Genomic DNA, 128,738 nt, shown 5'->3' with positions numbered 1-128,738 from the left:
TCTGTGGATCAACATAAAGAATTTGGTTACTTACTTATCCCACTGACTTACTGTTCCATAACTCTCACGGACTCCAGCCTTCGTCTGCCAGTCCATTATCCTGGTCTTCATGTCATACGTCTCCACATCATTTTGCTACATCATCGTCTTTCTACACATACTTGGACAAAACCCCTTCTTAGCATCTTTCTCTCGAACGAGACTAAGAGGGTTTCGTCAGATTTGAACAGTGTTCATATCTCAGAGGCGTATGTGAGTACTGGTACTATAAAAGTATGAAATATAGTAGCAGCTTTGTCCGTCTCAGGTTGTAGAAGGCCCGGTTGGCAGCTGTCCACTCGATCCCTTGGTTAGCTTCAGCTATTCAGCTTCAGCATAGAAAATCCGCAAATCGAAATTGGTTAATGATAATTAACCTACTTACTTACTTATCCGGCGCTACAACCGCTTTGCGGTCTTGGCCTGCCTCAGGAGTGTCCGAAACCGCTCACGGTCTCGCGCCTTCGTCTGCCAGTCCGTTATCCCGGCCTTAATGGCGGACGCCTCCACGCCATCTTGCCACCTCAATTTGGGCCTACCACGCCTCCTCTGTCCTTGTGGACGGCCTAAAAACACTTTACGGGCTGGGTCGTCCGTTTCCATGCGTACAACATGGCCAGCCCACCGGAGCCTGGCGAGCTTAATACGCTGTACGACAGTGAGGTCGCCGTACATCTCGTATAGCTCGTCATTATAGCGGCTCCTCCATTGTCCTTCCACACATACGGGGCCAAGTATCCTTCTGAGCATCTTCCTCTCGAACGCGGCTAAGAGGGCTTCGTCAGATTTGGACAGTGTCCATGTCTCAGAGGCGTATGTGAGTACTGGTACTATATAGGTACTATATAGTCCCAACTTCGTCCGTCGCGACAGGTTCTTTGAGGTGAACTGCTTTTTCAGGCTGTAGAATGACCGGTTGGCAGCCAGCATCCTTGCGCGCAACTCAACTTCCATACTGTTGTCGTTGCTGACCCTTGACCCAAGATAGGTGAATTCTGGGACGACTTCAAAAGTGCGTTCACCTATCTGTACATCACGCCTACGTAGATTCGGATTATTTATTGGTAGGTCCGCTGATGTTGCCACCATCAGTTTGGTCTTTGCCTCGTTTATCTGCAATCCGAGGTTCTCTGCCGCCTGCTCAATCCCTTGGTAGGCTTCTGCTACATAGGAGAGCCGCAGACCAATGATGTCTATATCATCAGCGTATGCCAGGATCTGGGTTGACTTATAGAAGATGGTTCCCGTAGTCTCCACCCTCGAGTCGCGGATGGCCCTCTCTAGCGCCAAGTTGAATAGGAGACAGGCAAGCCCGTCCCCCTGGCGCAGACCCTTGGTGGTAGCAAAAGGTCCTGAGAGTTTTCCATCCACCCTCACCTGGCATGTGACGTTGGTCATAGTCATTCTAGCTAGCCTTATCAGTTTGGCCGGGATTCCAAATGAGCTCATAGCGTCGCACAGTTTTACCCTGGCTATGCTATCGTATGCGGCTTTGAAATCTATGAAGAGATGGTATGTGTCGTTTCTGTATTCAGCCATCTTCTCCAAGATCTGCCGCATGGTGAAGATCTGATCAGTGGTTGATTTTCCGATAATGATAATTAACCATGGTCGCAAAATTCTTGGTATCAAAATTCTTGGTCGCAAAATGCTTGGCCTTAAAATATTTTGTTTGCAAAATGCTTGGTCACAGGATTCCTGGTCACAAAGTTCTTGGTCGCAAAATTCTTGGTCGAAAAAATCTTGGTCGCTAAAATCTTGGTGACAAAATTCCCGGTCGCAAAATTCTTGATCGCAATAATATTGTTTGCAAAATTGTTGTTCGCAAAATTCTTGTTCGGAAAATCCCAAGTGCCATAAATCCACTAAACAACCACTAAACGGGTTTTAAACGGCTCAAGCTCCCTACCTAAATGGAATATAGTAAAACTTTGTTTAGCAGACAGTGAATGACTGATGCATCCTAAAAATAACAACAACAAAAAAACTGGTGGCGCCATCTGTTGGTGGGATAGCCAACCAGTGGAGCGCTTTCCTTGCTTGGAGAGCTTTCTCATTCCCTAAGTTATGCATCGCTGGAACTAGAATGGCGATACGATTGTTTAAATACTAAACTCCAATAAGAACCACCAGCAATGAAGCAAGTGAGATTTGTGTAATGGTCGTTGGTGTTGATACCCACTTATCTGACCACACGACCATTCACATAAATTTTTGCTCAGAAAGTTAGAAGGCTACATAGGTCATGATTAGATGAAACTTGTCGAAACATATTGCAAAAAAGGACAGCAATATAATGATGAGTTTTAATATGCCATCTATTTAGCAAACCAATGAAGCTATGGAGCTTTCGTTTTTTCTATGGATATTTGATTTGGGCTCATGGAACGTACGCACTCTTAGCAAAGCCGGAGCCTTGAAACAACTTGATGACGCCCTAGCCACACTGAGCATGGACCTCGTAGCTCTACAAGAGATTCGGTGGCTAGGGAACGGTGTGCACAACAGGCGTGGTAAGCTATGCTACGACATTTACTACAGCTGCCACGACCGCCACCACGTGCTCGGAACGGGTTTCGCCGTAGGTCCCCGGCTGAAATCCGTAATCATAGATTTCAAGGCTATAAACGATAGGCTATGCACCCTGCGCATGCGAGGCAAATTTTTAATATAAGCCTCATAAACGTTCACGCCCCTACCGAAGATAAAGAGGAAGAGGAGAAGGACCTTTTTACGGCCGCCTCGCTAGAACTATAGATGCGTGCCCCAGGCATGACCTCAAAATCATCCTGGGGGACTTCAACGCAAAAGTCGGTAGGGAGCCAATGTACCGCCAATACACTGGCTGTCACAGTCTGCATGAGCACAGTAACGATAATGGTAGTAGATTGGTCCAGTTCGCCGCAGCGAACAATCTGGTTGTAGGAAGTACCAAATTTACGCGGAGGGACATCCACAAAATGACGTGGGCGCACCCGGATGGCGAATCCTTCAACCAGATCGACCACGTGTTAATAAGCCGCCGACGACAGTCGAGCCTGTTAAACGTCAGAACTTAGAGGTGGAACGCTCTAAAAACAAAAATAATAAACTGTGCAAGAAATATACTCCCACCAAGTCGTGGCAACACCAAATCTGGCTGGTTCGACGATGAATGCAGACTAGTGACCGAACGTAAGAATACTGCATACCGAGCAATGCAGCAACGGCATAGAACGCGGGCATGCGCAGAGGAATATTCACGGCTCAGACGCGAAGAGAAACGAGTTCACCGCTCCAAGAAGCATGCTTTGGAAGAGCAAAACATGCGGGAACTCGAGCAAACCAGAGAGGCGTACGGACCGACACGAAAGTTTTACCAAGCGATAGCAGGTCACCGAAACAACGTTGTACCTAAGGTAACCTGCTGTCGCAACAAGGATGGAGATCTGGTCAGTAACCAGCCAGAGGTCCTCTCGCGGTGGGCTCAGTACTTTGATGAATTACTCAATGACCAGTTTAGCGAACAGCTAGAAGCGCCACTAGCAGATAATGTCATGCTACTGCCACCTAGCATAGAAGAAACACGAAAGGCTATCCGTCGGCTGAAAAATAACAAGGCACCCGGAACCGACGGAATTGCGGCCGAACTGGTCAAGAATGGAGGTGCACGACTAGAAAACGAGATTCATCAAATTGTTACTGAGGTGTGGGATAGCGAATCGATGCCTTGTGATTGGAATCTCGGCATCATCTACCCCATATACAAGAAGGGAGACAGGTTGGACTGCAACAACTACAGTGGTATTGCGATTTTGAATACCGCCTATAAAATATTCTCCCTGATCCTTCAGGATCGCCTTGTCCCGCACGTCGAAGAGATAGTAGGAAACTATCAAAGAGGATTCCGAAACGGAAAATCAACCACTGATCAGATCTTCACCATGCGGCAGATCTTGGAGAAGATGGCTGAATACAGAAACGACACATACCATCTCTTCATAGATTTCAAAGCCGCATACGATAGCATAGCCAGGGTAAAACTGTACGACGCTATGAGCTCATTTGGAATCCCGGCCAAACTGATAAGGCTAGTTAGAATGACTATGACCAACGTCACATGCCAGGTGAGGGTGGATGGAAAACTCTCAGGACCTTTTGCTACCACCAAGGGTCTGCGCCAGGGGGACGGGCTTGCCTGTCTCCTATTCAACTTGGCGCTAGAGAGGGCCATCCGCGACTCGAGGGTGGAGACTACGGGAACCATCTTCTATAAGTCAACCCAGATCCTGGCATACGCTGATGATATAGACATCATTGGTCTGCGGCTCTCCTATGTAGCAGAAGCCTACCAAGGGATTGAGCAGGCGGCAGAGAACCTCGGATTGCAGATAAACGAGGCAAAGACCAAACTGATGGTGGCAACATCAGCGGACCTACCAATAAATAATCCAAAACTACGTAGGCGTGATGTACAGATAGGTGAACGCACTTTTGAAGTCGTCCCAGAATTCACCTATCTTGGGTCAAGGGTCAGCAACGACAACAGTATGGAAGTTGAGTTGCGCGCAAGGATGCTGGCTGCCAACCGGTCATTCTACAGCCTGAAAAAGCAGTTCACCTCAAAGAACCTGTCGCGACGGACGAAGCTGGGACTATATAGTACCTATATAGTACCAGTACTCACATACGCCTCTGAGACATGGACACTGTCCAAATCTGACGAAGCCCTCTTAGCCGCGTTCGAGAGGAAGATGCTCAGAAGGATACTTGGCCCCGTATGTGTGGAAGGACAATGGAGGAGCCGCTATAATGACGATCTATACGAGATGTACGGCGACCTCACTGTCGTACAGCGTATAAAGCTCGCCAGGCTCCGGTGGGCTGGCCATGTTATACGCATGGAAACGGACGACCCAGCCCGTAAAGTGTTTTTAGGCCGTCCACAAGGACAGAGGAGGCGTGGTAGGCTCAAATTGAGGTGGCAAGATGGCGTGGAGGCGTCCGCCATTAAGGCCGGGATAACGGACTGGCAGACGAAGGCGCGAGACCGTGAGCGGTTTCGGACACTCCTGAGGCAGGCCAAGACCGCAAAGCGGTTGTAGCGCCGGATAAGTAAGTAAGTAAGTAAGTATTTGATTTTCAGTCGTTTAAGCTTAATCTGTGGCGCTTGAGAGCTACAGCTATTACACAAGATAATCCAGAGTAGGCCACCCAAGCGCCACAGATTAAGCTTTTAGGGGCGCCACAAAAGTGGTCCCTAATTTTTTATGTCGCGAACGCGTTGGGTTTCGTGAGTAGGTAATAAGGAACTTTATTTTACACTATATTATGAACGGTTGCGCACGTTCGTTCGAGAGGGTTTCACGTTGAGGAATTTTCGAGCGCGGAGCGAAGGAAGAGGTCTGTTCGCTTTCGAGGTTGGGTCGCAAGAGAGAGAATGTGCTCGCTGACAGCAGGAAGTGTAGCGCTGGACACGCGGCGCACGTCACTTTGACACATCCCAAGCGCCACAGATTCAGCTTAAACGACTGAAAAATTGAATATCCATAGAAAAAAATGAAAGCTCCACAGCTTCATTGGTTTGATCAATAGATGGCGTATTACATCATCATTATATTGTTATCCTTTTCTTGCAGTGTGTTTCGACAAGTTTCATCTTATCATGACCTATATAGCTTTCTAGCTTTCTGAGCAAAATCTATATGAATGGTCGTGTGGTCAGATACGTGGGTATCAACACCAACGACCATTACTCAAATCTCACTTGCTTCAGTGCTGGTGGTTTCTGATGGAGTTTAGTATTTAAACAATCGTATCGCCGTTCTAGTTCTAGCGATGCATAACTTCAATGCGAAACCATACAACAGTACAGAGGATATGAGAAAGCTCTCCTCCAAGCGAGGAAGCTCAACTGGTTGGCTATCCCACAAACAGATGGTGCCACCAGCTTTTTCGCTATTTTTAGATTGCATGAGTCGTTTGCCGTCTGCTAAACGAAGTCTTTCTATATTCCGTTTAGGTAGAGAACTTGAGTCGTTTAGAAGCCGTTTAGTGGACGTTTAGTGGATTTGTGGCACTTGGGATTCGTGTGCCTGGTGAGTGCGCTCCACGGAGATCTGTGTCTTTGTCCCTGGATGTCACGATCGCTCACGATTCTCACGCCAGATGGCGGTCTGGTCGCTACAAGCTTAAACGACTGGAAAATTTAATATCCATAGAAAAAAAAATGAAAGCTCCACAGCTTCATTGGTTTGATCAATAGATGGCGGTATTACAACTCATCATTATATTGCTATCCTTTTCTTGCAATGTGTTTCTGGACAAGTTTCATCTTATCATGACCTATATAGCCTTCTAACTTTCCGAGCAAAAATCTATATGAATGGTCATGTGGTCAGATACGTGGGTATCAACACCAACGACCATTTATCAAATCTCACTTGCTTCAGTGCTGGTGATTTCCGTTGGAGTTTAGTATTTAAACAATCGTATCGCCGTTCTAGTTCTAGCGATGCATAACTTCAATGCGAAACCATACAACAGTACAAAGGAAAAGAGAAAGCTCTCCTCCAAGCGATGCAGCTCAACTGGTTGGGGTATCCCACCAACAGAGAGTGCCAACAGCTTTTTCGATATTTTTAGAATGCATGAGTGTTGTGGGCAGCCGTGCCGACCCCTGGACTTGCCGTGGCAGTTGCGCTGCCACCGGTCAACGTCCAGGAGGACGACAGTGTACACGCACACTGTCGCACACACTAAGCAGCGCAAGGCTTAGTGTGTGCCGAGCGCCATACAGGCAGAGTGTGTACGAAGGCCGATCGAGCAGGAGCTCTCGGCAGGGGCGCTCGGTGCGGCTGGTGCGCGGCCACCGCACTTGCGGTTTTAAAGTGTTAATTATTTGTTCATTGTGTCTTTTATTTATTATTGTTCGTTTATAAGTGTTTTAATAAAAGCAAAAGTGTCAAACACAACAATGAGTCGTTTGCCGTCTGCTAAACGAAGTCTTTCTATATTCCGTTTAGGTAGAGAACTTGAGTCGTTTAGAAGCCGTTTAGTGGTCGTTTAGTGGATTTGTGGCACTTGGGCACTTTCATTATTTACTATGCCCGATTCTCCATAGAAATGACAATGCTCAATCGAGGGTTTGCGTCGCTTTAATTAGTATTTACAGCTCTATGAAAAAACATTATTTACGACAACCGCTTTTACGATGCCGAATTGGGTAGCCAACCCTGTAACTATTTTTAGTATGTCCTACCCCCCGACTGCTTTAAAAAGGGAAGTTCCATACCCAACGAGCAAAGAGTAAAATAAAGTCAATTAATAGTCAAATAAGGAATTGAATCAAGTTTCCCCAGAATCCATCAAAACAATCGATCTCAAACATCAAGGAAATACTTAAGAGTGCATTCATTTTTTTCCTAGGACAATCCTTTTGTTTCCTTACTGATTAATCATATTTTTATTGTTTATTTTAATATTTATCCAGCCATTAAGTACATATTTATACAACTTTGAACCATTTTTTTATATATTTTATAATTCAATCTAATTGGTATCATAGCAAATTATTATCTTCAGAACAGTACCATACTACGAGACACCCTGTGCGCTGTCATAAACGAAAGAGACAGTCGGTGCGAATATACAGCTACCTCTTTTACTCGCGTGATCAACTGCCAACGGAAAGAGACCCACAGAGAGATGCGTCCACCGTGCCGCTGTCCCTCTCACCTCGGTCAGTCATTTGTAAAGGAACCATCGTCGCGTACGGCCGTGCGTGTCACATCGTCGCGTTTTCCGAGTGCGATTGTTGATGGTGAAATTGGTTTCCGACCAAACCCCAGTATGTAACCTGCTGCTTAAACGAACCGGGAAAGGCATTACCAAGGATACCAGTTTGGAAGCCAGGTTTCCATCGCAGGTGTGTAAAACAGAGTAAAAAGTGACGTGTGAAAATCGTGTGCTTCTTCTTCTGCTGTGCCAGCGACAACACAAAAACGCTACAGAGAGCAGCAACCGCGCGCCTGTATGAGTGTGCTTCTGTGTAGGTATATATGTTCTCTCCGTTGATATGTGTGTGTGTGTGTGTTTGTTGAATTTGTGTTGTGAATTTCCCAGGGTGACGAGGAAAAAAACAGCAATATAACAAGTTCCCCAATGCCTGACTGTGCGTGTCACGATTTTTTTCTCCTGGCTGTGATCTACTCCCTTGTGGGAAGGCAACAAAAAAAAACAAGGCCAATGTGATATGATGGTGTACAGAGAGTGAGCGAGAGTGAGAGAGATGAGTTTGTGTTCCCCGTCGTCGATCCGCCTACCCGCCCCTCCTCGACCCCTTCATCGAGACGGGTTGTCGTTTTTGAGAACAACAGTTATCTTTCTCCGCGTCGCTGAAAGGAGGCTGTTGGCCATTTGCTCAGTCATTTGCGATCATTTCATTTTTTGGAAGTGCTTGCCGTCAACACCCGTTATCGTTTGTGCGTGTGCGTGCCCAGAGTGTATGTCCACAATTGATGCATTTTGGCTGATGCTGCTGCTGTCAAAAAATAGTGCAATCTGACCCTTTGCCATCCGCTCGCAAAGGAGATTGGGATGACAGACAGACAGAGAGAGGAGAGAGAGCGGACAGAGGGCACAAACGACATCTTGTGAACCCTGTGGAACTGTGCCTCCCGAGCAAGTCAAATGATCAGCTGGATGACCTCGACTGAAAAGAAGGGGATCGTTCAAACAATTTAAATGTGGGTGCATTTTTTGCTTGTCGCCGTGTTTTGACAGCCGCACACAACACTGACGTAAACAAGGGAAAAATCATTCGCTAGCACCCAAAAGAAAATGTTGCTGCCCCATGAATCGCTCCATGAATGGTGGTGAATTTGCTCAAGCAAAGTCGAAAGGAGAGGTCTAACTGTGTGCAACTGTATGGGTAACTGTGTGCATCTCCGTTTCATTGCTCTATCACACACGCATACACCTGCACACGCTTCACGCTCTTGCCAAACTGTCACTCACACAGCTACAGTGTGCAGGAGTGTATGTGTGTGTGTGGGCATCATACAGCCGGTGCGTGTATATGAATGTGTTTGCTTTTGCTCTGGCGTGTGTGTGTGGGTGAGCTATTGCTCTAAAAGCGGATGAGATTTTTTGCTTCTTCTTCTTCTCATCTATACTGTTCCACCCTGCTCTCCCTGGAAACCAACCCTTACATCCTACGTGTGTGTGTGTACATGTGTATGCGCAAGAGCAAAAGAGTGAGAGAGAGAGTGAGGGAAGGAAAGAGAACGAGAGCAAACTGGAAGCTGCTTCTTGCGCGATTGTTCGCCTCTTCCTTTTCCCGCCTGCGCCATCCTCCGTTACGCCCTTTCCCCCCGTTACGCCCTTCCCACGTCTTGGTTAAGATGGAAGATTGTTGTTTTTCTTACGGGGCCGCATCCGTCCGCCACCCATTCCCTCTACGCCTCCACTATTTCTTCGTTTTGTCCCCCCCTCCCCTCATCTATAAAATGGGGTGCCCTTTGCGGGATTGCATCGTCGGCTGCCTTGGCCATGCGGCTTTAAGATTTGTTTATAAACGTTTCCGATCCCTTCCTGTGTGTGCTCTGCTCTGTCCTGCTCGCTCTCTCTTTTTTTCTTTGGCGATGGGGAAACTTATTTAGAAGAAAAATAATGTTGCTGCACCGGGAATGCACCCCATCGTGGTCGTAGAGTAATCAGACCAAAAAAAGACCTCTCCGTTTATGGGGCTGAATGTGTATGTGTGTGTGTATGTGCGGGAGAGGAAGTTTATGGAGATAATATTTTTATTTATGGCTTAAATTATACAAGCAACGAATAGGAAATGCATTCGGTAAAGGGTTGGGGAATGTATTATAATCGTTGTTATCACCTTTTTATTCTTCTTCTTCTCCTTCTTTATCCAAATCATTAATACTCATTTCATTTCTCTTCTGTTTTAGCTACCAAAGTTTAAAAACGCCCGTTGCCTGGCAACCACACACAAAAAGTGCAGTGGCAAGATGCAGCCCTCCTACCGTTCGCAAATCGCAGTGCAACTTCATCCCGTGCCGTGGTGAGGCCATCTTTCCCACAGCCTGCGAAAACGATTGATTTTCTAGCCCTGTCAGAGGAGGAGAAGGAAAGAAAAAGAATCGAACGCGAGCGCACAGCGCAAAACCGCGGCCATTCGTCGCCACGGCAAAAGAAAGCAAAGCTTTTCCCCCGCTAGGGTCGGGTCGGGTTGGCAGGTCGCGCGTCGCGCTTTGCGAACCCACCCAGACACCCGCTCCACGCAAGGAGTGGTCCCTCCCTGAAGAGAAGGTGAATCCGAGGGCCTAAAAGGGCCACAGTGCCTCTCTCCTGTCTGTGTGTGTGTGAGCACACGCAGGGAAAGAAGCGAAAGGAAACAACAGCAAAAACAGCAACAACAAACCCCGAAAGAAAGCCACCAGACACGCCAACAGCCAGCAGTCCCAACGAAACGTCGAGGCTCGACCCCGTCCGAACCCGTCGTCGTCGAGATCAAAGAAAGCCATCTCTCTTCTAGCCTGTGTGTGTGTGTTTGTTTACGTGCGTGTAAATCTGTGTACCTCTGTGTGTGTGTATGTGTGTGGCTGCTGTTGCTGCAAAGCCTTTGCCACGTTTTTTTTTTTTTTTTTGGTTTGTTCCTCCGATCCATCTTTCTCTTCTCCATCTTCAAAAACCGGTGTGGTGTGCTCTCTCTCGCGTGGCGAAAAGGGCACACTGGAAGCGAAAGCCAGCCAGCCTCACAAGCACTGGCAGGGCCGTAAGAAAAGTGGTTAAAGAGGCCGATTGAAGCCGATTCCGAGAAAAGTGTCGACTGGTGGAGGTTTGCATCGTGCGTTTTTGTGTGTGGTAGTGAGGCTTTGTCCTGAAATTGTCGTCAAGTGTATTTGCGGAAAGCCAAAAGGCATGTAAAAGCCAAAAGCAGAAAGAGCCACCCCACCAAAAAGTCACAGTTTAATGTGCGAAAATTGCTTCCCACAACCCCAGCAGGCGGCGCCTGGAAAAGTAAAGCGGCCCAGTGAATGTGTGTTGGTCTGTGGGTTGTGTGTGCGTGTGTGTACGTGAGAGTGTGTTTGCCAAATTTTGCATTTCCGTGCCCGCAACTAGCCCGGCAGCCGGTAAAGAGGAAAAGCGAAAATTAAGAGCATACAGAAATTTCGTTTGGTTGTTTTAGCCTACACTTGTGAGTTTGTTCGGTGTGTTTGTGTGAGTTGGCAACGTAAGTGCGCTTGTGTCAAGTGCTTGGTGGTGAGAATTTTCCACAGCGATGTGGCGATCGTTTTATTTTTATTTTCCCGCCGCCCAATCGTCGGCCGGCAAACGGCAATCGGTTTGCGGTTTTTGATTGCGGAAAGAAAACACGGAAAAATAGCCGTTGTTAGAAGCCCAGTGAAAGGCAATCGTGTGTTGTACTAGCCAGGCGCGCTAGAGCCGCCAACCTTTTAACCTGACCAGCTTTTCCGCAACGCGCGAATCAAATCGGGTCAAACGTGGAAACGAAACAGCAGGAGAAAGGACGCTCACGATCAAGCGAACGCTCCCTCTCCCCATTACCGATCACAACGAGTGGAAGGGTAGTGGCCCAGTGAGTTTGTGGTACTCCCTGCAGTTGCAGCTTCCCCCCCTTTTTTTGTCACGCGGCAGTCGCGGTGGATTGGTGGTGTTGCTGTTGCTGCGCAGCCAGCAAGATGGCGGCCACGAACCGGGCGCGGCCCCAGCCCCGTGCCAACATCTCCTTCTTCTCGAAGATCCAGGGCAAGATCAGCGATGCCTGCGCGCAGCAGAAGTTTCTCACCGACAAGAAGACGCTCGAGAAGACGTGGAAGCTGATGGACAAGGTGGTGAAGCTGTGCCAGCAGTCGAAGATGAACCTGAAGAACAGCCCGCCGTTCATACTGGACATTCTGCCGGACACGTACCAGCGGTTGCACCTGATCTACTCGAAGTACGAGGACCAGATGCATCTGCTGCACTCGAACGAGCACTACAACATCTTCATCAACAACCTGATGCGCAAGTGCAAACAGGCGATCAAGCTGTTCAAGGAGGGCAAGGAGAAGATGTTCGATGAAAATTCGCACTATCGGCGGAACCTCACCAAGCTGAGCCTGGTGTTCTCGCACATGCTGTCCGAGCTGAAGGCGATCTTTCCGAACGGGCTGTTTGCGGGCGACCAGTTCCGCATCACCAAGGCGGACGCGGCCGAGTTTTGGAAGACGCGTTTTGGCAACAGGTAGGTGAACGATGTAGGTCCTCACAACAGAAGTTGTGAGGAGTACATGTTTGTAGTAGATCTATTTGGTTCAAGTTGTTTCGAACTTGTTTGAAGTGGAGAATATGAAATGGAGAATGGAGTGGAGAATATGAAATGGAGAAATGGAGAAATGGAGAAGGTCCTAATAGCTAATTTAACTATATTTTGCCAGGCTTATTATCAATTTCAGAACTCAATTTGGTTAGTTCCGCAATGGGTACTGCAATAATTTGTATGTACATTACACTCAGATGTTACACTCATATATTGATATCATATTGTAGAGTCTGTTTTGGAGTATGAATGATAATCCCCGAATATTTCTGTATATCTACCGGCATCGTCATGTCTCCTTTCTTGAAGTTTTGGAAGATTTTGGAAACGATATGAGATATTGTTACTCAGGTTCACTGAGACGTCTATGTATTTGTAGAAGTGTATGGGATATTGGAATTAAAGAAGATCGTGAAGATGACTTTAAGATAACTTGAGTAGTATTGGCTTTCATGAATCTTTCGTTGAGATTCATTCATATGCATCATCTGTGATGAGTGATTTAAGTCTCGAGTCTAATCTTCAACGTTTCATGAATCTCTAAAAATTCACGAATCTTCAAAGATTAATTAATCTTCAAAGATTCATCAGCCTTCAAAGATTCATGAATCTTCAAAGATTCATGATCCTCTAAATATTCATTATATTATAAATATTAATAAATCCGTTAAAATTCATATATCTCTTGGGATTCATTAAACTTTAGAGAAGTATGATGTCCAAAATATGGAATTTGCTCAATCCCACCGACAACTTGTCGTTCAACTGTTGTCAGTTCAACTGCGTGGTACTTTCCAAGAAGTCTCAAACGCCTGTATAGGTTGGCATGACCACGTAGGTTATTACGCCAAAAAGAAGAGTAATAAACAGCTCAAGCTTTATGAATTTTAGAGATTTATGAATCCTTAGAGTTTCATGAATCCCTAGAGATTTGTGAATTATTCTAGATGTAAGAAACTTTTGAGATTCATGTATCTTTGGAGATTAATTAATCTTTCGAGATTCATGAATCTTTCGAGATTAATGAATCCTTCGAGATGAATGAATCTTTCTAGATTCATGAATCTTTGAAGATTCGTGAATCCTTGAGATTCATGAATCTTTCCAATCGTGATTCAGATTCATTGAATCATTCCAAAGATCCATTCAGAGTCATGAATCTGAATCTGAACTACCCAACACTTGAAAATTGAAAAGATCTTTGGGATGCGCAGGTCATTGATTAGTTCTGGAAATCGAGACATAGTCATGCGACTAGATTGATTGAGTCATGCGAATATCTAACGACAGGGTAGTGCGAAACTTGTAAATGTGTTGTATGTAATACTTCTAGCAGCAGTCGATGGATCTTAAACTTACAGTACTCGCACGAATTTAAACATTTATGAGAAACTTCAGACATATTTAAACCCAGCAAACCCAAGACGTTGTCCAGTAGATTGTTCGACCAAGGAATGTCAAAATTAAAATGCTCCTTCGACATCAACACCTCGAATGGCATTCCCCTGAATGATGGGTTATTTTGATTATGCCCCCCTTAAATAAGCACCATAATAGTTCATAAACTGCCAAAGGATTAGATAGGTACGAAACAATGGAAGACATTTTCTGCTAGTCTAAGCTATTGACAAACCACCATCTCCCCTCTCCCGAAGGCAATGGTGGTGCAGAAATTCTCACGCCTGTGGAGTTCCTCAATTTCATAGAATCACTTTGCAAGCGTTTGCGGCTCCGATCACACAAACCGCCACATTTTCAATGCACGAACTCCTTCAGCACTTCTTGTTGTTTCGTTGCTAGTCGCGCACATCTACTGCTTACTGTCAGCGAAGCGCAACGATGTGTTCGTCGAAACACATCCCACGACCGGGTTTTGGGTTTAGCATATCGGCTGCGCTCGTCTACGGTCGATTTGCAGCGAAAGACACGGAGCTAGGGCGCGCGTTTGATGTTTCCCGAATTTGCTACATTGCAGCACAATTCCGAAGAAAGGATGGGAAAAAACAAGAACCTCGGGCACCGGAAGCTCGGACCAGTAGTGTGACCCGCCGGTCTGTGTCTGCTCCTCACTCACGGACGCTCTTTCTCCCATCCATCAGCGTGCTAATTTTGGGCTGTCAGTTTCAATCAAATCGTTTTCAGTTAGAGGGGGGCCCTCCTAGTGAGACAGAGCCACGACGCCGGGCCCCAGGGAGCAGGCCTGTATTCATTTAATTTTGCTCTGGTTCCACTCTGTTTTCCATACCCTTCGACTTGATTGGTGAATTTTGAAACGAAAGCAAATGGTTACAACAAAATGCTTGTGCTGGAACCTGGCACTACGGTGCGCGGGTTGAAAGGTTTTTTTTTTACCCAACCTGACCAGTAATTTCTAAGGGTTTAGGGTAGCGATGACCAGCATAACCATCGCTTTCCTTCGTGGGAGGATTTCGGTACTTTTCGCTCTTCATCAACATCGAAATAGAATTGTCCGTGAACCTGCTGCTCTGGTGCGTTACGTGTGGGCAAAAGTTCGGTTCGTGTTGGGCCTGAAGCGGACATCTTGTCAGATGCCTACGCGGGAAACGGTCGATTCGATTGAAGCAAAATGGCCCTAACATAGGTGGGTGCCAATAGTGACTGGAAAACGGCGTTTGTAGCACCATTATCAGCAGGTGTTTGGTCGTTAAAGGCATCGTGAAATCGTGTAACGCTTCATTAATGTTGTTCGTGTAATGTGGAGTGTTATTTAAATTATTTGTAATTTTTATCATTTCCCCAAAACGCAACGACCTGTAATCACACCCACTTTCTGTGCGCGGGAAGATCGTTTCCACATAGTGTTAAAATATGCTTATACTTGCTGTCAGGGCATAGGTTAACGAGTAGACAAAATCGCTTACTGTCTGAACCACAGCGCTTCGCTTCCTCCCAACAGCACATTTTGGCAGCGTGACCGCTTCCAATTGGTTTCAACTAAGCTTTAAACGGTGCAAGATTAATAGTAAAAGCTGCCACCGTACAGCCGCGCTTCATCTTGTTGCATATGGCTACAAAATGTACACTTCTTTGTGTCTCCCCTCACTACCTTTCATCATGTTTGACCCAAACCACGACCCCTCGGTCTCCTCGAAAATTGTACAATTCACACCTTTCCAGCGCACGGGTAAAGTTCAGACCGTCAAGATTTCCCCCGGCAACGACGACGACGATGGGGTGGCGTAATCGGACAGCCTCTAATGTGGCCGCGCAAACGCCGTAATACCTACCGCGTTCCACCCCCGTCGGCTAAGCGTTTCCAATTAATTACACATCCATCACTTTGAGCTCTTGCGCCATCGTGTACGCTTTACCGCCGACGAAAAGGCTGCCGGCCGCGCGCTCTGGTCGCTCGTTTGCACATCAGCCTCAGATATATACCCCGTTCGATTCATTGCGTTCGCTGTATGTCGATATCTGTGTGTGTCTATGTGTGTCGAGTACCAAACAACGACTCCGGTAGTGAGCTCCATGAAAAACTGGGGTACCACTTTCAAGAGCAAACATAATCGATTTATTTCATTAAAGACGGTCGATTTTAGAGTCTGGGCCCGAAAAACGAATTTCAAGACGACGAGAAGGTTTTTTTCTTTGTAGAGCGCGCATTTGGTTACACTTCAATTTCAAGAACATGGACCCACGTTTGTCTAACCTACATTTGGAGTGCATTTTTTACATTTCTTTTTACAAAATGTTGTTGTTAGTATTAATTCATTTGTCTTTTTATTGCATAAAGCTTCAAATTGAACCTAGATTAGAGGCATAAGCAAGTGTCTCTTGTCTGATAATAATTCCTGGTATGAGCTTCTTCTTCTTTTTCCGTCCAAATAGACTTACAGCGACAATGTCTCGCGCGAGACGACGTCGCGCGAGACAAAAAGTAGCTCAATTTTGCAAACAGAGCTACTCGTCTCGCGCGACAGTTTTGCTTCATCCGAAATAATCGAAATATCTACTTTGTTTACAAACCAGATTAATGCCAAACGCAAAAAAATAGATTTAAACATATTTTAACCTATTTTTGTGTGTTTTTAAATAAAAAACAAGTTGGTTGACTGAGTCAAATGAGCTACTTTGATCTACACCGAGTGAAATTTTGAGCTATTTTTCGTCGCGCGCGACGTTGTCGCTCTATGTCTATTTGGACGGTTTGGCTCAACAATCGATGTCGGTCAAGGCCTGCCAGTACCCACTTGTGGGCTTGGCTTTCAGTGACTAAATGATTCCCCCCCCCCCCATATCAGGATATGGCAGTCCTACGTATGGCGGCGCGGTCTATTTGGGGATTGAACCCATGACGGGCATGTTATGTTGTTAAGTCGTACGAGTTGGTATGAGCTATGGAGCCGTAAAACGCCTGCGATTGTGTTTGCTGTAGTAAAACTTGCTTTATCTGAGGATTGAACTTAGAACGAACCGTGTAGCAAACTGCACCACAACAACTGTACTAGTGAGCTGCCCTTTTAAGGTAGCATTAGACCACGAACAGAATGAACACGTATTCTCGTTGTGACATTTCGCTATTTTGCATCGTTTTTGCATGGGACAATCGGTTTCTTATTACATTAATATTGAAACATGTTATTGACACTCAAATTTGGTTATTTTATCGAATTAGTTTATTTCTTTTGTGCTGGATTTTCGGAAACAGTTGGCAGTTGATGTGCATAATTGCTTCCATGCTAATAAAGTAGCCACGTTAGCCACGCCATTTTACATCTAACATTTCACGTTATACTGGCAAGGTAAAAAAGAGGAGTTAATATAATCGATAAAACCATGCAGCTGGCTGCTAAAAGGCCGTGAATTTCGAAGGGCAGCTAAATGCTGTAGCCTCCCAATCCCAATCCCCCACGCGCATATTACACACTTTAGTGGCAGTTGAGCCCCCACTACGACCTCATGAAAATGGGCGCATAATTTTATTCGAGACAGGTGAACGCGCACCGCTTAACCCCTCTTCGTTTTCGCAAAGCTCGCGGCAGACCGCCAGTGGCGGTCGATCGCAACCGCAAACCGTCCCTCTCTTCTCACCAATTTCGGTGGCAACGTCAAAAGATGATCGAGGTTTGCATTCACAATATGCCGCCAAAACGGCTCAATAGGCGGGCAAAATGGGGCTGTCTTTAAAAGGTGTTGCATTTGACACACAGAAACACACCATCGCCGACGGTCGTCCTCGATCGAAACGGGAGAGGGAGGCTGCCTGTCCCGTGCGCGTACGTGATCGTTGCAAAAAGATACCGCGCTGCTGAGGGAGGATGCAGCTTAAAAAATGGAAAACTTTAATATTCTTCGCCCCCGTGTGTGCAGTTTCACACGTCACTGGTTGCGCAATCACTTGTTGACGAGCAGCTAGAGAGCTGCCTCAAAAGTTGGGCCGGAAAGTCTTACAAAGATCATCGTCATTCGCATGCGGGTTCGTTGTTTGTGACGCGCTGTTTTGCGTCGTTTTGACACAGCGCATTTTCTCTGGCGTCAGAGTGGCATGATTTGTTTTCCCGTTGATGCTGCGGGGCACTCTTTCTCGAGCGTGCAATTTATTACTCATCGTGTCGTGAAAAATGGCCGTCGGTGTTGGTGGGGGGCAATATTTCTTTTATTTTTGCTATTTAAATACGAAATAATTTCCCATTCAAGCAGGCGGCAAGGGCATTGACTCGAAGCAAAATTTTGGGCCCCCACTTTGTATGCACCAACCGAAGAGGGGGAGGGCCATTAAACCATCGTAATGAATCAACTAAATTGAGGCAAAATGTTCAACACCAAAAAAACCCCTCACAAGAAACAAGGTGCGATCCTTGTCACTCGCGACATTTTTATTGTGGCTTCAAAGGTGCAAGCTGCAAAAATTCGTCATCATGTCAGCTTTTAGTCAGCCGCACAGAATTGCCTGTGGAATATGAGGAGGGGGGATCGAGATAAAATCAACCCTTTCTTCCCGTTTGGTCGGTTGCAAATTCGAATCGCAACGGCAACGAACAACAGAGAAGAAAAAAAAAGCACATACAATAAAATGAAAACGCCTCAAGCTAATTACAATTCTGCAACCGCACCGTCAGCCAAGCAGCCTTTTAAGCCGCGTGTGTGTGTGTACGCGTATATGTGCTACTGCCAAATATGCAAGTCGACACATGGCCACCGGATCCGTGCAATTCCGCACCCCAGGGGCATAGCTCCCTCCCTTAGACAGGATGTCCCACATCCATGCACTTAATGTTTTATAGCAGTGTTGTTGTTCTCTCCTTCATTTTTGCATTTCTTTTCTCCGTTCTCCGCCAATAAAAAAACACGCGCTTGTTCCGGTACACGGCCGCCGGTTGTCCCGGTTTTTTTTGTGTTGCCTGTTCGCGAATTTATGCGTCTTTTTTTGGTTGTGGTGTGGTTTTATTCGATTGGAATCGCTGGGAAGGAAGGACTCGAAGTTAAGGGGAAAAAGGTAACAGAATTGGACAGCTGTTTGAATTTCTGGAGCTGCTGTTTTCGATGCTACGGAAACGGATGGGGGGGGGGCTCTTTTTTGTTGCGGATAGAGGAAAATTTCCAGCCACGAGCACGGAATGTTTCATCCGGCTGTTAAAAAAGTCAAAATTTCTGGCTCGGTAAAGTTTTTCTACAGTGTGCCAAAACAATTCTAAATGACTTGCCTGCCTTTTGTTCTTAAATTATGCTTTTTGTTGAATTAGAAATTTGCACAAAACTGCGTTTCAATTTGATTTGTTTCATTTAAAGCTTCATTTAAAGCCTACACACATTATAATTTGTTTTTAATAAATTCATTTAATTTCTCAATCCAATTACGAAACGCTGATTTTGGAACTGAACCCAGGACGAGTTGTGCTGCCGCTCTGTTCATCTGTGCCCTTAGCGGCTTTACCAGCGGACCACCACGATGAAGCGCGGTTTAAAATCGATTTTATCCGACACAAATGCGTTCGACAGCTCCTCCCCTGAACGGTGTCAACGAAAGCTGGCCAATTTTAATCTCCAATTTATTAATCCACTAAACGGGCGCTGACCTTCCGTTCGGGGTTTTGAACGCAAATTGATTTTCTCAGTTTGGAACCATTTTTTTGTCGCCTCCCCTTCCCTTTCCCCGAAATATTCGTCCGGAAGTGGCAGGTAGAACTGCCCCTCCAACCATGTACATATAGTAAATGACATAATAATGATTAATGAACAGTGACAGTACAATTTATTTCTCCGCTTTTCGCTTCTTTCCATTCTCACGCTCTCTCACGGTGGTGTGGGGTGGTCCATTATGCGATCCTTGCGAAAGGCACATTTGCCTATTTTTATCGCCAGATTTTGCCGGATCTTTCAACGACGTCAAAAACAAAAAAAAACAAAAGCAAAAAAGCTGCCGATCTAAATTGTTAATGCAAAACAAAACATAAGTCGACACAAAAAAAACCCAGCATACAAAAGCGGTGGCGCAAAAAATACGGCCTGCTGCCTCTCGAAGCTGGACAAGGGGCTTTCGTTTTGTGCTATTTGTGTGACGTTTCGGGACAAATATTTTGCAAAAGCATTCATTCCGCAGTGCAGACTGAAAAGAAAACAAGCATCAATGTTTTCCCGTTTCTATTCATTCTGCTCCTCCCTGCTTTGCATTAGAAGAAGAAACGCTACAGTGAGCTAATTCAAGGTTCGTTCGTCATTTTTTTCTTTCTTCGGTTGGAATAAGCTAGCTGCTTATCCTTATTATACTATTTTATTCTTTTCTTTTCAATGATGTCGTGCTTCTTTTTTTCTTCGGGAGGGTAATTTGAAATGCATTTTATTTCCTTTCCTTTGGTTTTTTTTTTTTGCTCCACGGGTTTTTTCCTCGATTACTAGCTTTACCGATTTCTCAGCATATTCCTAGCTCAGTGGGACGTACCTTCGGTTTTGAGCTGGTCTTTAAAGCCATAAAGATTTTGATTTTTTCTTCCACTTTTTTCCTCCCTCGTGTGTCCGCTGAAGCAGAACGATCGGAACACGATCATTGATTATGGTTCGAAACCCCCCGTCTTCCAGCCGTCCCCGGCATGGACCGCTTTCCGCTATGCCGCACTTTCTATGCCAATGGGGGGTGCTGCGAGCGGGCGGGCAGATCAGAAAAGTTTAGAATTAATTTGATTTTCATCCGGCTGCCGTGGGGGCCCACCTTCGTCGATTGCTGTGCCAGATGGGGAACAGAAAAACCGGTAACATGGGCCAGAAATCTATACTGGACTTGGTTTTTTTTTTTCTTCATCCCATTCCGTGCTTGCTTTGTTTTGTTCCCTTTTTCCGTCTATCCATCCTTTTCACGCTGACCAGAAGAAATTCGCTTTGTCTTTGGTGCCGCTTTCACTGGCGGCCGTATTGTTCGCTTTTTTTCCTATGTCGGTGGACAGGAAAATGGTCCACCTCGGTGGAAATCAGTGACGAAGGTCCTGTTCCCAAGGATTTGCAGGGAGTTTTCCCAAACGGAAGCAGACAGGAGAAGGCCGAGTAGTAAAATTGAAATCGAAATTTGATTACCATCATCGTTCGAATTTGTTGACCGTTTCCTTCCGTCTTGGGGAAAGGGATATCGGGCATAGAAAATGTTAGCCATGTACAAAGCTGACAGTTGCTGCTATTTTGTTTTCAATATTTAGACAAATCCTTGTTGGATTTTTGGTAACAGAAGTGTTGCCCTAAAATTGTCCAAAACTGCCTTCTTTTTTTCTTTTCTTTTATGACGATCATAATATGATTATTTACAGTTGCAGCAGTGTTAAAGCCCGCACGTCCTTCACATACGCCCTGTAATAGTATTATTCTTTCCCAATCAAATTTCCTCCTAATCCCCCCGTCCCTGCTCATATTTTGTTTGTAAAGTTTATTTTCCTCCAGTAAGGACACCAAGAGACAGAGGTAGTAAAGGAAAAGAAAAAGGAAAATATTGCTCTTACACTTCCCAAGCGACCCGAGCATCCCTTCACATGTGTTTTTTTTTCTGTGTAACGCGTCATATCCGGGGGATGTAATCACAGTAAACAAACATTCGCCGCACCCTTTCCCTGTTCCCGTGCTGTTATTCGTTATAAACTTTAACAAAACTGGCCTTTAGCCCTTGCCGGGCTGATAACGGGGAAGCTCCCTTGAGGCGTGCACTGCCGTGTGTTATTAGGTTGTTGTTTTTTTTTCCTTCCATCTACAGAAAACTACTCGACGGAGAGTGTTAGAAAGGGGAAGGAGCAGCAGCAGGAGTGGGAAGAGGAGTAAATCACGGCAAGGAAATGGACTGGAGTACGTTCTGGGAAACGAAACACATGATAAGGCCAAGGGGGGTGGATTTGAAAGAAAAGAAGGTGGTTCACATTGGTCGAGAAGGGAAGAGGTGAAGATTATGAACAGTTATGCTCGGACGCAAATTGCTTGCCCCCTCTGCTGTGCTTGTTCAACGTTCAAGCACACACACAAACACCCAGCCAGCCAGGCACGCCAGATTGCGGCAAACGAACAGAATGAAGGTATTAAAGCAGAGGAAAGACAAGAGAGGCAAAGGTGCAGATGACTGCAGACTCCGTAATCCGACCTTCCCGTGTCCGACAAAGCGAACATGTTTGACAACATTCCGAACGCGTGTCGTCGGCATTTGAACCGGGACACACTTCCATTGACTTTCGATCGCCGGAGACGTCCTTTTTCTTGTTTGAATTTGCTTATTTTCGTACTTTTTCTTTCCCATTTTTTTTTGGTGTTGATGAAGCTGTAGCACTGTAGCATAAAATGGGGGAAAGAAAGGTACCAAAAGGGAAAAATTTCGCTCTAAAAAATCAGTAACACTAAACTTCGAGCACATCTTTCTTTTGTCGATTAATTTTAATGGTTCGCTACCCAAATCCGGGGGGTGGTGTTTGTCCCTATCCCCCCCGTCCCTTATTGTGTAATTTCGGTCCTCCTAAATGCTGGCGACGCGACAGCACACGTACAGATTTACCCGACAGAGACGACGCCAAACGCTTTGAAATGTAATCGCAAGGTAAATCGATCTCCTTTGAAAATCCGGCCGACGACGACGGCGGCGACGACGACCGATTGATTGCTGGGAGTGTCATGAATTTTCGCCTCTTTTGTCATCGTCACCATCGGCTGCGGGTGGTGGAAATTCAATTCAGTTTCACAAGTGCTTGATTTTCCGCGCGCGCCTAACGACATGTTCTTAACGTTGGGATAATGCTGCAGCACCGTTCGATTCGCGTAGAATGAATATTTCAATATGCACACGCTCTCAAGCGTCGTGTGCGCCGAACACTGTCGAGATAATAATCATATTTTTGCACAACCTGGCTCACTTCTCCTTCCACTTCATGCCCTTTGTGTCCTTTTTCAAATCTAAAAAAATACATAACATGAATATATTTTTATCATACCTCTCGGCTTTACAAAAACTCATGTTTTTTGTGATTATGTGTTCCTTCACAAAGCACTTAGACCTGGGGGAAGCAAAGAATTGCACACGCACCAAGGAGAAGGTCGTCGGAGAATTACAAGTGCTGAGTTGCTCTCCTGATCCTCCTGTTGGCCTGCGAGGCTGGGGCCGGGGAAATGCGGGAAAATTGATGATACAAGCTGTTTCCTACCCATACCCCCCCAAAAGCGACATCTTCAATTTCATCTTGCTCTGTGCGTTTTGGTTGGAAAAATTTATTCCAATTTTTCCAAACACACGGGGGAGAGAATCTGTTGTTGTTGCCTTCACAACGAATTCATCGTCGTCGGCCCGTCGTCATTGTGCTTTGGTGTAAATGATATTGTCACTTCAGCGATTTTGCTTCCAATGGGTGGGGGGGGGGGGGAAAAGGACACATCGAAGGACACAATCGGGGCTTTCTTTTACTTTGTCCGCTTTTGCTTTCATCTTACCTCGATGGAAACGGCCGGCAGCAAGATTGGGCGCAAAGACACGGCAAAGATGGTAAAGTTTGTCATAAATTATAAATAAATTGATTTGCATGGATTACGGGAGGGAAGTGAACGGAACGCGGAACAGTTTTTATTACAGCAGCAGCAGTGGCGTGTGCGATGGTGCAAAAATAGCGGTCGGGGGGAATAAGCGGAAGAGGAAGAATCAAGACAAATTGATCAAAGCATAAAAACGCATCAGATGTGTGTCTTGCCATTGCGAGTAAAGTAGATTCTCGGTTCCGTGTTTGTCTTTCTGCTCTTTGGTGCTAAGGATATCATTTTTTTAGTGTGCCCAATTTAACATTTTGCCAGAGAGAAAGGTTCATTTTAGCACCAGCAGGGAATAATGTCTTTATTTTTGTGATTTTTTTTCCGTCTATATGGCAGGCTTAATGGCTGAATGATTGAATAACATAATTTGAAATCAGTGATTTATATCATTTTTCCTTTCCATCGTTTCATATTCTTGATAATATTTGACAGAATGTTACATGATTGAATTCATAGTTTGTTTATCTTGTACATATTGCTGGGGGATATTGTTATTACATATTACTCCATAATTGTTTGTGTGTAGATTGACATTTGGCAGCAGAAATCATATCAACACGATTAGAGATCAGGTCAGCTTATTAATGATTGAATTTATTTGTTGTAGCGTTCATATTTTGTCATATATTTTGACAAACTATTTTAATCGATGTTTACAAATATATTATAACTTATTTCATACGGAGTAAAAGAAAACAAAACAATGTTGAAACGTATCTTTGTAGTAGTAATGGGAAAAATGAATATTTCGTCGGAATCGAATCCGGGTAGCTCCGCAGTTTTCTGGAATCGATTTTGGATAGTAGGTCCGGAATCAGTTTGCGGAATCGATTCCTGAATCGGCTCCAGAATTGGTTCCGGAATCGGCTCCAAAATCGGAATTGGCTCCGGGATCGAAATCGGAATCGGTTCCATAATTGGCTCCAGAATCAAAATCGGCTCCGACATCGGAATTGACTCCGAAATCAGAATTGGCTTCGTAACGGAGTCGGTTTCGGCATCTTCATAGGAATAGGCGTTTGGGTCAAAATTTACTTGTAAATGATCTATTGACATGGAGATTCTCGGACTTATTTCGCTTCCCACACTTCCTATTTCAATTCAACCCATTCCATTTATGAAGTCAAGCCTGATTCCGTTACCGGAGCAAAATGCAATTCCCTGGTCGATTCCGATTCCGGAGACGATTCTGATTCCGGAGACGATTCCAATCGCGGAATCAATTCCGGAGTCGATTTCGGGATCGACTCCGCATTCAACTCCGGAATCGGTTCCGGAACCAACTCCGGATTCATCTTCGGAATCGACTCCGGAATCGGAATACAACGGAATACGGTACACAATTAGCGAAATCCAGTATGTGCGGAATGCGCAACTGTCAAATGGGTATGGAAAATACAACCACGGTTGAAGATTGTTATTCCACCAACAAGCTGAAATTTCAACTTTCTGGCTTAAATGGTAAGGGGATGATAGGTCAATGATAGTTTTTCACTATTTTACTCTAACTCTGATAATAGTTCTATCTTTCAGTGACACAATAACCGTTCTAAGTAGGTTTTACGATTGTATCCTGGTTTTTCAAATGGAGTTGGACATTTTGCGGCGGAAATGACGTCATCACTCCACTCAAAACCACACATTAAACACGCCTATACGTTGTCGGCCAAGATGATTTCAGTCTAAAAAGATGTAAACAAACCGCCAAATCGCTGCTTGCCGGATCAGCTCTTGTGTGATTGAATTTTTCTACTAAATCACGATTGTTGGTGCACAGTTAGTGAAAATCCAATCTGACTAATCGTATCGTAAACAGGCTGAATTTGAACCCTCAAATTTAAACCATCAAAAGAACTATTATTAGAATTTGTGTCAAACCCACCACATATTCGCTATTTTGTAATAAACGTTGTTGGTTTCCAATTGAATTTTCGACAACTAATAAATGTGTAATCTGCACATCCGACTTCTGGCTTGAAAATATTCGCCAAGCTTTTTCCCTTTCCAAAAATTTCACTCTCAATAAAACCCATTTCCTCCTCACAAAGCAGAAAGTTGTACTTTCCTCTGAAGCATGGCCCCACTTGAAGCGATAATAGCGACGTCTTGCAAGCCGCAAATAAGGTCCCCTTCCATGCCGGCAAAAAGGGCGGGGTGGGGGGGGTGGGCGGCTGCAGGAAGGCTAACGAAATCGTAAAATCTTCCTAACGTTCCTTTTTTGTAACCTTCTTGATGGGCTTCCTGCCGGCACTTAAGCGCGGTCGCGCGAGTTCAAGTGCCCGCGGCGGCGTTGGCAGGCCCGGCAGAAAGCCAAGTTGTGCTACGGCTATGAAAATAAATGTTCACCTTTTCCGGCCTGACCCAAAACACCATTGACACACTGCAGAACTGAACCTTTTCCATGTAAAAAAAAAAACAGTCCAGCCCCACGGGTGCTAATCTAATAAGCCATCAAACCATTGAATTGTTCACCCTAGCAAGGCAGCAGGTTTGAGCCTCACACCTGTAAAAAGCGGGAAGGAGACGCTGTCGGTGGGTGTTTGCTCGATGTACATGGTGGAAATAATACGCGAAACCACCACCAACCTGTGTGCTATTCTCTGTTTCCCATCGCGGGTGATAATAGTAAAACTAGAAACGATACACAATCCCTTCGTGTGTTTGTGTGTGTGTATGTGCGGGAAAATGCGCGGAAAACACGAGAGCTTTGTCGATCATCGTATGCGGGCGAGCGAGGTTCGGGTGTGAGACAGGCGCTTGGCTCGACATGTTTTGGCATGTTTGGCTTCACATCCACCCAGCCCGTTGTGTCCCCGAGGTAAGACGATGTTCTTTTGGCCACATGTCGCTGGCTTCCGTACGCCGGGGCAACGTTCTCCTCCGGCGCGTTTGGTTTGTTTTGTGGGTGCCATTCTCTTGGGTGTGTTTTTGGGGCCCTTTCTCCGTGTGTTTTGTATGTGGAAGCAAACGCAATGCGTTCTCCATCGCTTCGCAATGTTATTGCTAGAGAGTGGCCTTTTTCTTGGCCCGTGTTTTCTCTTGCCTTCTGGGTCGTACTAGTTTTTGGCAGAAAGCAAACAAACATAAACATGTTATGTTATGATTCGGTATTAGCAAGAAATCGATTCTACGGAATTTCTAGGAGCATCGATTTGCGCTTTGGTTTTGTTTTACGTTTTATTTCTGTACGTTTTCTTCCATTATCTCTATTAATAGATTTTTGTAGATATGGGAGACTTAAATCTAATCGCACCAAACGCACAGTTAGATAATTTAATTAATGCTAATAATTATTGCGCCCACCAGCCACTGTCAGTTCGCCTTGTGGTACACTTTTTGCGTCTTGCTACACTGCTCCGCTCGGTGCGCGAGACGCCGCAACGTGTTGCATTGCGTTCTTCCGCGTGGTCTAATAATACGCAAACCGCAACCAAACGACCCGGCAGCCATTGTGATACGTAAGCCAAGGGGAGAAGGGGCATCCTCGAACGTAAGATTGAAGTTAGATACACAACAACAGAAAACCCCGAAATTAAACTGTAACAACAACCATCCGAGGCGAGACCCGAACACTGTCATCGAGACAGAGGGCAGAGCAAACACGTGTACGGCGAAACACAAAATGCGCACACGCACACGACGCACCGCTTCGCAAAACAATTGCGCAAACAAATATTACGCGCAAGCCTCTCGTGTGTTTGTTTTTTTTTTTTTGCGCTACTGCGCACACCTTGCTGCTGCGCGTCGATATGTTTGTAAATTCGTGCGTAATCTTGCTTATGCGCAAGCGATTGAAAAATCGAAAAAACGCTCTTTCCTTAAGAAAACAAATTCAAATAAACTCTTGTGTTTGCCACTTGAGAGCCATTTTAGTTGCTTACAATGTAATGGTTCATTTTAATGCTCTCTTTACAAGACTGTCGGACTGCTTCAGTGCAGCTAATGCTAATGAATAAACTTAATGGTCTTACTTACATTTTAATTGCCCCTCAGACATGGAAGCAGAACAAAAATACTTAGTTTTATCTTTATCCCCACTGCAGTTTACATCCGCTCATCCCCAGCAAGCTCAGCAAAGCTTTGGGATGGAAAACATTCCAATTTCAAATGTTCTGGGCCTCTTTCCTCCCCCCTTTTCCCTCTGTCTCTCCCAAGCGTCCCGTCGCTGAAACGTTTTCTAAATGAAGTAATTTATGTTTGCTGTAGCAGCAGCAGCAGGCAGGTAAACAGTGCGATGTAAAAGCGATTTCCTCAGCTCATCGTCCACCTCATTTCCGCCTGTCTACCCTCACCGTCACACACACCGGGCCACACTTGTACATTTTCTCACCAACTATTGTAAAGTTAGAAGATGATGCAAGGAAGTTTTAAAGTAAAGCATTAAAACGGGAGATAGAGAACCTCGCGATACAGGGAAAAGCAGCAATATCGTTTTGTGTCGGAAGATCGTTGAGCTTTTCTTTACAACTACAAATTGGACCATTCCGCGTCGAGGTGGGCGAGTGGGAAAAGTACAAGGGGAAAGGAAATAAAAAATAAATAAATACACATGATAAGGCCTGCTGTGTGCTGCTCGGCCTTTTCGTCGGCGCCATTCTCACGGATTTATGGGATTTTAGTAGAGAGGATGCTTCCTTCCTAGGCCGGTCCCTCCCAAACCGCTCCTCTCGCAAGCACAGTCACAAGCAGTCAAACACGAAGCTAGTCGAAGGCGCTCAGAAGCTGACCGTCATAAATTGTGTCCGCTTTCCTTATGCCAGGCCGTGTTGAGACCGTTCACTTATCGTGCCGGACAAGATCTTCCTGCTCGCCATATCGGCAAGAATCGGCAAGAAGGTAAAAAATCGGCATTAACTCTAACAGGGGAGTTGATTTATAGTTTGGGGTGTAAATTTTATTTGAACAAATATACCCGTTTTTAACACATAATGCGTATTGTTTGACCATTGTTGTTAAGAGGTGTGAAAATTATTATTTAATTCGCAGACGTGTATTTGATGTCTTAAAATAAGATCTATTCTTATGATTCATACCACTTCCTCTAGCCGGGGAAAATCACAATTCTACCAAATCATCTTGTAAGCACCTCTTCCGTCTAATCTGAATCTTCTTCCATCGCGCAAAGAGTTCCTCCGACTCTCCGACGCTTGGAATCAAAATCCTTCGCGGCCGCGTTGTTGGGCGCTATATTTACATCTGACAAATGAGAGATGATGACGTGCGCGCAGTTCGGCGGCCCCTGCACACCAAAATAAACCTCGCGCTTGCCTAGTCGCGACGGACACGAACGGACCAAGAAATCAAGAAATTCCTTCCCGAAAAGAATTAGGTCGTCCGGGGAGACGACGGCAAGAAGCTGGGCGGGGGAGGCTCTAGAAATGAATGAACAGCAAGAGGAGCAGGAAGGCAGCTGTCCGTGGTCCGGAAGTGGATGCCATAAAAATGAGAGAAGAGTGAAAAAAAACCCATAAATTTGGAACAACCGCGTCCATCTGACTGGTTGTCGGTAGAGCTTCTTCACTCTCGCGCGGCCGGACGGGATTGGATGGTTGAAGTGCATTGATTAAACTTGCGCTTGCTCTGGTGGTAGTAGTGAGCTAACGCATTTATAAACACACTAACCAGTGAAGGAATGTAGAAAAAAATTAATAATCGCGTTTCCACTTAATTGTAACTTGGCCTCTTTTCTTTGCTCCCAACCGGCCAAGAAACGGTCGATCTTGTCGGATTGTGAATGAATGGAAGCACATGAATGGACCCGTATGTGTGTGTGTGTGTGTGTGTGTGTGTGTGTGTGTGTGTGTGGTTTTTCGTCTGTGGGTGAGTCTAAAGTGTAGAAGCAGATCTATAGATAGATACGAAGCACCACAGATGACGGATGATGGGACTGAGCGGTGAGGTTGGCAAAGCAATCGACCGACGCACGGCGACGACCACGACCAGCAAATGACGAATGGGTTGACATTCACGCGTTCACCACAATTCCAGGCGATGGTGGAGCGCCAACCGAGCCCTGAGGCCGGCGCCAACGCCAAACACCGTCACCCACCGTCAACTAGCAAGGGTAATAACGCTTGTGCGTGCCTAATTCGGCGTCCTCCTCCTCTGCTGCTGCTGCTGTTTCGTCCAAAGCCTGGAAACGATTTAATAATGAAGCACGCGCAACTTTAGGCGTTCGTCGTCACCTTTTGGCGGAGTGTTTTCATTAAACATTTGTACATCATCTTTTTTTACATAAATGAAGCACTTTGTGTACGTGTGTTTCCCCAGGGGTCGTTTAGGGTGAGAAGTTTTACATAGCGCGCGCTGCCAGCATGATCAATTATGCTTGATAAATGTATGATGGCCCCGGGTACTCACTCTTTTGACTTTTTCTCGTCCCTCAATAAGCTTCACATTTAATTTGAAGAAACGAAGCGAGAAAAAACGCACACCTTCCCCTTCCGTCGTACGTTCTCCAGTCCTGCGCCAGGCTGACAGCGCTCGTCATCTCGACCAACGTAAGCGAACACCGTGTCAACCGTCGTCGCCAGTGTTGTCGCACTAATCGTCATTGAAAACTTTTGCAATTGTGCGAGAACATGACGGCGTACGGCAACGGTGCGGGGGCTAGTGGTGCTGATTGAAATGGAGTCGATTACGGCTTGCAGATTAGTGTCCGCGTGTCGTCAAGGTTCGGTTTGAAGGTTGTCACAAAAACCTTGCTGCGACGACACTGCGGGAGGTTGGCAGTGTTACTGCCGTCTTTAAATTGGAATTTATCGTCAGTGCGTCGAATGTACCGTGTCCTTCTCTCGATCGGTGAAGGTAGGCAGAAACGTTCCCGGTTCTCTCCTCCCAAGAAAGAGCTGCTTGTCTTTTGCCTGGAGATGGGTCCAACTACCGAGAAGAAGGGCTGTTCCATTAGCTACGGAGTATTGACATCGTACCGAATCGGTGTCGGTGGCGGCTACGCCTACGCTCAGTGTGTTAGGCTTAGTTGTTTGAACCAACTTCGATGCAAGCTTCCGGCTTTGTGCTCCACACACGCACACGTTGAAGACTCTGCTGGTTCACGATTAAGCAGATGTTAATCCCTTGCTAAGCTTCCACGTTTCTGGTGCGTCCGGATGTAAACTTCCAAGCACACACGCACACAGGCAGCCTACGGAAGCAAATCACTACTGCCGAAATGAAGACTAAAGTTTCGGGCATGTTTCCCACCACCCCGTTTGACGGTATACCTTTGGGGAAACATGGAAAAGTTCTCGGCACGTACGCCGCACCAACTAAATATCCCATAATTTGTGCGAACATAAATGCTCGTCTTAGTCTGGGCCTCCCTCCAGAAATACGTGTGAGGATGTACGTGTGCCGGATTGGAGGTTGTCTGACCTTACCCTCGCGAAGAGAGGATATTAGAGAGCACATTTCATATTTAATTTCGCTGTTCATGTCTGTCGTATCATCAGACTGGAAGATGGTTCGTTCTGAATAAGATTAGAACATCCAGAAGATGATGTGCTTTTATTTTCTTAGGATTAGGGCTTAGTAAGAAGAGCTTATGAATGAACACCAGGCTGATGTTTGAGCTTAATATCAGCATTGTAAAATGACAAAAAATGAGCACATAAGCAAAGGTATTCATTTCTGAACATGCAGAGAAGAGTCTTGTGAAGTTACTGGGAAACGAATGTTTCATCTTACTTACATCCGTTTCACTCTTTAGAAGAGATTCTTTAAAGCTTACGAATGTTTCCGGACACTTATGGCCGATGATTTATGGCTAGACTCATCTAATTGTTTAATGACTTTATTGACAGAGCTTTAATTGACGCCTACAACCCACGGGGGGCTCTAGCATGCGCTCCGGTGTGTACTTAACAATTCAGTTTCATTAGACGCCCAGCAAATGATGCGTAATGATGCCGAGCAAGCTGTTGTGAATCATCGATCGTGTTTAGTGTTTTTTTTTTTACATATCCGGTCTACTGACACTGACAACTCCCTACCCTTGTTCCCCTTGTTTGGCTGGTTTGCCTTATTGAAGCTTACTCACCTTGAGGTGGCTTCCTTTTTTGGAAATGCTTTACATCCGCTTTGCACGCCAAAACGACGAAGGTCCCCGTTGTGTCGCGGCACGCAAAGATCGGCAAATTACGCACCAAACGCAACATTGCGATGCGTTGTCGCGTCATCGCAAAGCTCGCAAACACAGGAGGGGTTGAGGGCTGTTTGTAAGCTATTTCTAACTCCACCCTGAGCGCTACTTACCATACACGAACTCCACGTGCTGGCATTGTAAAAGTAAGGAAAAAGAAAACACAATCCATTGGCATGCATTTTTTCCCACAGGAGGAGAGGTGCGAGTAAACACAACGGAGTCGTTGTGCATTCCTCTCTCCCTCCCGCCCTGGTGTGTTTTCGCTTAAGTTAATTAAACCTAGCATTCCCAAACCCACCGGCCCCGGGGTCAGACGCGCGTTGCAGGCGAACCTTAGCGCGTGATTAGTGTCAATTAGCGCAACGACTAACAGTACAACCTATTCAACACCTCCTAACCAAAACCGTATCGCGCCATGTGGGCACGCCCACGGGAGATTTTGAGGAAGTGGTGTGGTGTTGCTGTTATGATATATGTGCGTTTGGATGAATGCAAGGGAAACACAGGATATCGTTAAGTTGGTGACTACAACAAGGATTTCCATACAGATTGTGTACACAACGCAAAAGCAGGCTCATATTCTATACCCCAACATATTCTACAAATAGATCAAGACCTCAGTACTTCACTCAGTACTAAGAACGTCTTCAGTATTTCCCCAAATCTGAATAAGAGTTTTGTAATTATTGCAATTAAAGGTGTATATCACGGACAAACATCCCAATTTGCTGTAACACATAAACACACCACACATTAGAAGTTAGCTGATATGTGAAAATATAGCTCTTTCGTAACTCGAATGAATGTCATCAGACTTGAAGAGTTCTTTTTTCCCAACACCTGAAGATACTGGAGTACTCACAGGGTCATTTATCGTAGGTCAACTAAGCCATCATCTCATTCTGACTTTATAAAGTTCGATAAAAGATCACATAAACTTCAAGAAATTTCGGGGCAGACTTTAAGGGAAGTAGACGATGCATAATGTCACGTTCTTGTTGTTTTCATTCACTGGTTACATGTACTGGTATTATTGAGGTGCTCTGATAAGATGCACAGTTCGTCAGAATGACACCGTACGATCAGGCTCCTCCCATAAAATAACCAACTAATAAAAAACTTTACAGCGCATTAAACTATACTTTCGAGCAAGCGAAGACATCATTTCCTTCCAATGACGCACCAAAACCTTGGTCACAAGGCCTTCGCCTGTGTCAACATATCTGCTAACGTAGTTGACGTCTCGCATTTGCTTGACTAGTCATAGAAATCATCTACACACCACCGTCCAGATTAAAATCACTCATCCAACCCAAATCTAAGGATATGCTATGACTAATTTGCTCTAGCGTTTCAAAATCGTACCTCTGCCTTGTATCTACGTCTATGACTATCAACCGGCTCTGCAACAATGACGCATTGGTGGTCGATTGCTGATGATGCTGCTTCTAACGTCGCTTTCGTAGTTGGCCACACGCTAACCTTTGATCCTGGCGCAAAATCAGATTTCTCAAATTTCTTGGCACGTACAAATGCTCTCCCATACCTTCCCTGATGTCCCATGAATATCACTCATCCGCTAAACCGCGTTCTTACATGCCCTTGTACGTATGTGTGTTTGTGTGTAATCCGCCACCGTTGTTGTTAGTGCAATCGGAATGCAGGGGGAGATGGGGGGTGGACAAGGAAAAAAAAAGTCGAGCACACAGAAAATGACGCAAACCGGAGGTTGTAATTTCGCAGACCGCGATCAAAACCCCCCGTTGCGTGGGTCGACCGGTTCGGGAAGAAACCCTGCCTCCTCATTTCTCCCCATAACGCTTCCCACCGTTCCTATCGCCACCTGTTTCGCGCATCGGTAGCTAAAACAGATAGCGACCAGGAAAAAAATATAGAAACAAAATAGCACACTAAGGGACAATGTTCTATTTTCATGACCAATGATGAGTGTCAAATCCCGCCGCCACCAAACCCCCTTCTCCCTTCTACTGCTCGACCATCACTGTTGCTGATGAACGGCAGGTACTTTGGGACCGGATCTACCGCTCTCTTTCCACGGCGGTGTATAATACATTGTGTCAGTTTGATTGCGCACAGGCGGTTCTGCAAAAGACGCCAGTTCGCCGGAGTGTGCGCAAAACCCCCTACCGTTTGCTGTCTTTCCGCTAGCAGTGAAAGGGGGGGGGGAGGATTTAGTCAACTGGAACAGCTGTTCTGTGGCTGGTCGAGAAAACAACTGTCCTTTCCTTCCTCTCCGCTCTGCTGCTTCCTGTTTCGTGTGGCTATTTCTGTCCACATTTACCTCTTTATCGTTCACTTCCGCTTCATATATTCGTTATTTGATACGCGCCCGCGCGCCGCAAAGACGCAAGAGCCGGGCAGAGCGCGTACGCGATTGTGTGTGTTGCGCGCTCTGCTTTGCGCACGTGCGCACTTGACGCCTTTACGGCGTCATCGTCGGGCAACGGGGGCAAATGTGTGTGCGGTCGTCGAACGGGGTTTTAAAGGAGGCGCGTTCTTGCTTCAATGGTTCTGTTTCATTTTTTTTTCTTTTCGGCCCCGTTTGCCTTTGCTTGTGTAGCACATAAATAGAGATAATGTAAACCATTCATTGCGAATTCATTCATGCGCTGCTGCTACTGCTGTTCAACGGTTCAACCATGATGATGATGATGATGATGATGCTGTGAGTAACCTCATCTATCACCACTGGAAGCCATTTGCGTACGCCCGCCTTGCCAGTTCTTCCCTGACATCGGTTTTTCTTATTATCGCGGTGCAAATCGATTAGTCAATTGTGCGGTGTTTCTGAAGCAATTTTTGAGCCCCTCCATGATTGAGAGTGTTCGCAATATGGCAAGTGAAACAAGTTACAGCTGTTTTGTTTATAAATCATTTTTCAAACAAACTATTGTACTCTAATGTATGTTATGCGAATGATTGTATTAAAAAGCATCTTTTAAATAACATTTAACCATGTTCCTTCTCCAGCTGAGAAAACACATCGCACGCGGATCGGTTATCAAAAAAACACGTTTGAAATCGACCAACCGTAACCATAAGCCTTTGCCGAGATAACAGAAATTACGTTCCGCCTGTCTGTCGTGCGGCACGCGTTTAACCGCGGCAATTTTAAATGGCGTGAAACGAAAAGCGTAGCAAACGCAAAGACGTTTGGTCGCTTTGCCTTAGACGAAACAGTACAACCGCATCGACGAAAGCTTCGTAATTTGATCAATTTCATTTCGAGCTGCCGTAACTTCAGCTCGGTCATTCCCAGACATCTTGAGGCACGAAACGTGCCTTTATTGCTGCTGTGCGGTAATCGTATCTTGCCGGGAGGAAAACAAATCCTCGCTTTCTTTTACTATTGTATGCATGTATTAAAATGATAGCAATAACACTCAAAACTATCAAAAAGTGTTCAACATTTCGTTAAAAATTAATTTTATATAATTCAAAAGTATATTTTAAACCTCTTGATTAATAATCATTTCCTATTCCTCGTGTCTATGAATGTATGAAATGCCTTGTCTGCCAGCTTCGTTACCCATCACGAGCATGCATCGCAAATGGAGAAAATCCCCTTTTCAATCCCAAATCCCAGACACACGTCGACCGTTTTTCCATCAAGCCCTAGACATATACCGGTCATCCTTCACAGATCTTGCGTCGAATCGACGAAAGGTGTGTGCGGTCTTTTGCATTTATTTATATGCTAGCGGGTAGCGTAACAGACAACCGTTTTGTGGCTCCGTTTCGTCATTGCTACCATCACTACCACTCTGGGGCTTCTTCTGCTCTGGTGGGCTACATCATGACCACACAGTGCTCTCGTGTTACGGTGTTTAATTTTCCTATTTCTTATACCCTTAAAAAGGAACCAGTGTACCAGTGGAGAACGAGCTCAAACGTACACTGCGAGCGAGCGTGAACGTGTGGCAGTGCTTAGGAGGGATCTTTGAAGTATTGTGCTCCAAGATCGTGCCTGTATAACGATGATCCACTAAAGGCGCCAATTGCCCGGACAGGCGGGCAGGAATGATGGTCGCCTCTGGCAGAGGGCAAACATTATTGTGCTGCTTTGTTCGTTAGATGGTTAAACTTTCCTTGCTCTTCGAGCGGGCGCGCTAGCTATTAAACACCACGAAATATCGACACAGCGAAGTGAAGGTGTTTGCTGCAATTTGCCCTTTTCAAACTGCTGATGCTGATCGATTGCGGGCCAAAGGGAAAGGGAAATAGTAAGTGTGTTCACATCCTATATTTCCCTTTCCTCTCGAAAAAGATACATTTCGCAAGCATTTTAAGCTTTGAACCTGTTTGAATTGAACCTATCGATCTTCTAATAGATATGGTTGATGATTTATTTACCAATTTATTTATTGACACACTTAATTGGCACAAATACAAAACGATGAACCAACGGCTCATGCTGTGGATTTCAAACGATGGTTGAAACAGTGTTTTATCTTCGATGTAGGGTGCAGTGCTTCGTGGTCGTACAACAAACGCGTCAGGTTTTTACATAGCAGGTTCTTGGTTCAAATCTTATCTGGTTACATGGGTTTTTTTCTCATGACTGATTTTTCCCATTCTTTGATCAAATAATGTGAGATTTGCTCCAAACTCATTACCAAAACAATAACCAACGAAATGTTTGTCTAAATAAGAACTAAAATAAGAAAATCAATTCTAAATGCATGTTTCAGTTACGAGCCGGCTCGTTATTATAAACTGACATAACTTTTGACTTGTTTTTATAGCTTACCTGCGTCATTCTCGGCTAGCTTGCGCAAAGCGTAACCATGTAATTAAAAGACTCATGATGTGCTTCCGGCCCCGGTGAACGTCCCGGATGTCATAACCAGGTAGCTTACTGTAAACTGTGGAAACGCCCGGTAGATTATCCACCACCGAAACAGTCTCCCCACCATTCGGGCTTACCGCTTACCCATGGGCAAACATCGTTGACATTTTCCACAACTACGCATAAGACACCCCCGGATTGTTAAACACGTTCTTGTCGCGGGCGTCGCGTTACAGGACGCTATCCGGAAATCGATCCACACCGCCCAGCTCGACAGCTCGGCTTGGAAAACAAATCCAGCACACCGCGTAGGTTCATTATTGCTTCTTTACACCGTCGTTACCCCAACGGTAACAGCAGCGTACAGCAAATGGTGCTTCGTTTGTGCACAGCATCTCGCCCCCTCTCCATGCCGCACGAAAGCTGCTGTTTTCCATCATGGAAAATCGATCCCGAGTGTCTCACTCGGATGATTCTAACCGAGTTCGCTACGGCTGCTGCTTCATGCAAAATGCAACCCATCCTTCGGGGAAGTGAAAACGGTCGATAAGAGACGACCAACGCCAAGTTCAAGGTGTGCCCTGGTGGGGTGGCACACTTTGGTGCGGCGGCATGTGATGAAAGCTGTCGTCCACGGTAACCACCGCTGGGTTGGTCGTCCTGGTCGTGCCATGGGACCGGGCGGAACCAATTTAACTTTTAGGCAAACATAAACCACACACACACACACAGCCGGTCCGAGAGAGTAGTGTTGCGCTGCTGGTTAGGTTGACGTTTGGAAAGATTTTTACTTTCTGTTGCTTCTGTGATGGAACGGAAATAGAGTGCTTTCCTGCGATGGAGAAAAGTGTTGGGTAAGTTTTATGAAGGGTCCATCTTCTCACAACCCGGAGGTTGTTCATTGATAACAGTTGGATTCATTCATTCATACAGGGACGACGGCCGACGAATTTCAGATGGCTAGAATTGCAATGATTAACTTTTGGGTGAGCGTAGCAGAGTCACAATTTTCGCGAGAAGTTGGGAGTGGTTGAATCCACCTTTCATAGATTGGCAACACAGGAAACAGAGTTAAACATTTCAGTTGCTATGCATTAAACAAATATTATGTTCAGTTCAAACGCATGCAGGTCTATAAAATGTAAATTCTTTTCGCGTAAATCACTCTATTAATCTGTAAATAGTCTTTTACTAGTTATTTTTTATGAAACGTTCTTAACAGTTTTCTTCGATTTATTGTAGCAGCACAGAACAAAATGCCACACACCAAGATAGTCACAACGCTTTGCAACCATTTGCAGGAAAGTTATTGGCTAAATAATGGTATCCTTGTAGGGCATTTCGATGTATCCTTTACCTCCCTACCATACCTGCTAACACGACCTTTCTACAAGCAGAAGCAATTTACGTGAAACTTTATCAATTGACGAAACGAAACGATGGCCGGTACGTGTGTACTGGTTGCTCTAACGCAGCAGACCCTCAATCATCTGCGATTGTAAATCGTTCCTTTTCTACTCTTTCTCTTTCCTTCGTTTTCTTCATCTCGCTCCAAAGTAAATTGCTTCTTTTGTGCATTTCCCAAACGAAGAAAGCAAGGTACGCGAGTACGGAGAAAAGGGAAACACATTTTCGCACAATAATGGACTCAACGCTCGTTCTTGGCGAGGTCATTGCTGACAAGTGTTTGGCGGACCGTGGAATATGGCACTTTTTTCATGTAGCACAAAGGACCTTTTGGTTTCCTTTTAGCGCAAGCACAAATATTACGGACGGTGGGAATATTTCGTAAATGATTAGTCTCTCCCCTTTTCTTCTCCAAAGTCTTAAAAAAATAATTGAAACCCCTTTTAATTGCCCTTCAATCAGGTCTAATTGATGGCGGGGCACCTTTTCCAGTTTCTTTATAAAGCTTTGTCAGTTTGGTTTTTTCCCGTAAAGTGAAAATTCTCGCAAACTTCGAAAACAGTTTTCCCATTTCTCACCTCGCTAAAAGATAAGTCAGCTAAGGTTTGCTTCGCTAGAAATGTCATGTGTGTATGTGTCCGATTGCGTGCCACAAATCGATTATCGGATCGGGACTACCACCAATCTTAGGGCTGATAGGGTAGAAGGGGGTTGCTTTCGTGCGAATGAATCCAATTCCAGTGTGTGTTGCAACAGAACGGCGAAACAAACCTGACGGGTCGATCTACTTATCCTGTCATGACAATTTCATTCCACTCCCTTTTTAGGTGGGGTCCTATTCATTCGCTGCCTCTCTCTATATATATCCCTCTCTCCCTCTCACGTTCATGTATGCGTTTCTTATAGAAAAGTGTAAGGTAACTGCTGACATTAGTCGTTTCCTGTACAACGGATTTGGGTCTACGAACCAAACCAAAAAAAAAAGGGTTGAACACAATGCCGCACGGTTGTGGAAAGTCGGTTGGTTGATAAAGTTTTCCTAACTCAATTAAGTAACTACGGTGGACTCTACCTGGCTTAAGCGACGCCCGAGCTAGGCAAACTCCCGTCGGAAACAGCTCGTTTCGTAAGTCAGGAAACGGATGGGGGTACAAAACCGGCCTTGTCATGTTCTTGTTCGCTCACTGGTTGAAGGTCGTTGAATCCTTTCGTGCGAATGTACATCCACACACTTTAGCACACTGATAATGGGGCCGCCTTTCATGCCACCGAGTATACGGCAAGGGAGCTGGTGTAATAAGATGCCCGATGAGAATAAGTGCTGAGAATTGTCATTAATATGTTCATCAATCTCAATCACCGCAACACCTTGCAAGTGGAAGGGGCATGCGAGAAAATAGGTGTTGGCGAATCTTTTATGATGACATTTAACGAGAAAAGCATTGGGTTCTCCCATCATCAGCTTCTTTGATGATGGTGTGTCGTTGAAGAAATTATTACATTAATTCAATATTGATCCTTAATCTTGGGTAGATTGCGTTAATCTTGTTAGGGGTTGAAAAACGAGTTCCACTAGCACGAATTTTAGTCGTTATAAGCATATTTTAGGGTCAAAGTGCGTAGAAATATTGTTCTCATTACAAAAAGAAGAGAAGTTTACCAAAAACAAAAGGTTCCTGACAAAAAACCTTAACACTTACAACATGTCTGTCACTTGTTGGTGTTTTTTTAGGAATACACCGTTTAGATTATTTTAACGTCAAAATTTAGTAGAATGTGCAATAAAGACTTTGGTATGTTGTTTTCGGATGCGTTATGTGGCACAAGCGTTAAGATTTGCTGTGGACAATTGTCATATCTTAGAAAATCTGAAAAGCGTCCAAATGTCACATATATACCCTGTGAATCTTCAACTCTTCTTGGTAGTTCTTTCAAGAAAATCGACTCTCGAAGACTAATTAATCTTCGATGCCGGAAGCTTATGTTGCCATAATCTCCTAAATCGCCTAAATCTCTAAAAGCCTTTTACTAAATGATCGATCATTGCAGTAACTTGCAGTTGAGAATGTATAGTATTCGCTGAAATCAAATTAGAACTCCTTTTAACTCCAACACTACGTCTTCAGTTATTGGACCATATCTACCACATTTAAATGATTTTCAGTAAAATGAGTTAGGCGTTAGATAAGGATTGTATTACGTACCGAGGAGAAGGGTTCCTTCATTGATTCAAAAGGATGATGATTCGGACTAACTAAATTCCATCAAATGAGATCTAGAATTGTCGGAACTCTCACTCACCTGCAATTTCCGACAGCTTCAGACAGGTTATCTGTTACAGGCCAACCAGCGTTGAGAGTTCATTGAACGGAGCAGACTCGAAGCTGAACAACGTTTTCTTGCTGTGGTGGACTTATTTAATTAGAAGAATGCCTTTTCCACCGTCTGCCGGCCCTCAAGACATCTTCCCATGTGCAAACACATCACACAATGCGTGATATATCGCTCGCACGTTGACCGACACTAGGCACGTTGTAGAAGGCTAGGCGGCAGGAGGGACATATCCTTCCGCCAAACGTCATTTGTGCGTGTCGGAACGCTTACCGCAGCATCTCCCACAGCAGCGCGCTATACCACCGCCGGATGGACATGGCCAATTAATAAGGGCACTCCTCTCCTGTCGCTCCCATCGCTCCCGGTACGATATCGATCTTCATCGTCATTTCCTTCTACTTAGCGATTCTAATGGCGTCGGTAATGCACGCTACTCGAGCATTACGGTTCGTAAAAAGCTCCCGTCCTACCTAAACCAGACAATCACCGAAAAGAAGAGCGAGAGAGCTGAGTACAACTCCTCCATTGTCATTGTTCCGCCACGTGAAGGATGTTGTGGCTTGATACGCCCTACGCCCAAGGTTCGCACTCCCCACGCCTTTTGTTATCCTCCGAAATAGCTCCGAACAAGCAAGTCTTCGGTCGCTTGGTAATTGGGTTATTGGCTGGAGGTTTCGGAGTTTTTTTGTTTCCGAAAAACACCCATCCATTCATCCCCACGGTTAAGAGCCGCCGGTGTGAAGCGCACAGCACGGGCACACGTGTACAAGGAGGGCTTGCGATGAGATTCTCCGAAAAGCCAATAGGTCGTAATCAAATTTACTGCCCCCTAAATGGTGTAGGCTTCACATGATGGGAATTTAGCGCACCAAAAACATACACACAAAACGCATGCCAACCTAGCGCAAATCTTTCGCCCTTTCTATCGCTCTAACTCTCGCTCTCTTCAGACAACGTGCACTCACCAATTTCATGTAAGAACCCTTCATAAACAAGTATGAGATTCGGAGGTAGATTGGAAGCTGGTAAGGTAGACAAGAAGAGGGAAGATGTCGTACCTTTTGTCATGGTTTGCTGAGGCGGCTTCGACAAAATCAACGGAACAGGCTGAAGAGTTCAGGATTATGTCGATGATTTGTGTAGCTTGCTCTGGATTGGCGGATGACACAACAATCCGTGTGGGTGTGGATATGCATGGGAGGCAATTATTGTCATTAAATCATATCAGATTTAGCATCTTTTTTCGGTGCTTCGTTCGGGAGTTGTACGTTGTGATAAGGCTGCTTCAAACGGGTTTCCTGTAGTAAGCAAAGTATCCCTAAAATTACATCGAACGTGCAAACCATACTAGAGATTCTCGATCCCTCGAGACTGTGGAAACATTGAAGGTTGCTGGTTTAATTATTTTATTTGTACATTTTGTAGATCATCTTACGATGAAATTAACTGGAATTGTTTATGTTCGCTTACAGCAGAATTAAATTCCCCGAGTAACGGAACAGGCTTCTGTTTTCTTACAAAACACAATCATTCTTTCGTTTCATGTTTATGTGCTACCTCGGGCCTTCGCCTCCGTGTCCTGGCCAAGTCCTCTTCTCGTTTGGGGAGAGTTTGTGCAGCTGTTCCAAATTATTGCCGGCTGACATGCTCTGTGCAACCGTGGGGGTGGAAAACATTCCGTACCTTTACCACATCCTCGAACCGGCATCATCAATTCCAATTGCAAACATATAATGTGTAATAGCAGTGCAGCCATTTGACCGGCCCGGGAATAAGGATATTGGCCAGCCCGGTGCCCGGTAGCGTCGGTTACAATCGTTTCCATCATTTATCCCTGCCAGGCGAAAGCATTGGGATGGAAAATTTTAACATTACTCACAACTCCTGGGCAGCCTTTTGGGGGGGGATATGATTGTTTTTTGGGAGAAGGGAAAACGATTGTTTCGTGGATTGGTTGTGGAAATTTTTATTTAATTGGAAGATACATCATGCTGCTCGTACGGCTTTGACAGGTTCAATATGAACATGTTATATTGCATTTGATCGTGCAAAATGGGGTTTAAGTTTGTACAATCGTCATTCAAATGTCATTACAGCGAGATATGTCAGCAGACTAAACAGTCCTCCAGATCACCAAGAGTGCTGCAGTTTTGGTGTTTAATGTTTAACACATTTCTCGACTAAAACCGTCCTTCGAGCGTAAAATCAAAGCAAACAACTCACAACACCCACAGCCCTGGCCCTGAACGCCCCCAGGAGGGGGGGCTGTATGCGTGGTTTGGGGAGAGCCTCCGATGTTTTCATCAACTTCACGCCCAATCGGGGGTTTTGGTAAGGTCTCCCAGACTAGTCGCCGCTGCACGCGCATACGTAGGACGCAACAAAATGAGCATGTTTTTTTCCAGAACTGTGCGAAGTTTGTTTGCGCTCATGTTTCACGAAAGTTTGGCGCTGTGCGTGCATCGGTATGTGAAGCAAATTCCAGATTAAAATAATATCTGCAGATGGGGGGAGGGCTGGTCGTCTTGTTGGAATTGCTCGGCCGGAGGCGTACCTGGTGATGTGCACGTAATGTAATTTCTACGAAGCTCAGGCGCACGGTTGTAATTAAAGGTTTTCAAAAAGCCTACAATCGTGAGACGGCGACTTTTCTTTTAATTTTTTGAAAAGATGTAAGAATTAATACTATAATTAATTTGGTTCTCTATGATTTCATTTGCTTGTACAAACTAGAATTAGTAGATATGTTTTGAAAGTAATTCGTTCAATATATACTAAACATTCTATTTTTCTGCATTTCGTTTCAGGTAAATGACTTTTCCCATCCCAAGGACGTTTACGAGCGAAGTACATTCCCCTCAACATGCAGAGTAATGTATCGGTTACTTTACTTCTTAAATTAGAATTTCGCAAACTTTGCTTCCCCCCAAAGGAGGCAGTAATGCTGTCTGTGGCACAGAGCATACCCGAAACTCTCCAAAGTGTGCTAAATCCATATTTAATGGCGATAAATTTCCATTCGATCGGGCGCCCGACTTATCCTGTCTGTAAACAGGCTAAGCACACGGACGGCCCGAACCGAGTTATACGGATGGCAAATTAATTGTACATCTCTCCCTTTTCTCTCCGTATTTCTCTCTCGTTTCGATTTCCGCCTGCGGTCATACACCGGAAGCAGGTGGCTTTAGTATGTTCCGTATCGTCTGCATACTTTGGATATTGGGTTTTGTTTTTGTTTTTAGCTATGAACATTTCTATCGCTGACTCTACGTCGCAGCTATGATACCTCGGAGTAGCTGTGTACAGTCTGAAGGATTAATACTTTTCCTTTGGGAGCGGGTACTATGCATTGATGGTATTGAAGATTGAAATAATCGAGCCGAAACATCGTTCATCATTTTGCTCTCCGGCTCGGAAATAGCTTCCTAACTTAGGTTGCGGGGCAGAGGAAATTGTTTTGCCACCACAGCCACACTGATACGGCACGTGATATCCTTGCGGGATGAATCGTATCAGAAAATGATGAAATTTTGCCTCTGTTTGGCATGTTTGATGCACTGCCAAAAAGAACATCAGTTATCGTGAAGCGTCAGTTGTCTTTTGATAAAAAGACCTGCCCTGATGATGTTGGAACTTTGTGGAATTCTCTGTATCGTCTGAGAAACATCACTTCCCGAAGCAACATTGAAATCTAGCTAATTCTGAAATAAATTACACCTTCAATCAAACTCTTTTACTAATACAAAACGCTTCTGGAAGTAGTTCGAAAATCAGCAGTTAAGCGATGCTTCGGCCCTAATTCCAGAAAACTGGCTTTAACAAGAAGAACTTGCTCTCAGGAGTGTCTAGTTTAAACTTTAGTATCCTGCTGAGCCGTTTAACATACTGCCTAACGTCGACTGCACTAGAATTGAGATTCCTTCGTAGAGATACCCACCATGTCTGCACCATACAGAGTTACATGCGACTCGATGCTGCTTAAACCATTTCCCAAAAATGAACGCCCACTAAGCATCATATCAAAGACAGTCAAAAGACATCGAAGATGTGCTTGCTCTGGGGAAAAACTGTCTGCGCCGTCGTCGTCATCGTAGTTAAAGCTTTTGATCTGTTTTGGAGGTGGTTTGATGTTGTCACGTTGTTGCTAATCCTTGCAGCATCTTGCGTTAATGAAGCAACCTTGAATAAATGGTACATACATTTGCTTGCACGAAAACTTGAACTCACTGCAGCGTTTCTGCTATTTGCTAAGACTTTGCACAAAAACAATATTTATTCTTAAACAAATCAAGAGCCAAAAACTCCAAAATGATTTATGATCACGGTTAGCACTTTGCGCCTTTCATTGCCCCACCGGGACACCGCCTTCGCTCGGCCAAACGGGGAAAAAACAAGCCCTCCATGCACCGCTGCGCGCGCCCCCTGTCTGTGCTGACGATCGGATGCTAATCCAATTGCCGCCAACGCGCTTACCCTGCATCGGTGTGTATGGTTGTTGCTTGGTTTTTCTTTCGAACCATTTGATTCCATTTGCCGGTTGGTCCATGAAAAATGGGGGCCCGGTTTGACGATCAAATTGCACATCTGCCCTCACATCTCCACTCCCTCTAGCACTCCCCCAAGACAGCGAACAAAGCGCTAGCCGCGCTTTTATTTTCCACCAAAAGAACCGGTACGGGTAGAGTATGCTCCTGTTTCCTTTTCGGTTAGTGCCTTTAGTTGTCCTGCGCGCGCCCTCCCAACCAGCGGCGGCAAGTATGTGTTATCCGCCTAATGAGATTAGACACGCCATGTGCCTCTGCTGCCCGCCAGCTTTTTCTTCGCCGATCCTCTGGCGCGACGCTTTTGCCTTCGGTGCTCGACACGCGCGCGCGTGTGTGTTTATGTGAGATGATGCCGTTGAATTATGGATGGAATAGATGGATGAATGCTTGTTTGGTGGTGGAGATGAGCGCGAACCACCTAAAAACCCTCCCGGACCCCTCCGGAGCTCTGTTTTGCGAACAAACGCCCGGAAGAAAGGGGCTAATTCCGTGTAATGTAACTCCTTCCAAAGGGGCAACAAAAATATATGCAATAAATCACTCTCCCTCACATTGCCGGTACTCTGGTCCTTTGCGTGTATGTGTACGTGTGTGTGTACCGTCAAAACATCCAAAAAAAGGCAAACATCAGCCAAAGGACTACGCCGGACTGAGGGTCCGTGTAGGATGAACATTTTCTCTTGCAACCATCCACTTGCTTTTGCGCCTCCAACGCTGTTTTCTGTCCACTTTTTTGTGTGTGTTATGGCTGACAAGGATGTGGCGTTGCGTAGGTGGCAGAAGGTTGCTTTGCTCGTCCACCCACGCACATCCATCTTGTTTTAGACCATCCCATACCCAGCGCTATCGATCTCGTTCGCTCGTTCGCTCGTTCTCTCTCTCTCTTTTAATCGTCCTCTTCTGTGTTCCCCAACGACACCGGTAACGACCTTCGATAATGGGAAATTTATTGGCGATGGTTCTTCTCTCCCAACCGCTCCTTCAACAACAGTTTCCCCGCCGCTTGTCTTACAGAGGATTATTATGAATGATGCTCGCCCGCCATGATGGTGTAAAAATTGCGCGTCGCAAAATAAGACGCACCAGGTTCCGCACGTCTTGGGTTTCGGGTGGGCTTTTATGTGGACATGTCTTCTTTGCGTGGAAATAGTCGTAAACAGTGGAATTGTCGCGCTTGAGCCTCCCGACACATATTGTGCACGCAATTTTGACTCATTTTCACGATGGCAAATGCTGGTAGAATGCAAACGTGCCTTTGGTAAAGCAAAGGCGCTTACCAAAAAGAACATCCTGGCCGATGTAATGAACCCGACGCTCTGTGTATTAATGTTGCGCTAGGAGTTTTCGCTCGCTCAGTGACGATGCTTTACTGCGCAGTTGAATCTCGTCGTGGCACTTTTGCTGGAGAGGAGATGGTCTAGCATCAACCACATGGGTGCTGGCGCGTAACCTCCAGCGAACCACTGATTGCATTTTCCACCGCCCCGTTGTCGTCGTCAACCTTCACCGTGCCGAGTTCCGCCCGGGTGGGGATGCAATTTGATGAAGTTCACTTGAATAACACACGTCGCAACCGTACGATGATCCATTACACATTGCGCTTTCCATTCGTTACATAATATATATGGCGGCATGAAAAAAAACTGGAAAAAGATGCGAAACACATTCATAATCCCCAGACACTTATACGAGGGACGGAAAGGCGCATCGCCATGGAGGTCACAAGTGCATCCCCGTTTGCTCTGGATGGTGGAAGCGACGAACCGCCGCGTGGAAACAGCGCACAAAAAAGTGTCCTTTTTCTCAACACTGGTAAGCAAAAAACTGCCCGACATCGTTGGATTGGTCGCTTGCAGTTTGCAGAAGCCTCTTGCGCCCGGTTTGCGTGGAGCAGCCAGCAGCAGCAACGGCGGCGGCAGCGACGTTCATTAGTATTCACTTTGGATAGCAATTTGTCTGCAACTGTGTTCGCTTTCTCCCGTGAGCTAACAGAGAAGAGCGATGGCGAAGGGGCGAGATGTCAGGATCCTCACGACACACACTCCCACGAGGATATACTTGAAGCGCGACCTCGTTGACACATTTTCACATCACACCACACTGCAACATGGGCGGATGGGTCACGGCTGTGTTGTGAACGATTTTTTGTAGTGGAGGACAGTGCCAGCTGGGGGTTTGAAATATCTGGGTTAAGAAGCCAGCGGAATGGTGGCCAAGCAACTGTGTTGTTGCTGGGTAAAGATTTAGTTCTGGTGTCCTTTTTTATGCAACGATTACGTCGCTGGGATGCTGGGCTGTAGAGCTAGCATTTGTAGAATTGCGTCAAGAAAGAATGAAACAAAAGGACAAACAAATTACACGTATTCTGGGGAAAGAGAAAGAGAGTGCAATGTGCCCTTCAAATGGCGCGTCTCTGGTGTTTTTGCTGACCGGATGCGCACAGTGATTTTGCTGTTCATTTCGGTTTCTCTTCTCTCAAGATGTAAACCGTGTTTGTGGGGAAGTTTGGCCTGCCCCTGTGTGATGCTACACATAATTACTCTAATAATGGCATTTTAACTCCTGTTACCTTGGTCTTGGTAATGGTTGTATTGGGTCAGTCAATTGTTGTGTAAATGTCGTAACTAAAACCAAACGATATCACAACAATTGCACATGATACACAAAACCAGTTTCTCAGCATGAAGGAAGTAAATGATGATCAACTTATAACATTTTGTCGCAATTTTCTAACTACTTATTTGCTCTGCTTTGATTGGAAAGCAATCGTTTTACATTTAAACTTACAATTTAAAATACTGAAACTTAACCTCCTCGCCCTGTTTGTTTAACCTATTTTTTAAAGGCTTGACGAGCGGGTTAAGCCACCCAAGCCTTCGTAAAAGTCACAACCTTCCACAAATAGAGCAACGCGTGTCTAACATCACACCCATCATACCGACTGTGCTTCGCCTTCGCTCTAATATATTGTGCTAGAAAATTAACGCTTTTCCCAAACACTCTTTGTACATGTGCTGCTTCCGCCACTGGCTTACTGATTCTGTCGCGCCTGCGTGTGCAAATTAATCAACGCTAAATTAGGTAGAGAAATGTGGCGGGTCCGGGTGTGATGGTTCGCTCTGCTACCGCTTTTTGCTTACCCACTTAGCACCTTCTCCCATTGGGTGTGGAGATGGGCAAACAGTTCGCGTCATTCATTTAGCGCCACCAGGAAAGGACCAGGCCATCAGAGAAGGTCTCGCGGTGGGTGCGATTCACGGCAGTGTGCTGTGTTGTGGCTTCGACTGGCTTCGGCTACGTGGCACGTTCTGTTGTGTTAATTTACCACGCGAAATGGGCTTCTTGAGATGGCAAAGGGGTATTCTTTCTTCCCGTGAGCGCCTATTTACATTAGCTAGCAAATTCAATTAAATCCTAGTCATGGCACCAGCAATTGCCCATGTTGGTGTAAATCGATTGCCTCATTTTGCTACCTTGCGGCGGTATCAACGGTGCTATTCTTAGCGTCAATTTGTGAGTTACTTTGTGGGAAACTCTCGAACGACCTTCTACTAGTTGCGAAAGCTTTATTTCATCGTTAAATTGTTAGCGATTATCGCTTTCTTCTCTTCTCCGCCCCACCATTAATAGCGAAAGTTTAAGCAAACTGAATGAAATTTGCATCAATCTTGAGCGATTTTAAGGTGCTTAAATGTTGGTCTATTACAGATGTTTTATTACCGTGCTGCAGATTGAATACTTTGTGCGCTTTTTTGAAAGTTTGGCATTAAAATTTTATCGTCTCACATTTAACTTCTCCCTTATCGGTGCAGGAATTACCGCCTCTAATGTACTTTACCAAGACACGGAAAAGATTTAACATTTCCCTCTTCCCGCCAGTGTGTTTTACACACTCCCAGGGGAGGTGAATGTTTTTACCGAACGCTGTTTTTCACCTCCAACGCCTTGTCACTGCCGGGCGGAGGTAATACATAACCTCAATTAATCTACCTTTTCGCAGTTGCAGTACATACCGTGCACCGTTCGCGTCGCAAGTCCCGACCAAGACCAGAAAGGAAGCGAAATCAAACCATAAATTGGAGCACCAGACCACCCTCAATCCGAGGGCTCCAGACAAAGTTACGACGAGACAAAGGCGATTCAATTGCACCTTGCTTATGTTAGTACCTTCTCGTGTCTCGCCGGGTACGGGGGAAGAAGATGGCGATGATCGGATGACATGACCGTCTCCGCAATCGACCCCCGAGGTAATGGCTAGCTGTAATTCACAGTTTTCTTTCATGCGCTGGAGGGGGGGAAATCATCTCTCCAAACCCACCCAGACAGAGGTGGAAAACAGTAGGATCGAAATTTCCCACACAATTGTGGCGTAAAGCTCTGTTTCTTTGCGAGCGAAACGGTAGCTCCACGCTTGCTTCCACCGACGACAACCGTTTTGTCTTGTGGCGAAAGCGAAGAAAATAAACAGTGTGCACCTTTTTCACCACACATATGTGCCTGTTCCTCGAAGTCGAAAAGATTCATGTTCCGTGTGTGCTCTCGTCGAGGGAGCCCGCCGTGTGTGCTGATTTCTGACGGCGAATGAGCTTCTGCTTGTGCTTCAGATAACACTTGTACGTACACATCATAAATATGCTTCAACCGACTGTCCTCATCCACCACCAAACCGACATATGTTTTGTCGTATCGAACGAACGAAGAAACCACAAAGCTCCCGTACCGCATAGGGGATAGAAAAGGACATTTTTTTTCTACTCCAGCAGCAGCAGCAGCAGCAGCTGGCGAAAATCTGTGCAAAATGCTGCACTAAACCCAAACACGTATACTCTCTTCTCTCGTTTCGATTGGATTGGAAATGCTTTCCACAGAACATGCTTGCCATAATATCGTCAGTGTGTAGGAGTGTTCGTCTGTGAGGTCTTCACACTGTAATGATTTTTTACCTCACACTTGCTGAAATAATCCTGTCACTGTGTACGTGTGTGTTCGTTCGAACTTCATCGGTTTGGAATCAAGAATCGGATTTAAAATATCCATTCATTCTACCATGAAAGCTCAATCGAGCATGGATTCTAACAACACACGACCCGGGAGACCTAGCGTTTCTCACAGAAGCAAACGGCAAACGTAAAACTGTTTTGCTCGATTATATAATCGACAGCTTTAAAAGGCTTTAAAAGAGCGAAGCAAACCCGAACTGGAAGTATTTTAGAAAGAAAATCAACTCTCCATTGCGGTCTTTATTAATTTCCCTATTAGATGGCATCTGTACGTTGCGATTGGTTCGTTTTGTTTTGCCGAGATTCTTGCCTTGTTTCAAACAGCACACTCACACAAATGATAGAGTTGTGATTTATGAACCTATATCAGCCAGGTCGGTTTCACTCTGTCTTTCAATTTTTCCATCGCCGCCCCATCGTTTGATGGATTTCAATCGATCGAATCCTTGGCGAGCGACTTCGAAATTTCCCGACAGAGGCGGCCTCTGGCTGATCGAAACAGACGACGATGGATATGGAAAACGGAAAGTATTTTTTTTTTTTATTTTGCTGTTTAGCTCCTTCTTGTGCTTTTTTTTTTGCTTCGGTTGCGTTCCACGAGTTCGCGGCGCATGATTGATGTTTCGGTGTCACCGGTGTGCTTCACATTCACCGTTGATGGTGTTTTAACACAGCGAAAATGACGTGTGCTCAGAAACATTTGCAATCAATTTTGCCACATAAGCGGAGAGCAAAAAAGCAATCAATTTGGCTTCATTAAAGTTCGGTGCAGTTGAAATAATGAATTTATCAAGCAAAAATGTAAGTAATTGTCATTTAAACGGTGTATTTCACGCATTTCCTTGATAGAAATTTTTAATTTTACGTGTAATGTCTGCATCAGAAAATTGATTTCATGTGCCGTGATTTTGTGGAAAGAATGAATATTCGGCTGCGTGGAATAAGTCTCGCAACCCTGTATAGGCTGGCTTGTAGAACGTTACCAGCACCAGAACGAATAGAAGAAAAAGATGAAGACTTGGGCTTGTGTATCATATTATTAAATGATTCAATTTGCAAGCAAACTTCTTGCGTCGTCATATCTTCCACCCATAGCCTTGGTCAAGTCATTCACAGTGAAACGAAAATGCTGTTACTATTCCTTCCCTTTCCTTCGAGCAAGTTTGAACTTCCAACCAACTCAGTCCTCAGCCACCTTGTACCGCCACATTATCTACAGCTACAAAGTAACGCGCCTGGTTGGTATCAATTTCGATTTAAAATATCACTCCCATTAATCCACCCGCAAGTCCGCACCGAGTCCTAACGAGTACGACCCACGACCCTGGCAATATATCATATTCCTCTGCAAGATAAACAACTATTTCACTGTGCAAAGTGAAAGTAGGGAAATAAACTCTGCTCTGCTTCAGCTCAGAACACCCGCTGACAATCACTTCCCGCGCACTTTTCGTCCAGCATTTGTGCTCTTGTGAATCTGATAACGAGCGGAAGCGGGCTGAAATTTGCGTCTTGGCAAGTTCTTTGCCAACTTTCTTGAACCACCACCGTGTGTGTGTGTGTGTGTGTGTGTGAGTGCTCGCTGATAAAACGGAGAACTGGTCGTTTTGTGTAAACAGTCAACTAACCGCGTAACTTCCGGTCCCAGGCGCTCAGCGGCCGCACAGTGGAGGCCTTATCACACTGACTCACTGAATGTAACCGAAATCGGCACGGGTTCAGTTGGGGTTTGTCCCCGTAGAAACAGACACACCAACTAACGAAGGCAACGTAATAAAATCTGTTGCGATTGTCGCCAAACTGGAATGATTAGGGATTGATTGTGGTGCGTGCGTTGTTTTTTTTGCGGATTTTAACTACCAGTTCTGCTAGTGATGATGTTTTTCCGTTCTTATTCCATCGAGAACCATCTTTGGGAATCGGTTGGACGGTTAATTTTTTTTTGTAAATAAAATGTTCCGGTTGGTTGGCATTTATAGATTATTCAAATTATGAAATCATTATCTACAATAAAATATTCAAACTGACAAAATTGCTCATCCTTCACCCTTCGCTAGGTGCCCCCAAAATGACCTAAAGTATTCATTACAATATGTCAAAAAACTCTCTAATCACAACAATTCCTATGCCATTCGGCGCTAAGCATTAGACATTAACTGCCGCGTATCGTTACTACGCTAAGCATTCAAAAATTGTGTGTGGCATTTTTCTCCATAAACTTATCCCATCACACCCCATGCCCCACCAGACAGTGCGACGTTAAACGAGGTTACGATGGTCAGACGACCGCGCCTCACACTGCATCATACCAGCAGAACGTCTCAAGCGTCGATTCCGGTCATCGTACTTGAGGCACCGCAAATGTAACTTCTTGACGATGTCCCTTGCAACCAGCCCCATTCATCACCCCCTCCAGATCCCACTAATGTAGCTAACTAACGTCCTTAGCTAACGTTTCCAAAGAAGTTTCCTGGTTGTAATTGGAAACCGCAGCCGCCGCCACTGCCGACCCTTACCAAGGAACCGTGGGACCGGCTAATCCTTCAAAGAAAATTGGTACCGGCACCGCGCACCAGACGACGAGGGGAGGGGTTGGGGAGGAGTAGGATCGTTTGTGCCAACTTCCAGAGCCACTTCTGGTGTACATGTGTGTGTGTATTGGGTACAACAATTCCAATGACCTCCTTGCACACACAGACGGCAATGTACATTGTGGTGCTATCCTCCCCCCCCCACCCCAGGCCCCCTCGGGAGGTTAGTCGAGGGTCGTCTTGGACATTTCTAAACCGCTTGTACAGAGGAAGTCTGCCTGTCGTAATGGTGTTTTATGCATTATTTCCAGCCGGCTTCGATTGGCCTGCTGCTGCTGCTCCGTTTCTTTTCCCCCATCTTTTCCATTCCTCTCTGTGGGCACCGGGGAATTTTGTGGTAAGAAACCTTTCCCTTCTCATTACGCTAAATCCTCCCGCGCCAAAAGCACAAGTTTGCAATTGCCCTTTTCTTTTTTCCGTGGCGGCGGCGCGGGGTGGCGGCGAGAATGGGATTTGGTCGCCTTTGCTTTGCTTCGACCACCGACCGTTTGGTCCTTGGTGGTCCGGGCAAAGGGAGCCCAAGACGACGACTCTCAAGTGCACCAGGAACAGCTTGTGTAGCCCATTGTGATTGTGTTGCTGTGCAGACGTGCGTGTGGGGTGGCTGGGGAAGAATTTTTCCTCGTACTTTGTGGTTCAAATTGCAGGGTTCAACATTTCACTTAAGTGTTGCTGAAACAAAGCCACGCTATTAATGAGTGGTAGGTAGGAAAACATGGTCTCTACTGTGGATTGCCTGGCCTGGGCGAAATGGGATATGTAAACGACACACAAACACAGCACGAATCATACGAATCCTACCTTTGGAAATGTGATTTATTTTCCTATAATTGGTTTAGCAGAGCAAACTATTGCTACGTTTGTTTTAGGCTTTGTGAACAATAATTTTTGAGAAAATTAATTATTCATCCTAGCACGAAATGGATTGCTTAGAATTTCATTAAGAACAGTTTAGTTTCACGAACACTGATACGATAAACATAGTATTAAACAATTTTTGGTATTTGTGTAATAGTGTCATCATAGGCACAGAGGAACATACATGTTACTATAGTAGTTATAAAATCAACTCCTCATTCTTGAAATTGTTTCAGAATGTGTTTGATTACTCTTTTTGTTATAAAACAAGCAATGAACATAAAATTCATGTCAATGATAAAGTTGACTGCAGTATTTACACAATGCAACTCGGTCAACATTTTCATCATTCAAAATCGTTTATTTCTGACGATTGAAATTCGATATTGTGGAAGTTATCCTTGCTATTTATAGCATACAACGATAACAACTTGGTTCCATTCCAATTATATTCTTGTTTTTATCCTTTTCTTGATAACCGCCTGTATATGAACACAATTTATTGATTTATTTACTTATTTTTTATTTATTTAATGTTACAAATATCTACCACAGGGTCCCTTCTCGATTCTAGTTAGTTTTTTATGGAGTTTGACAGTTGGAGGCTGGAATCATGTAAACACTCCAGACAAATCCACACAAAAAACTAGCCTGCAATTTTCAGTCTAGATTATTCTAGCCTCAAAGCTAGAATTAGATTCGAGTACCTGCACGAAAAAATGGCAAAACAAAGGTGGTGTTTACATTTATCCCAAGGTGCATTAAAGAGATCAGGTGATGGAATCCATAATCAAAGTGTATGTAGTCCAGGTGGTCTCATAGCATGTTTTTTATAACCAAATTTGAATATCACTTTTTGACAGAATGGGTGAAAACTTTCGCCCGAACAAACTTTCTGGAGGCTTGACAAATACACAAAACACTCTTAAAATCTTCATTCAGAAACAGAAGCGTTAAAAATGAGCCTTCTAAATTCACACACCTTGGGATAAGCGCACCTGTATATTATACCCACTTTGATAGCTGCTCGAAAACTGCTAAACAATGCAAACAGCTGACAGGCTGAAATTTCAGCCTGCAAACTTAAAACGGAAAGGGCCCCAAAGATAGATAATTGTAGCAACAACAATTCTAGAATTGTAGAAGCCATTATGGGTACAAAAACATAATTTATACACTTTAATTTATTGTGTTGATGTATTGTGATTGCAAATAGATGATTTTCGGAAAAAATAAAATGTTTTTTTTCTAGGCTATGGAAGAATATTGCTATTTTATTATTATTATTATTATTATTATTATTATTATTATTATTATTGTTATTAAAGTGTACAAAAGTAGCTACAAAGGTCGACTAAAACACATTTTCATGCTGAAGCCGGGTTTATCATCAGGATCATCTAAAATCCATTTATAAATTTCATTAAATGTATTTGCCTTAATAAAGTAAACGTTCGTTTCGTTGCGATCATCGTTTATTTGCCAATAGCAAATCGAACCCCAATCATTCACCACACAAAGAAGCGCCCAAATCTCGTCACTTCGCCGCTATCAGTTTCCCGGTTTACCGTGGACATAGTTTAGCAAACAGTGGGTGCGTGTGTGCTCCCCGTGCTTTATCACTACCTCACACTATCTTCGGTGTGTCGCTCCGATGCCTAAAAGAGCCCATCCCATTGCGGCCTAATGCTAACCAGAGCAAGTAAAGCTCCTCTGTCCTATATTTTCGGTTCATCTCCTCGCCCTTCCGCCAGCGCTCCAGCAGTACTTGCTTTTAATGTAGTAGTCGCCCTGAATGAACGAAACTACTGCCCAACGCGTTGCCGCAATGTAAACGCGCACCTACAAACACAGACCGAACTTTTTCGGCCCTAAAAGCTGTGCCAGCGACGAGCGGTGGTCGGTGGAGCCTATGCTAACATTAACATATCGCTCCCAGGAGGGTGGGGTGGCACAGTAACGGCCGCTTTCATGTCGGAAGGACGTCCAACATCGTTCCGGTGGTGGCGGGGCTGTTACTTCCCCACGACACGATAGCGTGCAACAACGCGCGGCAACAGCACCCATAGTCACATATGGCCGACGGTGTGCCTACGAACACGTTATCTAGGTCCCGTTGAAAACTATTGCCACACATGTATGCACACACAAAGCTACTATCATTTACCGCTAGTGATAGCCGTGACAGTCTTTGCTGCTGCTGCTGCTGCTACTCCATAGAAACAGCAACTAAGTGTGGGAGAAAAAATGCTCCAAACCTTGTCCCGCAAACGCTCGGTTGAACGAACTTGGTGGCATGGTGGTGGGGCGGCCACCGTTTTCCCAACGCACTCGCAAAAACTCACACGCAATGCACCGCCGATGCAGCAGGTGCAGCCCGCCGTGAGCCCAACGGTTCGACATTCGGTAACGCAATGAAAGAAGGACACTCCACTTTGGATTTCGCCACACGCAACACGACACCTCTCGCTGCTCCCTGTGTGTTGGGCAAGTAACGGAGCAAGCTTGTTCCCTTTCCCATCGGGTTTAAGGTTGTGTTTGGGTGGATAAAAAAGGGCGGGAAAAGAAGGGTGCTGCTGTATGTGCTGGCTGGAAGGCCTGGCTTGGCCGCTGGCTGTGATGAAATGTGTGATAAGACATGTTGTTTTGTTTTTTCGCACGCCTGTTTCTAGTGCTCGGTGGAAATGAGGCAGCTCCTAGGGCGAGGGCTGCTGCTGGTTGGGTGAAGCAAAATGCTTGAGGGACGCAAGCATGCCGGCGGTGCACCATGTCTCGATGGGTAACGAGTTACTGTTGCTACTGGGGGGGACTGTTTACGCTGATAAGTGAAGTGCAAATGATAGTTTTTCTGGTCGTGCGTATAAAATTAGCTTCCGTTAAATTAGCAGATTGTTTGAGCAACGAACGTTTATGCGCTGTTGTCACCTATTTGAAAGTAGTCTATTTGCACATGGGCTTTGAATGGAGTTCAATCCAGCTTATAGTAGCGTTTCTCTTCGATTTGATTTGTAAAATCCAAATAAGTTTTAGCCTAAAATAGCTTAAGTTAGCTTAAGTTCTCAAAAGCGTTATAACAGCTCAATGAGCGGAGGATTTTTAATATTTCTAGTTTTAATTATTAATTTTACCGAAAAGCCAAACACAGCAAAATTCATAGCTGTACGAAATAATCGATAGGTAAGGCGGCGTTCTGGGACCAATCAAACGAGACAAACAAACACGACTCTGTTCGATTGGTGCTCTGTCAGCTGTTCGATGTCTCATAGGCCTGTCATGATGCACTGCAATACGCCTATCTTTTCATCTCGATAATGAAGTATTTTCATAGTTTAAATGAATATCAATCTGCAGGGGGAAGATTCAACAAATAATTTTCCTAGTTATTCACATCAATAATAACATAAACATCATTCAAATTTAATATTGAAAAATGTAAACAAACGTCCATGACAAAACACATACAGTGCATTATTCACACGCAATAGTTTAATACGTTTCAAACCTATATATTTGATGTTATAATTGATTGTGAAGCATTGCAATAATTATTGATAGCCATTTTAAATATTTTGCACGCAGTTTAAAGAAGAAAAAGAGACAAACTACGTAAACAAACTTGAAAATGTTCCGAATTGAATTCTATCTACTGTAGCTGTGAAGGGTTTGACAGCCAAAGTACTCCACAGTACAGATGGGTATCGAACATCACAGACAGAATCAATTGACATGTTCGACTCGACGTTTGTCTTGTTTGTTTGTTTGTGTCTGACAGTGCACCTCCATCTGATTATATGGGTATGTTCGTGTCGGATGTCGTGTTCGATTGCTGCTAGAGCGCCGCCTAACGCTTCACCAATCAGCAGTTGATGTTTGTCGTAAACAAAAAAAAGTGAGCTTTCCGCCAAATATCGATGTCCCCTAAAAGTTAATCATTTTGGGATGAATGAAAATGAATGAAAAGTTCAACCGTTGACGTATTCGTGCAACGTTATTTGTCAAATGTTTCGCAATAAATTTCGCTGCGTGTTAATAATCGTACGTTCTGCGACTAAAAACGCAAAAACTTTAACTCTACAAACATGATTTGTGGCGCTACAATTGTTCCTAACAAACATTGGAAATGGTGAAAAGCTCTCGTGTGTGGTGGGTCAAACAGAAACTGCCAACGACTAACGCAATCGAAAGAGTTTTCACGGCCGGGCTCGAGATAAACAACAAACCCTTTTTCAGTATTGAGTTTTACAGGTGGTAAACAAATTTATTCCAAACATCCCACACACGTGTGCACGCTTTTTTGCTTTCGACAAAAACAATTGCGCTGCGGTAATGAAAACAAAAACAAAACACAAAAGTAATAACCACCTTCCTGGGAACCATTTTCTCACTCATTTTTTAAAAAAAGCTCCTGCCCACACAGCGCCTCAACCTCTCCACCCGCCAATTGTTTTCACTTTGGTGTAGGAAGTTTCGCAATTATGTTTCGTCCAGTTGCACCAACTTCCCACATCTCGGAAAGGATTGAAATAGGGAGTTTTTTTATTTTATTTATTTTTTTAATGTTGTTCGGGCATATTGTGCTTGTCTCTCTTTCTCTGGCTTTGGTTTTTCTTCACAATTCCCGGATGAAACCCCGGTCCGACAAAAATGGAAACCCAATAAACAAAGGGAAAAGTGTTGAGCAACTTGGGGTAACCCACGCAAAAGCTCCCAAATGTAGAGAGTTAATATTTTGTGGGGGGAAAAGCTTACTGTAACTAAAAATTTCCCCGCGATAAGCGCCGACTGATTTCTGGTAGAACTTCATCTTCTCGCCTGTGCCGACCGCAGTTTCGTAACTTCTAGCACAGTTGGGAGAAAAAAATAAATTTTCCTCTGCCTGGTGGTAAATTTTCTGCGTCTTAGGAAACAGTTTTTTTGTCTCCTGCTCTTGCAAAAATGTATGCTAATGAGCTGCAAACCCCCGCCATCCCGTGAGTGATGACAGTGGCTTTTCTCTCGGAAAGGAAAATAAATCCTTAAGGGTGTGTGTTTTTGTTTGACCCCATCAACAGTCAAATGAAAAAACGGGAACACAACCCGAAATTTTTGCTCAATTTATAAACCTTTTTGGTAATATTTTGAAGGCAGGAAAGCAACTTGAAAATGTGACAAATTTCACCGGATAAAAGCTTCTTCGGTCCGGATTTTATCCGCGCTTCTCCGGTATTATCTGACCCGCTTCCCGGTAACTTTTGTATGTTATTTTAATTTTATTTTTGTTTTATATTTATTCAAAAATTAACTTTATCATCAGACAATAATTTCATTTCCCCCAAACCACAACATCCTCTCGATGATGACAACTGAGATGCGCGCCCATCATCCAGCGCATCGGTGATGATTTCGTTTATGCACGGATAAGCATAATCATAAAACCCCCCTCTGCTTGTGGGGTTTTGAGCCGTCCCGCTTATCGGTCGCTTTTCCCTTATCGGGCAAAGGCACACAAACAGCTTATGTTTATGATCCGACACTAGGCTGGGCAACTTTATGGTGTGACGGCCGGCCGGTCGGTCGGTAAACTGCAGGCCTTTTAATTCACATTCAGCCTGTTTGTTCCGTGCCGATAGCACTGGTCGTAACTTTGCCGATGTATTAGCAGCATAATTGATGGCGCGATAAAACTTCGCTTTCACTGCACGGGAACTGCGCAAAGAAGGAGGGTAGTTTTGTGCCATCCATCTTCGATCTGCTTGACCCTGGGAGGCGTGAGCGTTACTACACCAGCTGTTGTGTATCTATTTTCCACCCATTTATCGTCTATTTACTTCTACCGATCACATCCGCCCGCTGATCGAATGTCACCGAAGCGCGGATGGAAGTGCTCTCAAACTTGTTTTCTGCTGTCCATCAAATTCACGGCACCGGAAGCTGTGACGTGTTATTAAAGTTTAATTTGCTACAATCCACTGGCGGCTCGCTACACACGATCTTTCGTTCCATCATATTATTTTTACTTGTTGTTTCACATCCCAAACCCACAACAACACGACCGTGGAATGGGTGTTTACCAAAATAAAATAAAATATAAAAACATTCAAGGACGTCGTCGCGCAACCCCAGCGATGGCCGAATTCCGCGCGCTCACAGCATCAAACGTCCGCCACGAAAACATAAACATCTAAAATCGAACGCGCTCGCTCGCTCGCTTACCTTTTCTCGTCTCTTCATGTCTCCCTTCGCCCACTTTTTTGCTTGAATGAAGTTTATATTTTTATCTTTCAATGAAAAACATCCCTTTTCCTCGTCTGCCATGGTGGGCAATAGCATCAGCCAGTCACCCAGTCGTTTGGATTTGAACGCTGAATTCTAACAAAATACTTGTCAAAAAAAAACAATCCACCAACCCGGAATTGATTAAGCGTGAAGCTGCTGTTCTGGGTCAAGAGGTGTACGCATTTGGCAGAATTGGCTGAATCGTTCGCTCACAAAAAAAAAAACACACTCACGAATTGACCCGAAATATTCTTGTTGGGGTGAGCACGGAACTTCGTTGTAAGACGGAACAAAGTTACGAAGACCGTCATGTTGCGATGGTCGACATTGGGAATGGAAATGGTCGAACGGTGTTTACGGTTCGAGAGCAATCAAAACTCTTTCGTTTGTGCGGCGTGTAGAAGGACATTAATAGTTTGGTAAAATTTAATAATATTGCACGATTATTTCTATACATTACAAGTCATATAAACCATTCCTTCAACGTCCAATTTGGCATGAAATTCTTCATTATATTAGTCTTATAAACCCTTAAATCTTTTTTCTATTTTTTTATTCTCTTTAATGCAGCGCATGGTTCATTTTGATTCACGCTTTGCGAATAGTTCCATTCCCAAAGCTCTCTCATCCACCTCGATTGCGTGCATTTATGTTTACCCCGCTTGCAACTGATTTTAAACTGTGTCAATCGTGCTGAAAGGTTCAGACACGGTGCCTTAATACATATATCTGTACCGTCCTGCGAAAGGCACCCCAAACTATGCAGATACGAACCGGTTCTACATAATAGTGTACTGCTATAGAGCTTTTATCCTCCAGTACCGTATTGAACATTTCGGTAGCCGGCAAAGCGGAAAACTCTCCCTGTTAAAAGCAACCCGAAAAAAACAGTCCCTTTGCCCCAGATTTCAAAATGTTTCGCCAAAATCCTTTTGCCTTATTGCTATGGCTTTATAGTTTTTTATGCTTTCTCCTCCACGTTATCAATAAAAGAGCTGGGGGGGGGGATCCAGAAAGCGAAGGCAGGCGCCCCTTTTAAACCCGCGGGAAGCAACGAGTGCCAAAAAAAAAGCGCGTTTTAACTAAACGACGAAACTGATTTAATCAAATAACAGAAAAGGGACAATAACTGGCGGAAACCGATCTCCCCGGTGCCGAGAAAAGGATGTCGGGAAGTGGGAGGCACAACAATCCTCTTACACCGATGGCACAACGCACACGCATATGGCTACAAGATGGCACACACAGATACATCAGTCAGTGCGTGACAGTGTGTTTTGTAAGATTAAGCGACGTGCACGACGACGAAATTCAAAGGAAGTTGTTCAAAAAACAAGAGCTTACATAAACACTTTTTTAAACAATTCTGTAGAAAAAACACAGACAGAAGCGGAAATCTGCAAATGAGAATGTCTCAAAGGAAATAGATTTTTTTGTCACTTCCCCCCTTTCCGTTTGGATTCGAGCGCAAGAGAAAGTGAAAGTGTTGCTAGCACGGTTTATGGTGCTGCTGCTGCTGCTGTAGCAAAAAGTTGATCTTTTCTTCCACGACGTGAATCTTCGGCGTGAGTTCACGATTATGGAGACCTCGGCTGGAGCATCGACAAGCTCTTTCCTGTGTTTCTTTTACAGCATCAACGTTAGAAGCTGTTGTTAAGCTTGTCTGTGCCCAGACTTCTTGTCTTCGATCGCCGTCGTCCGATGCCGGTAGCAGCAACGAGCCTTTCAGACGACTTGTGTCATCCAATTTGCTTGTCTTGAAACGGCTTTGCTTTATGCTACTGTCCATATTGTTATGACTCAGCTGCTTCAGGATAGAGCGAGACACAGACGCACACACAATTTCGTTATTTCAGCTGTCTTTACTAACCGCGAAAGGAAGGACAACTCTACGTTCCCCAATGAAAACGCATCGTACAATCAAAGCATCACGAAACAATGACAGTAAAATAAATCTCGCTACAACACCATTACCATTTTAATACGGACTCCCAGCGGAGCGTGTGTCCCGACCGGTTGAATGTTATACGATGTTGCCGCGACCCTGCATCATGTTTTATGCATCGGTAATCATCACCAATTTTAAGCTATTCACCAACTCGCTGTGGTAGAAGCGAAGAGGCGAACTGCGCTCATTGCCGATCGGGAGAATTAAAACTAATGATCCAGTGGGGAAGTTTATTATCAACTAGGCAATTAGTGTCTCGCTTCTGAAAGGTCAGCATAAGTGTTTAGAAGAATTGTAATGTACTTGACGCTCGTCGACACGTGGTGGTTGCGAGCAAATCCCATGTTTTGCGATCAATTCTCCAACCTCACTACTGAGCTTAACTTTAATTCAATATACTCTCCGGCACATCGTGCCTCAGTAGTGTAAAGTTGGTCGTTTGAATGTTCTAATGCACCATCATCCCCAGGGCTTGTAGAAAGGGGAGGAAGTAAATGTCTGGAAATCATACATCCAATTGCCGTGGAAGTTAGACATTCATTGTCATCCACTTCCTCGAACTCTAATGAATTGCTCCATATTTGCTGGAGGCAAGGCAACAAGACAAAAAGAAACGGCATCCCATGCGAACCTCCAGTTCGTATGCTGTGTGGAGAGATGCTGTGTCGTGCTGCTGTTGCTGCTCTGCCTCATCATACCTGGTGGTCTCGCAAACTTTCTACAGTTTGTACCATCTCCTTGTGCAGACGTGTTTTGTACGGTTTCGATCGTTCCCTTCGCTACTGCTGCCACTGCTGGTGCTGCTTCCGGTCTGGTAAGGGCCGCCCAACCCCCCCACCCCCGACGACGATGGGTGACGGTTTTGCGTTAGCAAAGCGGAAGCGCCCCACACATGGGATGAGTGTTCGTCGTTCTGCCGTGCCTCAACCCTCACAGCCTCCGATCGGACAATGTGTGTCCCCAGTGCAGCAACTGCCGGCTTGCACCCAACCCAGTCGCAACAGCATCGTTCGGTCGGTGTATTTCTAATGTACACACAGACACGCAGTCGGAAGTGTTCTTCCGGTCAGCGATTGGTCGGCTGATGATGCACTGACACTGACACTGGTTATGTGTAGCAGTTTGGGTTTTGTTGCGGTACTTGTGCGCGCGCCCCCCTGGAGGAACCTGCGATGGGGAGCTGCCGAGGAAAGAAAGCAATGATGGTGTAGTACATACCACCACATCACATCGAAAGGGAGAGTGGTTTGGAGCATTCAGGGTTTTATTTGTGTGTTTTTTGGCTCAGCGCCGGAATAGTGTGTTTGTGTGTGGGTTTATGGGGTGGTGGGTTGCTGATGACAAGTGCTCCGGGTGGCAAACTCGCATAACAAAGTTCGTTTGATCATTGAATGTTAGACTGAAAGGAGATTGGGCAGCGCTTGGGGTGGCCACTGTTCCCGAGTGGTCTCTGGTTTTCAATGCACTCAAAAAGGTTGGCAAAAATGCTCTAATGTGGTGTGGTGTTATGAAATGAGTTTTCAGGTGTATGCAGCACTTGTTGGAGATAATTCATAGTAATTCAGGAGGACTTCAAAAAGGTTGAGACTCATTATTAAGATGACACCTGTTACCTTTTTATCACAGTTCTGATTCATGTGTACTAAAGATGATAATAATCTACGGTAAATGATGGAAGTAAGTAAATTACGAGATTATCAACTAGTTACAACATGTCAGAATAATTAGATAGTACAAACAAGTTACTGTAGACGGCCAATTACAGCTTCTCAGATCTCAAATTCCCATGTCTTATCTATTACACCCAATAGAAATCATGACATGCTTGGTAGTTTGAATCTACTCGAATCCATCAAAATTCAACCTAAAATTGAATTCTGAAAACTAAGCAAGGTGTTACAGCCTAAAAACCACAATCACTCACTGAAAAGCGTTATCACAATTCTGTTTCATTGAGCAATTATCTACCAGCTGATTACCAAACTCGTCGAACACCACAACAAAACTACCCTATCCTACCCGACCAACAAATCCGGAACGTGTAAAACTCGCCAAAGCAACTCAGGCACTCAAGCACGAGTGATTGGTGTTCAAATCAATTCCCGCACGGCTAGCCCAACAATTAGCCTATTATTGCAGGAACATCGCTAAATCATAATACATCGTAACACCATAATTGGCGAATTACTTGCCACAACAACGATCGATCATGGGGAGGCGAGCGATAAGTGAGACAAATAAAGCGTAACCTTAACGCAACGGAAGGAAGGCGATTCCGTGGAATGCTGTGACAAACAAAAATCAATCAACACCTTGTCAAACTTCTCAATGTACAAATTTGGGATGTTTGTTTAAAATCATATGTCATTCAACTTTTTGGTACAGGCACAACTTTGCCTGCAAAGTGACACCACACGGTTCGGACTTTGACGCACAGAACGGAACTAGAATGTTTGTTGTGTGTGTGGCGATCCCGTTGTGCTGTAGAATTGGAGGTTCCGTGTGACTTGATACAATAACCGGAAATGGGGTAAATGGGATCTGAGCTCAAATGCCGTGCATGCTGTGTCCGCTGCTGGTAGTGGTGTTGCACAGCGTGAAGTTGGAGCATTGACAGATCAACAGTTGTCACTAACACGCAGAAGAGCTTACACACTAGAGACGGATGACCTTCCGTATTTAACGCGCAGTCACCGCAGGTCCGTGGTTCTGTGTGACCCGTTTAGAGCAGTTCCGCTTTGCGTGGTCTCTTCATCCGGCACTGTTCGACGCTCGCGCGCACAGACACTCTTTCCCAAACGTTGAAGCGATACTTGACGGCCGAACTGTAGACGGGGGGCGATCTGTCATACAGACCTTGAGGAGGAGGAACTGTCGCGGTGCGGCTTTATATTATCCAGCCTGCCAGTAAATTGGGGATAGAGAGTTGTCGCTTCGGGATCTCTAGTTCGCTTTAGCCCAGCCGTTCTTAATGGCAAACCGTTGCTGTGAATCTTTTGGCATTATATGTGCCGGTCTGGCGCACACACACACACACAAACACAGAGATGCTGGTTGGGAGATATATGTTGCTGAATCGTTTCTCCCTCCCAATCAGAATAGAACGGAATTCCCCAACCAGACACAAAATGCGACCCCTCGGAGCAATCCATCGCCACCGGCCGAGACCGTGCGAAACTTGATACATATTTTTACGGCGGTCCGATTTTTACGACCCCGGCAAACCCTCTTTTCCTCCGCTTTCTCGGGCTGCAGGCTGTCGCTCAGAGATCTCGGTGAAAACCAATTCAACAGTGTGGTTTCTGCAAATGATCGCTTCTTCAAACCGCTTTTTTGTGCGTTTTCTCAAAGGGTTTGCAAAGAGTTTCGTTCCGTGACTCACTCAGACGGATATGTCGCATTTTATTACAGTGTGTGTGTGTGTGTGGATATTTGCCCCTACCGTCTGGTTGATGTAGGATCTCTCTTTCCGCCTCTCCATCACCGAAGGTTCGTCTAAAATTATGCGACCATGTTTACCCGATTGTTCGGCGGGACGTATAGTCCACAAATGGATTCACTGGAATAGGAAGGAAATCCTTTTTTTCTTTGTGGTGCCGGTGACGCTGATGGTATGTTTGAACACACACACACACACACACAAACACTTCATAATGTGTGTGTCCCGACCACCGAGCGAGAGAAAGAGGAACATGCCGCCATTAATCATATCATCGCTTTCCTTTAAGCCGTGTACACAGCGCCCCGCGCGGGTAGCACTTCAAATGGCATCAACCTGCCCCGCCAGTGCACAAACATCGGTTTTGACATCGGTGGTCCATCACACACTTGAACACATCAATGCAGCATCTCAACGATCCGCACGGTCGGCAGCACTGGATCCAATAGTTCCCACTGTGTGAACCCTTTCGATGCTCTGTGGGCTGTGTTAAGCCGGGGAAAAAGGGTTCGCGCTGTGTTTGATTTGGCCGGGTCCTTTCCAACCCAGACGGGAAGTTATGGAATATTTGATGGATTTTTGTTCTTTTTTTTTGTTCTCGGTTTCGTGTTTTCCTTTCTTGCGTGATTTTTACCATCGGATCCTTTGTTCTTCCAATTTCATTCCAATGGTGTGGCATAAAACGGCAAATGCTGTTCTGTGAGTGATGGGGAGAGGGCACGTTGTGACAGTTTGTGATTTTGCTGTGGGGGATTTTGTGATTGTTGTTGTTTTACTACTATCAAAGCATCGTTGAACGGGTTGATGTGTGTCCCCGCAGGATACAAACACACACACACACACATACACAACCAGATTGTGATGGATCGTTGCAGTTAATGCATTCCCTCGCCTTTGTCGTCGTCACCCCAAAAGCCAACGCCGATTGATATCTGATTCCGGTCGCATGTCGCAGGATGTGTTTGCTCGAGAAGGATACGGCTGACGGTTTACCGTTTTTGTGTGCAAAATTCTACACCCTTGTGCTCTTGTTAGTGTTCCGCTTGACCTTGCCTGTTAGGAATTGCTAGTCCGCGCATCTCGCAGACGGAACGCGGGGCCCGTGTATGTTGAGCGCCTTTTATTAATCTTCAGCAAAATTGATGTCCGCTCTCCGACTCGGGCGAGAATTTTTACGATTATGATGGACTATAAACTTTATCATGGCGGTTCCTTCAAACAGATAAAAAGGCAATATTGTGAACCTGAATCTGAGGTTAGAAGTGATTGTGTGACGTCCACGACTTTTGCCAAGCCAAGCCACGAGGGCATATTTATTACATTCAAGTTCTTGGGCGGAGTGACATCGTTTTCTCATTCTGATACTTTTTTTTTTGTATTTCCCATAAACAATTCCATGCAACAAGTCATACTGGAAAAGAATTTCATGTCTTCAGCATCTTCTGGAAATCGAGTTCAACAAATGGTCTATAAATTTTTTGAACTGCTCCCATCGGATTGATTGCACCTTTCTTTAATGAAGCAAACGTCACCCACTTTATGGAACTATTCGAAGGATCCAACAACAACAACAACAACAACAACAACAACAACAACAACAACAACAACAACAACAACAACAACAACAACAACAACAACAACAACAACAACAACAACAACAACAACAACAACAACAACAACAACAACAACAACAACAACAACAACAACAACAACAACAACAACAACAACAACGACAACAACATAATCGCGTTCTTCGTTTCCTTCAAACACATTCTTGAGTTGAATTTGTTCACATAAAATTGCACATTTTGCTTGCATCGAAGCGAGGATGTCCCCGAAAGTGTGCCAGAAACTAAGCATTTTCGGCAAAAGAATGCTCTCTCTCTCTGCTGGGCGAAGCTATGCCAATTTCCCAGAAACAAAATTCGTGGAATGAGCAAATTTTACAAAGAATGGGACATATTTTGCTCCTCATGCACATTGAAAATTCCCATGCACTTGCGAGGGAAGTTGCCCCATAAATTGGGCAAAAAATTATATATTTTGAGATCAAAAATCTATCCCCGAGATTCAGATTGTGGTTTATGTGAGGTTAACTTGCTTCGAGCGAACGTGTATGTGTGTGCCTACTTTCGAGCTAGGTAAAACTTCATGCCACATTGTGTGAAGCACATATCTCACAGCGACGACGGTACACGTGCCGGAATCCTGGGAGGGAGGGGCCTGGGAGTGGCCTAGGCCACCAAAAACTTCACCAGAACAACCCCCAATCGGAAAGGTTTCCCCTTGTGTCTGTAAGATCCCTGCTTTTGCTGGTGATCCACGTCGCGAAGAAAGCTCGCAGGATGTGTGGCGGCAGGTGTTTGCCAGGAATCGCCCACTCAGTTCTGGCTTCGAGGCTTCGTTCTTCGGTTTCGTTCTGTTCAGCAGTTCCTGGGAAACGCGCGCTCTCGTTCCTTGCAGCATCCATCCGGGCGCGCCGCGCTCGCTAAACTTTTCCCTTTGTAGTGCTGCGGACGTCATTTCCAGGACGGTTAGGTTTTCATGGAAGAACCGTACCCCACAGGCGATATCAGAGCCACATCGTTGGAGGTAGTTCTGGCGTTTTGTGATTTCTGGCGGCCACAGTTGCGATCATACGGCAGCCTGGAATGGAACGAAAACACCGGGCCCGACCGGTGTGCAATAAGCTGTACACGTGTCGCGCACTGTATGCGCCAGTGTTGTTGGCTGGTTGGGTAAGGTTTCTGTTTGCCAAAAAGGTCGAGCGGTGTATCGAACCGTGATATACGCTGTGCGCTGGAAGCGTTCAATTGATTTGCATACACATGCGGTTCTGTTTCGATTGTGTGTGAGTTTCGTGTAATTGACGCATTTTCCCCATCGAAGAGCCTTTCATTGCTAGACAGATGATAGACATCTGAATGTCTCTTTGACATGTGGTGGAAGAAGCTAAGGTGACAAATAGCGTCTCATGATGTAATGCATCATCCATCGGAGGCGTAATTCTGTTGTTGCTTAAAGTACGCCATTCTCAGAATGGCGTTCAAATTCTATTTTCAAAGTTCTCGTCCGTTAAGCACATTTGGCTTACAAAGTGGATCGATTTTGTGTGTACTTCGATCTACGAAAGTCGATCGAAAGTTCGATCTACCCACTGAAACCGCTTCCCAGTACTGCCGACAAGGACCGGATGCAGCCATCTTTTGGTTGTTGCTTTTAAACACTTTACAAGTGCCAGTTAGTTCCTTGGATGGGCGAAAGAACCTCGTTGAAAGTTAAATTGCCTTGCTGTCATTTCGCTCTTGTCGTGCGTTTGACAAGCAAACGGGAACGACTTTGTTGAGAAAGTAGCTGCCACTCGTTATATCTGTAAACAGGGAACAACTTTCTACAACGCGAAGTGCGTCTGCTGTTCGCGCGTTGTGTTGTGTGATTGCACAAACGGGAAAAAAAACTCTCATCACAAGTTGCATTAGACAGCCTCTGCCACTCTGGCTGCATCTTTCGGCGGCAGAAGTGGTTGCTCTGTCCGGAAGTCCTTATTCGGCACCATAAATCAGGCTTTCGTCCTTCTCGCCTGGGTGTGGTCTTCGCGCCACTCTATCTAGCTGCATCCAACGCTACACCGAAGACACCATCATCGGAAAGGCGGCATGTGTGTATGTCTGCCTCCTAGAAAAAGGCGGTACAAGCGGCAATGCGCTTAGTTTGTTAACAAACTTAGGCTGCTACCGCGCTCCGTATGCGGAACTTATCGCCAGTTACAGCACGGAAGTAATACGCATTTAATGTGCATCTCCTGCTATCGTGTCCTTCATACGACGGTTCCACACGCTGCTAGCACAATGGCTGGCAGTTGTTGGGAAAGTGCATCAAACTGTCAAGGCGCACCCCACGTCGCGCACAAACACTTCGTTATCCACTTAACTTCACACGTTCGTAGCTGTCCTGGAGTTGCAAAGGAGTATGACGATAAGAGGATGATTTTCTGCTACTTTAGGAAATGTGCAGCTCTCGTTGCAAGGATAAACTGTTTCGTATTCATATTTTATTACGTGGGCTAGTATACCTTATTTTTGAGGAGTAACTAAATTTCTTGAACAATGTGATTCTTCACTTCTCGCAACATCAGTTTTCCATTTTTTTTTGTCTTTCAGTCTTTCAAGAATACGACAAACCTTTCATGTTGCTCGTTTTGAAATTATCTCGATCAACAAAACCCCGTTCTCTCGGTCCAATCTCCTCCTCCCGTACGTATCCGAAGTCACTGTCCCAATGTCGAATGTGAAGACATAATTTCTCCAGATAAGCATCGAATAAAAAAAAAAAGCGAGGACCAGATTTAGGGGCCAGAGAATTCTTCCACTTTAAGGTGCGTCGAAAGGACACCGCGGTTTTGTGTGACGATACAGTAACAGCTCACATACAGTTGTTGATCGTGTCGTTGCCTTGTGTGGCCTGTTTTTTCTCCCATTTTGCTTTTCGTTCTTTCGCCTTTCGCTCCACAAGAGTGAACTCGAATTGGAACCTAAAGGCACAACGGAACCATTAAAGCCGACCTGCTATCATCAACCCATACTCGTAAAGATGGAGGGTTTCCATGGTGCAGTTCCTTTTAAATGCGATCGATCATTATCTTTGGGTCAGATTTCATTAATTTAATCCAGTCAGAACCCCATCGGACGGGGTTGACATAGACTTTTCTCTTACTTCCTGGTTCTGCGTTCAAAGATCGAGACCAACAACAGACCAGTGACTAGTCTGAGGGTGTTTTTTCCTCCTATTTCTACGATTTGTTCCTGCCCATCTCCATTTTGAATTATAATGAGAGTTGCAACTAAAACCACATCCCTGTTCACGCTTGTTTTAACCCCAAGAAGAAGCAGAAAGCAGGACAAAAGCGGCAAACAACATTAATTGATTTATGCACTTCATCCTGTGCCGCACTTCATCTGTCGGCGGTGTTGGTGTAATTTAATGAAAGGTAAGCCTTTTTCATGCCGTTGCTGCTTGGCTACACAGCTTCTCCAAGCCGCTTCCACATCCAAAAGCTTTGGGCAAGTCCCAGAGGTGCCTACGCGATGTTCCTCCCCACGGAAAGGAAGGTGCTGGTGTCTACGGACGCGCGTGTAGTATTATTTTACGGGAAAAAGGATTTTTTTTTTCAATCGCCCCGTGAAAGAGTGGGTAGGCGTGTGTCGCAAGTGTGTGCTGAGTGAGTGAATCCCCAACTGTGGTAGGCGGTATTGCTAAATCTGTATCCGCGAAAAGAGAAAGTCACGAGATGGATATATTTTTACTCCTACCAACTCTGAACGAACCACGCGCCAGTGGAAATGTCCCCCATGTTGCTATCGTTTCTGTGGGAAATGGAAAAGCAGACACTCTTCCACCACAGCCCTCAAGTAATAATGTGTGTGTGTGTGTGTGTGTGTGTGTGTGTGGCGCTATGCAGTGGCGGCAAAAAGGAAAGAAAAAAGCGGCTTCAAAAAAGGCGCGCACAATATCCATTAAAAGCTTGGAAGTAAATTAAAAGTGATTGCTTTTTGCCCGTCAAGCTAAAGTCGGTCCGTGTCTGTGGTGCGGCTTTTTCATCCACCGGGAAACATTGCCAGGCACTGGGAGGCATTGGTATAGAAGCGAAAAGGACACATTTGGAGAGGGACATAGAGAGAAAGACAAATAAACCATCACATCTGCTGTAGCGACAAAGCAACAAGGACCTCTTGTGCTCCGAGTGCCGGTTGCATTTTATGCCGTTTGTTACATGGATGGGTGGATGTGTGTATGTTGAGTTTTTCCATTGCTGGTCAGGTAACCTAGGGAAAACTTGTAGTTTTCTTATTTAAAACACCAGCTTGTAGCAACTAAAAAAGGAATCTGATATTGCATATTGCGATCCTTGCAAGATTTGCACCTTATATTCATTTCCCATTACCGATCGAATCCCGTGCAATATCCCAACAATAATGACCACCACCCACGGGGTGCAAGGGCGGCGGTGAAGCTCGAAGTTGGTTGAGGCCGTGCTTCCCGGAATCACTTAAGTTCTTCCGTTTGATTTTTGTGTTTGCATTGAGGAAATCTTTTCCCTGTGTCAAAAAAATCCTGATGGAAAGGACGACGAAGGATGCCCCGGACCTCTGGGATGTCTTGTATTTTCTCTCATTTTTTCTTGCATGACAACACTGGGTGGGAGAATACACCGGCACAAGGCCATCCTGCATGCTTGCCTTCTCTCCACAGTGGTCCGAGGGCTGCAAGATTTTTGCTTTTCAATTTTCCTCTTGCCTCCGTTTGTTGTGGCCGTTTTCCCGGCGATTTCTGCCATTGTACTGTGTACCTGTATGTATGTGTGTGTGACCCTGGGTGCTAGAAATGGGAACAACACGGCAATGGATGTGGGCGAGTTACAAAATGGCAAACAAATGACGAAGAATCGTCCACAAACGGTGTAAGCAGCTGTGTTGGTTTGGTTGTTCGCTCACCTTGCGCGTCGCAGAAGCTTTAGCTTTAGAAGAGCTTTTTGTTTTTGTGTGGGTTTGATGGGAGCGGGGGACGGAAGGTGGGGTCTAAGGTGAGAAATAGATTCTTGGTAAAAACACAGTCACAGTCTGTGATGTTAAATAGTCCAAAAACCAATTTTTTTTAATTTTCCGATTTAAAATCGCTTTTGTATTTTACGAGATTTGAACGCAGGACTGGTTGTGCGTACTGTTCCGATCCGCCTACGTTGTCGTCTACACTACAGGGTTCACACCAATGGTGGAGCATCAATAAGATATCAGCTTTGTACAATGTCGATATGGCAGCAGTAGCGACGAAGCCATTCGTTTATATTTGAAAATTAATTTAATCGTCAAAGTCAATCGGAAGTTTATTTTCAAAAAGCGGATAAACATTTTTTTTTTACTTTGGCTGTCGGCCCTTTACAAAATGCTATCTTAAGCGGTGACACTTTTTTGTTCCATTGAGCCAACTTTCAATGCAAAAGAAGCGATCATTAAAATGTACAACAGAGGAAATCCTTCTGACAGACATAGCGTTGCACTCCTTCGGATAACTGTTTGCTAGAATTGAACTGAAACATAAAAAAAAGGATATTTTATAAAGATACGTGCTAGGTTTGTTTTTTCTTCTACTTGTATTGCATTGATAGCATCGAGAACGACGGTGCATGATGGCGCTACCGGTTTGTATTGTGTCTCGGCATAACAGACCGCCAAACAATTCCACACCGACCGATCTGTCTGTGCATGCTCCACTTCCATGCCGCCTTCTTTTTCGTGGCGGGTGATTTTTCACTCGGTTCACGATCCTCTCCACAACCACAAACAGCAGCACACGTGAGAAAGGTGTGTATGTGTGCATATGAAAAGGGGGATGAGTTTTTAATGATGAGAATTTCCTGCACCCGGTAGTTCCCGGTTCTCTTTTTTTATCAAAAGCCATTCCGAACTGCAGAGAGAGCAAGCGGTGGAGAAAAAGGCATCATTAAGCTTAAGTGTAAGAAGGTGCATGGCGCGAAAGGCTGCCCCGAAGGGTTGGGCAAAGGGTGCAGCGGTCTTCTTTAAGAAATCGGACCAACGCCAAGCCTTCGCCCTCGCACACACTCTTTTAATGGCAAACCAATCCTTTTTCGAGCGCGCGCGCGTTAATGAAGTGGAATGAAATGGAAGCAAATGGGTTCGAATTCGTCTGCTCTTCTGCTCCAAACCGGCACCCAGACGTTCGTAATAAAATCATGTAACGTAATGAGGAATTGATTCATTTGCCTCTGTATGTGTGTGTGTGTGTGGTTGTGTGCTACAAACCCATTCATTTCCCTTGCTTGCTGGTTGCCGAGAATCTGTTTTCTTACCTATTTTCCTTCTGTTTGCTCCATTCTTCGAGCACTTTTTTGAACGTCGAGTGATTTGTAATTATTCATCTGACGCACTCTGTCTCTCAGTGTAATTACTTTACGGGCTGCTGGTATCTCCTTTTTCTCCTACTTCTCCACCCCGGTACCTTCCATCCGCCTTTCTCCGGTCCGCGAATTTGCAGCACGACTGGCGCGCCAACTGCTGGCAGAGCGTGAATTAATCATCAGTTCAAGAGGGTACTACATTAACGTCTCTGATGGTGATATTTCGAGCGCCGATGGGCAGAAAAGTTCCTTTTCCCCCCTCCTGGTTGGGGTCCATTCTCGGCTCGGTCGGGTAAATGTTTGCGATTGCTGCTCCCGTGCTTGCGTTTTCGCCCTCCGTGCCCAACATGAAAGGGAAATCAGCAACGATAGGGAAGAGTGTTCGCTTTGGAACGATCATTATCATACGACACACCGATTCACGGTTTGAAACATAATTTAAATCGGGTCCATCGGAGCTATGTTCTTCCACAATGAAATAAGTTAAGTGACAGTGACGGTAATGAGGGCACAATCAAAAGCTAGGTTAATAGAGAGGGAAAGACCAGGACATAATGTTCCATTTCTCAGAACAGCATCGCTGATATATTTTTATCTTTCGCTTAATTGTATTGTTAAATATTCTCTAAAATCTCCCTATACAAAACGAAGTAAGAGGTGACGCTCACGTCACGCTCACGTTACGCTCATAGGTGAAACGATTGCTCACTATAGGATCTTCCTGTACGAAAAAGTTACTCACTATAGAACGGTTTTGCTAACCAACTATGGGTGCTTGGATGATTTTTATTTCTTTGCGGTGTTTCCATTCTCCGAGGCAACAAGCAATGGTAGAGTGATTGAATCATTGATATATTCAGCTCAAAAGACATCATTGTTTTCTTCTACACACGTGTTGAAAGTGTATCAATAATTATCAAATTATTCCCAGTGATTCTAAATAATTCTGTGGTGGAGATTCTACCTCGCTCCATCCGTTTTATCATGCGTAGTAGTGTTTTTTGTGTAGTTCAAATCGTTTAAATTAAAAGACTTGCTTCGAACTATCATGTACTTGCTTCATGTACCATCATCCAAAATGCAGTCAAATGCTTGCTTGAAAGGATTGCCAAATCGTACGCTATGAACGTTTAACAATTACAATTTTCCATTGTACATTAACCCAAAAATACGTGGTACCATGCAAAATAGTAAAACCATCGGAGCTGCATAACTAGGACTAAGTGAACAACTTTAAAACATGCATATAACGGGTTTATATTTCCCACGTAATAATATACAATAATAATATACACGGAATAAGGACATTCCTGGGCTATGGGTTTTTTATATGAGCACATGACGAAGCAACAAAGTTAAATGAAGTTAGTTTAATTGATTTTATTTTCATTTAGCACTCCTGGCTGCTTGGTACACAAATAGTCATGCAGAAGATAGGGCACGGGTCAATAATAAGCCGTGACAGTGAGCCCTGTGGATGGAAGACCCATATGTCATATGAACATGCCATGACATTTAATAGAAGCTATTCCATAAGTTCAGCATGACTAAATTAAATTTTCGTATGTCCTATCTTCTTCTTCTTCTTCTATGGCTCAATAACCGTTGTCGGTCAAGGGCTGCCTGTACCCACTTGTGGGCTTGGCTTTCAGTGACTAATTGGTTTCCCCCCCCCCCCCATAGCAGGATAGTCCTACGTATGGCGGCGCGGTCTATTTGGGGATTGCACCCATGACGGGCATGTTGTTAAGTCGTACGAGTTGACGACTGTACTATATAGACCGGCTATCTCATGTCCTATATGGTTGTAAAAATGGTCAATGATAGCGGAATAGTCAAACATCTTCTTCTTTACCACAACAACCGTTGTCGACCAAGGCCTGCCTGCGCCACATCGGGGCTTGGTTTTTAATGTCTTTTTGATAACCTATAGCAGGATAATAGTCAGTCATATTGGAACTTGAACCCACGATGGGCATGTTGTTAAGTCGTACGAGTTGACGACTGTACCACAAGTCCAGCCGACAGTCAAACATATTGAAAAAGAAAGTGGGCCACGATTGCCAATGTAATGGAAATACTAACATTTGTAAATAAGTCAAAAATATGGAAGGGTTATAAACCGGGATAAGAATTGGATGGAAACTTGTACCAAGATAGCAACACGGTCATAATATCACTAAAAAGACATTAAAAGAGAGCAGGATTGCTTATCTACATGTTTGCATGAAAACAGTTAAATGTGCCCTGCAGTCAGTATACACGTCTTAGGTTCTGTTGCGAAACCCTGCAACCGGGCCAAATTAACTAGTATGTAATAAAATATTAACAAAACACCCAATCTTTTCTCTCTTTCTCTTCCCACAGCACACTCGTACCGTGGAAGTTGTTCCGGTTCGAGCTATCCCTGGTGCATCCGATCTCCTCCGGGCTGGAAGCGATGGCGCTTAAAACCACCATAGACTTAACGTGCAATGATTATATATCAAATTTTGAATTTGATGTGTTTACAAGGTACGGTTCGATTCGATGGTTTGATTTTGGTTTCATTTTCCAGTAAACCACTGTTTTTTTTTGTTGCTTTTGTTGCAGGCTGTTTCAACCGTGGAATACGTTGCTAAGAAATTGGCAAATCCTTGCTGTGACCCATCCGGGCTACGTAGCTTTCCTAACCTACGACGAAGTCAAAGCACGCTTACAAAAGTATATCACTAAGGCTGGTAGTTATGTTTTCAGGTAAGCAGCACCCCCAGAACGTTGCTCGTTTGCTTTCGGATAACATTAAAACATTATTAATATTGCAATGCCGCTTCGCCCAATTACAGATTATCCTGCACCCGGTTAGGACAGTGGGCGATAGGGTACGTGACGCAAGAGGGCGAAATCCTGCAGACAATCCCGCAGAACAAGTCATTATGTCAAGCTTTACTAGACGGTCATAGGTAAGGCTAAAGATGGTTGTTACACTTGCTTTTCCATGTACTAACCTATCCTTATTCCGTTGTCTTGTCTTTCCAACCACGTCATTGGCACACGCCCCCTGCAGGGAAGGGTTCTACCTCTACCCGGATGGCAAACCCAACAATCCGGACCTGTCGTTTGCCGTGCAGAGCCCGCTCGAGGATCATATCACCGTGACGCAGGAACAGTATGAGCTGTACTGCGAAATGGGTACGTACCCGGGAACGGATCTATCCGACATGACCCTGGCTTGATTTAATTGCATTTTTGTTTCATCGCCACCTTTCTCTCTGACCTTTTTTTTGTTTGCAGGAAGCACCTTCCAGCTGTGCAAAATCTGTGCCGAGAACGATAAGGACATACGCATCGAACCGTGCGGGCATCTGCTGTGCACACCCTGCCTAACGGCCTGGCAGGTGGACTCGGAGGGACAGGTACGTTGGGTGGCGTGGCGTTGCAAGTGAGATGACCTTCTGCGCTGTGCGACAGGTGTCCCATCATCCCACCGGACAAAAGCATCATTTCACACGTCAATGCCAAGAGCTCTCATATCTCCGTCTCCCACACCCCCCGCGGGGCGAGGAAAATGTGCAACATAAACTAACATCCTTTTTTGTTGTTGCTTCTGTTGCTTCTTTCTTTCCAGGGTTGCCCATTCTGTCGGGCGGAAATCAAGGGCACGGAGCAGATCGTGGTCGACGCGTTCGATCCCAAGCGGCAGCACAATCGCAACTCGGCGAACGGCCGCCAGCAGCTACAGAACGACGATCACGATGACGATACGGAGGTACTGTGAGCTCATCCAACAACCCACCACCCACTCTCTTTCTCCCCCAACCACACCCTCCCTTTCTGCTACCGTTTCTGTATGTGTGTTGTGTTTTTTGCGTATATCTGTGTGTGTGCGTGTGTGCATTGTTCTCGCTCGTTCACGCTGCCCGTGCGCGCCCTGCCTGCTGCCACACTCGCTGCCCCTATACCCGTCCCGTGTGTGTCCTATATGTCCTTCATCTTAGACAGCACCGAAGCCGCGCGTATCCTGCCGATAGCAATCCATCCCAACCATCAACCATCATGAAAAAAACGACCCACGCACCACCACCACCTGTCCCGGCATCTCGTGCTGCATTTGCATTACATGTAGTGTGTGTGTGTAGTACAGTAGGTGAGCGCTAACTGGATGTGTTTTAACTGGAGTGCTTTTTAACTGGAGGTTCGCTAACTGGAGTGATTCTCAGTTAACGAACACTTAAACGTCAAAACATGAAACATCCGGAATCTCATGAAGAGAAATTTGTCGCAAATGTGCATTTTTCAAACAAATTTAGGGTCTCTTGTCTACGTTTGCTATTAATTTATGTTATTACACGAATTACTATACTTTATATCAACATAAATGAAAAAAAAGTTTGGTATGTTTATTCCAGTCAACGCCAATCAAAACAATCAATCCATAGAAACGTCACTCCAGTTAGCGAACATTGTTCGTTAACTGGATCTTGTTTACCTCTCAGTTAGCGGTCACCTACTGTATGTGCACATGCGAGTGTGTATTATCGTTTAGTTCGGTGTAACTATTGTGTAGCACACCATCATCATAGCGCTCATATCCCAGTGGATCGATTTAGACACGGTCGCTGTGCACAGCGTGCAATAGGGACGAGTTTAAATTACCGTTCATTTATAATTTCAAATTCCATCATGCCAAACTCCTCCAACTCTAACGCCCCCCCCCCCCCCCACCTCAAACCAGACAGTTTTGTGCACGTTTTAGTTACGCACGCGCTTGACGAATGCAATGTACTTCTTCATTTATTCATGAGCATAGAATGTGTAGGAATCCCTGTAATGTGTGTGTGTGTGCGTGTGTGCGTACATACCGCACCAGAGCGAGCTGTCGTCAACTCATCCCAGCTATAAGCTGGACCGACTCACGCACACACACACACACACCCGCTCATCAGCATCATAATCATCATTATCATGCTTCCCATTTGCTAATCTGTGCAAAAGTGTGTTTCCCTACCGATGGCGCAAAAGTGTTAGGAAATAAATTCCACCACACACACCTACCCTTCTCACGGCAGCACTACATTTAGTGCGCGTTTCTGTTGTTTTAGCCAAATTTGTTCATTTTTAGTTAGTTTAGACAGTTAAGTTTTGCCGGATAAGTTTATGTGTACGGATCGCAAAATAGGATGAGCAGCGCTTTGTGTATTTTTTAATATAAATTAAACACTCTATTACGCAGTACGACCGGGCAGAAAGGACTCTAAATCCACTGTGGTAGATGCACTAGGAGGTTTAGATTGTTTTCTTTTGTATGTTAAGTAGGAGAAAGGACTAACTGCGAAACAAGCGGCAGCTAATTCAAAGCTCCTATTCTCTTTCTCTCTCTGTCGTTAGTTTGAGTAATGCAACATAATTTCCTTGGCGTCCAGTTTAAATGGAATCGCTCCGCGGATCCTCTAAAAAAAGCAAAAGAAAAGCCCCCTTTTCTTCCACTCAAACAATAGGATAAGATGCTTGATAAGATAGTTCATATTTAGTTAGAGCTGAACGTCGAACACATGTAACAAATAATACTCTACACTACTGCGTACGAAATGTTTCCAAAATGCAAACACAAACAAACTAAACCGCTGCTGGACAGAGGCTTCCAAAAGTACAGACCAAGAGAGGGCGAGGGTGTACAAAAAAAAACGAGACATACCGCATCAGTGTGGGTGTGTGTGTGAGTGGTTGGCGAAGATTGTAAATACAAATTACAAGAGCAACAGGCTTCCCTAGACAAACCCACGAAAAATAACGAAAGAAGAAGAAAGAAAAGGGCAAGCTTAACAATTCAAAACCTTGTGATGATTAGCACGAATATATATTTGATAAAATGTGCGTAAATGTGTTGTGTGGTGGCCTTAAAATTAATAGTGCGTTAGTAGTAGCCTTTCCATGATAGCCACATAAGCGCGTTAGATAGGAACTCTATTGATAATTGGAAGACGCTCGAGCTCTAGCAATTTATTGTAGGTAGTTAGTGTACGTGTAACATTTTCGAAACAAATTTCTGAACTGAGATTGCGAGATGCCATTTTGCCATTGCGTTTTGCTGCAATGTGTAACTGATTTGGTCATGTGTGTGTAAGCTTGTGTACTATAAATCGCGGCATAAGATAAATTAACTTTCCAACCACAAACAAGTAAACGATTGCTCGTCTTTTTTTGTTGTCTGGTCTCGAATAGTTTATTTTGTACAAATCAGCAAAAAGAAGTGTGTTCTTCCCTTTCCCTGTGTCCAGTTTGAGGTCTGTGTCTGTTTAGGGTTTAAGATATTTATTTACAGTAAATGGAAAAGCACTTAACTACTACTGCCAACATCCGATGGCGCCGCTTTAACTATGATTTATCACAAACACAAGTTAGATTAAAGACCATAGTAAAGTCCGCCCCCAAAACACGATGAAAACAATAGTAACCAATCAGAGAACGATTAAGATTAATATTAAAAAGCTGCACAGAACACAGCGCACAGCGAACAGAAATCAAAAGCGACACAAACTTATCAAGGATCATAGTATGGAAAGAAAAAACCCATTACAGAGCGCCGTAGTAATGATTACTAGATATTTTAGCCCAAGCAATAAGCATGTTTAGATAGTTTAAATTCTTCTCGATCAGTAAGTGCATTATCGATAAAATAAAACCGAATCATAAGAACAACTCACAGTCGTCGAACCTCTTCAAACCGATCAGCTCTCCATGGGGGCGGTTGATCGCGTTTGCGTTGTAGTAGTTAGTCGTGTTCCATTCATTCTATTTGTATACTTGTGCGTGTGTGTGTATTTGAAACATTCTTCCGCTCCATTCGTTTTTCCTTTTTTTGTTTTTGTTTGAATTTATTTATCTTCCCTTTAGCTCACGATCATACTCCACCACTCCATCACTAGAGAGCGCATCACGAGCAATAGAGCACCTTCTCATCACTCGCGTACCTACACACCCTAGCACACACAGCTCTGTATCATCACACCGCGTTTGCGCCGTATGGAATGAAATTGTTTGCATTGTTTTGTAAAGTATAGTTGTCGCATGCTGTTTTTTACTGTACTTATCATTCCACCAAACTTGTTCTTTGTGTGTTTGTGTTTTGTTAAATTTAAATTGCATTTGTTTAACCTCCCTTTGGTAGGTAGTACGAAGAAGCGATCATATTGAAAGGATACAATATTTTGGTTAGCAAAAAAGACTCAGTTGGGTTAACACGGCCAATTAGTAACTTTTGTCAAAATAATTGAAGCACAAAAATGTTCCCTTTTTCGTCATCTCGTTCACTTGGTTTTGTTCTGCTAAATACAACGCATCATTTGCTATGCATCACACGGGTACACCCGCGTTTGGCTTTGAAAAGGGTTAAAAGGCAACAGAAATATACAATAAATCGCCCTAAAAGCACACGGGCAGGACAAAAAAAGCTTAAATAAACACAAACCAACCAACCAACCAACCAACCAACGAAACCAAACGAACAGTTACTATCGGAGGCGGGTACTGTCGCTGGTGCTACTTCTGATGCGGCTGCTGCTGCTGCTGTGGCTTCCAGAGCGCAAAGCCAAATGTGCCATAAATCATGCATAACTTTCAGGCGCACAACGTACAAATACGTCACCGGTTGCGTTCGGTACAGAGGCATATCGCGCTCGTTTGTTTTCGGTTTTGTTTCCTTTTTATTATCAGTGTGTTTTTTTTTGTTTTGTTCATATGGCCAACATAATAATGCCATGGTTAAACATCCTTACTTTAATACACACAGCTCTGAGGGAAGAATTTAAATACACGCGTTGATGGACATAGAATATAGACAAAAGAAATATTATTTGTTTAAAAGCGAATGGAAATAGATTCGAATTGTTCATAACTATACTCTTTTTGCGGTCCAAATGTCGTACAGGTTCCTCGTTAACACTTAGAGCTTCTCTTGGAAAATTTAAACAAAACCCTCGGTGACACGATCCCACACCTTCTGGTGTACACTATGAACGTAAAGTTCCAATTTTCGAAACATAAATCGTAAGGATTTTCAAGAGGTTTATTTTTTTTTGCGAAAACCGACACCGACCTTGCCGGTTGCGTGAGAATATCTTATATAGTAAATGTTGCAAATTTATTCACCGGAACCGGAACCGAATTGCAATTCAATTCGAAATATATTCAACCCGGTTTGATAGATTTATAAAATCAGGACAAAAAATAAGGATTTAAAGGAAACCCTTCCGACCTTAAATCACCATTAGTTTGGGAGATTTTTTTGTTTGTTTTGCCTTCTTCTCTCTTACTCTCTCACTCATCCTCTATCACACAAACACACACTCTCCATTGGCAATGATTAGAAAGGCAACGATTGAAGGGACCTGCTGAATCAAACCCTTAAACAGGACCTGCAGCCGAATTCTTCGAATTTGGATTATTAACCCACCAGGCAGGCGGGCTAGTTTGTGGCGGTGAGGCTTCCCAGTCTAGGGATTCTCAGGAACATCCACCGGCAAGCAAAAACAAAAACACCTACCTCACTACCAGCCACCAGTCCAGCTTACGGTGCACAACGGTTCGTAAAATGAGGGGTAGCAAACCGCCGGTGAAAAATTGCACACCATCAATCCCCGGCTCTGCTCCGCTTGAAGGTTGATCTTGAAGTATTTCACGACCACCCCAATTTTGACCCGCGGAAATCCTCCCCCCAAAAAATAGGAAGGAAGGTACCTCTCCGTAACTCGGCGTAAAACCTGGAAATTGGGAAAATTGATTCGTCGAAATAAGTCATCCCGTGCGCTTAACCGTATTTCGGCCTCGGGAAAATGGTTCACGTTTCCGCATGGTTTATGAAAACCCCCTTCTGCGCCCCGGAACGAAGAGGAGTAATGAAATATGGAAATGCGATATGATTGAAAATTGGAAATTTGTTTTTTTCTCTCTCGCTAGAGGCGAATTTCTCCATCAATCTGTTTGTGCGTGTGTGTATGGGTATTGGTGGGTGGAATTATTTAAAATGTTTATTGATGTTGAAATTAAACCATTCGCGCCGTGGTGTGGCTGACCACCACGGTTTGACTTGAATATGCAATTAATATTGCATCGCTCGTAACAAAGGAAGCCGTGTGGGATTAGCCTACAAAACCACTTGTCAACACACCATGATGGTGTATGTGTGTTTGTGTGGATAGCTATGCGATGCCGGATAGATGCAATGCTGAATGGAAGCCGGTGAAAAATAGTCATTAAAGTGGAAAATTGAAGCCTTTTGTCAGCTTTCAATCGTTCGCTGCCAGACGGAATCAGTCGAACATTCATTTTAATTTGGGTTCGTCGTCTGTTTCGTTTGCTGTGTAATTTAATTGCTTTTTGTCTTGTTTATCTTTTCGTTCCGGGTTTTCTACTCGAACAATATTCTATAAGTATAGTAAAATTTGATAAAAAATTGTCTTTATTTCAAATCCCTTATTGTAAAATGGTTTCTACTAAATATGTGTGTTTTTGTATCACTTAACAATTAATATTTTTGCATGGAATTTACAAACATAGTAATTAATCATTGATTTCCTATTAACTTTAACTTAATATAATTAAATGCATGCTCCTATTTCTTTCTATAATCCGTTCTCGCTAATATTTCACTCCTTCCAACTTTGTGGTGTAATGTGTGTATCGATCGAATCGTTCGAATCGAATTATGGTAAATATCTAACAAACAACAACTGGAAAAACTAAATAATTTTTCCTTCTCTGGTTTCTCTCTCTCTCTCTCTCTCTCTCTCTTTCTTTCTTTCTGTCTCTCTCTCTCTCTCTCTCTCTCTTTCTATCTTTCCTCGCTGCTCAACACACTTTCCTTAATTTTCCCAAACTCGCGGCTTACTTTGATGCGTGCGTGCGTGTGGCTGTGTTGGCGTGGCGTATCGCAAATACAAAAAAAATCTTCGCGACACGCTCCCACCTTGTACGTGTGTGTATGTATGTGTGTGTGTATGGAATTGGCTTTTTCCGGTTGGTCGGCACGGGATTGTAATAACCTTGGTCATGGCGCAAACAGGACGATTTCAATATTGCCACCTCATCACTGCACGCGCTGAGCAACAGCATGACGCTGGCACGTAACAACAACGACAAGCAAAGCCCGCACTCATCGCCCCGTCTGCCCCGGCGCCAGCAGCAGCACCAACAACAACAACAACAACAGCAGCCACCTTCGTCGTGTCCACCGACCTCGCAGGCTCCCTCGGCGCCGGTCCTGTCCGGCAGTGACATATACGCGGCGGGAGGCGTCGGCCCCTCCTCGATGCTGCTCGTCGGAATGTCGGTCCAGTCGCCGCTTCCACCCACCGGCACCACCACCACCAGCAACAGCAGCGGGAACTTGGTGGCATCGGCACCGGTGGCGGCCTCCTGCAACGCCTGTCCCGGATCACACCCACCCTCCTCATCCTCCCCATCATCCACCACTACGTCCTCTTCCTCCTCCTCCTCCTCCTCCTCCTCGTCCTCCTCAACATCTTCATCCTCTTCCTCTACCTCTTCCACGTCCTCTTCCTCATCCACCACCAGCTCCTCCTCGTGCGCGTCCGGTGCAGCGGCATCGACGGTCGCTTCCCATCCCGCGCTCAGCACCCCGGCGGCCATCGCTGCGGCAGTGGCCGCCTCGGCACCGCCGCTTGCCGCCGCCACCGTCTCGCACACGGTCAATGGGGCCCTGGCGACGCACACCAACATCTCGCTCAGTAGCTGTGGCACGGGCAGCACCGCCAACCCTACCACCACCACCACCACCCCTACCGGTCATCTGGTGAAGTGTAACAAATCTTCCTCCTCTTCCCTTCTACCGCAGGGTGGCGGAAGTGCCGCCTGTACCGGTTCGTCGTCCTCCTCCCACCAGCAGCAGCAGCATCAGCCACCAACCAACCGGTTGAGTGCGCCGGTGGGCGGTGCCGCCGTCTCCGGCAACTCCCCGAGCAGCTACCTGATCCTGAAGGCGCTGAACAAGGCACTGTCGAGCGAGACGAGCTGCCAGGGCGGCTCGATGGAGTCGATCTACCAGCACGGCTACCGGCAGTGCACAACGACACCGCTCCCCGCTGCCGCCGCGCAAATCGTCGCCCGGCATTCTGGCGGCATCGGCCGCATCGGACCAGCGGCAGCAGAAGCTGGCCGGCTGCAGCAGCGGGAGCAATCGTGTGAGTGGAGCACCGCCTTCGTCCGGTCTGCAGCATCTGCAACCGAGCGCGCCCCGAACGCCGGGCCAGATCAATGGGGCGTCCTCGATGGGCAATCTGGCCAACCATACGGCCGGTGCGCTGCATCTCAGCCGCAGCTCGGAGAATCTGCCATCGTTGGCCGCGTCGCCACATCCACCAGCGCCACCGCCCGTTCCCAAGCACCAGAACATCGCGGTAACATCGCAGGAGCATCACACGGCGACGTGTCCCTGTTCGAGCTCCCAGCAGCAGCAGCAGCACCAGCACCAGCAACAACCTTCATCGGCGAGTGGCGACCCTTTCGCGGCGGGCGACACCGCCACAGACAAGGTGATCGTCGGGCCGGCGGAAACGATCGTCGGCATTATCGATACGCGGCCACCGGAGGCGCGCCACCCGATCATACTGAAGGTGGACGAAAAGGCGGACCAAAGCTTGATACTGACCGCCGCCCTGACGCCCAACAACGTGTACCAGTTCAAGCCGACGAGCGCCTCGGTCAGCACCACCAGCCTGAACGGGTTCGTCACGGTGCAGACGACGATCAGCGGCGAGCAGACGACCGGTGGCAGCCTGGAGTCAGCCACCGGCAGCACAACAACACCCTCGCTCCAGTACAAACCGGCCCCGGCACAACCGCAGCCAACGCCGCAGCGGCAACCGCAGCCCCAGCCGCGCACCCAGTTCACCCAGCCTGCTGCCGCACCGGCCGCACCGGGTTCGTCGTCTGCGGCCGGCGCCTCGAACAATCACCAGCGGCACCAGTCGCTACCGGCCAACAGTGCAGCGGTCGGGGCGAAGATCCTGCCGCATCCGCCGTCGAAATCGATCACCTCGTCGCAGCTGGCCGCATCCGCTGCCGGTGGAGGAGGACGATCCGGTACGCCCTCCGCTGGGCATCCGCTGCTGTACGAGAACGTTAATCTCGCCTCCAGCGGGCCGGTAAAGGACTGCCCGAGTCAGCGGCATGCCGGCGGCGGTGGTGGTAACAACAGTAGTAGTAGCAGCAGCAGCAGCAACAATAACCATTTGGCAAGTTTTAGTGCAGCGGGCGGTGGACCCCCATCCCTCAGCTCGGCCCTCAACAACAACAACAACCCGAACGTGCCGTACGAGAACATCAACCTCGAGTACATCGCGCGGCTCATGCAGGAGGGCTACTCGAAGGAGAACGTCATCACGGCGCTCGGCATCTCGCGCAACAACATCGAGATGGCGTGCGACATACTGCACGAGTTTGTCAGCAAGAGCGGTGGCGGTTGAGCAGGGAAGAAGAAGGGCAGGTTATAGCAGGCTCTCTAGCTAGGTGGATTAGGATTTTGTGAAAGGGAAGACAGTGTCATACATGTAACAGGTAGGTTCAAAGACACGATTCGTGTGTGTACATAGCTAGCGTGTATCGTATTAAGATTAATGATACAGCGTTTGAAGTCATGTGTGAGCGTGGAGTGTGCTAGAATTTTCAATTTTCCGTTAAAAGGAGCGCTATCAGAACGCTTCAGAACAATTATACGCGCGTGTGTGTGTGTGTGTTCGAGTGTGAGTTTAGCGTAAGGAGTGTATTATCCTTTCATCAAATGGAAGCTTTATTTTAGTTCCTTAGCTCTCGAGCGAGCAGACGGACGGTTTAGTGTTTACGTTCTTACCTTTAGATAGACACATGAGACAGGTCGAGAGGGGATTTCCCCCTTTGTACATCGATTGTAGAGCTCTCTGGTTTTTAGTTTTTAGCAGTAGTAGTTCTGGACTATTTCTCTGTCCCTCTATGTGTAGGTAGGGTGTGCGTGTGCGTGCGCAAACATTCCGGCGGTGTCGTAGATGCAAACTGATGCGCACAAAACGAAGTATGTATGTCGATGAGAAAAGGATATCGGGGAACGTATTAGCAACGGTACTGTAGACGGAAGACGGCGGTGCCAAAAGTAGCAAAAACGCGAGGCGCAGGTTTTCGTTTGATTTAGAAGCATGCATCCATAGTCGATATGGATGGGTACATAGTAATCTCCACTAGTCATCTGTTTACTGTCACCTTTCGCACGTGACGAATTGTGAAGCGGAAGGAATCCCAAAGCGAATCTGAATGGCGTACAGGAAGAGAGGGAGCACATTTCTCAACCCGATCATAATGTACAAGCTTTCGTACGTTGCTATGATATTAGAAAACATTTTAATTTATCTTTACACTCAAAAACAAGCGAGTTAGTAGACAACAGTTCTAATGTAATGTATATTTAAACAAAAATAACATTAAGACACAAATGCTACAAAACAAGCACACGAACGAAAGAGATTTGAAACAACACGATCGCGGAGGGAGAGGCTTTTTCTGATGCTGTGAGTTGAATTAAATGCAACTGCATACGTTTGGCCGCATACTGTACAGTACTGGACGCATATAAAACGCGATTACTAATTGAATTGAACAATTGTAAAGCAGTTTTAGAAGAAAAAAGTGTGTGTATGTGTGTGTGTATTAATCCCGTTACCGCAGCGGCACACACTATTTCGCACACAATCGAAACGAAACCAATCTTTCACCCCTGCGCTCCCTCCCCGACAACTTTTTGACTGATTGGGAAGCTTTAAGCAATAGCAATTCAAATTAAACGTTCGCTTGCCATGTAAAAGTTTTCGATAAGTATAGTTCTTCTCCCCTTTTCTTCTCCAAGAACCCCCTCCCCCCCCCCCCCCTTCTTTTTTCGGCGTTAAATTTAAGCAGGCGCATCGCAATCACACTTATCACGAATCACGCTAACGTTAATAATACTCATCCCAATGGAATGGCACAGCCTATTCCAGTTAGGAAATATATATGGGGAGGAGGGGAGGGGGGGGGCGGAGTTCATTATAAAATTATCCCACATCCAGACATTGTTCCCACTAAACAAAAAAAACATTATATAGCACAATGAGCACATGTATAACAGTAAGATATAGAAACATCATTGTACATAAGGTAGCAAAAGGAATAGATTAGAGCAAACGAAACGAGAAACGCTCGAAAAGGAATGCTGGAAAGGAAAGCAACAGATAGAACTCGTGAAAGAAAAGCAAAGAATGAAACGGCAAAACGACAAAAAGGGCAACAAAGCAAAGAAGCAAAATACTAGAATGAAGATTCATAATTGCAATCAACAAACTGTATAAAATCAACTGTGTATGAGTGTGAACATGATAAGAGGCGCAAAAACGGATAAATAATACACTAACAGTAATAAGTCAACAAACAAACAAACAAACAAACAAATATATGCTTCTTTTTTCTGTGCGCTGAGTAAGATGCGAAAAAAACAAACAAATTGCAGAAAAACAAAAAATAAAAACACATTTTAAGCCGATACCAAAACTAAAAATAAACAGCAAACAGAATTCAACGAGCAAATAAGAAACATCACGAGTACATATATATATTTTTATAAACATTCTTCAAAGCTAAAACATAATACTAATGCCAACCATTTGAAGTTGAACAAACAAACAAAAAACAGAAAAGAAACATGAAAAAACAGGAAAAAAGGAAGATGGAGCAGTAGATTCAGCAAATACGAATGAGAAGAAAAAAACAGATAAACTTAAAACAAACCATTAGCAGGTTCACATTTTAGTCGAATTTTTTTTTACTTCTGGTCCAATTTTGCTGCTACACTTCATGCTCTAAATGCAGAATGTGGATGTGCGCGTGTGTGTGTGTGTTTGCGGTACCATTATTACTGAACTCACTGTCGAAAACGGATATCTGCAAAAAACAACAGGAATTAACCCTGCTACAGGAACCATACAATGCTGCACAACGTTACAGAGACAGTTCTTTGCACACGATTTGTAACAATTTTAAACAGATAAGAAATACGATAAAAATAGATGGCAAATCACACACAAACACACACCAGCATGTCCATTAGCAACGTGGCAAGGAATTAACAAGAGTTTTGCTACAAAATATGAACCACAATAATAGTATGAAGGATGAAACGAAAAATATGTAAAACTTACATGATCCTCTTCTTCGCTGTCGCAAACATTTACACACATTTACACTCGTAATAATTATGGTTAAACAAAACTGTGAAATAGAAATTAAAAGAAGGAGGGAAAAAGATCAGATAGATCGTAGCCGTAGTAGGAGTGTGAGAAAACGGAGGAATTTCGCAATGCAATCGGCCATTTACGCTACCAAAGCAAAGGTGGGAGTAAAGTGTGGGAGGGATGGGGAAGGGGGAGTGGAGATGCGAACTGAAGGAACTGGAACAAAATATATGTATATGTATCTCAAACCAGAGCATATAAGAAATGGAACTGTTGTTGTTTTTTTGTTGTTGTTGTGTTTATCCAATTCTTGGCGTCCCGGACGTTAGGATCTAAAACGGGTTTCCATGGCGACACTCGACTTTGTTGTGTCTTCCCACTGCCTAGCAACGTGTGCAAAGGCAAACATTCTAAGCGAAGCTTCTCTTGCGTGTAGTGTTACCTAGCTGTTTTTCCATCTAGTTGTGCCACTGCACGGAAGTATGTACGCCTAGATGGCGGAACTGCACATCATCGGTGAACTGCAGACGGCGTTGGACTTTGAGGAACCGAACCTGTTCTGCCGTTGGAGCATCCAGTACGGATCGCACTGGAAGGCGGTCGAGGGCCACACCGAGGGGCAGTCCTGCTGCAGTACGGCACGGATCGAGCAGCGGTCCGAGTTCGGCACACCGATCGATCTGCACCTGGTGACGCGCGGTCTCCAGGGTTGGCCCCGCCTGCACGTGGAGGTGTACGCGGTGAACGCACTGCAGCAGTACTGGCCGGTCGGGTACGGGTTTGCCTTTGTGCCGGCGAGTCCCGGGCAGCATCGGGTGCGAATCGCCACGTGGAAGGTGTCGTCGGCCCGGGTAGCCGACACGGTGCGGGAAAAGTTTCACACCGGTGGGTTCTCGCTGGCGAAGAGCGACATCGCGTTCAGCGGGATCGAGCGGTACAAGCTGCTGACGAAGACGGCCGGCACGGTGGAGCTGGAGTTGATGCTGATATTTAAAAACTTTGCCGAATATGGCGTTGAGCTGCGTTGAGGGGAAGAGGGTCGTCGCGCTTTGCTGGTCGTTGGTGCTGCTAGTGGTGGCTTGCGGCGTTGTTGAGGGAGGCGAACGGAACGTTCAACTCTTTGTGAAGATTGATGTGGCGAAGATAAATGTAAAGAACGCGACTGATGCGAGTGGGAATGTGAGTAGTTCCACTACACCGATGGGAGAAGCGACCACGGAAATGTCTACTACGATCTCTACGACGGAAGGAACTACAAGCAGCAGTACTGCTGCTCAGACTACCAGCAAAACAACTGCCTCGGAACAGACCGTTACTGTGGAGAGCACCGCAGCTGGAACAGCTACGACTGCAACACCTACTGTAGATCCAACGGATGTTGCCCATCCATCGTTTCCAGCAGGACGTGCGGCAAAACTGGTCCCGAAAGGATATTACTGCCGATGTGACTTGACGGTGAGTAGTACTCTTTATAGCAAAATATATACTAATAGTATAAATAAACTAATATGAATCTCCTTTTATTTCTACCTTCCCTCACAGATTAACGTTTGTGACATTAACTGCTGTTGCGATATCGATTGCAGTGCGGCCATTTTGCGTACTTTTGACTGCGACCAGGAGCTACTGCACACGGACGAGTACCATCATGGCGAGGGATTGCAATCGTGCCGGGTACAGGGTGGACTGTTCTGTCTCGTTGAGCCCGTCTACGAGGAAGGGGATGAAAGTGTAAGAATCGACCATTTTGTGTCTGAAGATGGGAGCTGTAATCTTAACATGATTCTATTACAATTCCAGTTCTACAACGCAGCAAGACTTCCCGCCGCTACTCGTTACAAGTGGAAGGAAGTGTTTCCCTTGGATGGTTCGTCGGAAGAAGCGGTACGCCCTAACCACTATCATGTGGATGATGTGATCTACTTCTACAACGAAACAAGCGAGCTGGTGCAACCATTTGGTATGTATTAATGACTCTTTCATTAAGATCACTCAGTGAAGAATCACGAATCGGGTCTCTAAAAATTCGTGAATCTCATAAATTCTTAATATTGAAGAAAAGTTTCATGAACCTCTATGGATATTTGTATAGTGCGTGTAAGTTTATACTCAGAGTTATTGGTGAACTTCTATAGAAATTGATGAAACATGAATCTTAAGTGCGGCTGGCTACACGCCCTCTTGCCTCCACATCCTGAAACTACCAGTTCAAGTGGATCGACCGTAAGATCGCAGTTCATCTCGAATAGCTCGTCATTGTATCGGCTACTCAATTAACATTCCTAACATACGGGGGCGGTCCCGTGGTACAATCGTCAACTCGAACGACTCAATAACATGCCCGTCATGGGTATGGGCTCAAGACCAGAATGGACCGTCCCCCCGTAGCAAGGATTGTTTATCCGGCTTACGTGTGGTAATGAATTAAATCTCGAAAGCCTGTATAGGCCGGTATGCAAGCATAGGACGTTATGCCAAATAGAAATATACGGGACCAAAGATCCTTCTGAACATCCTCATCTCGAAGATCCTCATCTCGATCGTGGCTAAGAGGATTTCGCCAAATTTGAGCAATATCGATGTCTCAGAGGCTTAGTTATCAATACTACAGCTTAGTTATCAATACTAGCATCCTTGCTCAGGTAGCTCAGTTTCTATGCTATTGTCGGAGCTGAACTGAGATTTTAAATTCTTCGACGACTTCAAAAGTGCGTTCCCCGTATATCATTTCTGCATAGAACTGGATTTGTTAGTAGGCCTTCTGGTGTTGCCACCATCTGTGGGGCATATGCCTCGTTTATCTGTAATCTGAAGTTCTATACCGCCTTCTCGATTCTTTGGTAAGCTTTAGCTACATAGGAGTTCCGCAGACCAATGTTGTCTACGTCATCAGCGTGTGCCAGGATTTGGTTTGACTTATAGAAAATGGTTCCCGAAGTCTACACCTTTACGTCACGGATAGCCTTCTCTAAAGCCAGGTTGAATAGAAGACAGGCAAGCCCATCTGTATTTTCCATCTTCTTCAGGATCTGCCGTATGGTGAAGATCTGGTCGTTTGATGTACCATTACGGAATCCTCTTTGATATATTTATAGTTTTGCTTCTGAGGGAGTAGTCGATCCTGAATAATCAGGAAGAATGTTTTAAAAGGTGACATAGCATCCAAAATGATGTTGAACTTTGTACAATCGTTTCATTTGCAGCCATTCCTTACTCACTCACCGGCAGTTCGTGTCAACTTGAGCAACCCGTGCGCTTCCTCCGCGATCGTACCAACCTCTGCCGGCGCCAAACCGTGGACGAGCTGAGTGACTTCAATCGGGCCTTTCTACGACACGCATCTTCATCGGCCCGCTTCTTCCAGACGCCCAAAAAGTCCACCGTTATGGAGCACTACTGTGTGGAGGATGGGGACTGCCTGAATGCTACCGTGTCGATTTGCTATCACAACTCCCCGCACGGTTGGAACTGCACGCAGAGTTCGAATGTCACCAACAGCACATCGTCAGTGGAAGAGTTGCTGCTGGAGGAATTCCCTGATAGCACATGCCTTGAGCTTGAGATTACTTTTATTCACAACTATACAAACCTGTTCAACGTACAGCTGAAGCTACTGTGTGAAAGAAGCGCTGACGAAGACGACCTTTGGATGGAATCCGTATGGCAGCGTATCACTGTACGATTTATCGTCCCAACTCCTCCATCGAAGCCGAAGTTGACTCGCACTGTTAGTGGCAACATTGGATATCTCACCGGCAAACCGTTGATCGTGTCTCATCGGGAGTTTCCTGCAAACAGAACAACCCCACAGGAAGGATCACCTCCCGAGGAAAGCTCACCCAGCAACCGTATGCTGGCGTATTTTACGAACGAAACACGCCTACCGGACACGTCCTTCCGGTTGCGTCTCCCAATCAGCCGAGCAAATCGTTGCACACTGACCGAGAACTGCCACGGAACGATCAACTTTGGTACGGATTCGTTTCACCGCTGCAACTACATCCCACCGGAGCTGGTCAATCAAACGGCGGGCCAAAATTTCACCAAATTTTGCCAAACCCTTCAGGTCGGTTTGTACGACCAGCTGCTGAATGGAGTTTATCCGGAGCTGTATCCCACCAAGGGCGAAGGATACGATAAGTTGAACCTGTACCTCTCCAAGTACGGCAACCCGCGGAACCGTTCCACCGACTGGGTGCGAGTGCGTTCCACGAACGTTGTGGCCGATGCCGAACCCGGTTCGGAACAGGCGTCGGCAGGCAGCACCACCGACAACACCACCGATAGCTACTTCACCTGCACCAACATGCTTATCAGCGTAAACTATCGGTTCTACTACGCACGGACCCGCGTGCGGGACGTACGCCATCAGGCGGTGGCGCACGATGCGGAGATTGTGTTTGGACCGCGGGTAAATCTGCGCTTCCGGTTGGAGGAAGAGATCCGGGTGCCGATCTTCCTGCAGGTACAGTTTTTCGACCTAACGTCGTCCTCGTCGTCCGCGTCGTTCGGGGTTGTAGGGTTCGGTAAAGGTTTGCTCGTGTTTGGCGTGGTTTTTACATTCTTTGTGTTAAGGTAACGGAGGGGAAGGGAGGTGAGTTCCAGTGAGTAATTTAAAACGATAAAATATGAACCATCTTGTGCAGTGGTTGATGAGTGGAAAGAAGCAGAGATCTTATTTAAATAAAGGAAATGCCGAATCCAAAAATGTCTTTTGGCATTATTCTATCTAACAAAATAGTCTGTTTTGAATACGAAAATATTTCAAATATTTTTATCTTTTTATTGATTTTTTGCTTTCCTTTATTTACAGAAAATGCTAGCAGAACCTATTCGTAGGTGCTACTTGTTTTATATATACTCTAAACATCTTCCATTTGTATCTACTATAAACCATTCTAAGAGCCTACTTGCTTGTCGTGTCGAAAGTGTAAATTAATCAACCATTTGCATAATTTAAAGCAAATTAACCATTCCATTCGTCGCTAGTAGTTTGCTGTTAGGATCGTAACCTAAACGGATTGCAGCCAACATGCTGGTGGGCAATAACCTAGTCCCTAGTCTATATCTATCTCTCTGTCATGGATTTCGAAGCTGGCCTGAACACCTTTCCTCCTATTTCTCTCGCGCTCTATGTATTTTAATATATTTTTCTATCATACAACAAATAAGACAATTTAAAAATAAAATATATCAAAATCTAAACCGTGAGCAAACGATCCAGTTCGAACGACTACTGTCAACCAAATTAATTATGAATTAAAAACTCTGCTTTATAAAAATCTGCCCTTTCTTTTGATTACCGTACTATTGTTGAGATTGGATCCATACTGTGTGCCTTTTCGTTTTATATAAAGTAAGTTGCTCTATCGAAAGGCTAAAAACCAAGCACCTATACAGGTGACACCACCCTAAAGTGAAGCTACTTTTCACCAATCTTCAAACTATGACGCTTCCTGGTGTATTCCTTATACCACGTTCATCACACATCGATTGGGATACTCTTTACTTTTACGAAAAATGTCAAAAAGTGGGTAAAATTCATAAAATCCACTGAATTGAACAGTGCAACAGACTCCATACATTAGCAAAATACTGCCAAATACTTGTCCAGATTGGCCAGTATGATGCTGATATTGAATAATTATAGTTATTATTCATTAGTGCTAGTAAAAAGGTTGTATTGATACGTCATGTGCGTACCAGATAACCTAAGTTGAGGTATATCTCTACCAAAACATTCAACCATATAAGGCAAAATGGCCATACTCGCATTTGTTTTTTAGATATTGGCCTGATTTTTGCAACAACATTGTGAAACACTAACCATATCGAAGGCGATATTCCGATAGGAGGTTTAAGTAACTGTCCAGCAAGCTCCAAAGCTAGCACATATCTGAGGTAATGCGTACGAAAAATTAGGTGTCCGACTTCAGGGTGCCGTCACTGTATGTTGTTCAGCTGTTTCGAATAGGAAAGGCGCATCCAGTGCAATTTTAATCGGGTTTTGCAAACGCTTTAAGTTGACGTTTGAGACTATACTGACGCGTTTGAAGCAGAACGTAAAGAGCAACGTCTGCCACAGTTTGGCATAGGCATACTAACGCCTCTAAATTTGCGTTTTCGCCGAACCGAACCGACATACAACGATTTCTATTGCATTTCTGGTTCATTGCATTCATAACGCTAAATCACAATCATGAAAAAACCCCTTTCCAATTATGCTGCCAAACAGCTCACTCGATCAGCCCCATCGTGCGCGCCACGCTCTGATATTCCGTCCTCGCCACATAGCATCCGGTCATCACCCGCTTCCCACTGTAAGCCATCCGGCCGTGCAGCACGCGCCAATTGTCAAAGATTAGCACCGTGCCGGGCGTGAGTTGAAACTTCCACTGCACCTCCTCGCGGTACAGCTCCTCCGCCAGCTTGCGATAGTCGGCATAGAACTGGGGCACCTCGGCCGCCGCCAGCGTGCGCATCGGTGCCCGATCGTACGGGTTAAAGCGTATCTGCTCGACCGCACCGGTCAGCACACGATGGCGCTTAATAACTGGCGCCACGTACCGATGGTGCTTATCCTCCTCAATGTACTCCGCCTCGAGCGGATACTCGCACAGCCGGTCGTACGCGGCGGGATCGCTTTCGCGCAACCGGTCCGCCGCCGCGTATCCATCGACGAGCAGCGTCTCGCCGCCGCGCCCGTTAAACTGGATGCAGTGCAGCACCTGCAGCCCGGCCGCATCGCTAAAGTACGTGTTGTCCGTGTGCGGCCCCAGGAAGCCGTTCGTGTACGCCGTGTCGCTGTGGTCCATCTTGCTCTCGCTGAACGTCCACATGTCACCGAACAGGGTGCGCTGCACGGGAAAGATGCGCTTCACCGCCATCTCCGTGCTTTGCTGGTTCGGTGGCACTTTGGTGATGAAGGCAAAGCCGTACGTGATCAAGCTGCCCACAACCTGCCGCATCACGCTGTCCTCGCACAGCAGATCGTTTAGCGTGACGCGGGCGTAGCTGGGCGGATGTTCCGCTGCGGCGATCAGTGCGCGATCCCACAGGACGAGCTGGGCGCGCCGCTCTTCCAACCGTTTGCGGTAGTTGTCCACGTGATTGTCCACCACCTGGCGCAGTTGGTACGACGATATATGGCCATCCTGCCCTGTTGTGATGGGAGGGAGAGGAGAATGAGGCATGCAAGTGGATATGCGCACTGTTGCGGGTCAATGGCACCGGGATACTTACAGACGATTTCGATTTTACTATCGGTCACATCACACAACGCCGGCTGTATGTCCAGCGGCAAATCGAGGATCGAGGTGGACCGTTGGAATGTGGCCACATTGTAGCACTCCTCGCACTGGCAGTGATCGCGCAACCAAACGTAGCTAACCGATATAGACTCGCCCTCCTTCGGGTCGGTCCACACGGTCAGAAACGGGTCGGGTCCGCCGTTCCGTCCTGCTTGTTCGACTGCATCGCTGCAAATAACAACACCGGAAAGCTCGTTGAATCAATTTAAAATTACGAAATCAGCGCACGCGTGACGATTGCAATTGCTCGTCCTCTCGCTTCCTCTGATAAGCAATCGACCCTTTTTCAATGCGGCCAAAGTCCGGGCCCACTAACCTTTATCGCGCTCCGCTTCGTCGTCGTCATCCAGTCGTAGCAAGCGCTCGTCAAGGCACAACGCGCCACCTTCCGCCTCCAGCTTGCGCTGTAACCGTTGCAAATTCTCCGGCGTACACTCGAGCAGGGCCAGCACCTTCGTGGCGGGCTGGTTTGCCTTCACATCCTTATCGTCCTGCTCGTCCACCGTCTGACCCGGTGGCTTATCAGCAGGTTCCTCCACCGCCGTATCATCCGTTTGCGTCATCGTGCTGGTACATTTTTTACGCTCCACCATCGGCACTGGCCCCTTGATCCGTCTCAGCACCAGCGGGGCTCCATCGGGGGGTACATCCAGGGGGACGATATTACTGTACGCCGGTTTCGTAACGATCGTTCGCCGCAGCACGTTGTTCGCCCGCGTCGGGGGTACTTTCACTCTCGGCTCTATGAGGCTGATGGTATTGAGCGTACCCGGACTGGGAATTGGTTTGGGGAAGGCTCGTTTCAACGAAACAGTAGAGGGCGATCCTTGGGAAGGCTTTCGGAATGCATAGCTCGACGGAACGTTGATGAACTCTATGTCATCCCCGTACGTCGTCGCGAACTGGGACACTTCGGGGCAGGATTCTTCGACGTAAGCGTTCAATCCGAGGCTCACGGAGGATGTATTGGCCGTCTGCTCTTGCCGACCACTTTCCTGTCCGTCTTTCGGCTCCGCCAAGCCCTGCCCAACGGGAAGCATCGTTCCGGGCCGGTTCAGTGGCGGTGGATCACGGTTCAAACCTTCCGGATCATTCAGCGTGACCAGATTAATGGACGGCACCGCCGTAATGTTGAGGCTGCGGGACGCTTCGTTTTTGTAGTCGGAATCGCGAAAGTGGCGCGTGCAGATGAAGAACCGCTTCCGGATGACGTCGATCGACAGACCGACAAAGTCATCGATGGCCAGCACCCGGCGCCACTGTTCCGCCCGCTCGTTGTCCGACGGGAACTTGTGGACGAGGGAAAACTTTTCTTCGTTACAGCACGGCACACAGCATGAGCGTAATTTGCTCATGGTTTTTCCTGCTTTTCGCTTTCCCTAAAAACCGAAAGCAAGCGGTTTATTAGCGGGCCGAAATAACAACAATGTTTCCCGCCTCCACCCAAGCGAATCACTTTGTTTATGTTGTCATTTTATGCTGCCGTTGCTGCTGCAGGTGCTGGTGAAGCTTCGATGGAAAACGGCAAGTATCCGAGCCTGTTTCAAGAAACTACATACATTTATGCACGTGGGATTGTATTCGGGTTGTTAATTCATTTGTTACACATTTACCAAACAGTGCCTATTGTTTTGCATAAATAAAGCAAAAACCACAAATTCGTTGAACATTTTCAAAAATTACGACGTGCTGTGCAACGTGTACACGCTGCTTCAGCGTGTAAACTCGGTACAAGAAAATTATAAAGCAGGTTTCTCTTTCAAGCAAACAATGGTGTGTTCGTTTGCTCGTACAGTGGGACACACACGGTGAAAACGATCAAAATATATCGCCGAGTACAAAATGTTGACTAAAATCTCGTTTTAGCTTCGAAATAAATGCATGACAATTAATTTTGATTTTTTCTCAATTTTAAACCACTCAAATTTGCTGTAAAATTCAGTTTTTGAATTCTATTTTATTCAACTCGCCAAACCCTGGCGTCAACCGGTTGTCGTCTGTCATGTCCACTGTCGGCCCATCCCACACAGTGTGGCTGGATGATTGGTCGAGAGTGCGAAGAGGAAAAAAACGGCTATCAAACGTACACTTCCACCAGAGTTTGTGTGTGCCTCTGTGGAATTCCTCTGTGGCCCGCAGCAACTAGAGGCAGCAGCCAAGCGGGTGTTTAGCGAGCGAGCGAGTAGTGAACGAAATCGGTAGCGACCGGGGGATTAAATTTACCACCAGCGGCAACAGCAGCAGCAGCAGCAGCAGCAGCAAATTATCAACGAGGTGCGTCTCCGTATGGGTGTAGCTGTGTGTATGTGCGTCTGCTAGAATATTGCTGTGTATATATGTGTGTGTGTGTGTGTGTAAATCTGGTGTATGTGTGCAGCGAATAGATAACGCGCCGCCACCAAACCAACCCCTGTGTGTATGTGTGTGTGTGCGTATGTGCATATTTCTTTTGCCCCCGTGTCATCCAACCCTCCCTAGTAGAGCACACACTGCGGGCATAAAAAAAAACGGCAAAGAAGAAGAAAAAACACCCGTAAAGTCGGCCCTAATCGTGATTAAGCGGAAAGTAATAGAAATCGCAGCAAACCGTAGGAAGGAAGTGTGGTTAAGTTTCTTTGCCAATCCACCGTCAACGCCACTTAGCAGGGTAGGCAGGAAGGATTGTGTCTGTGTGTGTGGGGGAGGGGGAAGAAAAGTGAGTTTTCCATCGTGACAGAAGAGGGGTGCGAAGAGCGAAGAGGGTAAAGAAACAGTGAGGAAGGTACAATACCAACGGAGTGCGTGTGGTTGGTCGGGCTGTGAAGGGGTTAAAAGCGGTCGGTGCAGGTGCAGGGGGGCACCCAAAAGTGAAACAACGTAACCGCCGTCTCCCCGCGACCATTCCACGGCTTACTTTGGCTCTCTCGGATTGACTGGTGACGGCCAATGGTGGTCTGAGAAAAAAGAAACAGTGCCATATGCAGTGAAAAACGGAAACCGTCAAAGTAATTTGCGGATTTGGGATTTTTTGCTTTTGTTTTTCTGTTCGGCATCCTACGGCCATTCCTAAAATCCCGACCCATCCCATTGTCCGATCGTAAATGATCCCGATTCTGACGCGTCGTCCTCCAAATTGGTTCCGTATAGCAGCTCGACCCCCCGGGGACCGACCTCCTGCTCAATCCCACGCATCCAGTTCCGGTCGCTCAAGGTCTCCCCGACGCTCTCAAGCCCTTCCTTTCCCACACGCCCATATTTTTGGACTGGGTGGTGTACCGCTCATAGTGGTGGTGGTTGGCAAGGGCGACGGCAACTGTCAGTGTATGTTGTTTTTTTTATTCTTTATTCAGCCAGCACCACCAACTCTCGGATGGAATGATCTCGGTCGATGATGCGTGTGTGTAGTTGGAGAGCAAAAGGGAGAAGACAGAGCAGGGGGAGAAGGGAGCGAGGAGGAGCACCAGTGTCACCTGCAATACGGGCCGCTCCCCGGGTTGAATCGCCCACCGAGATAGGCGGCCCATCTGACACACACGCCGCCCGTTTTCACCCCACCCCATTCTGCTCGAGCGATTCTGGGTGATGTTGATGTTGGTCGGAAAATTGCCAACGAAAGTGCCCGTGTGTGTGTGTGTGTTTCTTGTGTGGCAAGGTTCTTCCAAACAAGCCGCCCAAATGTGGTGCCGATGTGCCAAGGCAGTAGGGAAAGAAAAACACACCAAAGCGGTGGAAGGGGGGAGGTTGGGTCCCTTCCTCCATCCGTGATCATTCGTATAGACGTCAAAGTAGGCGCTTTTCTCTCTTTTGTGTGTGTGTGGTTGTGTGGATCTTTCTTCTCTATCCCGTGGTTGGTGCCGCGGTGTGTGTATTTCGATCGATGACGTCGATGCTCTTGGGGTTGAGTCAGCATTACAACACCCTCCTCCCCATCCGACGCGAGCGGGTGGTAAAAGGGTCATCGTTTGGTGTGGGGAGTGTTGGAGTGCGGTGGCAAAAAAAGGAAACGATCGGAAGCAGGAAAAATGCAATTGCTCGATTCGAATGAACCTTCTTTCTGCAATTTGTTTGCAGTGTTGCTAGTCGTTGTTTTATGCACCTCTTGCCTTGTTGCTGTCACAACAACACGCACACACACACACAGACATACACTGCAAGGGCGGGTGCAAAACGGGGGTGTTGATCGAAGCGCAACCACTGCTGCAAAACATTGTGTGTGTGACCGACCGACCCGATCCAAGTCGTTTGGAGTTGAGGCCAGCCAGCTTTGAATTTGAATGCGCGCGATGGTCATGTGCGCAATACGGGCGCGCATTGTGTGGTGGGATTGCGTATTGCACGCCGAACCCGCGAACGCGCACCGGAGCAGAGAAGAGCAGGAGAAAGCTGAGCGGAGGCAAAGCGCAGACGTCCCTCGGAAATCACTCCTGCTCCTCCTTCGTTGCCATACGACGTTACGCTGGCCTGCCTCAAACGAACCTTTAACGATCTGATTATGCGGAACCATAAAATGCGCTTTCCGTGTGTGTATGTGTCATCGCGGCGGAGAGGAAGGAAACGAGGAAAACATCGACAGCAAAGCACCATTATCCCACCTCTCCCCACCATCCCCCCTGGGCTGGAACGACATGGCGAGGCCAATAATTATGATTCATCATCACCATACGGTTGAATAAATTCGATTTTGAGCGAGTTACATGGACGAGACGCAGGCAAATTGGCTGGTGTAAAAAGGATTATTTGCTGCCAGCCCGGTCATTGATCGGGTCCGAGGGTCTTGATAATAGAGCAAGCGGGGAACAGCTTAGCCACCAGCACCCCACTGCCACCACCGGCATTTATAAATGCCCTTTTGTGACCGGAAAATAACAGCAACGCCTCAGGAGGAAGTTCACACTCTCCTTGGGTGCGGGCCGTGCACTGCGGGTGAAAGTGGCACTAATTTTCATCAATTGATCAATCTCACCCGATGGCTCGTTGGGTTCCCATGGACAGAAAGATACTGCCATGCGCGTGCTTCCTTGTCTGCTCCGCCGGGGCCCGATTACGCATAGCCTGGTGCGCTTTATCAATGAACTGGTGTGCTCGTACGGGTACCACGGTAAAGTAAATGTCAGCCGGAAGGTGAGTCAAATTTCTGCGAAGAGGAAAATGATAGTGGGGAGTTTCTTTTTTTTTTTTTTTTGAGGTCGTGTTAAAATTTTCCTGGGAAAGAATGAAAAATAAGGCTTTTTACCATTCGTTCACATTCACTTTTCCCTATTTCCAGTGACGGGCGTGTGTTTACTTTGACCCATGCGTCGGTTACTAGATGTGTGTTGTTTATACACCCCCCGTCCCCGATCGTTGGTGTGTTGTGCTCTATTTTTGGGGCGATTGTGCGAAAAATTGAAACCCAAAAGGAGTATGTGTGAAAAGCCGCGTGTTGGGCAGAAAATTTCCAAAAGTGGTGGACTTATACAAAAGAAAATGAAGCTTTACAAAGGTTTACGAAATGCACAAGTGCCATTACCTAATGAGGGGGAACAGTTGGGGATAGGACAATCAAGCTTCGGGTGTTTTCTCTCTGCTATCGCAAAGCTTTGTTGTGCCTAGTTGGTTGCCTTTCTTATCGGACTTGTCGATAGTGATATCAGCGAAAATGGCTGTGGCAATATGGTGCGCGAACGTTGCTTTGAAATTGATGGACTCTGTGATGAACGCGAAAAAAAAGAAAGATTATCTAATTTCGAAACCTTGGATCTGCAGAAAACAGCCCATTTGTCGTGGAATATTGTGGCCAGTGTGTTGTAATATTGTGGAAATTATTCTAGGCAAGCTTATCATTCAGATAGAAATTCTACTGATTGTCCCGGATCCCGCGTGCACGCTCGAATATTATTAACACATTTATAAACCGTCCTCTTCAAAATAATTCAACCATTTAAACTAAAGTTTCATTTTCCAACCGTCCATTTTAGGCGCTGCATGTGATCGATCGCGGAAGCGAGCCGCAAAGCCAAAAGAAAAGCGTAACAACACTTTCACCCAACCACGTGGCACGCACGTGAAAAACAGAACCACCAGCGCACCCGGCCGCCACCACCACCACCGCCGCACCCCGTTCGTCAGCCCTGAGCCCGACACAGACCCGGCAGCAGCAGCAACATGCAAGCGATCAAATGTGTCGTCGTCGGTGACGGTGCCGTCGGTAAGACGTGCCTGCTGATCAGCTACACAACGAACGCGTTCCCGGGCGAGTACATCCCGACCGTGTTCGACAACTACTCCGCGAACGTGATGGTCGACGGCAAACCGATCAACCTCGGGCTGTGGGATACGGCCGGGCAGGAGGATTACGATCGGCTGCGGCCCCTGTCCTACCCGCAGACGGACGTGTTTCTCATATGCTTCTCGCTCGTCAATCCGGCCTCGTTCGAGAACGTGCGGGCGAAATGGTACCCGGAGGTGCGCCACCACTGTCCGAACATACCGATCATACTGGTCGGGACGAAGCTCGATCTGCGGGATGACAAGAACACGGTGGACAAGCTGCGGGACAAGAAGCTGTCGCCGATCACGTACCCGCAGGGGCTGGCCATGGCCAAGGAGATCGGTGCGGTCAAGTACCTCGAGTGTTCGGCGCTGACGCAGAAGGGCCTCAAGACGGTGTTCGACGAAGCGATCCGGGCGGTGCTCTGTCCGATGATTCCGCCGAAGAAGAAACCCAAGTGTAACATCCTCTAAAAATTGTTCGCTTTATTTTCTTTTTAAAAAACACACCCAACACATACACATACATGAAAACACAGAAACAAGAAACAAAACAACAAACACAATACAATCGCGCTTTTGCCTAGCTCTTCTTCTCGTTCCCCTTACGCGCCCCTCGGTATGGACGGGGGTGCATTGGAGGTTGTGTCAATGCAAGGGGAAGCGGATTGGTTTATCCCCAAAATGGCGCCTTCATCCTGGTTCCTGGTTCCCACCAACACTTCTCCAACCTACTTCTCCTGTTAGAAAAATGACCCGAATTAGGCCGATTATATTCAAATAAGAGTAAATCAAAACAAACGACACGCACGCGTGATGAAAGAGCGCAGAAACGCAACGACTGCAAATCAATATATTAGCAAGCAAATTCCTCTGAGGCGCAACACGAAAATCGAGTACAAAAATTAAAAAGCTCTCCTGGTCGCGTTTTGATGTGATTAGAAGAGCATCAACACCGATTGGCAGATTGGAACAAAAGTGAGAAAAAAATCAATTGGAACACATTGTACGACAGACGGTAGAATGCATTCATGAACCGCCCCACTTCCATCTCAGCCATCATTCACTCATCAATTCCCCACGGTCATGTTCATATTAACGTTCATTCACAATGGCTTGGCGCCACCGGTTCCCCGGCGGTATGTGTGTGTGCGTGCGGCCTTCGGCGCATCCTTTTCAGTTTGTGTGTTTTATTGCGTTTTTCCCCCATCTATTGTCGTAAATGCCAGTTTTAGAGGAAGGAAGAGTAGGAATTACGTAGATCTGTAGCAAGGACAGCAAAAGAAGCGTGAAACTAAGCATGGAATCCCAATCTGCCTTACGGAAGGTGGTTTTGCATATTTGTTTTGCGAAGAAATGTGACCGAGAATGGAACGGTATTTACGCAACAAAGCATGAACATGTGAAGCCTGAAGCCGAAAACAATGCACCATTCGCGTGTGTGTCCTGTGCCGAATGCAACGGCTGAGCAGTGGACATGACCAGCAGGACGGGGGAGGTGTTCCAGCAAATATCATCCTCAAACTATCGGCAAAACACTTCACCCGGACGCACGGAGAAGGCACGCCGCCTGGTTGGTTTAGCGTAAAAGGTAATTAAAACTTTTCTCCCAATGTCTCACCTTTTTAGCCGCCGTGCGCTTAACTTATTGCTTTCTACTTTAAATTGTTAAACCTAATGAAGATTGGTTTCTATTAACCGCTTGAAAAAGGGGGCCAGTTTTTGCCTGTGCACGCACACGCACATTCAATCATCATTCCACAGCCCAATCTGGGTCAGTGCGCGGTGTGGTGCATCATTCGCGTCGCTAATCTGTACACAGCTAACCCACCCCATGCAAACGATAGAGATGATGATGGTTGGAAGTCGCATCATCAGCAACCCAGTGGAAACTAATGGGGGAAAACTCACGAAACGCATACGGGGAGTTATGCTTGTCTTTAACTGCGTCTGTTTTGCCGTTGTTGTGCCTTAGATCGTCCGACACGCAGACGGATCTCCGCCAGTTGGACAGTTGGTGGTGGTGTTGTGGGCTTTCTCTTTGTTTTTGCTTGCACACTGGATGGTCGGGAAAGTGATTGAATGCTCGCGATAAACTTCCGAGGGCTTTTTTTTTTTGTTGCTTTCTGAGAACTGCTAAAGGGAGAGGGTTTGCGTTCCGGGCCAATGGATTCGGAGCGCGGGTGTGCGTTAGTCATCCGGTCGATCCCCGCGCGTTTGTGTGACTTCTGTTTTGCTATTATCGAGTGCTACGCGCGCGATATCTTTTTCCTTATCTTTTTATCATTTTTTCCTTTTTGGACAGTGCAAGTTCGTTTTATCTTGCTGTGTGCAAGTTTGTCCGCGTTATCCCATTCTTTCTTGGTTTTTCGAATCTCGGAGAGAAGTTTTTTATTATTGTTTTGTTTTCAGCAAACTCTGAATTAAGATAACAATTCTTCTGCTTACTCTTTTTATCTAAAGCCTTTCTTGAAATATAGAAAATAACTCTTCGAATGCTTTTAAACCGTAAAATTTAAAACAATAATATGAAAGATAACCATCTTAGCACTGTTTCTTATATAGCTGTTTTCTCTCTTTTTCTTTTCAGAACCAAAACTCACCAAATCAATCTAAAACAGAAATAGTTTAATGGTGGAACAAACACACACAAACTCAATAAGACCGGAGCCAGTAAAGCCAAAATGTGGAGTGGATGTTAAAGTTTGGCAAAGGGCTAAATTGGAAGACGATAGTGAACGATGGAAGTTTGCTTTCAATTTTTTATTTTGTTCGTTTGCTTTAAACTTCGTAAGTATGAGCTACAACAGCAGTAGGACGATATGGATGGTAGGCATCTTTTGCGGCTATTCACTTCTTGTTTTATACGCAAGGCTTGGCTTGCGCAAGTTTGTGTTGAATATTATTATGATTATTTTTGGTATTACTTCACATTGATATTCTAAACATTAGGATGCATAATGAGAGTTGATATACAGAAGATTTTAGAACTGATTTTAATTGAAGCATGTTCCTTGCATGCTGCTCATTATGATTTAATGCCTTTCGAGCTCTAATGGAAGCACATTATGTTCCAAAATTTTGATGTATTTTTTATATTATTTCTTTAAATACATTAATGAAAGAAGAATGCATTTCTACCATACTTGTCGGATGTTTGATGATTTTCGTGATCTTTAAAAAAAATTACGCCTCATATTGATAACATGCAGAAAACAATTGCTAAAGGGAGAACTCACCGCAAATGCTGGGAGAAGAAAGGTTGTTAAGGTCGTGGTGTGGAGCATAGGAACAGTAGAAGAAGTAGAAGAAGACTAGGAATATCGGGGAGAGAAGGCTGCTGTAGTTGCAAAATAGGTGGGACCGTTTGCCCTCGTGTGTTGGAGCCGGTGTTAGATTTTAGTTCAACTGAGAGCATCCTGTGCGCCGCAGTCCTCCCCCAAACACATCCATGCCCGTTACAATTACGATTAAAGAACGGCAAGTAAAACCAACAAAGCAAAGCAAACAAAACAAACAAAAAAAAAGCAAAATGCATATATACAAGCGAAGGAGAGCGAGAAGTGGCGGTACAGAAACAAACCTAAAATCAAACAAAACTATGTAAGATAGGTGTGTGTGTGTGTATGTGTAAAACGAATACACAAAAAAAAATCGAGAATCGAGATCACTTGGTTCAAATTGGCCGAGCAAGAGGGACACGCCAGGAGGAGACAAAACAGTAGCAAGGGATCACATTTCCGTGCATGCGTGCGTGCGGCGTGCGTGTCTGTATGTATGTGTATGTATGTATGTATGTATGTATGTATGCGTGGTGATTGTTCTTTAGAAATAATGGCTTAGGAGAGTTGCAAATCATACGCAAATCGAATCACACGAAGCAAAGGGGAAGAATGCCGCCTGCAGCAGCTCTACAACAAGCTTACTCAAAAGCTCCGTTGTGCTGGATGCATCCTTTTGTATGCAATTATTGTTTATGCTTCCACCGTTTATCTGTGGTTCATATCGTTTATGCTGCCAGGCCCTTGTCATGCTGCTCTTACCGTTTCGCGCTCTTAAATCGTACGCAGATTTCAACGCAAACGGTGATTGTAGTCGATAATGTGCGTGTGTATGTGTGTGTGTGAGTGTGTTTGTGTGTAAAGCCAATGTTTCACTGTAATCACAGAACAATCATTTACACTCTCTGTACATCGCTCTGCTTTAAGTTTTTAGGGGCGAAGGCAAACCATTTACCCTGAAGATGGCACATCCATCCATACATATATTCAGTTGCTTCCTCTCCTTCATCTTGCGAAGGAAAACACATAGAACAGCCAAATCGGGTGTGCGTGTGTGTGTGTGCGCGCGCCCTTCGCCCTGCCAGTACACCCCCAAATACACACAAAAATCTTGTCATTATTCTTCTGTTTTATCACTTTTTTCTCTCTTCTCCGTCTGTGTAAAAGAGTGTATAGATGTTTTGTTGTCTCTGCTGCGAATGCGCTTTTTGTAATCGCTATGTGTATGTACGCGTGCGTGTGTATGTGTGCGGGTGTGTGTGTGTGTGTGTAGCCCAGTTTTTCGTTACCGAGAACAAAGCAAAAAAAGGGAGCAAAGCACACAAACCTGCTCTAACACGTAAGGCGGAAGTAATTAGAATGGAAGCAGTAATAAGCAAACAAAAACCATACCAAGAAAGAACAGCCGTACTCCGTAACCAAATAGTTGTAAAGGTGAGCATAAAACACGCACACACACATACACACATACACACATACATACGTACGTGAAAACCTAAAAAAAATTAAGCAAAAGTAAAACTCTACTGTGAAAAAAGTGGAAGTGGAGCGTGAAAATCCACTCTTTTGCGAGTGGAGATGTTGAAGCGAATGGTGAAATTTGTAGCTAACAAACTTCCTCTATCCTCTTAATCAGGACGAGCGTGTGAAGGGGAGGAGAAGAAGGATGGTGCCGAAGAAGTAGAAGAAGCAAAAGGAGGAGGGAGAATCGATGAAGAGAAGAAAAACTTTATAACAAAGTGTAATGCATTAATATTAGGTAGGCTGAGATATATAGGCGTGCGCTTTTCCTGCGTTTTTGTTTTCAAAAAACTAACAGATGGGAAAGTGTAGATTAATACAAATAAAAAAAAAAACACACACAAACACATACACACACACACAAGAAGAAAAAGAAATAAGAAATAAAACACAACACCGACAATGTGTGTCCCTCAAACGACAACGTTAGGGAAAGGTATATATACAACAAAAGGAGAGGACAAATACATGAACGCGATTCTATACAACAATTGATAAAAAAAGATACAAAATTTCCAAACGATGATGTGTGTGTGTGTGGAAGGTGAGATAGTGTTCAAAGCACAGAACGAGTTGTTTTAACAAAAAAAGGGAGATAAAGAAAAAAAACATAAAACACTTCTATATCAAGCTAGCAGCAAACAGCAGCAGGGGTTTAATGGAGCGTTAAAGAAAAGAGAAACATGTTAAAACATTTAGCAACCCAGCAACTTTGAACCCCCGAGATTTTACTTGAATCCGTGCCCTCCCTTTTACCCAAAACTCTAATAACAAAAAAAACCAAAAGAAAAGATGATATGCAAAACACAACACAGAAGTAAAACAGTTCAGAAACAGATCAAACAAAGAGAAAGAGAAAACGCTATCACGGAAAATGGTCAAACACATACACACACACTAACACTAACACCGTTGTTGCAATCAGAACAGAACAGAAACAAAAAACTCTAGACGAAAATAGGACGAGATGCCGACGGCAAATAGAAGCAAAGGGCCCCACGTGCCGCTCTGCTGCAATGTGTGCAGGACGACAAACAAGCAAAACAAAAAAAAAGGTTTATTGATATAACACTTTTTAATAAGTAATGGATTATTATGATTATGATTATTATTATTATTATTGAGTAATTAATAAAACAGAGATAAAATACTAAAAACAAAACGTCAACCTTTTGCTGCTGCCCCCAACACGCGTGTTTTCCCCCTATCAGAGAGGAGGGGCTTTACTTTACCCTTGGTGTACCATTGCGTTTGTAGGGAGAAAATTAGAGAAACATTTAACTTTACTCTGTTTACTTGTTTTTGTTTTTGTTCTTTATTTTTCCTGCAGCTTCTGTTTCTGTTTACGTTACTGTGGAGGCCCTGGGTCAGAATTGGAGTGCAAACAATGTCCTTTGAATGGTGTATGCGCAACAACGAGCCCTGTTCGGGAGAAACGATCATTTCCAATCGATCCCCGGCGATTCATTCGACTGTCGTCTTCATCATCAACATCCTTCCATCATAGGCATCGTGTTCATCATCATCATCATTCTCATGCGTCATCATCAGCTAAAATGGACTTTCGAACACTGTGTCATTTCTCATTCGCACTCGTTGCGCTCGTTGAAGGAATCAAGATGATCGGTAGAGCAAACAAACTGCAGCTCCAAAAACTCCAAGTGCAACTCCACCACTCCTTCCTAGCCAATCCTGCAGTGTGTTGTGTGTGTGTCACAATGTAACTTGTAACAACACCACGGAATATGCGCGCCACCTATACGGCAAGACCGAACCAGATCTGCCTAGTAATCGTATGTTTTACTTTCTTTTACTTTTCGACTCACGCACTCCAATACGCGGCGCACCACGCTCACCATCCATCCATCCACACACCATTCACGAAACAACCGGTGCAGGCCAACCGTTGTGGCGTTTGTTCTCCTACTAAAGACGGAGCGCTACAACGCCTGTGCCCCGAAGAGGAAAGGAAGCGGAACTGGGACGAACGATCGGCAGCTCGGGGGAGCTAACGTGCAACGCAAAACATCAACTACGTTCAGTTTCAGGCCAGCAATACAATCACGCAATATTTATACCTGTTGCCATCATTCGCACTTCTAGGGCGTAATTAGGGCCCGCTGTACTGTTGAACACGTTTTGCGTAAATTTAAATAATCATTCTACTATCTTAATGGCTAAAAGTAATATGCTAAACACTCTAGGCGCCCGTAGGAGTTAATTCATTCGACTGTGTTACTTTGTTTTATTAGTAACGGAATGTTAAGCAGTATCAGTGAATATAAGTAAGCATTTAATTCGTGTTGCATTTTTGTTAGGAAGTTTATTAGGGTAATATTTAGCAATAACATTTATTACATTCTTATCTAATGTTTAGCTCGAGTGTAATTGCTTGCTAAAAGACCACTAAAGCATACTAAAACCAAGATTGGCCCTGAGCCGATCTGTGCAAGAGTATAGGTGTTTCTACAACGAATTACTCTATTTCAATCAACATTTTTATTTTAAAAAATGAATCAAGGCATCATTCAACAGGCTACCACTGTGTTTTTCTTCAGAATTTTCATATGGGTTTCCCTATTTCGTTGTATGATGAAATTCAACTGTGTTGTTTATTTTATTCACTAATTAACACAACGAAATGCTTTAATTTTTAATGTAATACCTTTTTACTCTACTTACTATACTAATAATATTTCCATCTTTCTTAAATTCGTTTTTTTCTTAAATCAAATTCAATAAAAAAAGAATGCATCATTGCATCTTTAAAATATATTCAAAAACACAAAAATCAAATACAACTTCTAGAGATATCAATATAAAACATAAAAAACGGTCCTTTTTCCCAAACTGTGGTAAATTATTTGAAATAAATTTAAAATATTGAGAACGCGTCGTTTGCCCACATTAAAAAAAAAACACCACTTTCCAAAGGTGTGCTTTTGAGAAGAGATTTTAAAGGCTCGCAAAACTCCACCATCTGATAAACCACCCCCAAGTACAGCATCCTTTCGAGTAGGACAGAGAGTGAGAGAGATACGCGTCCGGCGGTGGCGAATGTGCGTGTACACTGTACAAGAGCATTGCACATTGTGCCCGGGAACAATATTGCGCGATGACGGGGGGTGGCTCTCAAACGCATCTCAGCAATCTCCTGACCGCTCTCGTCATCTCTCGCCAGCCTCCGATAACACAGCGGTCGTGCGCGTTCGATCTCATCTCGCATTCGCTCTCACCGTGCTCACTCCATGCTCACTCTCACGCGTTTCTACAGCAACAAGCCTTGCTGCTACTACTGCTACTCACCACCGATCCTGAAGCTCCTGGAGATGGAGGCGCCCAATGGATGCAAAGCAGGCGAAGAAGCACTAGAGCGCTGGATTGTGCCAAAGAAGGATCCGTCGGGCGTCGGGTTGTGTACACGCGTATTCGGTGCGCTCTGTGTGTCTGCTCTAGCTAGTGCGCGCTTGTGCTGCTTGTACGCGGGGTGCGGTCGACAGCTGTAGGATGTTGTGCTGCACGGTGTGAATAAATGAAGAAGGAAAAAACAAAAGGAAGCAAAGTAAAGAAAACAGTCGTGAAAATTGTGCTTGTGAAGTTGTGAAATAGTGCGGGAGTGTCTGGCGAGTGTAAAAGAGGAAAAAAATCACCCTCACCCACCTCCCAGCAACGGATAAGCTGCGAAGCAAAAAAAGGTGTGCGACCAGAGTGGGAAGCTTACAGGCTGCTTCTGAAGGTGGTTTAGTGCAGAAAAGGGTAGAAAAAGACGCTCCCTAACGTAGCAGCAGGATTTCTGCCTAGATCAGCATGAAATTAAAATTCTAAATTATCCAAGTAAGCAAGCGAAAAGTGATAACAGTGTTAGAGTGTATGAGTGTGTGTGTGTGCGTTTTTGACAGCTCGTAAGGAATACGTCGACGGCAGACGAAACGGCACAGTTTTTTCTTGCATGAAAACAGGTAAGAGTGCAGCAGCGCATCCTTTTGCATCGATTTGATTTGGTGCCACACACGCACGCAATGAATATTCGCCATTAATAATCAGGCAGATTCACCCCCAAAGGCAATCCCACGGAGTCGCTGCTCCCGTGGAAATCAGTTCAAGGATGTTTAGCGAGAGCGTGGGGTTGTTGGAAGGTGGTGTGCGAAGGATAAGAGATTTTCACCACACCAGCATCAGTGCGCTCATCATCATCATCGCCGTCGTTTTCCACCGCCTCATCTACGGTGGCTGGGAATGAAAGAGTGAGAGAAAGCGAGAGTGTGTGAAAGAGAGCGCAGCGGGAGCAAGAGCTCGAGAGACGAAGACGATGAAGGCGCGCACAGCATCACGCACACACGCACACAATTAAACGGGCAGGACGAAAAGCTCATCAGTACCATAACCTTAAACTAACCACAATTTCACATCCCTGTTGCCATTCGCCCCTACTAGCCCTCAACCGCTGCTCATCCCCCCCTGTAGGGCGGCGGCTCCCGGAGGGTGGTAGTATTGCAAAACGGAAAACTACTTTGACGGGTTGACGAGCAACCGGATTCATCGAGTCATTCCGGTAATTAGATTAATATCTTCATTCAGCAAAGTTTATCCTGCCCGAAAGGGTGCAGCGCATCACCCGAGGATGAGCTTTTGCAAAAGGTAGAGAAGGAAAGCAAAAAAACGGGCAGCCATAAATCAATGTCCTGTTCGAATCGGGAGGACACTCTCTTGCTCTTTCTCTCTTTCTACTCGTCCGGTTTCGTGTATTGTCTTCCCTCCGATATTGTTGCATCCAACTGGTATTGTGCAGTAGTACTTTTTTCGTATCCAAGCGCTTCTTCATGGTCCACGGGTTCATGTTGTCATGCTAGTTAGTGTTCGCATTTTGAGTATGTGGAGCATTCGGTTGGAAGTTTTAAAGGATTTGAAATTTCGTGTAGGATTTTGTGAAGCTTTGCGCACGAATTTAAATGCACGGCTAGAGACACAAGTATTCCACCTTCCTGAAATATAGGGCATATTTTAGGAACAGGACTTGAACATGCCCGATAATATTAGGCGTTCAAATTTGTTGTAAGCGAATGATAGCCTAAAAATTATGTTCAAATATTTGATTACGTTAAGCGAAGGAATGAGCCTAGGATAACACAAGATACCATTTTCTTCTTCTTTTTCTTCTTCTTCTTCTGCTTAAAATAAAGACTTCCCTGTCAAGTTGGCTTAATAGCGAATAGCAAACTGTTATTAGATTTATACTACCTTACGTAGGATGTTCAAAGTGCTCCCTAAGATTCGTTGCGAAATTGAATTCGATCTACGCATGGTCTGGTAAAAACAGGTGTGATGCATGTTCCAAGTACCTACATCATCCACTTTCTACTATAAGCCCCCTTTTCTAATGAACTAGATAATTTAGACCCGTTACAGGGCTACGCAAAATAATTTCGACGCTATAGAATAACTGAAAAGTTTTTTTTTTTTACAAAATATTCAATTCCCAAGTGCCCCTGCCATTTACTCTAGTCTGGTGTAAGGAGAGACTGATTCTGAACTCTTTTCGAAAGTAAAACTGATCTTGAACCCATACCGGTCCTGCATCTATGCCATTCCTGGAACTGATCGCTTACTCTTAACCGGTTCTGGAACTAGTCCTGAACCCTTAGTGATCCTAGAATTGATCCTAAACCAATACCGGTCCAGGAACAGATCCCCAACTTATAACCAGTCCTATAAATAGATTAACACTTACTGGTCCTAGAACATATCCCAATTTCTGGAACTGATCCCGAACCCATACCTGTCCTGGAACTGATCCCCTTACCGTTCCTGGGACATATCTCAATTCCTGGAACTGATCCTGAACCCAAAGCAGTTCTGAAACTGATCCTGAACCCAAAGCAGTTCTGAAACTAATCCTGAACCCCTTTGTAATTCTGGAACATAACCCAAATCCTGGAAGTGATGATTATGCCCTTACCGGTCCGAGAACATATCCTAAATCCATATCTGGTCCTGCCATTTATTTTGGCATATATATATTCTGACCCCATACTGCTTCTGGAACTGATCCTGAACTCACAACATTGCTGGATCTAATACAGAGCTCTTACCGGAGTGGATGTCAAACTGATCCTGAACCCATGGTCTGGAAATAATTATGAATCCATTCCGGTTCGGGATATTTTCCTGAACCTTACTATTCCTGGAACGAATTACCATACTTAAACCATTCCTGGCACTGACCTCGAACCTGTATCAGTCCTCAAACTACTACCTTTTTATTCCAACCTGCATCGGTGTCATTACACCAGAATCCGGCGAGATATGAAATATGACAGAACAGGCCATGTTGATAATATTCTAATGATATTTAATCTAATCTAACCTAAAGATATAATTGACAGTAGGTCAATAAAAACACATATAAACGTTCTTGGTGCGTCTTGCAAATACATTAAACAGCTGTGTCATAAAACTGAGGCACTTACCATGATTAACTGTCTACAGAGGAATATTACATGATATTTTAAAACTCTCATGCCTATGACCTGCATAATATTCATATTTTGCCATAACCACATTCACAACGAAATGCAAACCCTCCCCGCCATAAGTATTACATTTTGAAATTATAGTTTTTTTCCCTTGCTCCCTTGTTCACTCTTTCCTCTCGGCAATGACCTCGTTTAGCTGTCCCTTATTCCACCGACAACATTTCATAACCGAGTTGTTACCCTCTGTTTTTTGTTACTCTCTTTTATGCGAATATATTTTCCATAAAAAAGAGTATACTTTGCGCACATCACTTTGCTCAACTGTTTGCTACCATTTGCGTGGCTTTGTGATGTGCCGCCACTTTGCCTCCACTTTTCCAGCACAGTTTTCTTTCTGGCTTTGTCTCTTTTTGTCTTTATCTCACCGTTTGTTCCTCTCCTGAAGTCTTACGCGCGCCCCGCCAGTAGCATTTGCGCCTTGCGGGGCTCGTGCGTATATGTTTGTGTCTATGTGTGTGTGCGAAATGTTGTGCGCTATTATAACTAATTATCATATACTGTTGCTGTTGTTTTTGCGATCCATTTTGACGTTTGTTTGATGTTTGATTTGTTTTGCAAACACATGTGCTGAGCACAATTACACCGCCGCCATCTCCCCTGCCTTTTCTTTCTTGTTGCCTCTCCGATGGCGCACAGCACAGCAAGATCAATCGGAGGTCGAGATAACCGTAACAATCGCAAAAAAAGGTTGAATTTTGGCAAAGTATTTCTCAACACATACACACGCACATACAAACTGCTCGCTATGATAGCCATCCCGAGCAAGAAACGCATTGAAAAATCGTAACAAAATGGTCGATACAAGTGCGCGCCATCTAGGAAAATGGCTCAGAAATTGCGGCGATCATGATCGCCTTATGAATAGTAAGGCGCAAAAGAAGACAACTGATGCGTACCCTGTGACCGGGTTTTTGTTGTCGTTGTTGTTGTTGTAGCATGAAGCATGTGTGTGTCCACAAAAAAAAAACACTTTTCTCACAAGTGAAGCTTTGCGAATGGGAATGATAACAAACCAACTTCGATCTTGATAACATCGGCATGCGCCGTGCCGGTGGTAAGATCGGAGAATGGCCCACAATCTAATGCGGTGGGACGATTCCAATACGATTCATCTATCTATTTTTAATGGATGTTTTATATAATTGGCATTATGGCGGGTGGTGAGGGTTTTAGAGTCGCACACCACACACGACCCCATGCATCGTGTCATTTCTGGGCGGTACGGCCGTGTACGGTTCCATGCTTCACATTATGATGTAGAGATGAAGTTGGTTTTCTGCCTTAATTTCCCATTTATTTATATTTTTGTTAAAGATACAGAAACAAAAAAATCACAAAGGGGGTGAAGAGGGGTGTATGTTTTTGCAGTTGGAAGCATACATGCCCCGCCACTGCCGACACGAGCTCGATGCGTTTGTGATGATTAATAATATTGTTATGATTATTTAATGTGTGTGTGTGCTGCTTCTTCGTTGAAGAGGAAGGAGAGTGGTTGCGATGACGTTGATGTTATTTGGTGCATGTCTATTTTTGCATCTCGCTGCTGTTTGGATGTGTGGGTGTTGTGTGTGTGTGTGTGTGTGCGTTGAAATGCATGATTGTGTCGTTGAAGATGCAGGTCAAACCAAAACATGCTGTGCGTGGGATGTAGGATAGGTGTGCTCAAAGAGATTGTAATTTATTTAATAACAATTCCCACCACTTTGCTATCCATCGATCAAACACGCACAGAGGTGTGTGTGTGTGTGGTGTAAAACAGGGTGTTGATATGATTTTTTTAGTAGAAATTTAAAGTAATATACATAATTTAACTTCTTTCAATAACACATGTGACACAAACATCACAAAGAATCGAGAAAGTGTGTCAAGCGTCTTAGTATAAGAAAACGAATAAAATGACAAATGCATACGTGAAGCTTGAGGCTATTGACGTTTCCATTTTTTTCGATTTTGTCATAGGATCTCTATTTTCTAGCATGTTTTTGTACTTCTATAATCACCTTTACAGTCTCATTTTCTCTTTATGGAAAAAAAAATCCATCCTCATTGCTCGCTTGGTTTGGTTTAGCTATTTTTAAGCACACGTTGATCCACCGGCACACGGGATACAAAAAGACACCATCCTCCCCCTTCTCTGCGTCGATGAAATTAACCCACATGCTCCACATGATTGAGGCTGCATCCCCGGTGCTGTGGTGGTGGGCGCCATCGCGAAAAAAAAGGAAACGAAATTACTTTAAACCCATTACATGATCTTTCTCGCGCTATCTTTCTCCACACTTTCAATCGACGTCCGCCGGTAGATCACTGAGTCGGGGAGCCTTTCAGTTGAGGGGGGTTGGGTGAAATAATTGAGATGTTCTTGGCTACGAACGGCCCGGGAACGGGCCCCTGCCTTTGCTAAGTATTCAAAATCAGCAGCATTAGCCCGACTTACGGGAAGCTAGCTGGCGCGTATTTCGTGGGCGCCTTTTCCCGAATGAAAATTAATATTCAGTTGCGATGGATGTGTGCGTGTGTGTGTGGGTGTTTGATAAATTGTACCGATAAAGTGGTGTAATCAGAGCATTGTAATTACATCGCACCATTACGCGATGTGGTGGTTTATTGCGTTTCTGTTCCTAACGTCCATTCCCGAATGCCTGCCCGCGGGAAGTGTTCCAGGATGTCGGATGGAGCGTTGAGGTCAAGGGGATAAATTATAAGGTCGAGTAAGAGTGATTACTTTGAGCCATAATGTTATAGGTCACATAGTTGGTGTATATTCGTGTTGTACATTTATGCTTTGAGCATATGTATAGTTTTTTTTTTTATAATTTGAACTGAAGCACAATGCCGAATAAAGGACAAAGCAGAATGTTACAATTTAACCAACCTCTTTACCTGATTGGTCGAAAAAATACAAAATGTGTTTTAATTGAATCTCTTCAATGTACACATTGCTAGTATAAAATGATCCAAAAAAACTGATTTTCATATCAAACATTAACACAGCATCTTTAAAACAATTTTTCATTCATTTAACACGACCTCATTCTCTCGCATTAGAACATCATGCCAACAAATTTCCTCGAATCAATCACTTCTGGTTGCCTGGGCCAGTGCTTCTCCGGGGTAGAGAACTATCCTGACCATAATTGATGGCGCGTTTCATTTAGCTCCTTACCCCCCCCCCCCCACCATAAGCCGTGCCGAACAGAATGAACCATAAAACACGTTTGCATCCGGTCAATGAATGATAGTTCGATAAGAATTATTGAACCTAAAAATGGGAGCCCCAGAGGAAGAACAAAAAAAAACTCATTCGAAAAGATCACTCACTCGTCTCTTTCCACACGTTCGTGCTGCCGCTGCCGAAGATCGTTCTAATCTGACTTATAGAGAGAGAAAAAACGACCCAATCGAGTGCTTGTGTTTAATGTGCCTCCCTCCGGAGCTGTATGTGTGTGTGTATGATTTTCGCTTTTCCTATCCCGAGGGCTGATAATAGGGCTGCTGCTGCTGCTGCTACTGCTGCCTCGTTTGCTTTTATGTGCTCGGGCTGGCCTTTTTTTGTCGGTTCATACACCAAGCAATCACTCTTTTAAATGTACCGAACGAGATTGGTACCAGGAGACACACAGCTGAGGGAGGAAAAAAACAGACCCCGAAAAGGGAGGTTTCGATTGATACGGGTGGTCTATGCTTTATCACGTCCTATGGTCCAGATGGTCTATGAACATGTATGTGTATGTGTGTTTTGTGGGCTTTTTTTTTGGAGGAACACCGAGGCAGAGGCATTTCTGATGCATCCAAGTGAGGGGTGATACCGTGCGGATGAATGCATCGATTGATTGGCCAATTCATGTTGATGGAAGAGAATGTTCCCACTTCCACATCCACAACACACACACACACACGCGTTCATGTACACTCAATTGGGTCGTTATCAATGCATAAAAACGTCCCATTAATGGGCTCAATTAGAAAGTGAGAAGGGCAAGCAACAGCTTGTGCAAGTGGAGTGAAAAAAACAACAGCGATGCAAGCAGAAGAGTTGCGGGAGATGCTATGAGTTGGAGCGCTGTGTAAATGAAATCGAGAGAAATAGGTTATTGCGAATTTGGTGTAAAATTAATTAGCCGCCTGCTGCCACACACTATCTGTTGGTGTAATTAATGTTGGTTTTTCTTGGCTGTGGCAAGAAAATGATTGACGTTGTTTGGAATTGAAACATCCGCTATTAGTTCAGTATTGATGTTGTAGTTTATTCGAGCTCTTTAAAATTGTGTATATTTATTTATTGTTATTTATTAACATTTTATAAAAAAAAGTGTTGAATAACGTTTTAAACAAAGGTTCGTCGCTTCCACGTCAAAAAACCATATTTTTAATAAACATTTCCATGGTAATATTGGCCACAGAAAACAACACGCCACAACATAAGATAAATTTATTCCCTTCCCCATCTCCACTCCTCCCACACATACACCCACCCACCGTGCTGCAGAACCCTTATCGGCCACCAGACACTCATAAAGCGATGGTCCATCCGGCGCTACCACCAGGCGAGGAAACGATGAAAAGTGAAAACATGAAAACGATCACTCCCGGTTGCTGTTGTTGTTGTTGAGGTGCAAGCAAATCGTATCTCTCACCCCAATGGGTTCCGCCCGCGGGACCGGATGGACGCAATTATTCACTTTTGTGCTGCCGCTGCTGCTGCTGCTGTGAGGTTCGAACAATACAAGGGAATGATGGATGAATTTGAGAAGGATGCATCAATCCACTCCAAAGCCTCTAGAACCGAAGCAATGCGATGTATCGATCGATCATTCAGTTGCTACCTGTGCGCACCGGAATGATCGTTTCAATCGTGCCTTTTTAAAAACGCTTGTTTTGCGAGCGCAAGTTATTCGTGCTTCTCGGTGTCAATGGACGATGTAGCCTATAATTTAGCATTTGCTACTGTATTTTCATGTGCCAGCGAAAAAAGCGCGTTTTTGTTCTCAGGATTTGTTACTCAGTTTGGTGCGGCCATTATACACAGTCTAGTCGAACTGTTGCTTGGAAAATGTTAAATCGTTCTAATTTGTTTTTTATTAAACCCAATAAGAAAGCTATAGGATTGTTTTTGAGACGAAGCCCAATCGTTAAAAACATCTCATTTATCAAATAGCATAAATGTAGGCGTTTTGACTGTTTCACTTATGTTTCATTGGCTTATTTGTTCAAATAAAGAGCCCAAATTAGAAATATTTAGCAATAATAAGAAGCAATAAAAAATATCTATCTTTATAAATTTCATTTCTACAAAATCCATTGACCAGTCCATCCCGTCTGGTGATCAAATCAAATCTACCAATCCCCATTCTCGTTCGAGAAACCAAAAACAAAGCCATAAAAAAGAGATATTTATACACAACTTCTGCAAACCTAGACGACACACTTCAGAAGCGCAAACAACTGATCAAAACGATGTTTACCTACTTCTCGGCAGTTACAAACCCACACGGCGTCTGGTGTGCCCGCCGCCCGATCAAAACCTTATCCTTGTTTATATCCTTCATTTCCAATGGAACTTCGTTTTGCCGTGGCATTTCCCTTCCCATCTACTGCTTCGCCAGCTGCCGTCTGCCGTCGTTCGCTCACTGAAAATATGTACCTATTATGCTGAGCTGAAGCACTTCTTTATGACGACGCTGTGCAGGGACAACGCCACGATTGGACGGAATGATGGTGATGCTCGAAAAATGTACGTTGACAAAAGACCGGCAGCAGCCCCACAAAAATCCGTCGGGTGCGCTGATTGCCGTGCGATTCAGATGCGGAGACGGTATCGATTTTCCCAGTCTGCACACTGCACACGGTACGGTGGTTCAATCTGCTGCTGGCCCGAAACGGTAATGATTTTTCGTGGTTTTTTCGCCACTCATAATTTGGTGGGAGTCACTGGGAGCAATCAACCCGCAGCGTTGCTGGTTAGTTGGTTGAAGTTCTACACGAGTTGCGTTCTTCTTAGCGTATTCGGTTGAGATTCATACCTTGCGCAGGAGGAACATCCCTGGAGGCATCGCAAGTCCGCCGCAGTGTTTCTTCAATCTAGAGGGACTAAATTATTTAACACCAGCTTGCGATTTCTTTTTTTTTTTTTGTTGCTCTTGCTCGCGCGCACAATGCTGAATCTCTTCCATCCTTCACCGTCTGGCGAGAGGATTTCACTCGGTGGATCAAACACACACACACACAGAATTGAGACAGCGACAAGAGAGCTCACCATTCTCGTTACAGGCTGGTTGAATTTGTATGAATTTTTACCCCTGCCTCTACCCCCGGTTCACCGGCTAGACTCCCGGCCGACATCCCTTATTCACGATGAAAGGGCCACGACACTGAAACGTGGGAGGCGTAACGTGATGCACCAGACCGTATGTAATCGAGTCGCCCGGCTGTGCATCATCGCTCGAACGACGCTCGCCCCCCCCCGAGGGGTAAAACCGAACCGTTTGGGGCAGGAAAATCAAGTGCATTGCACCGGAATCACATTGAGCGTGTCCGGATGGGAAGGACCCATCTGGCAGGCTTGTTAACGGTGCGCTAGAAATGTGCTAATAAGACCGTTTTTCACGGCGCACATTGCATAACTAGCGACGCTTTGCACTGAAGATTGCATACTTTGAGGCGGTTTATAGTTTTCTGCGCCGTCTAGACACTGTAGTATCCTTTTAGTAACCTCTTTAGTCCTGGCCAACCAGCGGAGCAGCGACAAAAAACTGACAGCGAGAAAAGTGCATTACCGCGAGAGTAATCCCTACCAGCATCAGTCGAGAAGGTTCCACCATGAAACTTCCGGCTGCATTCCCGTACCGTGGAAGGAAAACTGCACCAATTTCCGCCTGGCGGAGGAGGATAGATATTCTTCCGGAATGGGTGGGCGGAGTGGCGCGCGCGCGAGAAACACGTACCACGAAAGGTGCCTACAGGATTTATGATACTCTGCCCTTCACCCTCCGTTCGCTGCCGTTTCCCATCCGGCGCTTAACGAATGGTTCCCGAAGGTGTGGAAGGTTTTATTTTATGGTATTATTTTCCCAGCTCCTCCCTTCCTTTTTCATACATTTTGAGAGCATTTTTACGACTTTTAATTGCAATAACGCGTCCAACCGAAATGGCATTAAGCGTGCGCAGCCGTGTGCAAGTCAGCACCCACCAAGGGCGTGAAGATGAATTGGCAACGTGTTCGTTCTGTAGGGCATTTGGGGCAGTGTTTTCGCCACCTTACGCCTCACTCCCGCGCCATCAGGACACTCAAACATAGCTCAAACAATGTTGCCGCCGCACTTGCCCGACGATGGACGATGCAAACGAATGCAAATTGTGGCCCGCTTCATGGAAGTGGGACTCACCTGCAACAGCAGCAGCAACATCAGCAAACGACCGACCGGGTGCATGGAGATGTAAATTTTTAATGAAAACCTTACCACACTTGTCGCTCTCTCTGCTCGCATTCTCTATCGCTCGCTCTCGGGGTGGCTTAATTTGTATTAGCACGAGGCTGTAGCTGCCCCCAACGTAGCCATCATTTTGATTAATCACAAACTGTTGCCAATTATGTAGATGCACCCAATGGACCGCGTCCATTCGCCCGGCCCAAGGGGCATCCGCGTAAGCCACCAGTACATTGTTTCAGTGCTGGTAGCTGCCGGCGCGTGTTTCAATTGACACATGACAAATTTTTAATCAGCTCAATGGGATGATGTCATGTTTTTTGTTTTGCCTTTTCTTTTCCAAAGTCCTTCCCTTGTTCCCTTGTTCTTGAGCGTTTGGGAGCAGATTAAAACGATGATGGTCGACGTGCTTATCGGACAAGCGGGGCGGAGTACATTGCTTTTACGAAACAGATGGACCCCCGCCGACCTGGATGGGGGACTGGAATTCCGATTGGAGAAGGAAAAAAAAGGAGGCTCAATGAAAGGAAATCCCGACCCAGCAATCAACAGCAACCCCCGACAGCCATCGGCTTGTAATCGGCGTCTAGATGATGTAATGTGATGAAGCGGAAGTGTACCGAAGTTTGACCCGTTTCTTAAAACCGTCTTATAATCTGTTGGAAAAGCCCACCACCAACACTGACGACGGGGGCCGAAATCGTGACCAAAGCAATAACAACAACAAAACCCCTGTCCCGCGATAGGTCATTAGGGTGGCATCGTATCGCGGGCTTTGAGTAACCATTGAACGGTTGGGTTGGGTTTGAAATGGAAAGTTTAAGCCTTTTGCCCTATAGCCAACAAACGAGGGCGCGATCCTTCACCGTAGAGTCTCATCACTTTCCGTGCATTGGCTTCGTACGTGACTCATTGCTTTTGTAACACTTTTGATCCACTTTCCACTACTGGCCGGTTGGGTTGCTGGTGGCAGGAGACTGTGGCGAGCGCCTTATGTCGTCCATTTGGTCGCTTTTATGGCTGTAGACATCCCGGCCCTGCGCAGCGAACGTTTCTTTGATTCCCCTATAATTTACACCACTCAAGGCTCATTGACACACAATCCCCGGGACATTACGACGAATTACGGTTGGAGACGACGCTGTTAAAAGTGGGGTAAAGGGGGTCGTCATTCAAGCTGCTCAAGAGTGTGCTGTCCTCGTAATATCGTTCTTGGGCAAAAGTGTTACCAGAAAAATGGAATAAATTGTACTAGTTGATCCCTGCGTACTTAACCCCGTTCGGGGGTCGCTGGAGTTCATCCCGAACTCTGTGCACTGTGCAAGTCGGACACCCTTTCGACCCACCCTTGCTTAGCTGTGAGCTCCAATGGAGACAGTGTCGTACTACTTGGAGGTTGCTGACACGATGTCCTCGTTTTCCTTTTTTCTTCTCTTCAATCCACACTCCAACAACAAGGAGTTGGCTCAAAACCCAGGACGATTTGGCAGGAGCTGCAGATTGCTTTTGAAATCATTGATGCGCGTACTATTGAGCAACTCGCATTGATTGGTCGAGTAATCGTGTCAGGTTGAAAATAATCGCCTTCCCTTCGTAAACCGATGAACACCTCCTGGAGAAAAGTGCTCTATCGTCACTTCCGTTGGATGGTGAGATCGAAGCAAACAGGATGCAACGGGAAGGCATGGAGCAGCCGATGGACACTTCTGGACACAAAAATGGAACAAACGGACAGGCGTCTGTACCAGCTTCGGTGTGGGATCGTTGCCTTCCGAGTGCGCGCACTGAACTGCACTGGACGCATCGATTTGTCAACAAGGACAAATGGGGACACATCCTACGGCGAACGCCAGGCTAACGAGTTCCACAGCAACGGCTCGGAGCCCTTATCGTGATACGGGAGCGTTGGCAAACTGGACATCGTCACGACATCGTTCCTGGATTTGCGTCTCTCTTTTGCCCCAATTAGGGTCACCGGTCCAATTGAGCGTGTGCAATAAATAATAGAGTGTTGGGCCACAGCTGTGCCACATGCCGGGAGCACTTGTTTGCAGTGCTAAATGGCTGTGCCCGAGATTTGTTCCATTATGCAAGGAGTTACTATGGGAAAAGGGTTTTTATTTTCTGATCATTTTTGATGGTAGAGAAATTCAAAATATTGCTCAAACAAGAACGCTTCTGACATTATCCTAATTAATGCCAGTTACAAAGCACAAGAACAAGTAGCGGTTCTACAATTAAATCCATCCTCAAGAACCAGTTTTTTGGTATATGACACATTGCATTATTAACGCAAACTGAATCGTTCGGCTGGTTCCATTCCTTCCACTTGCTGGAGATTAGCACATCTTGTCTGCATCTGCTCGTTGCCTGAACCGCACAGCAAAGCCCACGCCATCCGGTGCGAACCGCTTAGCCTCAGCTGCTCCGATGGGATGCTGCGGTTGCTTTTATTAATTTTTGTCTTCACAAATTTCTTAGCACAGACCGTCGCGCGTGCCAGAACGAACTCGTTTCCGGCCGGTTTTGAGCCATCGTGGGCGTGTGTTTTTGCATGCTAATTTCTGCAACAACAAAAAAATGGGCCTCAACCCACATTCACTGTGGTACTGTGGTGAAGTTGGTAGACAGAGCTGCCATGTGCTCTGCCTGAGGGATTAAAAATAAAAGGGATTTTTAAAACCACTTATTTCTTGAATTGTTCAGAAAAAAGGAGGATCTTTGTCAATCGTCTTTTATTTTAATTTTCTGATATCTTAATTTTCCCTGTAGTTCTTTGCTATCATAAACTGCACGCCATACAGTTTTGCAACAAGTCAACCACCTCTAGCGCAATAACTACTGCACCCTTTGGACAGGCAATCTCTCAGGCCACCACCCGAGCTCGTCTCAATGTCTGGTGCGCGTCAGCTCGTCTCCAATTTATTGCGGTCGGTATCGTCCTCATCCATATCTTGTGTCCCCTTGTGAGGCACCCCTGCCGGGGGCAATGTGACCGCACGGTCACAAGCACCATGCCTGCACCGGCACGAGGGACAGGCCGAAACATGACCCCGGGCCACGATCACGTTCCCCTATTTGCGGGCGGGTGTCCAGTGGCGGCCTGTCGAAAACGGATTCACTGCCACCGGTATTTGCACCGTTTGTGGCTCTGTGAGTGCTGTAAATCGAGCCCCTTTCGGTAGGATCACATCACCAACACACACACACTCAGACACACAGGAGACACACGTTGTACTAATGATGATCTGGCAGAAAACCGAAACGGGACAGTTTTTGCATCGATTTCTTGCCCGGTTGAGTTGCCTATTTCATAGGACCGTTTCTAATGCACATGGCTGCACACTGCCGAGCTACGACCTTCCCGTTGGCATGTGATGCGTTCGATGTGCGTGTATCGGAATGTGTGACTAAAGCAGGCCCGGTGGGTGGGGGAGGAGGGTTAGTGCAAAACCACAGCGCCAACACCGCACGTTCTAGCTTCCTGTGCTTGGTGCCGTGACCAGGAGAGATGACTTAGCGCCGCAGCACAGTGCCCGGATCCAATTTCCTTTCGCACTTGCCCGTACAGGCCCCCGTAAATCCAAGCACCGAAGGGTTTTTCTGATGAAGGGTGATGCAAAAAAGGGCATCCCTTCTCCACCAATGAATCCACTAGATTTTGCCTGCATATTGTACAGTTCTTGCCCGCGAGACACCAGCAAGACATGAAAAATCGACCTGTAATAGAAGAATGCTGTGCCATGCAACAGCAGGGTGTTGCTTCCACTGTTACCACACACTCTTTCGCACTCACAGGTGTGCGTTATGTTTGCCTGTCTACCGTTATGCTCGAGTGCGCCCCGTCGGAAGCTTCCACCATTCCGAAAGCCATTGAGGGGAGACACACAGTGCACAGTTTTATGGTTATGGCCGCAGTTATAATTGGATTAGCCCGCACCAGCACCAGGAGTATTTTTACAAAGCGACGCGCCACCTCAACGACGACGCGCGTTGCACTTGTTGGACACCCATGAGCCATGATGCTTTCACCCGCCAGAGCAATGACGTCCGTTCGTATAGAGGCGTACCAGCAAACCCCAATCGATCGAACCAATCGGGACGACAAAAAATACCGGCTGCACTTTTGCAGCACGCGTTGCATAACTGCTGTTGCATCCCGTTCCCTGGCTTCCCAAGACCCATTAGTGCAGCGCGTCCCAGGATGAGGCAGAATGGATGGATGTGCCTCCTCCCCGGTGGTGGTGCTCTAATAGGAATTTTGCAGGGGTAAAAACATCCGAATGACGTCATTGCTCGTGGACGACGTCGTTCCCTCGGCTGTGTGTGTGTGGTGGCTATTTGTTTTTCCAGGGAGGGAGGTTGGGAGTTTGGAGCGCCAGAATGGATGGATCTCTGTGGCACAGAGTCTGGCGCACGAGAAAATCAGGTCACCGTGCTGGGGTGGGCCGGAGCGGACGAAGGATAATTTTCGCTGTCCCAGGGAGTGGCTGGGAGGTCCGGGGTGTCTCACTCCCAGCAGCCAATCGTTATCGCGTCGTCGTCATCCCACTCTCGGCTAGGTTTGGCCGAGGCGTCGAACACGGAGTGGACGTGACAGGCAGAAGAAGGCACGACGCCAAAGGGGCAGGTTCGTCGCCGTGTTTGACAGCGTCGCTAGAGCACTCTCCCTGGTGAAGCTTTCAACTCTCTCTCACACATACACTCCTCTCTAGTAGCTCTTCAGTAAAGCAGCACTCTCTTGTGTGCCTGCCCTCGAACTCTCTCAATCTCGCAGAGAGACGCGCGTCCCAACCATGGGAGAGAGCTTTCGAAACTTCACTTTCGCTCGCCGCTTCGATCTGCCACTCTCAACACACTCCGAAAGCTCGAGTGCTCGAGAAGAGGGCAGCCTCCGCCGCCACCAGCTGATTATCGGAAAAGGAGCCCTGTCTTGATGTTGGTACAAACCTCCCCGAGCCGTTGCTGGGCCTGTTGTTGTCACTTTCCACCTCCACTTGCGGTCGGTGCAGCTGCACCTGCCCATACATACACACACATTTGCACTTATCGTTTAGCTTCACTTTCCTTTAGCTCGCTGCGTCATTCATCGCACTTTCGCGCTCCCCTGGCCACTGCTTCCGGGATGATGCTGCTGGCTCGCGGTTGTGGTTGTGCCATCGTCCACCATGAACACCCGTGCTGATGATAAGATATGTAACCCATGCACACACACGTCCTGCACCACCCGCCCCCCAACTGAGAAGACGTCCGCTGAAAGCAAATGCACAGAGGTTCTCTTCGCCTGCATGTTTCGATCTCGCATCGTCGTGCCTGTGGTACGCAGACAAAAGCGCAAAAAAAAGAAGCAGAAATTTGCATAGAAATCGCGAGCCTTGATGAGAGCGTGCCCACGTGAGCATGTGCATCGTGCGCGCTCGAGACTTCCGCATGCAAACGCCGCGATGTCTTCCCGAAATGCAAAAAAAAACGATCGCTTTTACCCGCCGTCGAGATGGAAAGGGCAACCGGCCCTTTGGGTGTGGGACACAATCAAGCAAGAGCCCGACAAGCCGCATCGTTTGTTCCCACTGGGCGCCTGGGAAGCAGGTGAAATTGTCGACCGGCGAAGCCATGGGGTGTAGAGTTATGTGTTTGGCAAAGTGGCGAGCGTTCAGGTGCGATCACTTATTGTTTTAATGTCGGGTTTGTTTAATTCGTGCTGCAATTAATTGTGCACTGCTTCGGGGTTTTGTGTGCTACTGGAAAATGGTTGCAAAAGCAGTGGCAGAAGATTGCCAACGTCGAATGGGAAAACATTATGTCCGAGGTGTTTACCATTGTTTTTTTTTGTTTTAATTGAATGGCAACAGATTTCATAACGTAATTGTAATTCGATCAGCTAAGAAAAGACATGCGGCATAAAACGAGTTACACATAAATGAATAAACCTATGGAAATGTTTAAAGGCGAAATGACTTTGTTACGGGATGATCGTTTTAATTTCCACGTTGAGCGTGAAAGTTATAGTTTTATTGATCATTGAAGCCGGCATGGTTTCTCCCGTGTAGTTTAATTGAAATTCGCATAAAAAGCCAATGTCGATATGTTAGTTTTAAAACCATCCTCCTAACTACCGGTTTGATTCAAACTACGGACATTCAGCATATTTTTATTGAGTTTCTTCATATTCAGTTCCTGGCCATGCCGATGTTGTAATTTAACATGATTGCCATGATGTACTAGAATCAATTAAAAATATGTCTGACCCGTATTAGGACCCCTGATATCACGAGAAATAAATACTTTCTGTCGGCCAGTTAATTTAAACCAATTTCTGTGTATTGATCTAGATTTTTTCTGGTCTAGATGCATTGAAATACATCAAAATCCATTGCAGAAGTAGTTATCAACGTGGTAACAACGGGGAGTTAAAGATATTGTGCTCTGAATATCATTAAAACGCGAAATACTGTCCGGAATTCAAAGCAAGATTTTGTATTATCTTGTTCTAAACTCCGGACAACCGAAGTAAATTGTGATTAATTTTTTTTAGACAGTGATAGTAATTAGAAAACAGCGATATTCGAAAATAGATGTGACACATGTCTTGATGGCTGTACGGGGAAAACCTTCGATTCGTGCAGCAGTACTTCTGTTCAATGCAACTACGAGTACAAGAGAAAAACTGAACCCATACCTAGTTCTCAATAAGACCGACCTCCTGTCGGTTTAGTAGGACACCACGGTTTAGTAGGACCTTTTGAATTGCTTGTCTGGACCTTAAAATTAGTTGAAAACTAGAAAAGGTGTAGTGTATGAAAGTGAATATTTTTTTTTACGAATTTTTGAGCCTATCCCAAGTTACTTAAATTACTAAAGGCTGGGGCCGTCCAGTGTACTTAAAATTAGCTTCGTTCGACAGCCTGGGGTGTCTAAAGATATATAGCAACCCTTAGGCCTCAAATCCGCGCCTGCGGAAACGCTCGTCGTATATTCCAGGCCTTGCAAAGTTCTTAGCAACCATAACATTCTCTTTCCCAATCTCCATAGAAATCCTCATCCATCATGGTTTCCAAAATCAGGACTAAGAACCCACCTGTAGTCTATCTTACCGCATTGGGCTGTCCGAAATATGAATCAAAACGTTTGTAATTTAAAACATGAGCTTGAAATTGTCCGGAATCAAATGAATGAATCAAAATATCGTTGCGTTTTCATGAAATTTTGGAATGCTTTTCAGTAAAAAAAATTTACCTTTTATTTCTAAAGTGTAGAAGGTTTATTTTCGTTTAGTAGATTATGCATATGCATCGACGTTTAAATTTGAACCATTAAGAAATTATTACCTGCGAAAAATACCTCAAGTGTCCATAATTCGAAGCAATACGGTATTTCCTTAAACATGGTTTTTTATTATTTATTTTGTCTTAGGATTTTGTGAGTTTAGGTTTTCCTCGCCCAAATTTCACTTTTATCAAACGAAGTAAAAACACTTTCCCAAACACGGTGCACCTTACACTTTCCAGTTGGGTTGCCATTTGGATGCAGTTTTTTTTGCCCAAAGCCATATCGTGAGCTGGCAAAGTGTGTCCTATAAAACAATTTCGGAAGCAGACCTTTCCCACTCTCTAACGCAGCGACGTGGGAGATTAATGTGCTGCTGTTGCTGATTGCTGCCAACCACCACCACCACCCTGAAGCAAACACACTCACGAAAATCAGAAACGAAACAGCGCTTTTTAGTGTATGTGAACCCTGCTTTTCATCCGTGTGAAGAGTGCGTGTACTACATTGCCAGCACGAAACGGCGCGCGAATTTTCCCTTTTTTTGTTTTCCCAGCATATATTATATGGTGACGATATTATGTAGGGTATGAGGTTGCCAAGAGAAGAGGTTTCACACACCCGCCTTCACATCACACACATGGCTGGAATGAAATGACCCAGATCGAAAACTCGCAACCCGGCACCAGAACTCGAACGCATCGCTGCGACGAAAGTGCACACGAAAACAATTAGACGACGAACCTTAGCGCGCCGAGGAACGGCGGCCAGACCCCCATCCGAATCTATTACGATGTCAAATTACGACGAAAAGAAGCAACCGTTTCACGCAACGCAAACGGGAGGCACACATCTGGCACGGCCAAAGATCGGTTGGTGCGATATTGGTGCGTTTCAAGGTTTTGTGGCAATTCACCGCTTCACCGTTTCTGTCCAGCTTCTTAGCCCATCACAGGATGTGCTTTTGGCTGGTGTTTCATTCACTCCCTCCTACCACATGTGTGTGCCCACTTTCGATCCTCGACAGTTTGTCGACATGACGCCTAATTATCTCGGTCGTTTTGGAGTCATCACGTTTTGGTGCGGCTGCGATGAGAAACGGTGACATTGAGGCAGTGTTTTCTGTAAAGTCATGCCAGCGATTACACATGTTAATTTGAACGCATCACGTGCTGGAGAGTGAGATTGTCTGTGGGCACATTAAGAAGGGCTTCAAGGTCTGGCTTGTCTGCTGCTGCAGCTGCTGTTGTTGCTGATGCTTGCAAAAGATGTTGCTCAAGTATATTGCTTGATTTGAGATGTTTTCAAAATCACGACTACATAATGGAAGACTACTTTAAATACTAGAATCAGGGAGTTC

General features: G+C 45.4%; 5 protein-coding genes across 12 annotated transcripts; 4 read left to right on the top strand and 1 right to left on the bottom strand.

The window, feature by feature from the left end:
• Positions 1-7,775: 7,775 nt before the first annotated feature.
• On the top strand, positions 7,776-86,712 carry LOC120903065 (E3 ubiquitin-protein ligase CBL-B). The gene is given in 10 exon segments (XM_040312278.1): positions 7,776-8,068; positions 9,981-12,280; positions 74,956-75,102; positions 75,181-75,324; positions 75,414-75,530; positions 75,635-75,759; positions 75,862-75,983; positions 76,196-76,336; positions 82,628-83,790; positions 83,792-86,712. Coding segments are annotated over 9 exon segments (3,762 nt in total). The 5' UTR covers positions 7,776-8,068; positions 9,981-11,735; the 3' UTR covers positions 85,050-86,712.
• A 1,429-nt stretch (positions 86,713-88,141) lies between these two features.
• LOC120903062 (B9 domain-containing protein 2) lies at positions 88,142-88,863 on the top strand. The gene has a single exon (XM_040312265.1). It carries the CDS (start codon positions 88,307-88,309, stop codon positions 88,838-88,840), a length of 534 nt encoding a protein of 177 aa, XP_040168199.1. The 5' UTR covers positions 88,142-88,306; the 3' UTR covers positions 88,841-88,863.
• On the top strand, positions 88,802-92,505 carry LOC120903052 (tectonic). The gene is made up of 4 exons (XM_040312252.1): positions 88,802-89,267; positions 89,355-89,543; positions 89,613-89,772; positions 91,016-92,505. The coding sequence occupies exons 1-4, from the start codon at positions 88,821-88,823 to the stop codon at positions 92,389-92,391; spliced, it is 2,172 nt and encodes a 723-aa protein (XP_040168186.1). The 5' UTR covers positions 88,802-88,820; the 3' UTR covers positions 92,392-92,505.
• Positions 92,506-92,944: 439 nt separating this feature from the next.
• On the bottom strand, positions 92,945-96,588 carry LOC120896309. The gene is made up of 3 exons (XM_040300316.1): positions 95,439-96,588; positions 95,055-95,270; positions 92,945-94,971 (listed from the first exon to the last, which is right to left on the bottom strand). The coding sequence occupies exons 1-3, from the start codon at positions 96,475-96,477 to the stop codon at positions 94,049-94,051; spliced, it is 2,178 nt and encodes a 725-aa protein (XP_040156250.1). The 5' UTR covers positions 96,478-96,588; the 3' UTR covers positions 92,945-94,048.
• Positions 96,589-97,138: 550 nt separating this feature from the next.
• LOC120902480 (ras-related protein Rac1) lies at positions 97,139-108,857 on the top strand. 8 transcript variants are annotated; one of them, XM_040311261.1, is made up of 3 exons: positions 97,139-97,396; positions 101,059-101,810; positions 108,051-108,857. In XM_040311261.1, the coding sequence occupies exons 2-3, from the start codon at positions 101,246-101,248 to the stop codon at positions 108,080-108,082; spliced, it is 597 nt and encodes a 198-aa protein (XP_040167195.1). In that variant the 5' UTR covers positions 97,139-97,396; positions 101,059-101,245; the 3' UTR covers positions 108,083-108,857. The 8 variants fall into 8 exon arrangements, with proteins under 8 accessions (XP_040167195.1, XP_040167239.1, XP_040167220.1 ...); XM_040311305.1 differs by having other exon boundaries at positions 97,139-97,424; XM_040311286.1 differs by having other exon boundaries at positions 97,139-97,428.
• The last annotated feature ends 19,881 nt before the right edge of the window (positions 108,858-128,738 follow it).

Source organism: Anopheles arabiensis, chromosome 2, assembly GCF_016920715.1.
Source record: "Anopheles arabiensis isolate DONGOLA chromosome 2, AaraD3, whole genome shotgun sequence".
NCBI classification, from domain to species: domain Eukaryota; kingdom Metazoa; phylum Arthropoda; class Insecta; order Diptera; family Culicidae; genus Anopheles; species Anopheles arabiensis.
This window is presented reverse-complemented; position numbering and strand designations above follow the sequence as displayed.

Bases quoted from the DNA above. Each gene is read 5' to 3' on its own strand.
- LOC120896309 (XM_040300316.1), bottom strand. From the start codon at position 96,477: ATGAGCAAATTACGCTCATGCTGTGTGCCGTGCTGTAACGAAGAAAAG. The intron at 95,271-95,438 runs GTTAGTGGGCCC...TCGAACAAGCAG, and splicing joins CGAAGCGGAGCGCGATAAAG to GACGGAACGGCGGACCCGAC. The intron at 94,972-95,054 runs GTAAGTATCCCG...CCATCACAACAG, and splicing joins TAGTAAAATCGAAATCGTCT to GGCAGGATGGCCATATATCG.
- LOC120902480 (XM_040311261.1), top strand. From the start codon at position 101,246: ATGCAAGCGATCAAATGTGTCGTCGTCGGTGACGGTGCCGTCGGTAAG. The intron at 101,811-108,050 runs GTAACATCCTCT...CAACCGGTGCAG, and splicing joins GCCGAAGAAGAAACCCAAGT to GCCAACCGTTGTGGCGTTTG.
- LOC120903062 (XM_040312265.1), top strand. From the start codon at position 88,307: ATGGCGGAACTGCACATCATCGGTGAACTGCAGACGGCGTTGGACTTT.
- LOC120903052 (XM_040312252.1), top strand. From the start codon at position 88,821: ATGGCGTTGAGCTGCGTTGAGGGGAAGAGGGTCGTCGCGCTTTGCTGG. The intron at 89,544-89,612 runs GTAAGAATCGAC...TTACAATTCCAG, and splicing joins ACGAGGAAGGGGATGAAAGT to TTCTACAACGCAGCAAGACT. The intron at 89,773-91,015 runs GTATGTATTAAT...TTTCATTTGCAG, and splicing joins CGAGCTGGTGCAACCATTTG to CCATTCCTTACTCACTCACC.